A 126,102-nucleotide genomic window follows, 5' to 3' on the forward strand; every position below is an offset into this window, starting at 1 on the left:
TAGCTATAAATACAACTCAAAAACTCTCTTAGAATGCCACAGGGCACTCAATAACCTGGCATCCAAAAACAATGTCTCATTAATTTGGATACCAGGACATGAGGGATACGGCAACAAAAAGGCAGACTTTTAAGCCAAAAAAGGGGCAGATGTAAATTTCATCGGACCTAGTCCCATGTATGGATTTAACAAAAACAGCCTAAAGCAAAAAGTAAAATACTGGGCGAAACTCTAATAAATCAGCATTGGAACAACGTAGAGGGTCTTAAACACTCCAAAAAGTTCTTAAGTTTCAATGCTAAAAGAGCTAACTTGGCCCTCACGTTAAACAAAAAGAGCATTCGCACTCTCACAGGCGCCCTCACGGGTCACTTCACCTGCAACAAACACTTACATAAATTAGACATAACTAACACCAGCACCTGCAGATTTTGCTGTGAAGATGAGGAGTCTATAGTACATCTCATCATCGAATGTCCGGGGTTGACGCATAGAAGGGAAAAGTTTTTAAACAAGTTCATGCTTATAGATGAAGACCTACAATCACTCCCTCAGAAGGAGCTGGTACAATTCATAAGCATACTTAACAGTCAATATACAGCATAGGGTGCACAATAGATCAATATGGTCGCAGTGCTAAAGGCCCATACCTTAACCCTTTACTACCATTAACGATTAACCATTAACCGGTACTGAAGGGAGCTTGTTTCCATTATGCAACAGCACAGCTTTCACTTGATTTTTAAGAGTCAATGAACAATCGCCAGTGACTTGGGTCATATTCAAAATTCATTTAATAAATTCATCACAACAGGAACATTATTACAATAGGCAAAATCATCTGCTTTAGAAAAGTAAGGTTTTATTTCAGCGTCACGATGTCGAAAATATGCAATTTTCCTATCAGAAGAAAGTAAATTCCAGTCATTCAATCTAGACCCCAAAAGTTCAGCCTGTTTTTTTGAAAGATTCAAATCAATAAATGTGGCTCCTCTTTGAAGTTGACGGTTCATAACTTGAGTCACTCTTATGCTGACTGAGAACAAATTCCGCACTAGAAACAGAATCTTGACTATCTGGTTGATTTGGAGGCTTTGGAACAGGCAGTTCAGCACTGTGTGAGATGAGTCTGACGGTCGATGATAAGTTTGGATACTGGATAGTGTGTTTAGATTTGGTAGTAATACCTTTTGTTTGAGTTAAACAAAAATAACAATCACTTACATGATCTTTTGGTTCTGTCCAAATCATTGGTGGAACAAATGGTAAATGTCTATGTTCTTGTTTAGCGCAACCTAATAGTTTACTTAATATTACCTGTACTGAGCCATAAATCACAAGTGAACAATTTCTAAGAAGATGTCAAGAAGGACGGGAGTTGCAAAACGGCATATTTGGGGCACATCTCTCGAGATACTAATTATGAGTTACTCCACATCATATTCGATGATAGAAGGAACGCGTGGCATAGCACGGAGGCAGATTTCATGGCTCAGAAATATTCGCGAATGGATCGGACTAAGGACGATTGGAGACTTATTCCCACTGCCAAAGATAAAGAAACGATTGTCCTAGCGTAGTTTAATTTGTTGGTATATTTTTGTAATTTCTTTTTTTCTTTTTTAATTTATTGTACGTAGGCTCACTTAAATGTAAAGCAAGTGAGTGTATTTAGATTATTGAATACAACCGCCAACACCCAGTTATGGCTAGGCATTTCAAGAAAAGCAATATGAATTATCTGCTAAAAAGGCTCGCGCATCTCTTCGGGACCGACAAAGCAGATAACTTCCTTTTTTGGTGTTTCACACCAAAGATGAATTTGCAGATCTTCAAGTGGTCATCGCATTTAGTCCACTTATGGTGGCTTACCAGTTGCCGTTGTTGTTCTCATCAAATTCCACAAAGCCAAATCAGAAGTTAAATAAGCGCATTCAAAAGCTTATCGATCGAGATGATGAGTAGGTTGGAACGCTGAGCTCCGGGGAACCGTGAACGTTCCCTTTTGGGTGGCTTTAGGATGGCAGAGGCCCATTGCGCGATATGAAAGCAGTAGAGAGTTATGGCGCCTATTGGCGAGAGCACCTTGGCACCACATACCATATGGTCTACTCTCCCTGTGAGTTTTTCAACCTCAAAAAGTCTTAAGTTAGATCCAAACGTTGCATTGATTGCATTTAACCGAAGTTGAGTTCGGTTTGTGCCTTCTTTGGAAAACGCAGCAGAAATATATACCGGGTTCAGAGCTAGGTATGATACCAGCTCTGATGAGAAATATTTTGAACAGCCCAACTGCATAGAGATGATCCAGTGATGCAAGACGAGGGGCTTAATATGCACTAAACAAGGTAATCGAGGACAAAACGAAGTACCTACTGTCATCAAACAAACAGTCGGCGCACTCGCGTATCGGCACCCACGTCACTGTTGACAGTTGATTTCGAGATTGTACAAGATTTCGTTTATTCAAGAACCAGCATTAACACCGATAATAATGTCAGCCTGGAAATCCAACAAGTGCTACTTTGGACTAAGGACTAAGTAAAGTCCGCTCTCGACGAACCAAACTAACACTCTACAAGACTCTTATCATGCCCGTCCTAACGTATGGCGCAGAAGCGGGGACGATGGCAACATCCGATGAAGCGACGCTTGGAGCGTTCGAGAGAAAGACTCTGCGCAATATTTTTGGACCTTTGCACGTTGGCGACGGCAAATATCGCAGGCGATGGAACGATGAGCTGTATGAACTTTACGGCGGCATAGAGATAGCGCCGGGAATCAAGATCCAGCAGGGTCATGTCGTTCGAATGGATACAAACGCTCCGGCTCTGAAAGTATTCGATACGGTACCAGTTGGTGATAGTAGAGGGCGAGGAAGTCCTCCTCTGCGTTGGAAAGATCAGGTGGAGAAGGACTTGGCTTCACTTGGTTTGTCAAACTGGCGCCGGTTAGCACGAGAAAGAAACAACTGGCGCGCTTTGTTAAAGAAAAATAAGAAGAAACAAGGTTAGTTTAGTGGGGATGCAACCATTGGTAGGTAAAATCGAATCATTCGGGTGAAAAGAACCAACTGGCACGGAAATAAATGAATCGGCTGAAATGGCTCTTGCGGTCCGGAAGATTTATGAAGTTTACAATCGACTTCAGTCATGTCGTCCAAACTGACGAATGTAGCTTTACATGCCAATGGACGCCTCCTCTCCCTTTGAGACTTTAGGCAATGACGTATTCCTTTCCGTTTCTGTTATAGCAGCTTACTAAACCCTGTTTGTGCGATGTAGTCACCGGTCGTCTTCGTCCAACTCATCTAACAGTAGACCCAGAAAGCGTGCTGTTTCGACGGTTGGAATCCACAGGGAGAGGGGGTTAAGGTGAGTAGGTTTGACGGGATATGTAACACTCTTTTAGTGTTGTGTGGTGTGCCTTCACATGCTGGCCATATGGATAGGTAGGGGTTTAGCCTGTTACAATATCCTGAACGTAGTTGTTTCAAGGTTACGTGTGTCTCTCGGGGTAGCTGGAGCTCTCATCTGCTGTGGGTGGTGTTTGGACCTCGATAACGGCATTCGGTATTGATGCAATTTACCTCAGCGAATGCTAGAAAAGCAAACTTAAAACTAATTTTTGTTGCTGTTGTAGCAGCATAAAGCAGCATGCATGTAAAGGGAATGCTACGGTAGCGACAGTCCTTGGCCGCATATAAATTCGGGTCGTTCCGGTAACGTAGAACCGACTATCGTGGGAACATAAAACTAATGTATGGCCTTTTGATTAATATTAATTTGGGGTAAAAGAAATCCACTATTTTTGCAGAAAATGTTTGCGGAAATGGTTTAAAACTGTTTTATGGTCGATCTTTAGCTCCTGGGCGATGTCACGACTACTAACTTACCGGTTAACTGCGAATATTTCTCTGATTTTATCGACATTTTCAACAACAGGCGTGTCTGTGTATGCATCTTTAACATCAAAAATGCCTGAACGGAATCAATGAAACCAAAATTGCACGTAATTAGCTGTTACAGTATCGGCGATTTCAGCGAAAAGAAAAACTGTAAAATGTACCGAATTTTCTCTTTGTTGACTTCTATTGTTAACACCCTGTAACTCACAACTGAATAAAACAAACAAAACACAACAAACGAATTTTTTTAGTGTGAAATATCAGCTTGACAACAAGTATAAACTTTAAATTGGTTGATCGATACTTTACGAGATATCGATCACTACGATCACTACCCAAACTAATACTTTTCATATTCCAATTTCAAGTCAATTTTTTTTACTTACATACATACATCTTTTATTCCCTATGAATGTGTTCGTTCGATTAATTAAAGTACATATGTACGTACATGGTGAAAAAAAGATTGTTAATACAAAATTTAAATTAAACGCTGTATGGTAGTAATCTTTCCTATGTAAATAGATTAACTTTTGGTTTTTATGTGAGAATATAGAATGTCTGCATATGAAAATTTAAGCCAAGTAAATACACCAGCAACAGCAACTACTTGTCATCGAAAACGCTCAGATCGAATAAGTAAACATTCGATATCAAACAGTCGCCCTCCTACAAAAATAAAGAAATATACTAAAGTCAATCACTCGAAATAAAAATTGTATTATTCAGATTTACCGCAGGTGTTATGCCCACCAAAGCATCAGCATGTCCATAGAATTCCTCCTTCAACGAAATAACAATGGTCTGCAAATTATTTGTGTGATCGCGTATGTAGGAGGCCACCTTGCCAATATTGGTATTGTCCAGCGCTGCATCAATTTCGTCGAGCACAAAAAACGGCGCTGGTTGATAGCTGCGAAAAAATTGATTAGCATGCATTAAAATCCAATCCATTTAAAAGAATTCATATCCACACTAATTTGCACCTGTGTATGGAGAAGAGCAATGCTAAAGCAGCAATTGTTTTCTCACCGCCACTCAAATTGCTCATGGGCTGGAAACGTTTGCCCGGCGCCACGCAATTATAATTGATGCCATCCAAATATGGTTCTTCCGGATTATCGGGGCCCAAATATGCTTGTGCAGCTTCATTGCGCGCCAAGCTCTTGTAGATGCCATCAATTGCATCGGATATGTGATTGCAGCACTGTATGAATTTCTCGGAACGCTCATTTTTCACTTTCTCAAAAGCAGACTTCGCCTTTTTCGCTTTGCGACGTGCATTCTCGAACTCCTCATTGGTGGATTGTATTTTTTCAGTGACAAGCGTTAATTTCTGCATTGCCTTCATATTGGGTGTTTGTATGCGTTCGAGTACGTCTAGTTTCGCCTGCAAATCTTTTTGCAATTGATCGTTCATTTTCTTGAAAGACGAGTCATCTTTCAGTTTGCATATTTCGCGCGGCAAACTGCTGTAATTGACTTCAATTCTGTTAAACGACAAAAAAAAAAAATAAAAATAAAAATTTTTCAAAACTGAAAGTAGCCAGCATATTTACTGATTTTCACGCTCTAAAATGAGTGAAGTAGAGGTGGTATTCGTTTCAGAATCGCCTTGGCGCACAGCATCGTCGAGGGATCCTCTGAGCAGCGGTATAGGTATGCAATCCATCTGTGGATAGTACAATAAAGTGCATAAAATTTAGAGTTAAATTTAATTTAAAAAATTTACAGATTATGCGGGAAAAGTATAATCGAGAAACGAAACATACTTAGTCCTACCATAAGTTCTGTTACAAGTTAAGTCCGTTCTAGAAATTATAATTCTTTTTTGAATGAAGTTAGTTTTAATGAATCATGTAAATATTAAAACAAAAAATGCATTCAAAATGGTAACCAACTGCTTTTACACAAGCGTTCAAACGAGCCATTCAGCTATTGCAACACACACGGTTTCCATGGATATCGACGTCGCTGCTCGAACCAAAGACTAGATGAGACTCTTCCTTGTTTCTGTGAGGTTTGCGATAGGCCATTTTCTCCAATTCTGACCAGCAACTTTAGTCCAATGAATTCAGATCTGGACTTCCAGACGGCCAATCTTTTGCGGCTATAAACCCAAGAATATTGTTTTTTAACCACTGTTTGGTGGTTTTTATCTTATGAGCTGGAGCAGAATTTTGCCGAAAGATCCATCGCAGAGAGTACTGCTCAACTGCTTCTTCATGGCTTCTAAGACATCTTTCTGCTACACTTTTGCCCCGGTCTTAACCCCGTTTACGCATAAATGAAGAGCTGTAACCTTTTACAGGCACTCTCCACCATTATGGAGGCTGGATAGTGGCGACGCTGAACCCTTGGAACAACATTTTTTGCGTCTTCGACAGTTTTAGCATAGATTTTGTCCTTTTGCTTACTAAAAACTTCTTCAACAGTGAAAATTTTCTCATCTGTGAAAATAATATTTTATGGCCGTTGACCACCGAAGAAGCTGCTTACATCTGTCGAACCTAATATTCTTCAAGCGCGTTGTCAAAAAATAACCATTGGAGTCTTTCATATGCAGATCATCTTTAATTAGTCTTGACATGGATCTGGTCGATACATTTATTTTCATGGACATGATTTTCTGCTTTCTGAGGGAGTTTCTGAGAATTCTTTCTCGAACGGCTTTTATGGCTTCACTGGTTCGAACCACACGAGGACGACCACTTCTTTTTCTGTCTGTCACTTCAGCATTTGGGAAAAACGATTGATCGTGCGGTAAAGAAATATTCTGGTATTATTAAGTTTTTTCAACAATTCGTAAATCCCACTTCCACTTTTACTCCATTACTCCATTATTAACAAGCGAAATTCGCCACGAAACCGAGTATAATTTATGAGTAGACAATACATACGAACAAAAGCAAAAACGAACGGAGCCTTCTTCGGCGAATTTGTTCTCGCCGTATGCATTGTAAAATTTGTCACAGAATTTATGGTAAAACTCAGTACAAACTTTCTAAATGAGTTGGCTACTCGAAGTCAACGACCACAAGAACCTAACCTAACCTAAGTAGAAATTCTAATAGCTGCGGGAAAAGTATAATCGAGTTTGCGCCAACGAAACAGAGATACGTAGAAGCACTTTTTATCGCTGGATCTTACTATACCTTTGCCTGCATCAATATATTGTGACGTTCATTCTTTTTCGTTTCAATTTTCGCTTCTATGGTTGATATCTGACTGCCCAAATTGTGTATTTCCTTGGCCAAATTCGACACATCACGTCTAGCTTTGGAAATATCCTCTTCCATGTCGTCAGCAGCTTGTTTTTTCGCCTGCTTGCCCTGTTTGAGTTTCTCCATCTTCTCCTTGTCTTCATCGATTTCTTTAAGATATCGTTTTTCAGCTGCTTTCATACCCTCAAGTGCGTCCTCTTCATCTTGTACACTACGCTCCCACCGCTCCAAATTTTCTGTAATCATTGAAAAATAAGTAAGTGAATCCTAATGAATTAAGGCATAATTTTGTTATCACTTTTAGTATCCTTTTGCTTCTCAAAGTCTAATTGCGTATTGACTGCATCAATTTGCTGCTCAAATTCTGCACGTTTTCGCGCACGCTCCTGCTGCATAACAAGCTCACGCTCCTCGTACTGTCGTATATTCTTTACGCCCAATCGTTTGCAGAACGCGGCGAACACCTTATCTTCAACATTGTTCATATTCTCCTTAATTTCTTGAATATGCTCCTCACGTTTCGTCATACGTCGTTCAATTTCACTGATTTTAGGCTGAAATTAGGTTGAAAGAAATAAAAATATAACTACAAAAAGTTGTATTAAGCTCTTACGCCAAATTCATCTAATTGGCTCTGCACCATCTTCAATTGATTATCGAACTGATTGATTGATTTTTTCGAAGATTCCAGATCTACCATACTGTACTTGAGACGATTTTCCAACCCCTATAAACGACCGCTTATTAAATTTACGTTAGGAAATAAATTATTCATTTGCTAAAACCTTAATTTGTGATTCAACCGTTGCCAGTTCACTTTGTTTGCGCGATTTCTTTACCAACTCTTTCAGCTCCTCGTTTAATTTGTCTTTTTGCATTTTCAACTGTGCCATATGCTTTTCATCCCAACGCTTGGCTTTGCGCGCCAGATCATGGCTACCACCAGAGAGAATGCCAGACTTCTGGTAGAAGGTGCCATCCAACGCAAGTGCATCATAGCGTGTGCGGTCGATTTCGTAAGCCACTTTCATAGCATCCTCGGGTGTCTCACAAACCAATGCATTGTTAGTAGCGAATAGTACTGCGCGCTCTATTTCTGGGGGTTCAAATTTAAGTACGTCGAATACGAGTTTGACGTTGCGCGGTTCAGTGATATTACTGCAAGGGTAGGCGCAAATGGCATATTTATCAAAAAAAAAAAAGAAAATATATATATATATATATATATATTATATTATTTAATGCATACCGCAAACGCTCTTTAAGTGGCTTTACTTGCAAGTAGTCTAGCGGCAGAAATGTTTCCACTTCCAACCTGCCCTCTTTTAATATCTAAGCAAAGGAAAAAACTGCTTTAATTTACTTTATTTTGCTAAAATGACTCCACCCACCTGAATGCAGTGTCTTGCGGTCTTTTCCGTATCAACAATTATGGCCTCCATATATTTGCCCAACACCTTCGTCACTGCTACATTGTAACGTTTGTGCGTCGGCTGGCACATGTTTATCATACGATCATACTAAAAAATATAGATATGAAATATTGCACAAACAATATTATCAACTCCACTACAGTTATATATATATATAATTGGCGCGTACACCCTTTTTGGGTGTTTGGCCGAGCTCCTCCTCATATTTGTGACGTGCGTCTTGATGTTGTTCCACAAATGGAGGGACCTACAGTTTTAAGCCGACTCCGAACGGCAGATATTTTTATGAGGAGCTTTTTCATGGCAGAAATACACTCGGAGGTTTACCATTGCCTGTCGAGGGGCGACCGCTATTAGAAAAATGTTTTTCTTAATTTTGGTGTTTCACCGAGTTTCGAACCGACGTTCTCTCTGTGAATTGCGAATGGTAGTCACGCACCTACCCATTCGGCTACGGCTCCACTACAGTTACGGTTCGACAAATAGTTATGTTCACTCACCACACCCGGCACCTGCTGTTTAAATAACTCGACTACTTCTTGCTTCTTTTTGCGATGCGCATCTTCGTGCTTGTCACTCTTCGCATCACCCAATTGATCGCGCACATTTTCCAGTTCGCGTTGTTTTTCAGCAATCTTCTCCTTGGAACAGCCCACATCGCGTCGCAGTTCATCTTTAATGCGATTTTGCTCCTCCAAAGCGGCTTGCGACGATTTTATGTGATCCATTAGCTTATCACGACGTTTTACCGCTTCTTCGCGCTGTAGTGTCAATTTCTTTAGCGACTCTTCGACAGAAGCTTTGCGATTGCCTTCACCATCTAACATATCCTGATCTGATTTCTGTTCACGATTAACAGAATCTAATTGTGAACGATATTGCGTGGCGGTAGCCTCCGCTTGTTGCTTGAGACGATCATACTCTTGCACCAGACCCTCTTCCATTGTTACGCTTTTGCCGCGACGCTGCGACTCATTTTCGATGTCGTCCTCGAAACGTTTTTTTAATGTTTCCACATCTGCTAGCTGCTTTTCCAGCTTGCGTATATCCTGTTGATGTGCATTATCTGCCTCGCGTGCCGTCTCCAGTGTTTTCTGTAGCGATGCCAACTTCTTCTGGCAATGTGTCACCTTTTCCTTAGCTTTAATATACAGTGGACGCTTTTTGTTCATTTGCGTTTCAAATTCACGTATTTCTTGCTCAATTTTTGCCAAATCGCGTGAAAACTTTCCCGCATCTTTCTTTTTCTCGCGTAACACTTCATCCGCTTGCTCCTTGCGTGCTTCAACTGCCTTAACATCCTGCTGTTTGGTCTCCAAGTCTTGATTTAACTTTTTAATATCGTTCTCCACGTGAAAGAGCCGAAATAGCTGATACTCCACCTGTTTCTCATTCTGAAATTGAAATACGATTACGAGTTAAATTCGATCAATAATAATTATAGACTACAAAGTCTAGCTTTGTTCTAACTCACATATTCATTCTTTAAGCGTGCATAGCGCTCCGCTTCCATCTTCTCGTGCTTCGCTTCTTTACGTTCAGCAGCCATGCCTTTCTTTTTCTGATACGTAAATTGTGTTTCCTCCTCGGCCAAATTCATTTCTTGTTTCAAACGATTGTAATCCTCTTTAAGCAGCCCAGAACTGAAATCACAAAAACAAAAAATTAGGTCTGGTTTTCTGACGAGTAATTGCTAGAAAGCTTTTACCCGCTGATCTCCTCAAACAACGCCGTGCGTTCTTTTGGTGTTTTCATTGCGATATTCTCTACAGCGCCTTGAAAAACCAAAAAGTTTTTTGCTTTTACGTTTATACCCATCTTTTCAAGTTTACATAAGTAGGCACTGCTCGTTACGTTCTATTAAAAATGAGAGTAACCATGAAATATAAATTTTCTGATTTACGCGGGAAATCATTACTCACCTCCCCATTGATACGATATTCGGATGAACCGCCAATAACTGCTCGCTGGAAATCCATCTGCTGCACGTCGTTGATAAGAAACTTTGCAGTTACGTAGCAACTACGAGACACTGGCTTACCAATTGATGACCCATGTATTAGGTCATTAAGACGCTTCACACGTAAACTCGAAGTCTTCTCACCCATAACAAAACTAATTGCATCCATAAAATTTGATTTTCCTATGTATTAAATAATTGCTAATACTCAGCAGGCAACAATTAAACAACTTCACACATTAATAACGCACCTGAACCATTAGGTCCAATGACCGCAGTGAACTTCTTAAGAGGCCCGACAATTACATGTCCGCGATACGACTTAAAATTTTCCATCTCAATATACTGCAGGAAATATACATCATCCTTTGGCGTAGAGGTGGTCGCCTCCACCGGAAGTTCTTCATCTTCGGTCATCTTAAACTCTTTAATTGTGTTTTTAGAAACAATGTAAAGAAGGCCAAATTATAATAAATTGTATGTTTATTTTTTATTAGAGAATACTACGCGCTGCTTTTCACTATTCCTCCATTGCATTCGACTTTTGACATCTAATTTGACGGCATCAAATAAGTAGCGCTTACATCACGGCGAATTTATACAAGGTGTCGTTACTAGTGTAAAGCAAGGTACTCAATTCGCCTTGTCCAAAACAGGATCAGGTAAAACAATTTCTTTCTCCTTCTAGACAAGAATGATAGAATACTCAATTCGCATTGCCTTCTAGAGATGCGTAAAGTAGGCTCTTAAATCTGGATGGAAGGGCTTACGAATCCGACCATACGAACCCGCGTCTGTTGTTGTTGCGAAATGGGCGATGAAACACCAGAACACATCCTTTGCGAATGTGTAGCTATCGCAAGGCGAAGACTCAATCACTTACATATTGTAGCCCGAGGAAGTATTCAAAATTCATTAGAAGCCTTAGATTAACACAAAGGTCGCAATGCACTATGGCCTAATAAAAAAAGCTCGCTACAATAGCTGATTTGTGTTTTTTTTCATGTCATTAATGTGATTTGAATGTCAAAGTTACCTGTTTTGATTACATTCCAATTGTCAACGGGGAAATCATGAAAAGTAGTAAGCTGATTTTGACATCCAATGCAAATCACATCAACAAGATACAATCTGCTGATTCGACTTTATTTATTTTATTTTATTATAACAAAGGTAAAGGTAATTTTAATAATTTAGAGAACAGAGAACTCTCAATTGTTAAAATTACCTTTACCTTTGTTTTGCTTAGAGAATTACGACAACAAAAAAATATACCCCATTATTATTTAATCTCTGTTGCTGCTTGTAGATGTACCTGGTTTATGAAAAAAATCGGGCAGCAATCCGGTGACAAAGTTATGAAATTATGTACTTCTAAATCATCTTTACAAGCCTATCGCAAATTAATTTTTTTTTCTGCATAAATTCATTCGGAGGCTTATCATTGCCTGTCAACGGACGACAGCTTAATATTCGCAAAAAAAATTGTTTAAAACATTCTATCATTTGATGTTTAAGGTCAAAAAACCGTGTAAGACATCTTTGTTTAAATACATTTTTAAGAGACATGGAATAAATTTTAGGCGCGTATATTGAAATATGGTTCTTGTTGTTGTTGTAGCATTCTAAACCCTTAATCTAACGGCAGACCCAAAAAACTTGCTGTTTCGACAGGTTGGGTCCAGAGTGAGAGAGGTGTTAGACTAATGGGCATGTGAGAAGGTGTTTAATATCGTGCGGGGTGCCTTCACATGCTGGACATATGCTTATACTAAACGAGTGAATTTTATATAAATATAATCAATTTATACCAACGGGTCAATTCATTCTCATGGCAGCCAATCTGGAATGACTCGGAGTTTTTCCCGACCAGCGGCTGCCGCCCCAGTAAACTAGCCCTGTCCAGTGCACCGCACCTTACCCCTCATTGAAATATCTTCGAGGTATATACCGCATGTAGTGATCCACCTATAAGACGGTATTTTCATAACGCGATTTTATGTCGCTGTTGTTGTAATAGTACCAGCATAAATATGCTGCCGGATGCATATACGAGGAATGCTGCTGAAGTGACAGTCCTTGGCATGATATAAATCCGGTTCGTTCCGATTACGTAGAACCGACTGTCTTCAGAACGATTTTATGTCGCTCGTTTAAATTGGTATTTCCCATATTTCTGATTATTTGTAGACCTCATAATTAAATTTGCATTGTGTTCATATTTGGAAGTGTGAATAATTTCATTTTAATAATTATTTATTTTTAAGTAAAATATGTATTATTGAGCCGTAAGCCCTGGCAGCTAGTGCTCCTTTTTTTTTTTTTTTTTTTTTTTTTTTTTATTGTAAAATAATAATTTATTGTTATTTTCCATATATTAAATAAATAAATAAATTTATTTCTCAGCCATGACAAGTAAAAGAGAACAAAACTAAATTAATTACGAGAATACTCCAACAACGCGGAACCAATACACCGTGTTAGAGGGGAGATTACTGTATATATTTGTCAATATTGTTATATAATACAAGTTTTTTTTATTCTAGGTACAATTACAGCTAACGAATAATTCACAACTTCATGATCAAATTTAAATCAAATAAGCTTTGAATAAGGAAGAAAATAATTTTCACTGAGATAAAATATTGAATACTTCAAAATAACAGAAGCATTCCATATACTTTACCTACGGCGTTAACTATGTAATTGTTTCACGTGAGTTCACGGAGAGTTATTTACGGTTACTCTTCCCAAAACGTCTAATTTCAAATATTTTTTATGAATGACAATACCCCGGATTCACTTCGGTTGAGGACTAGACCGTTATTGTGAGCCCACTCATTGACAACACTTAGGTAGTTAATTGACGCAATAACGTCGCATGAATAAATAAAGCTCTGTCACGACTAGCTCTGGTTTTAGCGAGGTCAAAAAAAAAAAAAACAATTACAAATATTTGTTAAATTAATATATAAAAAAACAATAAAATATATTTATTTTTGGAAGAAATACTTCATTTTATTTACAAATTTTGAAGCCACTGTAAGTCTTTTGAAATTTCTTCACCCAAATCAGATTTACTGTGTTTTTTCCTTTTCTTGACACTCTCTTCGTTTGTGGATTGTATTTCGCTTTCTTGATGAATAAGGGAACCATCGGAAGGCTTTCGTTTCCTTTCACTTTTCTTTTCTTTGGACTCTCTATCGAATTCTGCCTCATCATCATCAGTACTATCAATACACACAACATTGCTTTTTTGGACAGCCGTTACTGTATTTGTTTTTTGCTTCTGCTTGGATAACCCAAGATTCCGACTTTTCGCATTTTTCCGATTCATAATTGCTTCATAGAGTACTTTCGCTGATATTTCGTCCGCCTTTTTAAGTCGTTCCGCTATTGCCCTGTCTACGCGTAAGCTTTTATCAAATTGATGGCCATGTAAAGGATGACGAACTTTGATCATATCGGGCAAAGGTACACGCCCTTGCGGTGGATATAAAGCTTCTGCATTTTCTAATGTCACTGCTTCAGTAGCCTTCAGACGTCCACGCAGTAAAATGTTTCCTTTTACTGGTAATAAACGCAGCGAATAACGACCTTTACGATTGCAATAGCCGAATGCACGTAATTCTGGCAAGTCATATTCAACTGCTACAGCTTCAGACGAATTGAAATTGGTCCGCCCGGGGATCTTTAATCTCTGATCCTCCAATTCCGATTTAATATCAAATCCTTTAGGGCACTGCAGCAACCAAACTTCATCCTCGACTTCATCAATCTCTTGAAATCCGCCGATTGTGGTCACTTCTTTACTGGGTTTGATTTCTTTGTAATCCCTGTTGTCTTCTAGGAAACTGTCTTTAATGCTTGTTTCCATTTCAAATAATTGTTTTATGACACTTTCATTTAAAATATAGTCTGCAAATGAAAACACTTCACGTGCACAATGTTGTTAGGTCTGTTCCCTTACCGGTAGAATTTGTAAACTTTTTAAATATTTAAGCTAAAGCGAGTTCATTTAAATGGTGACACTCAAGTCGAATTGAATACCGAAGGTGGCGCCTTCACAAAACCGTTAGTTTAGTTTTCACGATTTTGACGTGTGACGTCGTAATAATTATGCAAAAAAACAAAAGGAGGAGAAAGTACACATTTGTAAAAATTCAGTGATACTGCTGCTAACTTTTATAAGCCCTGAAGTAGAAGAAAAAATTACACAAATAATACTCGAAAAAATTACCCAAACGCGACGTCACACTCTCAGCGATTGGGTCAAATTCTCTCAGAGCGAAATAGCATAACATAATGTACATCGTGTAACATCAAGGCGAATTGAGTATCTAGTGTAGTGCCATTAAAAACAAGTCTGACGTCAGCTCCCTTCGCAATACAAAAAAAAACGAACAAAGCAAACAGAAGAAGGAAAAATTAGATGTTTGTGAAAACTGAATGAATTGCTTGGTAGTAGTTGTGAGATTTAAACTAATCAAACTAATAAAAACGAAGTGCCGTGTGATAAATTGTGAAAGCACAAATTAATATAAAGCGGAAGACGCCGTGGCAAGAAAGTATGTGTGTGTGTGTGTGTGTGTATAAACTCTTATGTTTGGTTGTTTCCATTGTTTACGCCTACTCTTCTTCTTTACACGCAAGTAATTACTCTTCCTTTTGCTTGTTTATTCAAGGGCTCTTACGACACGGCGAAACAACAAACAAATATTTGCCAGCATAACTACGGCCTTAAGCTCCATAACCGCATAAATCAACTGATCGAACCAACCTCTGGACAATGTTATCGGACAAATGATGAAAAATGTATGTAAATATCAGCTGTTTATGGCTGTGGCACCAATAACAGCGCTAGCAAGTGGCGAATAGCTTAAACAACGAATAAATGAAGATACATATATTGGCAACGCGGGAATAGAGCTTCCTTACATGTTTTTGTACGGCAGTGAGTTTTACCAGTATAATAAGGTATAACCATACTCGCTAGCGGCGAATCTTGCTCGATAACTTTGTTGTTGCTTTCACATGCAAATTTTCGTCAAGATAATCGAGCATAGATATAGCGAGCAGAGATGTGGCGAATAGAAGGCGCCTACTATTTCATGACATGAACTGCCAAACTCATTCAATTTACTATCTCGATAGTCAATTTTATTAAAATTAACCATTGAAAACAAACACAAATTTAATGCCAAGATGCCTAATAAAATATTGCCATCGCTTTCAATCAAATTAAACAGTTGTTATTCAATGAACACGAAATGAATGAGTGTCGAGATGTTAAGTAAAATCAGCTTCCATTTTGTGGTTTGATAACTCAATTTCCATTTTACCGCGCTACAACGAACCGATTTACTTGACGTCATTTTCAAAACGAAATGACGGAGCAAAGTCAAAACTGAAATTTTATAGATATTAGAACGCATTTAGTAAAAGGTGTAGATGTTGGGTTACAAAAGGAGTTGGTTCAATGATAGTTCTTATTGTCTAAAGTGGAATCAAAATCAAAGAGGAAAGAAAGGTATTGGAATACATTTTCAATGAAATTATATTTCTATGAACCCAAGGTGAATTGAGTACTATTCTCTATCATCCTTGCATTAAACTTTGTTTTAGGTTTTTTTCTTGTGAAACGGTGCGTATTCTTTACTTGTTCCTGAATTTATTGCCTACCAACGCAGAAGAGAAAACTTAACAAATAATACAGTTAACAATTATATTACAAATTTGGTCTCATGGCAGTCATGGCTCAAATAAACAAATGTCAAAAAAATTGTGTACGTGTTTATAAAGTACAAACGTCGGAAAAAGAAATTGAGAAAAAGTCAGGAGCAGCAGAACTGAGTACAAAGCGAAAAAATAAATTTTCAATTAGTTTTTGGTTTTTTGAAAGTTTTTGCATTATAATTTTTATTTTGTTAATCGCGTATACAAAACAAAAGGAGAAGACGTTTGTGTGCGAGTGCACATTCCAAATAACCAATTTTTTGTAAGTATAATATTGCATGTGAACTGTTTTGGTTTAGGAGAGGGTGAAGGTGTTTGGATGCAGCTGCGTTTGCAGTTAATGCATTTTCAATATTGCAATGCCTCGTAATCTGTTTTGTAATACCATATATATTTTAAGCGTTGGGAATTAGTTTTCATCGTTTAAAAATCAAAATGGTCAATGCTAGTGTCAATAGCACACACACTTATGTATTTTGATAAAAACGGTAAAAATATAATCAATGCATTTTTTCGCACATTGCAGAACTGTGCAAAACCAAAAATACAAAAAATTTTATCCAAAATTTATTGGTGTCTTCGCAAAATTATTCACATTTTACTTTATATTTCCTTACAGTTACAAGAGCTATAAATTAGCTGAGAGATTGCTGCGGCAGCTAAATAATAAAATAAAAACTTAAGGAATATATACAGGTATCCGCCGAAAATCGAATTTGTTTACGTAACCAACTCTTCCAAAACATGAACCTATCATCGGCTTCTAATCGTGACATGTCTCGGACAGACTCCCAATCACCACCCACCACAGCTAGAAGCAAAGGCAACATCTCGTCATTTGGACAACTCAACGACACAAGCTTGAACAGCACTAGTATATACGGCAGTGCTTTAGAAAATCTCACCGCATATACTTCCTTTGACGGTAACTAAATGACTTTAAATGAAATATTTTAAGGTATTTAGCGCAATTCTCAATCCTTTAAAAATGAATTTGTTCTAACATTGGCCTGGGCAGAATGTTCAATAAAAAATTAAAAATACCAGCCGTCACGGAATTTCCAGCGGCCAGTATAACTGTGCTTCTAATGCTTTGCTAATGTTTCAGAAGCTTTAGCTCGCTTTTTGGACGACTGTACACCAGTACTCGTTTGCTTTAAAAGTAAATCAATGTTATTCCGTCTTTTTCAAATAGTTCTGTATTGAAATTAAAATGATGGAACCATGTCGATATTATTTTTCTACTTACCGTATCTTTAAACGACCTCTGTGTCATGTGTGTGACCGCAGTCCAATACATTATACTGTAAAATTACTTTCTTAATTTGCAGAAAGTGCCAATAATAATTCACACCTTAACATATCCACCGACACAACATTGAACGGCAGTGATTCACATCGAAGTAACACAACCACCGGTTCGTGCAGCTCCACCGCCACACGTGATTTGAATACGAACATCAGCGCCAGTATGCTTCTGATACAGTCCGAGAGCACTGACACAAATACTTCACAAGACGAAGTCGATCCAAAATCACAACTAGCAAATAAGACAATATTTAAGACGGATAATCCAAATTTGTCAATTATAGAAATTAGTGATAATTCAATTAAAGAGCAAGATCTTGAAAATTCCGTACTGTTAATAGAATCATCATCGGATGATGAAAGCGTTCAACAACAAAAAGCGGACAAATCTGTTGGTATTGGAGGGGTTAAGCAAAAAACGTCTCCGCTAAAAGCTGGAGATGCTGCTCTTGCTGCATCGGCAGAGAAGCGACGCAAAAAGGCCGAATGTTTGATACACTCCAGTAAACAAAAGCTGAACGTAGAGATAGCTGAAGCGGTCGCAGCCGAATCAAAAGCTGGTAGTGGGGACAAAAGCGAACCGCACGGAAGTGTCGAACTGGAAATACAAGAAGGACAACCAAGTGGTACCAGGCGTGAAATCCAAATTTACGATACAATAGAAGAGTTCGAAAAACACTTGCCGTCAACGGTAACCGTGCTAGATACGCCATTCGGTAGCAGAGTATATTTAGTGGGCACAGCTCACTTCAGTGAGGAATCGCAAGATGATGTTTCTTATGTGAGTACCGCCCCATAAAGCGAAGAAATTCTATACACTCGAAAAATTCATTTAAATGCTATTATTTTTTAGGTTATACGCAACGTCCGTCCAGAAGTGGTGATGGTTGAACTATGCCCATCTCGCGTACATATATTGAAACTCGACGAAAAGACACTGTTGGAAGAGGCAAAAAATTTTAATTTTGCTAAGGTAAGACGTCTTCTAAACAATGTACAAAACGCAAAATTATAACTAAATTTATTAAAACTTGCTCAGCGATGTGCATATGTAAAAAAATTTATTTTATAATGCAAAACTTAATTTACGTGCTATTTAACAGATACGCAGTATAATACAGACGCACGGCTATATCAATGGCATCTTCTTCATTTTGCTGCTGCAGATGAGCGCACAAATCGCCAAAGACTTGGGCATGGCGCCAGGTGGAGAGTTCCGACGTGCGTTCGAAGAAATTCACAAACTTCCTGGCTGCATGCTACATCTGGGCGATCGGCCCATCCGCATCACACTACATCGCGCATTGCGCGCGCTCTCGCTATGGCAGACTATAAAGCTGGTGTGGCGTCTAACCTCTACTGATACCATAAGCATCGAGGAGGTAGAAGAATGCAAGCAGCGTGATTTGCTCGAAAAATTAATGCAGGAAATGGCCGGTGAATTTCCAGCTTTTTCGGATGTTTTTGTGAAGGAACGTGATCTGTTTCTATGCCATTCCCTGCAGTTGGCTGCATTGCCTCAAACCCCAGTCGATGGTTCCAGCGTACCGCGACCTGTACGCGTTGTTGGTGTTGTAGGTAAGTATTGTGTACTAGCATTTGATTATATTTAGTACTCCAAATTTAATTTTACAACATTATTATTATTATTATTATTTTTTTTTTTTTCAAAGGTATTGGCCACGCTAATGGCATTGCGAAAATGTGGGGTCTTGTGGATCCACAGAAGATACCAGCCATCATGGAAATTCCACCGGCCAGCATAAGTACGCGTATTTGCAAGTTTACCTTGAAATATGGCCTAATTAGTTTGACACTGTATGGAGCGTTTAAGCTTCTACGACCACGTCTGACGCATTTCCTTTGATTGCTTTCATTGTATATATAAAAAGGTATAATATATTAAGAGGGCTGAGAACTACTTTATACAAATCGTAATCGATTTACTTACTATATATATATATATATGTTTATTGTAGTATGTATTGTAGATGTTTGAAAAGCATCAAATCAAATTTTAAAGTAAACCCTTACGTTTCGTCAAACATTTTTGTGAGTGTGAGTGTCGATGAAATAAGATTGCATTAGAAATACTTTTATATGAATCATAGAATTTATGTGTTTGTATATGTGCATATACACACAAATTTCCGCACAAATAATGATTCCGTTTTGCTTGAAGTTAATTCCATTCGTAATTGATGGTTTTCATAGGCAGCCAAAACCCTTGTTGGACTGGGCTTAAAATATTGGAAAGTTCGTTTTGAAGTAGATAATTTGTATATAAAGTTGAATCAAAATGAACATACGAGCATGTAGTTATAAGAGACATTTTAAATGAAAAACAATATTGATTGCTACTTTTAGTGTTAAGTGGATATACTATAATATCGCCATCCATTCCCCTGAGTCTGTGCATACATATATCTCTGTCCTGTGGTATCTATACAAGAAATTTTTCAACCCAAAAAACAAAAACAAAAAACGGATTTTAACATACTCAATATAATTTGTGTAATTTGTTTGAAGTGGAGTTTAGAAAGTCCTTAAAATCTTGCAACCCAAATATTTACGCTTGAAAGGCCAATCGAAAACAGCGAATCATCAATAGAATATGTGAATTAGTTTTCGGCATTTGTCATTCCAACATTCCAACTGTAAGACACTCAAAAAATCGGAAATAAATAAGTAATTAAACTTTCCAAATCGATGTGAACTTAGATGTAAATTAAAAAAAAAAAAAAAAATAAACGATGGAAAAAATAATAATTTAATATTTTATGTAGTTTCTAACTGAAATGTACCTATGCCTATCTATCTATTGTAAAAAATGTATAAATACAAAATGATGTAGAATAAAACATTCTCCAAGTGATTTATTTACACACATTTGGTATGCAATAATCGACAAGAGGTGAGTTCGATTTGCATTTAAATTCTGTTAAGGGGTTATCGGTAGTCAGAGGCCCGAAAAATTTATGATTTTCAATAATTTTTTTTTACTACTCAATTGCTTTATTTTAGAAAAATAAAAACATAGACTTGACTTAAGCAAAATGCCAAAAAAAAAAAAATTAATAATTTCCCCATACTTACATACGGGGAATGCTGCTGGAGTGACAGTCCTTGGCCGGATATAAATCCGGGTCGTTTCGGTAACGTAGAACCGACTGTCGTGGCAACTGAATATTAATAATTGTAAAAGCTATCGCTGTTTGTGTGGAGCCCGTTTCACCAGAAGTCACCTGCGGTAATCATCACAAGTCCTTGGAGATTCATTTAAATCAATAGGACAAGAGAAATTAGTTTTATTAATAAATAATATTTTGCCTTTTCAAAATTAATAATATGGCTGCCTGAAGAAATAATTTTCAGATTTTCGAGAAAAAAAAAATCCCTCGATTACGCACGACTTTTTTATGTCTTTCGAAAACAGTATACATTTTATTGAAATCTACCAAGCGGTTTTTAAGTTACAGTGATCACCAGTTCAAAAAACATAGTTTTGAGATAAAATGTGCGTGTAGCGTAGTACACATAACAGAAGTGAAACTTTCAAGGCAGCCAAAGAAAGAGGGAAAACCCGAGAGAGAATGAGAGAGAGAAAGAATATATATCTAAATAAATTCACAACATTTGCAGAGAATGCAAATAGACAAAATTTATAAAAAACGGAGAAGGGTCGAGCGGTGTAGGTAAACGCCAGACACAAACCGTGGCAACAACGCGCACTACTCCGAGCGTTTATCAACCGCACAAACGCAGCGATTCCAGGACCGCAGTAACGGCACAAATTACCGCAAAGCAATACCAATAAATCCGACGCCAGGGCCAAAAAGTAGGCACCAAAACAAAACTCCAAAAAAATTGGGACCAAAAAACGCCCCAAACAAAGGCACCAAGGAAATATAACGCCAAAAAGTAGACACCAAAAATATATTTCCTACAAGTTTGCACCAAGAAGCGCCAAAAAGTAGGCACTAGAAATTAGCAACCACAAGGAAAAACTCGGGAAAAATAGCCTAAAGTGTATCTAAGATATATATAGGGTTTTTCAGTAAGAGCGCTTCAACTTTTGAACTTTTTTGAATAAAACACAAACGGTTTGACTTTTTTAACTAATTTTTTTTATTATCGAGTTTGAACATATACATTTAAGTATGAAATTCGATTTCTTTTGCATGACCACCGCGTGCATGTTTTACGAAGTCCAATCGTTGAACCCAATTTTCGACCACTCTTTTGCATAAATCGGCCGAAATTCCAGCAATTTCGCGTTCAATATTGGCTCTGAGCTCACAAATCGTCGCCGGCTTGTTACTGTAGACCAATGACTTCACATAACCCCAAAACGGGACGGCGGGTTAAATAGACCGTAAAATGGCCGTAATGCCCTTAAAGTAGCAGCAACAGAACGATTATTTTCATAAAAAATTTGCACGATTTGCAATCGTTGCTCAAGTGTGTAGCGTTCCATGATGAAATGTATACTAATGAAGTTTACAAATGACAAGCGAAAAATAAAAAATATTGCGTCGTTCGCCCTCCCTATCGGAAAAAAGTTGAAGCGCACCTATTGAATAACCCATTATAAGGTATAGCTCTCTCTCTCCTTTTACGTAGGGGGTTATATCTTTTTACTCTCTCGCGAAACGGAAATGCCCAAAACGTTGCTATGATGATGATGATTTAAATAATAGTACAAAATTAAAAAATTAATTTTGTTCCAATTCGTGCTTCCTATACTCTACTCTACATTTGCTCTCCCGTTGCGATGGGCTAAGCATGCGAATTGTTAAACTCATGTCATGCGAACCAATAGTCGCGGATATATTTTTTACGTAGGCCCGTTATCGAATAATTTAAAGCAAAAGAAAAAAACATCCGACTGAAGACACGTTCAACATATGTAGCAGTAGAGCAATAACCATGAGTCCAATGTATTTTGGTCCTTAAAATTCTAAAACAAGATTACAAGGTTTGGCCATACCACAATAAATTGTAAGAAGAACTGTGGTTGTTACGTCACAGGAGATTTGGCAGAGAGAGGTTAATGAAATGAAAACAAAATGCGAAGAGTGAGGTTAGTTGAATATCAGGAATGATAGAATACAAGAGAAATTACTTGCTTTCTAAACGCCACATCTATATTCTGTACACCCTGCATTTTTTAACTTTATCGAGTGATGCTACCCCGGCAGATATATTAATTGACTATTTTTAAAACAACGAAAGGAGGTTTAAAAAACTAATAGCGCTCCCCAAAGATAAATTGAGAATGCTCACGGGCATTCAGACAAGCCACTGCAGACTGCGTAGTCATCTGCACATGATCGGAATTTGGTCTACTCACTCTTGTCGTTTCTGCGACCAATCCCAGCAGACCCCAAATTTTTCTCCTGGAATGCAGCGCTATAGCGCGGAGACGATTGAAACATCTCGGCGAACTGCAGCCAGAAGAAAGGCACATACGCTCAATGGAACCCATCTCTATCCTGAGTTTAATAAGGGAACTGGCTCTGGAAGAGGTACTGTAATGAGTAGGGGGCACAATAGTGATAACGATAATTGGGCATGCGCACCAACGCATTAACGATAGAGTTACGATTAAAGCTTTTCATTCGAATTTGTGAAATTGCCCGAAAATGTTGCTTTTAAAATATGTGTAACGTTTGTGACGAAGAGGAAATGTTGTTATTACTTGCTTTGGCGGAAGATTAAGAAAAGAATGTAAATACGATATTATGGAAAACCCTCCTTCTTATTTAAATAAATCTAAAATTGGATGATTTTTATGCAACAAATAAATTCTCCCACGATATGGACCATTTCGTTACAATCAACTTTTTAAAGTTCCCTTCAACCGTAGACCAAATTACGCTGTGTCAATCGCCGCGGTAGATCGCGTTAGGTGTGCACGCCACAATTTGAAAACAGTTAATGTTGTTAATCTATAGGTTAAACAAATGTGTTGTCTACTTTTTTGTCCACATATAGAAATGTCCTACGCAATTTTTTTTTTTTAACTTTATTTAATTTTTTTTTTTGTAATGCAAATTTACATTACATATTTTCTTTATTAAAATAAAAATAACTAAATGAAATTATTCCAAGCAGAAATAGTCTTGGGTACGTATTTGCACAATTTGATTTATGATTTTGATTTCCTTCGCAAACAACCTAAGATTCAAACACCAGTGAACCGGATGCATAGCTAACACTCGAATCATCCATGTCCTTGCACTGGCTGCTTTGCGCGTACTTGAGAAATTTAAAGCTCATATTACTATAACCTTGATTTTGCAACACCTTTACAGCATTGAGCATCACACCGATCGGATGACGCCCACAAATGGTATTATTGTACTTTCGTAGATATTCTGTAAAATCATTGGGATTTAGTGTCTCAATGATCGCCATGGCCTGTGAGAATTAAATTGGTTAAAAACAAATACTTCATGACAAACAATATCATTGAATACTTACATCCTTGTCAAGCTTTTCAATAGAAGAGTGAATTTGACCGCAAGAACGATCGTAATACGTATAATTGAAACGATGTCCCCAATGGCAAAAGTCCGATGATATCACAAATAGGTTTTGCGGGTCCGTAAAATAGTTCGCTAAAAGGTCGCCATACAAGGCTTCCTGTTCGGGATTTAGAGAACCGACTAAAATTGGCACGATCGTGAACTGATCTTTGAAACTAAAAATTTTGAGAAAAATTTTAAGATAAATTTGTGAAAGAAATTATTTATATATAGTACATATGTATGTATATATGAATATGTATACAACACTTTTTATAATTGATATTGAAATTTCATGGATATCATGGATTGCACAGAGACCATACGCACATTAGATGTTCTAATATTTGTAGGAACATACAAATCTATCTACCAGAGTGATAAAACGCCTGATTAAAATGTGCCTATTTGAGTTTTTATTGATAGTATCTGAGCTGAAGATTATCTTCTGAAATAATGAAAAAGTTGCTTGTTGACCGGCGCGCTACATATAAATTAAATAAATTGACCGACCACTAAATTTAGCTTAGAATTCAGTTTTCGAGGGGCATCAACAAGGAGACGAAAGAGTAAAATAAAAAACGTATTTTGTGACATGTGACTCTTGTTTTCAAATTCTTGTTTAGAGGAGGCAATGTTGGCTTGCTTTTATGATTCCAAGGCCATTGAGCCAAGTCTTTTATCCGCAATGCCATTTCGGCGCTTTTTTATTGTGGAATAAAATCGGATTATGTATGACTACCATTCGGTAAGGGGCAGAGCCGAATACCAGGTTTATAAAGGTTTTTTATAATAGCCCTTGACTAGACAATGGCAAACCTCCGAGTGTATTTCTGCAGTGAAAAGGCTCCTAATAAAAGACCAACTGTCGTTCGGAAGCAGCGTAAATCTGTAGGTCCCTACATTTGTGGAACAATATCAAGACGCACAACAAAAACTTTAGGAAGAGCTCGGTCAAACACTCAAAAAATACAGTGATTCTAAGCTTATTTTATGCAGGTAATACTTTTTTAGAAAAAAAGAAAATGACTCGATGTTTATTAAATTTAATAAAAAAAAATTTATACGACTTGTAATAACATATGTATGTGTTGTTTACCACTGCAGAAAGAACAATAACAACAACAAAGCTTGCTAAAAAATATATAGAAACAAACAGTTTTCTCATCAAAATATGTATGCTCACAGCTTAAACGATGCAGTGTATTTTATATTTTCTCTGAGAATGAAATAACGGTGAAATGTATTTTTTTCTGTCTAGTTTAGCGTCTTAAGTCATTCTCAAAAAATTAAATTTTTTTTAAATGGGAAAACGGACCTCATTTGAAAAAAGGGAAGACGCTATTCGTCGTTATAAACTGTTATCAACTGTCCAGCACATTATAGAAAGGTCAGATCTGCGCGAAATAAAATATTTAATGATGCAGATAAGAGGTGAATTGTTCGCAAAGTTAAAGAAAACCCCGATTTAAGCGCTCCGAAATTAACGAACGAAGCCGAAAAATACTTAGGCAAGATCTGTAACCCGGAACACAGTTCGTAGAGTTCTACGCGAAGAAAATTTTTATGGAAGGACTGCCCGAAATAAACCGTTGATTAATGCTCGTAACAGAAAACATAGAATAGAGTTTTGCAGACAACATTTGAACAAAGACATTTCGTTCTGAAAGTCCATTGTTTTTGCGAATGAAAGCAATTTTAACCTTTTCATGTCTGATGGGAAGTCCTGCGTTTGGAGAAAACCAAACACCGCGCTTCAACCATGTAGATATTTCCGTTCTACAGTTAAACACGGCGGGGGCAGTGTGATGGTATGGGGTTGCATGCCCTATTAAGGCATCGGAAATTTAACATTTATCGAAGGAAATATGAATAAAGAAATAAGTCTGGATCTGCTAAAAGATAATTTGGGCATTAGGGATTCGTTTAGGTTCTACCAAGACAACGATCCCAAGCATACGTCTGGTATTGCAAAAAACTTGGCTCTATCCCACATTTAGTACAGATACCTGCACATAGTCCAGATCTCAACGGTATTGAGAATTTGTAGTCAGTGCTGGAAAATACAATAAGAAACCACAATATTTCTAATGCTTCTGATCTGAAACGGGCACTAAAGGAAGAATGGGACAAAATTAGTTCCGATTATACAGCAAAACTTGTAGAATCTATTAATACCCCATTAAAGGTTGTTCTGAATCAAAAGGCAGTAATCATGAAATCGAAATATTAATGTGTTTGTGTTTTTTGAATAATTTTAATTTAGTGCATTATTTAAGCTGTGACTTCAAAACTGTAACTGAATTATTTTAATTTGCCATACCTTTCTTATGAAGAAACATTTTTTGTTATTAAATAAAACATGTTATTTAATGGAAATACCATAAAATATATTTGATATTTTAATATTTTTTTTTTTTTGCTGCATCAAATAAGCTGTGAGTCACTGTAATATATACGTATATAAGTGATGTCGCCATATCTCATCAATCACTCTCAAAGTGCTCTAGCTTCCACTACATTAAAAATTTATACAAGAATATAAATTGTATATATGAGTTTAAACCGTTTTTATTATTGAGAAATCTGTCTGTTCAAGCGACATTTGCTTAAATTCATTCCCGCCTGTGAGTATGCAGCAAGTTGCGTTCTTGTGTACCATTTCATTTTCCGATCAGATTGCTGCATCTCTCAAAAGGCTGAACCCACAGCCGCCGCATCACGCCCTACATCTACGTGCAGGATTCCTCCAAAAGTTGATTAGAGGCACCGCACTAGAGTGGGCTAATAAACCTTACCAGCTAATAGGTTCAAGGAATACATATTTTCTTGATTTTCTACTATCAAGGGCTAATCCCTCACCTGAAATAAAGCACGCTAGACGACTCTGTCCCGTATCGGTTGTTCCCACACTCTCCCTAAGCTAACACCAGTTCTTGGAAAATCATTTGAGGGAAAAGATTGGCGTTCTGCCGCTGAGGCCCGCTGAATCCTATGCCTGATTGTAAATCTTATGTACCAATACCATACTTACTCTTCCATTACTTTTGCTATATATGGCAAATGCATTTCGATACTATGCTCATCTTCGTCTATTTTCATATCCATCCAAGAGAAGTTTCCGGTATTTTGTAATTCAGTGTTGACTATAAAAGCAATTCGTTAATGATTATGTTGATTGATATTAGTGATATCTTTACTAAAGAGGTTTTACTTACTTTGAGTATCAATCTTGAGATCATATAGAGGGGTTTTGTATTTCTTCGCAGTGGACAAAGCACAGCCACGCAGCCGTACATGATGTGATGGGCCCAATATGAAAATTCGTTTGCTAAATCAGACGAAAAGGAAATGCGTCATGTATTTCAGTACGCATTAAATTAGTGTAATATATTTTCATACTTACACAACGGCGGGACTAACTTGTCGATAGGCGAAAGCACCACAAGCTCCACTGTAGGTATAGCCGGCATGTCTGGAAATTATAATTAATAATTACTTCAAATGATGAGTATTTCAAGAACTTACGGCGCAATAATTGCACGTGCAGGTCCATGCGAAAGCTCCGCAGCGCCCAGCCATCTATCCAATTGGCGTGACAACTCTGGACCTATAAACATTTACAGACAGGCCATTTATACTTGGTTGATTACACCAATGTTTTAATTGCTTCGGCCAGCGAAGCCCTAGCAACCAGCGAAATTGTGTACTGTGCCTAACAATACATTTTTTAACTTCATTACATTATTTGGCTTTTGACAAATTTTATTGTCAAATTTATTAAAATAAAAGTTAAAAAATAATTTATTAACAAATAAAAGTAAAAAAAATAACTGCTGATTTCTACAGAGATATGGCTGACGGCGATTATTCAGCAAATGCTCTTTACGATCTCATAAGAAAAGAGCTGAACTCGATTATCAAAGAAAATGGGTGAGGAATCAATAAATAAGACAGGGAATTAAATAATGACATATGCTTATACAAATATAATTCAATTACAGCGCTGAGTCAAAAATATCAGAGACAGCAAGCTGTAGTAATTTGGTCAATGAGGAACAAGCGAATAAACAGCCTCCGCAGTCAACAAAGAATCCCAGTGAATTAAATGGTTCTTCAGAGAGTGGTGAACTCAACGAGATGCCTAACTCTAAAGAAAATGTTTCGACACTACTCTCAACCAAAATACTGCATCTACGTGGAGATGAATCTCAGAGTGCAGCTATTGACACTGATCTTCAGAAAATGCGCTGCGATCTTCAACAAAGTTACGAACTGTTTCAGAAAATGGGCGAAAGATTCCAAAGCATAAATTTCAGTTCACTCAAAAGTCGCATCAAAGATATGAACCTTGGTAAAAAGGACCAAACTTCCAAATTAGAATCGGAAATTAAAAATATCTTGCAAAAACACGTCAAGGACAACACTATGGACAGGTTGACTGCCGAAATGGGTGTCAAATTTCAACAGCATCCTGGCGAGTTCGGTAACATACCAGAGCTGAGTGAATTCTTTCAAACTTGCACCCAACTACAGCATGGTCTCGAGCAGTTAAAAAGACAACGTAATTCTGTTGAGGAGATGACAAAACGTCTCTCCAGCGCTGCTGAAGCCTCATTTGGACGCATCGATGAAATTCATAACATACTGCATTCAAAACAAGCCATCCATGACCAAAAGCTGAAAGAACATAATCAAAATTCCTAATTTATAATCCTTGTTTTTATATGAAATATATTTTATTTCAAATGTTTTTGACCATAAATGTTCTGTTTTTATGCATAAATAATTTTACCCTTGCATAATGTTATTGTTTTGTAAGTAATTGGAATATATACTTCTTAGGTCTTCATACTTCTTCAAGTTTTCAATGCCGTTATGACATTGCAATTGAACGGAAATATGCATATTATAAATACTTGGTAAATAAAAGATTATTTTCGATTCCAAATCATCATCCGAGGGAGGAACTTAATAGCAAAACTGCCACTGCTCTAAAAACGAAAAGTTTCTAATTTTCTCTAAAAACAAATATGACAATGCTGAGGCATCTACCATGCATTGTGGATACATTTATCTTTAAAACTTCTGCTTCTGGTGAGAATATAATGTTAACTCCATTAAAATTGCTGAACACAATGTTTACCTAAGTTGGTGTACCAACTTCCGGAATGAGTTGCTTTTCTGACAGCAGACATTTTCACCAGTTAATTTTTCTTTTTTCCTTTGAATATTTACAATTTTTTCACTGTGGTTCTTTTCTAACTTTTTATTTGCTGAGGATTTATAGTCACTTGGTATATCAATTACAAAGAAATTGAAGCTAGAATGAATACACAAAGAAAATTAAACAACACCTGCTTCGCGTTTGTGATAAAATGGACAGGCAATTGCAATGAATGCAATCGATAGATCACAATAGAAAAACGGCTGATTTACAAAGCTGGTGCTGCCACTCAAAATTTTGCCTGATGAGCAATTGTGCTTAGATGGTTTTGTTAGGAAGCAATATAAGGCAAGAGAGAAATCCAATTATTTTAAATAATGAGATAAGTATTGTAAATAATTTTCATCGTTCCACTAAAAAAAAGGTTCTTATGCTGATTGCAACAGTATTAAAACTTTATTGAGAAATAAATAATAGAAGAGTTATGGAGTGTTAAAAGTTTATTGCAAGCATTTTAGAATCGTGTGTATCTCCGAAACTACTTGAACTATTACAAATATATATATAAATATTTTACTACAAATATATATAAAAGGTGGTCTAAGCTAATATGTACTTCGAATAATATGGCCATAGTTGGTTCAATTAGTTTGTTACGATTCGTTGAACGTAAGAAACGTTCACATAAAAAAGGTACAGTGGAATCGCAATAAACTGCAACCTTGACAAGTTGAAAATCATGATAATTCGATTAGGTTGACCTCTTCTTCATTCTCCGTGAATTTTTTGAGTTGGCCTAATTTTAAGTTTATATTTAAATTTTTTTGCTTGCACAAACTTTTTTCTTTTTTCAATTTTTTTAAAACCTTTGCTATTTCCCTTCATGGGGGTTTCATACTCTTCTATTTCTATCCAAATTGAATTTAACAAAGTGTGATTGAACGTTAGAAACATAGTATAAAATCTAATTGAAAAAAATGTTCACCCATTTTAATTCGTTTGTTTATGGTTGTTGTCATTATAGTTACCTTATTATTATTTGTAGCACAGATAACCCTAACTTAATTAGCACACCGGCTACTAGGACCTTCATGGCATACTTTAAACATTTTCTCAAAGGTAACGTAATTTAGGAATATAGTACCTTAAAAGAAAGTCGCACTGAGTTTTCAACCACAACTTATTTAATACATCTTGGTTCTATCTCACTCCATATTTAGATTTACGTCACTTCCATCTGGGCTATTTTCTCTCCGATCATTTTTGAATAAGTGTTTTAGTATCAAAGTTTCATTGCGAATATTGTTTGAACGTACCCCTGATGCGACTCTGAAGGTTGAAAATGCCGCATGGCAACGTGTACTAAAATAATTCTCAGTTTGTTACGATTCGTTGATTATTAATGCTTGCAGATCGTGATATCCGCTGCGCTTTTGAATATTTTTTTGCAGGAAAATAAATTGAATATCTTGTGATTTGCTGGAAAAAACCAAAGGTTCGTGTACATTTTCAAGCGTTCTTGCGACTACTTTGGAATAAGTATATTTTTCATGAAAACTAAATTCGACAATACCCAACGAGCTGGTGAAAACTGAAAATCGGCAAATATAACGAGTTAACTGTCAGTGCGGCGATACAGTTTTCACTCGTTCGTTGGAAAGGCTTTTGCAAAATGCAATATCGCGTCATTTATGTACTAAAATATTAGGGAAGAAGAAGAAGAGACAGCAAAAGAATCGCCGTGTTCTCCACCATTTTCCGCCATTTTGAAAGCTACGAGTGTAAAATATAGTGATTCGTCAGGGAACGCGTTGCTCTTAAAGATTTGCGAAAATTTTTAAATAAAAGCATCAATAATAACGAAAATAAGTGGAATTTGTTGGTGGGCCACCCACGCAAGTGTTTGTGTATGAAAAATAGTCGTTGAAAAGTTGTGTTTGCTCGATTTATTCGAGAAAAAATTTCAGTTCTGTACCAGCGAAAAGGGCTAACCAAACGCAGAAAAACGCAAGCCTTCCGCAAGTGAGCGAGTAGCAACACAAAATCCACGGTCTGCCGCCGCGGCCGTAAAAACTAAAAAAGGCTGAACCTTAAAACTGCAACTGAAAAAAGTTTGCTAATTTATTATAATCTAAAAGTTTGTTGACGTGTCTGTTGATAAAAATTGAGACTGCAAGTTGTCGCGCATTCTTTTTTGGTTTCGTTTTTAGACTTGGCCACAGTTGCAGAACATATTTAAGTCGGTCAATAAGTACATACATAGTGGCCATTCAACAAATCGTTTCGTGAATGTTGCCCCATTAAAATAGTGAAACCTAAATGTGGTAAGCGTTGTTCTTAAACCGAAACGGCTCTCTTAACTAGTTGTCGGGAAATATATAGAAAATGTATTGATATTAAGTGATTTTTTGTTTCGAGTTGGTGGATGGTTTTTCATGTAAAATCATACGATCTAACGATCTATTAAGTTGCAGTAAATTAAGTTAGCACTTTACCACGTTAAGAGCATTAATAGTTTATCGCAACTCATATCTAGCTGGCAAGCCGTTGGCAAAAGGCTTTGCAGTAAAACTCTTCACACTTGCACGCCGCGCAGGGAAAGAAAGTAACGAGTAATAAAGTGAAGTAAAAAAAATGCAAAAAAAAATATATAGTTGAATATTTTGACGAGTTCTGATGGCGCGAGTGAATAACTAGTGGAAGTATGGCGGCGAACATTGTTGACACATTTTGACGCGGAATTGCAATTTTTGCTATTGCTGCTACAAAATAGCATTCATATGACTAAACGTGACCAACAAAACTGACCTGAACTTGTCTGGTATATAAAATACACGACTGAACGAAAACGAAATGTATTTGATAGTCCAGTGGCTTTATCTGATTGATTTTCCATTTCGTTGTTGCTATTGTGTGTTTGTTCGAATTGTTGGCTTGTCATCTCGCATTTTGCGATTCGCTCCGTTTTTGTAATGTACGCGTATGCTTTTAATAATTGTACCAACAGACACAATTATTTTCTTCTTTTCTCATAATTTTCTTCAACATATGCCCATAACCTTAGCTGTATGTAGTTGAACTTATGAAAAGGCTATCATGAGCATGGGATTTATGTAAATTTAAAAATAAAGGTTGTTCATGGAATGTCTGTTTAACAGAGTATGGGTTAAAATGAGTGGGGAAAAGAGTTTAAAAGCACTTTCTGATTATAAAGTTAAAAAAGTTACTGCGCATACATACATAATACATATCTTTAAATGAACATGCGTTTTGCATGTACTTGCATATTTCGTGAAGTAAGCATAAACGAAAAATCTGCTTTGTCTGCAATTTAATTAGAATTGAACATGAATTCAGAATATCAAATACTCACATGTTTATTATTCAGTAATGTTATTCCCACAAATATTTAGTTTATTGAGCTGAAATTTGTTTTTCATATTAAATACTTTGGTGGTGTCAAATGTAATAAATAATTCTAAATATGAGATAAGTTGAGCAAACCCAAATAAAATATGCATATTTTCAATTGATATTTATTTAAAAACTTAGAAATGAATTAAAGTCACATTGGTTAACGTGTTTAAGGTGCAAATAAAAAGCTCTAAATTAATAGATAGGATAGAACGAATATAGTACAATAGGATGTAGTGACCTACTTTATGCATTATTACGGATGGATTTCCTCGCGAATTGGTCTGAAAAGAAATAGTAACTTCTTATGCACATAGATACGAACGGCTTTGAATATTGATTACCTACATACTGTTGATGCCACCAAAATACCAATATTTTAAATAATTCAATAGGAATAGAATATAGCTTACTCATACCATATAATATAGAAACAATTTGTCTACCAATATTTTCTAAGTGTACCTTTCGTTACAAAAATTCAAAGAAATTCATAATAGGTATTTAAACACGTTCACTGTTTTGTTTGCTATATATTGATTGTAGTTTAGCTTTTTTTATTCATACCATTTAGCATATTCTAAAACAGGTGGTAAGAGTAGTAGTGTCGCATTCTACTTTATGTAATATTCTATAAGTTATTCATACCCTTTGACAATCTTTGGGTCAGTTTTAGATCTCACATTAATATTCAGGGAACACCTCTTCGCCACAACCTTGTTTGGTAACTTAGAACAACCTGTAGTTTGTATGTATTTGGTTTTAGTATTAAATAAGTATTTAGAATTAAATAAGTGCTTAGCAAATCATTCATTTTTGTTCTCGTTTAGGGGAAAAGCTGTACTTTGTCGTTGTTATATTATATTTCTAATCTTATAGCAATTCCATATAATTAGCTCTAAAAAGGGAAATCAACTAATAATTTGAATGCTTCCATTGCTTAAAAATATTCAATCACGATACTTTCGCTTGTGATTTCATACTAGAAGAGTTTTTCAATTTGTTTTTCCATGATTTCACAATTAAAATAACCAAAAAAGAGGGTATTTTTATAAAATACATATTAAAAAATTTTATCCCTAAGATATCGTCGTCGCTACAATTTCATTTGGTTTTAATAATTACTACATATCCCTGAATGGGGAAAAAGCGGGTTTGAACTAAGTTAGAAACAGGTACTACATTCGTTTACGCAAATCTATGAATGCGTTCTCTGCCGACTGGTCAAATGTAGTAGGTACACAAATTCTGAAATACGTACGCATGAACCATGTGGATATACTCAGTATACATATGTATATACACAATTCATAACATTGCTGGATTACGAGTGCCACCAACGCAATGCCATTGTTGCTTGCTATTGGGCTTATACTCGTACAAATGCAATAAAAACGGCAACAACGTGCATGCGCGCAAAGAACAAAAGTCAAAATTCGACAGCTAAACAACGAAGAAGAAATTCTCCGTTATCAACCATACATATTTAGTTTATGTACATATGTATATAAGAACATATAAATATATTGACGAATTTTTATATGCAACTTCCGATATATATTCAAATGTAAATATGTGTTTATTTTAACACACAAGCGAATCATCGGCTTACGCGAGTGTACAGCGAAATTGCAATTAAGCTGCTAAATTTTCCGGCTGGTCTATCTGGCGGTCGGTCAGTCAATTACAAGCACGTTTAACGCTCTTGCCATTGAGATGCGTAGAGGAGTGCATGACGCTACAGCACGTTTTGTGAAGTCAATAAAGCCACATGTTTTTGTGACTTAAGACGCCGATAGCGACGTTTGGTTCTTCGTATTTAGCAAACGTAGCAACAGCAGCTGTGAAAATAAGCCAGTTTTTCGTCTGTGTGTTCCTTTGATGGCTGTGCATGCCAATTGTTGCATTTTGGTGTGAGTTCTTAGTTTCAGTTTTGCATATGTGGTATGTGTTGTTGCTATTTTTTTTTGGATTTCAGTAATGGTATCGCGTGCGGCGTCTTGTTTGAAATAAACGTACCGAAATTTTCTGCAGAGCATGCGCATGCCTTAAGTTGTGGACTCAACTCGTTTGTTTATAGCGTCCATGCTATATTTTGCCTACCTGTCGCACAACGGGTTTTCTTTTTCAACCGCTAAACGGTGTGCTGTGGAAAATTTTTTAAGTGCCGAAAATGGATCTGCATTTATAAAATTTCGCTATATAGGGGGCTGCAGTGCAACATTTTTCCACCGCGTTTACCAGACTATGAGAGTAAGGTTGGCACAACGTAGGCAGCCATTCCCATGGCAGCCGGTTCTACGTTACCGGAATGACTCGGGTTTTCTTTCCCGACCAAGGGCTGCCGCCCCAGTATACTAGCCCTGTCTAGTGTACCGTACTTTACCTTAGTAAGGTTGGCTGTAAGCAGGTAGTAACTGGTGTGCATTTTGCACTTTGTAGAGTAATCTTTAGGCATCTGTAGTGGACGCAGATTAAAAGACACGCTCAGACAAACACTTGACTATCCGAACACATTGTATAGGATAACAGGAAACGCCGAAATACATGCTCCATATATACGAAATATAAATTTTATGAATAGTATAGAATTATGAAAAAGATAATTCTATCATTGCTTTGCAATTTATTTCAAAAGATGATGAAATCCAGTTAACTGCTGGAATTTATTTGATTTGTGGAAGGTTTATATGTCAAAACGTTTGTTATAAAGGTTATTAAATTAATTTTGGTACAATTTATATCTTGCTTAGTTTTTTTTACTATGTGCTTAGTTTGTCAATATAACAGAATTGCAAAAACAAAAAACAATGACAACCGTTTATCGGGACAACCCGGATTTATATCCGGCTCAGGCGTGCCACTTCAGCACCATTTCCAAAACATTCAGGGGAAACATTTTTGCTATTACAACAGCACCAACAAAACAAAAAAAAGAAACATTGGTTTTCTGTTAACTTGATAATGCTTAGGGAAAAGAAAAACGCATGTTATCTTGTCATTTACGCGCGCATAAACTGTATAAGAGGGAAAGGCGTAACTTAATAAACACCACTATATACATATGTTTTAGCTGCTTTATTTTTGACTTTTCGTTTTCTGGAATTGAAGAGAAACCGGTTTTTTGCATTTACAGAATGTCAATTGTATTTCTACGTAGCTTAACTTGCCGATAATCATTCCATTTGGTGGTTGTGGACTGCTGCTGCTTGCCGGTCTGGTTTATTGCCATGTTTTCTATACATACATACATATGTATATACAGATACCGCGTTAAGTCTGCCTGTTTGTAGTTTACTGTACAAATATACATTTGGAAATAGTTGTGATGGTTATAGTGTTCATGCGACCGAGTTTGGTGCTCAGTGCTATAACTTGTTGGTATTAATTTCACTGTTCTTTTTACAATTTGAACTCCATTCAATTTCAATTATAATTTCCAAGCGTTTTGCTACAACAAATGGTGAATATGGTGAGTGTGATATTTATGTAATATATATAAATATGTTTGTAGCTCTTGGAGTTTAAAATTTGCGCTCAATGATTTTGGCGCTGGAATCATTGCAGAATATGAGATTTGAGTAGATGCAAAAAGTATTTTATAATTTTATTCAAGTACTCTACAAATAACAGAGTTTTTCGGTTTTAAATATTTATGAAAAACTAAGTAAAATTTCCTGACTGATTTTTATTGAATAGTTTTGCGAACAAAACTCATCGACAGGTAAAGTTAGCCAGGTTGGTTGTCTAAGACAATTCACTCGGTGGCCCTAAGGCCCAATGTGATACCTGCATTTGATTTCCATCCCCTAACTAAGGGGGCGTCCATAAATTACGTGAGGTGTTTTTTTCAATTTTCTGACCCTCCCTCCCCCCCTGGTGAGATGTCGTGAGATTTTATTCAACCCCCTCCCCCATCCCCCAATCTCACGTGAGATTTTTCAAAATGTGGGTTTCTTATGTAAACGCGTTGGATTGTTATTGTAAAAAGGAAAAAAAATTGCTTCGTGCTTTTATTTACGACTAGTTAAGACTAGTAATCAATATTGCTGAGAGTTATAAGTGTAATAAAAATTTAACAGTAGAAGACTTAAATCGTAACTACTGCGATTAAAAAAAGAATATCTACTCTTATTCAGTCCATGGAGAATCATGCGCGGTTTCTAGAGAGACTATTGGGACCAACATGTCCATATGATTTTCAGTAAAATCATCTGCTCCTTCAACTCCGTTCTAATCTAGCCACTCTAAGCCGTTGACGCTTGCGCACAGTAACTCATTAGCTCGTCTTGTGGAACATACGCGCTTGCTTAGCTGGTGCAATGTGAGCTGCTCGCCTGTGCTCTGCAGCTCTTGTGATAGATGCGAAGTAAATACCGCATGTACTCTAGCATATTTTCTCTAAATCATCACGTATACTTGGGCAATAGAGATCAATAGGCGTGCTGATGAAGGCATTCAGCGGTTCAATCGGTACGCGTATTAGAAATGGAGCAAATGATTTTCCGTCATGTTCTTTAAAGTCCGGAATTGTCAAACGTCAACCTGAGTGATAGGGCGTTCGGCTCATAGTGGCGCGAAAACAACCGACGGGCTACACTGTACCGCAAATTCAGATTAAATTGAGCTATTTGGTATAAAACAAATCTGGTGGTTTGACAGTAGTAATGTATAACGTCGAAGTATGAATGAAATTATTTTCTTTCGAACGAATTAGTGAATGATCTTAATCATACTACGAATACGCTTGAGATTAAATCTTAAGCATTTACAATTTTTTTGTTGCAATCAGAAAAAAAATTGCGTGATATTTGCCGAGACCCCCCCTCTCTCCAACGTAAGATTAGATGAGATTTGACTCGACCCCCTCCCCCCCTTAAACATCTCACGTAATTTATGGACGCCCCCTAAGTTGCTTAACGCTTTTGCAGCACCGCTGAGCAATCTACTCAAATTACCTTGTATAAGAAAGACTGCTAGACTGTTTACTGTTAGTTCTAATGGATTGCTATATTGGATGTTACAGGATTACCAAATTTATTTGTGTTCCTCAATATTTAACAAACAAACAATTCATAGTTAATTATTCCGTTCTTAATGATAAGAGAGAGTTTTTGTTCGTGGACTATTCCATGGAATACTGCAAAAGGATTAAAACACTTAGATCTCTTTAAGAAGTCAACTAGTCGTTCCATCATCCAAATCATCGATAACTGTTATCATAGAAGAACTAAAGTATTTAAAAATAATTTTTAAATTCGGATCTTTAAAATACCTAACTAAACTAACGTAGACTCTATATAATTAGTTGTAGTTGGGAGTACCTCAATTGCATTTTCTTCTATATATATTCATATTTTTTATACCAGCGTTCACTTTTGCACAAGTTATTCACATAACTTTTGTATATCTGTCGGTTCCTATGTGTATACAATAACTCGAGAAAAAATTAATATATTACAATTAAACTTAGTTACATTTACTCTTTGTTCAAAGTAGTTTGGAATTGAAAATGGAAAAAATTGGCCAATAACTAGGCCCAACTTCCACAAAATAGTATATCTTTGTTATAAATGAGCCAAAATTACGCCATTTTGGTTCAAATAACGAACCCAAAAAAGCGAAATACGACGCGCGTTCGGTCCCACGACAGTTGGTTCTACGTTACCGGAACGACCCGGATTTATACAAACAAATACGACGCAAGTATGATTTTGAAAATGGACTCTGCACCCAATTTTTCTTCTTTTTTTTGATTGACGCGATAACCGCTTACGCGATTTCGACTCAGTTTAACAAAGCGCACCAGCCGTTTCTTTCTCGTGCTAACTAGCGCCAGTTGGACACAAATTTAGATCCAGCATAATTAATATGCAGTTGGAAGAAAATCCCTTGTGTATGGCAAAGTGCAGACCCAATTCCAAAGTAATTGAAAATTCTATTTTACCTGAGACTTGTTGCTAGTTTTAGGCGCAGTTTGTAGATTTTCTCTTTTTTTTTACTGACCGTCGTCGAGACAAGAGTAAGTGGAAAAATTACAAGTGGGACTTGTGCCCTGTTTGTGGCTACCTTTAAACTTAAAAGTCGTCCAAACATAGGACTCGTCCACCTCATTTCATATCCACTTGTTATGTATTACGATTAAATTTCGGTCCGGCCGTGTGAGTTTACAAGCTATCACCCTCATGATATATGATTAAATTTTACTAAAATATGCGCGGGTATATAACGTTCGGTTCGAAATTAATGTAGTTTCCTTACTTGTATTCTTTTTGATTTGATAAACATTCGTTAATCCGAATTTTACCTGTTTATATCTTATTTCGTTTAAGTACTTGTGCTAAAGTTACAAATAACTATAAAATTCTAAATTAAGGCCAGGAAAATTTATGTACGTGAATGTTTGAATTACGCGATTTAATCGCTCTGTCATATCACAATAGTGTTTTACAATAGCTTTTTTTGATTACAATCTACAATACTACACGCATTCATAAGTGCATACAGCAGACACACACGCATACATACATATGTATGAATACTTGTTTTTTTTTATTCATTGTTATTTATTCGTTCAGTTAGGTCAGTAGGAAAATTTTCGTTTTCGCATATTCCCAAACTGTTGCAAACAATAACAACAACATATAATATCATCTTATCACTCACTCGAAACGTAGTCGACTAGAGTCGCATCTATAGCTTGCTTTATACATATACATTAATATATGTATGTATATGTGTGTACGTCGATATAAATATGTACATGTGAATAAATGCATGAATTATTACTGAAAAGTTTGCTGCTGCCCCAACGGGTGGACGGAGGAGCAGCAAGTGTTACTGATTTCACAATTGCGAGCTATTTCAGCTGGTGAAATAGAATTATATTTTCGGTCTTATCTTTGAAATAGCGGCGTTTTATATTATTTTTTTTTATGCTATTTATTTTTCGTGCTATTGTATCGTATTGGTACAGTAGAGCCGCTATAGCCTTTTGAAAGAGATAGATAAACGACTAAAGGCTAACGAATATTCCATGTGGATTTGCATACACGTTTATGCACATACATACATAACTATAAACTTGAAGGATTGAGCTTAGTGTATTAAATAGGAGACAATAACAGAAATATAAGATTGACCGCTCAAAAGATCAGTTGCGTATACAAACATTTTATTGATATGTGCATATTTTTATGTATATGCGCCTACAAAATTGCATATCGCATTCACCATTCGCCCGATTCCCCGATAAGGGAAATGTGTTTAATTCTAATCTCACGAACATACATACGTACATGTGTAAATATACTTACCTATAGGTACATTTTTAACGTTGCGTACATTTAATGTAAACTTGTACACACATACTCAGGTACTCGTAATCGCGAATATATTTGTGTGTCGGAAATGGAATTCGTCGGATTCTTTTAACCCTCCGATGTTCGGTGGGTCTGCCCAGACCCATACAAATAATGTAAGAAATACGGTTTTAAAAATAATTTTATTTATTTATTTGAACGGATTAGTATTAATTACGAAGAGCAATTGGGTTTACAACTATATAGTTGCATGGAATGTTCATTAAGACATATGGGACGAATACATTTGCTGCAGTTTTAACGAGTTTTACGTCGCTTTTTCGAAGAAGAAGCAGCACAATGGTAGCACGATGACTGTGTTGAAGCAACTTGAGCATATGATTGTTGCTGTGTTGCATCTGATGTCGATGGACAAGATTCCGGTATCTAAAAGTAGCGAAATAATTTATTTTAAATTAGTAAATATGAATACATGCATACGCATATCTTTATACGCGGAGATATATGTATGTGTGTATATAATTCATACTCACCTTGATATTGAAAAGATTCATTGCTTGTCTTATATGAGCAAACCTCCATACTAATGGATTAGTCGCCCGTTTCGTCATATGTGGGATAACTAGCTGCCGTGCCAATTCAATGATAAATGAATTGCTGCTTTGCCGGTTTCAGCTCGTCATAGATGATGAATGAGGCCAAAGCATATTATCAAGCATATTATAAAACATTGCCAGTGGCCAACGGTTTGTCGAGCGTTTGCACGAATAGCCAGTCAACATTTGATCCATTGTATCTACCCCGCTTTAAATTTATTGTGGTCCAAAATTTGATCTGGCTTGAATCCTTTCAATGGATCGGTGCTTTGACGTTAATGGGCAGTGGATAACATAATTACTGGCTTTTTCGGCTTTGCCATATACGAGCACAGAGCGATATTATTATTGTGATAACAAAATAAATTGCTTTTAACATCACGCTTCGGGTTAAGCAATTCATGCGGAATGAAGGTCTTATTTTATCTTAAAAGCCACTCTACGATCCATCAACATTTCTGCCAAGTTGTATGTTGAAAAAAATTATCAGCATAAACAGTCCTACCGCTGTCCATATAATTTTCCATCAATTTCATGACGACCCGTTCACCTTTGAATCGTTTCTCTCTGGCCACCTGGTGGTTTTCCGGTATAAGTTCTACCTTTCAAAGGGTAGTTTGAAACAGAGTCACAAATCCACCACACTTTCATGCCATATTTTGCCGGCTTACTCGGAATATATTGGGTGAATCGAGTGCTCCCACGATATGGAAATAACTGTTCATCGACGGTTACATGACAATCCGGAGTATATGCTTTCTCTAAATTGGCCATCAGCATGAGCCATACATCGTCCAGGGCAGCAGATTTGCTTTGCTTCAACCTCTCAGCACGAGTACCACTGTTATTGAAACGGATGAAAGTAGTTAAGCTCTTGAACCGATTCAATGATATGGTGGCCTTATAAATTGGCATTTTGTAACTGGCCCACAATTCTTTCGCTGGCTGAGAATTCGAGTGGAATACACCAGCAATAAGTAGCATCCCAAAAAAAGCATACATTTCGTCTTCGTTAGTCATTACCCAAGAACGCTGTTTATTACTCGGATGCTTTTCATTCCATAGACGAAACGCTTCAACGGCTTTTCTGTTGGTTTCCCGCACAATGATACTTACGATTTCAGGAGACAGCAGTAGCTTGAAAAGAGCTTTATGACTCGGTGACGATCCTCGTAGTGGCCCTTTACGAGTAAAAGTTGTAACATTGTGACAACGAGGCCTTCAAGGTGGTGGAGGATTTGAATTCCACATCTTACCATCTTTCGACCTGTATATAAGGCCCTGGGTAATAGATGTACTGCATGATTCCATTGTGGTTGAAGCCTGAAGGGCGATAGCTTCTCTATACAAATCCTCAATATCATGGTTTTCATCCAGAACAGCCTCTAATTCGATTTCCTGTTCTATATCTGATGCTTCACCGAAGTCATCTTCATCTGGAAAATATTCATCATCTTCTACGTCGCCACTTGTTTCAAATGGATCGGACTCCTGCCCCATAATTTCTTCAATTTGTGCCTGAAGTCGCTGACGTTCTTTCGGACTCACATTTGCTGCACTTAGCTTACGAAGCAAACGCGTCATCACATCAACTTTATCCATATTTACTTGTTCCATTTTATTTAAAAAAACACTTCCCGGTAATTGAAAAACACGTGTTCACTTTAATTTTCAAATGTCAACTAAAAAATTATCTCTGCCGCTGCCTCCGCTAACAGTTTAGTTGTTTACACCTAACGGTTAACCAATTTACATGAGAAGCTTATATGGGTCTGCACAGACCCATGTGAGCTTAATTAACGAAATTAGTTTAAAATTATTATTTTTACAGCAAATATAGCAAAAATCTTAATTTTGCTCCTTCATTGTGTTTAGCACACTACATTTTAGGAAGTCATGGACTAAGAAGCCTCAGATATTAAAAATAAAAGATCTACATACATTTAAAGATCGAATGGGTCTGGCCAGACCCATATGAACATCGGAGGGTTAATCGGCTCACTGTTTATTTTTATTTTTTGCGCTTCTTTGTTTGTTGTGCATGAGATTTATCCTGGTATTGTTGCTTAGTCCGCATTTTAGACAATGACCTTGCTAATTTTGCTGTCATAGACTAATTATCGTATACTATTTAGAGGAGTGAAATTCCGTAACTCTAGCAGGATTGTTTAAATAATTGGTTTTCTAAAGCCACTAGAATTTATTGGCTAACATGACTTCCGTTAAAGTCCAAATGCGTGCGTATACCTCTAGTTATTGCGGTTCTTAGAACGGACTGTGGTAAGAAATAAGGGTATTACAGCAACAGCAGCACAACATTTTAAGCTGATGAATACATACATATGTATATTAATTGTCTGATTGATTGAGATGTGTGATGAGCCTGGAATACTAAGAAGCAGATGACGGAATGCAGATCGAAAGGAAAAGGGAAATATATACATACATATATTCAGATATATAAATAAAACCATATTAAAATTGTTAGGATTAACCGACTTAGTACATATTTATATGAAATCCAGAATTTATTGACGAGACGAGGTGATAAATATTGGTTACTGCAATCAGTCATATAAGGGATAATCGAAGGGTGCCGAGATGCGATCCAAAAAAGATATTTTTGGACAACATTAAAGAATGGACCGACCTTAAAACAATAGAAGAACTCATGGCGGCAACTAGACACAGTCCAAGATATAATAAATAATAGCAGATAGATTAAACATTATGCATGTACAGTTGTGTTCATAATAATATCAGCACCAGATGCGGTATGCACTAAAGTAACGCTTTTTAATTATGTTTTCCTCTTAAGGTAAGGGTGTAGTAAATGAATGCGCTCGAATCATTGAATTTGCTTTTTCATAATAATAGCGGTGTTGCCAATAATTAACCAGTAAGTGGAATTATTTCCGTGAAAAACTATTTCTGTCTTAAAGCGAATCGTTTTAGTAAGTTAACAGTTTTCGATTGACAAGGATATATAAGTATATATTGTGATTATATTTTTTTTTTCTTCTTCATTCAGAAGTTCTTCACCAAGAAGTTGCAGGTTGAAAATAAAACCTGCAAAGAAATACAAAAAAAAATTAAATGTTATTTTATTATTTACTTATTAAGACCTAAAAAGAAATTTAATAAATTATAATTTCCAATCTCTATATACTATTTTATAGTACTGGCACAAAAAATTGTTTTTAAATTATTTAAGCTGTTGCATTTTCGTATATTAACCATCAGTTCCGTCCATCTGAGACTTTTTTCAATGAAATCAATTCAATGTTTTGCATATAAGGCTTTATTTTAGTTTTCAATCTTTATCAAATTTTTTATCTGAGAAAAACATAATGCTATTTATTTCATGTACCAAAGTTAATATAATTCGAGAATCCTTTAAGAAAAATACTTAAGAACGGAGAAAAATAATAGTCAAATAATAAAAAAATGCAGGCGAAAGAGGGAAAAATACATTAATATTTTGTTTAAAAAACTTTTTGTTTTGTCTTGTCTTCGAAAAACTTTTTTGTAACACGAGAAGTGTACTTCGGTTCATTGCTTGTTGAAATTTCCAAATCAACGGTAAGTTCTCTTGCGTAAAAGGTAGCATAACATTTTGAAGTATCTGAACGTACTTGGCCTCATCGATTAAACCTTCAATACGATAAATTGGCTCCCACCATTATTGAGTCTCCCCTGTTTTTATAATTGGTGAGACGAGCTTGTTTATTTTCGTTTTATCGCTGAATAAAATATAACACCACTGATTTTGAGTCTAGGATATGCCCTCTCGAACAAGCTCAATTGGCCGTTGTCGTTGCTTCGTCCATGCAAGTAGACCGTGAAGCCATGCTTCTGTCAATCGAAACCCAACTGTTCTTTTCGTTATTGGCTTCTCCAGATGAACAAAAATATTGCGATGGATGTTAGCAGCACTCTTCTTGGGATCCTGTTTTGACAATTTAACGTTCATCCTTTTTTCTGGGAACGTTTTCTTCTGCTTTTGCTGCTTGAATGCATAATATATCAAAGAAAATATAAATAGTTCCGTTATATTCCGTGAATAATATTTTATATGCAAAAATCGTACAAAAGTGAAATTATGGGTAAAATTCGCACGAACTTATGGACTGACCTGATACTTATTTTCATGTTCTAATCGTAAATCCCAGGTTTTTGTAATCTTGTTTGTCAATTAAAATACCTATATCCGTACTTCTAGTTACTTTAACAATATTTTAATTCTTAACATACAAATCATATCGTCCTAAACTCCATAGCAGCATAACATTAACTTGCTTTCACATAACCACACAAACAATGTTCGGTTAATCCCCCTTGCATTCTGGCAATTGCTGTGTCTAAATCTTCTTCACGAATTCTTAAAAAGGAGTCATGGGCAAACAATATTCTTTTGTGATTTCTGATTGCTGATCTAATATCGTTGATGTAGATGGTGAAAAGTATCGTCGCTAGTACTGAGCCCTGTGAAAGCCCAATATTCACCAGTCTTTCCTCTGACACAGCTTCATTAATTACTTTGTGTACCTTGCCTGTCTTTTAATTACAATAGTATATTTTTATATTCAATATACTAAAGCTGGTTTTTTACCACTGTTTCCAACACTTTCTTCAGGTTTGATAGAGTATTTCTTGATCGAAGTTCTTTAGCTTTATTTGTGTTTGTAATTTTTTTGACTCGAACTACAGTGGAATCTCTCCATTCTTGAGGTACGGCAATAGTTATACTTTTATTGATCATTACTGAATATAACCCAAGTATGATAAAGAGCATTTCAAGTATTTCAGAGCGCGTTCAGACATTGATTTTTTATCACCAATTTTATAAAATATTTAAGGCCGGCGGGCCAATTAGATGTCCTAAATTCAGTAGTTTTCGCGAAGCGTTGTAGGATGAGAAAAAAAAAAACAATTAGCCAAATGAAGTTTTGGGGATAGTTTAATATATATTTGAACTAAAAAAAAAAATTTGTACAATCTCCAACAATATATTGTAAGCCGAGTTATCAATAGATTCCCAGAGCGCCTTGCCACTGAAGTATCCAACTTCTGTACAAGATACAACTTGCAATTTTCATCGGAAAAAAAAAAAAAAAAAGATTATTAATTTTGATGTAATTATCTTCGATGTGAACTAAGAAAATTGGGAGAAACACGTAAAATTCGAATTTTTGGGGAAGGTAGAAAAAAAAAAGTGGTTTTTCAAGGAAAAAAAAACTCTTCAACTGGGTAAAAAAGTCGCTTAAAAAAAGTTTTTGGATGTTTTTTTTAGTTCACATAGAAGAGAAAACAATACTGAAGATAACGCATTTTGAATGAAATGGATAGCTCGTTTAGTGTTTTTGCAATCGTGTACATAAATTAGGTAAAATCGTGAAAATGAAAAGCCGAGAAAACGCGCTTCAAACTACAACAATAAGCGCACGGTTGCTCGACGCCGCACTACGCTCGGCTCTGTAGCTCTGCAAATACTTGGAATTTAACTCTGAAAATTTGTGTCTCATGTTCTTGAATATCTAAGCTATTGATTTCAGGAAAAAAAAATCAATTTTTTTGACCTTTTAATTGGCCCGCCGGCCTTAACTTGTTTTTACAATTTGCACTTCAGTAGTTATTTCATAAAATTGAAATGTGTTATCAATGTTGTAATAGTTGATATGTTAAGGTGTTTAACAACCAGCTCAGCTATATTATTTGATCTTATCGTCGACCACTCTGGATTTGAAGCTAAATTTGTATAATAAATGGCCAGGGGATATAAGAAAACGTAATATTTTAAATAATTTTAAGTCTTTTGTATCAGTACTATCAAAAAAGTATATAGAGATTGGAAATTACAATTTATTAAATGTGTCTTGGTCTTAAAAGCCTGTTAATAAATAAATAAGTTGGTACATAGAAATGGAGGTAAAAAACTCGGCGCAAATGGTGTCCAATGCTTTACAATTTAAGAAATATCCTGAAACTTGCGGTTCAAAATGAAGAAAAAACCGACCGAAAAATAGTTAACTAATTACTACCAATATTATTTCAAAGAAGGATAAGGAAAAACGAAACCTTAACGTTTGTGCAGTGACGGTATAAATGCGTTTTTTTGGCACTTGAATAGGCTTAGCTTTGCAGATTTGCAGATACTCACGCCAATGTAGCCATTCTCGAAAGGATCGCAAAGCGTATTTAAGAAAAACCTTTTGAATTCACTTAATAATTAATTAACGGTATTGAATTTATTGAATGAACGCCAAGGCAGCATACATACAGCCATGGTCATATAAATAGCACATTTAGACTTTGAAAGCAAAGAGTTGAATATGTTTTTAAATAATTATTTTTTATTGGGGAAAAAGCAACAAAAAATTAAAATTTTTTATTTACTTCCACTTTAAAACAAAAAAGTGGTCTAAAAGAATTTCATTTCTGATTTAACTTACGAGACCGGTGATAACTCATGAAACCGTGTGGACACATAAATAGCACATCCTAAAAAATTCCAAATAAAAGCAAAAATAGTAAAGAAATCAGATAGTTAAGAAATAATATTGTTTTACCAGATTAGTATAGGGTGGGCCATCGACTAGCTCTCAATCTATTCAGACGTGTGCTAACAAGTGTTCGTAGTTCGCGAATTAGTTATACATAACAGTTAACTCTAAATTATCCTACTCTCGCTTTTGTACACTTTTGTGATTCCGTATACAACATAAAACAACAAAGCAAACAGTTATAACAACACAACAGCAGCAAAATGCCATTACAACCAGAACCGCCAGACAAAACAACAAACAGATTTTCTTTACTAAGCCAATTTGACGACTATACTTCCGACTACTCTTTTCCGCCGCTCACATACAAACAAACATCACTCAATCAACCCAAATACATAACTATTAAATCACCTAATAATGAACTACAAAAACTCAGTCCTTTCGTAATTAAAAAATCGTTAGACGCAATATCTACCCAAATCGAAAACATTAAACAACTTAAAGACGGCTCACTACTGATACTAACACGTAACTCAAAAGTAGCTGAGAAATTTCTAAAGTTAAAAACGATTGCTAACCTCTGTCCAGTGACAACAAAATATCAAGACAATCTAAACACAATAAAGGGAATAATATACGCGCCTTGCCTAAACGAAGTAAACGAGGAGGAGATTTTGCGGGAACTTAAAATCCAAGGCGTGACTGGTATATATAAGTTTACCCGCATGACTGAGGGCAAAGTTGTTCCTACTGGCAAAATTGTCTTATCTTTTGACCTCTACCACCTACCCAAAGTCATCGACATAGCTTGGTATAAAGTTAAGGTCGCCCCTTACTATCCAACACCTATGCGCTGCAAAAACTGCCAACTACTAGGACACACAAAAATACGCTGCACCAATACTGCTACATGCGAAGGCTGCAATCTTCCACCCCACTCTCCATCCGACTGTACACGTAAACAATGTGCAAACTGTGGCAGCGATCATGCATCGTCAGACAAAGACTGCCCAAGATTTAAACAGACTCAAGAAATTCTAAAAATCAAAACCATCACAAAATGCTCCATGGGCGAAGCACTGCGCAAATACAACGAAAATAATACACAAACTGTAAAATCCAAAAGCACTTATGCAAACGTCACCATTACAAGTCAATCAACATCCACTAACAAGACACCATCATCACCAACGACAACAAGTACAACAATAGCAAAACGCCCTGCTTCATCCCCACCAACAAAAACTAATATATCAAAACTACAAAAAACAAAGAACTCACTCGAAACCAATAGTTTAAATAATCCTACTAACAAAACAACATCAAACTCACTCACTCAAACCGCTAACGCCAAACAAACGCAAAACTCACCACACCACATATCCCAACAAACCAATAATATTCTGGAAAGCCTTTCTACTATCTCACCATGCAGCAAAATTACTCAAGAATTACTAAAAAAAAACGATTATTTCATGCCCATATCCGACTCCGACGAAGAACCTAAACTATAAAAACTACCAAAATAAATCTCTCACACTTACACTCATTTCTATTACCAATTAACTTATTCAAAACAACTATAAATTTTAATTTAACCATACTTAGATTTACATTTACGTATACAGCAACAATATATCTAAAGTTTATCTCCAAGCTAAAATATGAAGCTTAAAATACTACAATGGAATATTAGAGGCTATCTTAACAATTATAATGAGCTGTTGTTGCTAATAAAGAAACATAATACAAAAGTGATAGCACTACAGGAAACGCATATTCAACCAAACTCACCAATTCCTATTCCAATTAACTTTAACATTTATACCCTTAACTCCTCCAATGCTTTTGGAGGGGTTGCCATTCTTATTCACAATTCCATCCAGCACGAGCAAATAACCTTAAATAACGATTTCGAAGCTATCGGAGTCAAAATATACTCACAAAAACAGTTCAACGTGATATCTGCTTACATATCACCCAACATAAACTTCAACACAACAAATTTGCAAAATGTTCTCGGTACTTTCACATCCTCTAGCCTGATTATGGGCGACTTCAACAGCAGGCATCCCAATTGGGGATCCGTCTATACCAATCGCAGAGGCAGAACCCTAGCCAACTTCATTTCTCAATCTAATTTCATTATCCTTAACGACAACTCCCCAACTCATTTTAGCACACACAATACTCTTACTCACATCGACATCTCAATTTGTTCCCCCACAATTGCTGTCAGCTGCAATTGGTCTATACAGGACGACTTATGTGGAAGCGACCACTTCCCTATACTCGTCTCACTTTTTGAGTCTCAGCAGCCTAGCTCTCAAGTCCAAAAACCCCGATTTATTACTAAAACAGCCAATTGGGTATCATTCAGTCAACACTCAGAAAAACACAACTGCAACCGCCCGGTAGCCGATAATATAAATAAAGAGGCCGCTAATATCAATAAAATTATTCTTCAAGCCGCACATGCTTCCATCCCCCAATCTAACCCAAATAAGTACACCCACAATGTCCCATGGTGGAACTCAAAGCTACAGGAGCTTCGTATTCAAAAAAATAAGTGCTGGAATTCCCTCAAACGAAACATTAACCAAGGCACTGTGATGAGGTACAAACGAGCTAATGCGATTTTTAAAAGGGAACTTAAACAATCCAAAAGAAAATCATTGGAAGAATTTACCTCCCAAATCAACCCCAGCACTCCAACGGAAAAAATTTGGGCTAATATAAAACGACTTAGTGGTTATAAAACAAAACACGGAATTCACTGCCTGAAGAGTCTCAACGCACCCTTTTTCAACATTACAGATCGTAAACAAATATCAGATGAATTTGGCTTGCATTGGTCTAATTCATCTAGTGATAATAAATTCCCTCTATTATTTCAAGATAAAAAGAATATATCTCTCAACATTACGTTCCCACAAACCTCCGACGCCAAAGCATTAGAAATTGAAAGAGAAATAAATTTACTCGAACTTAAATCCGCTCTGCAAAACCTCAAAGGTAAAACACCTGGTTATGATCGAATAACGTACTCTATGATCTCTAAACTTCCTCTGTCAGTAACAAACAGATTGCTTAATTTCTACAATAGCATTCTCCAATCCCATATACCCCAATCATACAAACTTGCTATAATAACCCCTATATTAAAACCTAAATCAAACAAAATTGAAATCGATTCATACCGGCCAATTTCCTTAAATCCATGCTTATCTAAACTATTGGATAAAATTATATCAAACAGGTTATGGTGGTTTGTTCGAAGCAACAAACTTATCCATAACAATCAGGTTGGATTCAAGCGGGGAAAGTCAGTAACAGATGCTCTATTATATGTAGACCATCATGTTGCAGAATCTTTATCCGCAAGAAAACATCTGTCAATAATATCACTCGACTTCGCAAAAGCATTTGATAAAATTGGAATCCACGCTATAATAGATCAACTGCTCGAGTGGAAACTCGGGCCGCGAATTTGCAACTATATAAGAAACTTTATGACCCATAGGAAAATTAAAGTCAGATTAGACAATGTCCTTTCCGAAACTTACCCACTTCAAAACGGAATACCGCAAGGCTCACCCCTTTCAGTAATTATATTCCTAATAGCATACAACAAGCTTTGTGCCACAATTTCTTTTTATAAAGAAGTCTCGTTCTGCGCTTACGCAGATGATTTCAATCTTTTAGTTAAACAAAAAAAAGATAAAAATGTTAGTATTAATCTAAACAATTTATTTGGAGACATTAACTCCTGGTGTAACTACTCTGGTGCTTCACTCTCGGTACAAAAATGCAAACACTTACATATATGCCGTAAAAAACAGTGCTCGCCCTCTGTCCACTGCAACAACATCCAAATAAATAAGGTAGATACTCTAAGAATACTAGGAGTCACTTTTAACAACCACTATAATTGGAATTCACACATAGCACTTCTTCAACAAAACCTTTCACAGCGCCTTAATATCATCAAGTGCCTCTCTAGCTTCAAATTCAATTGCAACTCAGTAACACTTATACAAGTAACGAAAGCGCTCTTGATATCAAGAATTGATTTCGGCCTCTTCCTATATGGTTTCGCACCTAAATCTGCTCTAAATAAATTAAGAACTATTCTTAATGCGGCTATAAGAACCGCGCTAGGAGCATTTAGAACGTCCCCGATTAATAATATGCTTTTTGAAGCTAACATTCCCTCAATAGAAGCGAAAAGGGACTATATCACAAATAAATTAAATAAAGTGCTTATGAACAGCTATGATGCCCCTCTCTTCAAAATTGCTCAAACCTACAAAAAAAATAGGCCATCTAAAAGAGTCCCATCAGCAGTTAGTAGAGCAGTCCTCAACAGCAAAAAACTTAACCTTCCATATCTACCACTAAAACCTATTCTAACCCACATCCCCCCCTGGCGTTTACAGAAAGCCATAGTTAACACTGAGCTCCGAAAGTATAAAAAATTCGAAACACCAGCTATAATATATCAACAAGCTTTTGCACACATACAAAATGAACTCAAGGATTACACCTTCATATACACAGACGGCTCCCAAAGCAATAATATGATCGGATTTGGCGTAACTACCGAAAATGCAAACTTAGTAGTATCCAACCTAGCTGCATACAGTACAGTCTACTCTGCTGAATTAATTGCTATCATGTCGGCTGTTAATATAATTAGAAATAAAAAAGGTAAATTTGCAATTTGCTCCGATTCACTTTCATCTCTCGATGCCATATCCAATATCGAAAACAATGATTACTATCCCAGTTCTATCCGTAGTATTTTACAAACAAAATACCCAAATATTTTACTGATATGGTCCCCGGGCCATGCCCTTATAAAGGGTAACGAATTTGCTGATAGCACAGCTAAATACGCCACCATAGCTCCAGTATTAACAACTACTAATCTAAATGTTAATGATATAGCTGAATTTCTTAAGAAAAAATTCATAAAACAATATAAGTCTGAGACTTGGCAAAAATGCTCAACTTGGTACAAAGCGCAAAATGTAAAAAAGCTTGATTTAAGCAACCTCCCAAAACACACTAACCTTTCACTTTCTAGAATGGACCTTGTTAAGCTCACGCGAGTACGTTTGGGCCATTCAAAATTAACCCATAATCACCTTATCGACAGCAATACCCCCAGAACATGTCAGTTTTGTAACTCCACCCCGATCTCCATTAATCACGTTATGTCCGAATGTTATGCCTTCAACTCACTAAGAAAAAATATATTCCATAACTCCGATCCCATTCAATGTATTTTCAACCCCACAATCGATAATATTAAAAAAATTATAGCTTTCTTAAAAATATCAAAATTATATTACGAAATCTAAACAAGCATGTCGAAAAATTATATTGTATCTCCTAACTTATAATGAAATTCTAAACGACGCATAAGCACTTAGTATTAAACATTAATTAAGCACTAATTTTACATCATAAGAAGAAGCTGAAGGCCTTAGCAGCCATAGCTTTCCTAACTAGGCTTACAATTTTAATTATAAGTTTCAGTTTGTAATAATAATAATAATAAAATAATAACATTTTAACAGGGCTTTTTGTGTTAAGCATATTTTTTTTAAATAAGTAAATGATTTATTATCCTGAAAATCTCATAACGGGAGTTACAAGAAACATCTGTATTTCCTGTTGTTGACTATTCAAGAGGTTTACTAACAATGGACTTATTATTTGATCTATTTTAGTCTAAAAAAAGAAATTCCAATTATTTTCAATATATTTTTCTTTGCAGTTAAAATGGATAATTTGACATGAAGAAATTGAAGGGGTTATCTATGAAGGTCGCACATTATTTGTAATCGCTGTGTTAATTGAAACGTCAAAAAGCAGAGAAAAACCATCCGTTAATCGGAACAGAGCAGAAGTTACAAAAGAAAGTGCAAGCATACACATAAGTCCTTGCCTGGTTGGGAGAACCGAGAAATTGCAATTCATCACATTTTTTTTAAGGCCAAAATTTTATATTATTTATAAAGGTATTTATTGCTGATTTGTCAGTCGTAAATTGTTAATCACTTGATTATGATATAATAATAGTTTATTTATGTACATATATAGGAACATATATATATACAAACATATATACGCAGAATTGAGAAGCGAAAACGTAGACATAAAAAAATTCGGTATAAAGCACAATGGACAAAAATATGATGTTGCCGAAGCGTTCACGCTTAGACGTGAAGGGGACATTCGCAAATGGACCATTGCAGGCACGTCCATTGGTAGCTTTGCTAGACGGCCGTGATTGTTCGATTGAGATGCCTATACTGAAAGACGTGGCCACAGTGGCCTTCTGCGACGCACAAAGTACATCAGAGATTCATGAAAAGGTAATGCAAATTAAATACCTATACTGTATTTGGAAATTTTTGTGATAGCAAATTGGTTCCCATTTTAGGTTCTAAATGAAGCTGTTGGCGCACTGATGTGGCATACCATAATTCTTACAAAAGAGGATTTAGAAAAATTCAAAGCTTTACGTATCATAGTGCGGATTGGCAGCGGTACGGACAATATCGATGTGAAAGCAGCGGGCGAACTCGGTATTGCCGTTTGTAATGTACCCGGTTATGGGGTCGAAGAAGTGGCAGATACAACAATGTGCTTGATACTAAATTTGTATCGAAGAACCTACTGGCTGGCGAACATGGTTCGCGAAGGCAAAAAGTTTACCGGGCCTGAACAAGTGCGAGAAGCAGCGCATGTAAGTTACCCACAAAGCTAAAGAAATAACTAAACGAAAATTATTTAAATAACCCGTTATTACATCTTTACAGGGTTGCGCTAGAATTCGGGGAGACACCTTAGGTCTTGTAGGACTTGGTCGCATTGGCAGTGCTGTTGCATTGCGAGCAAAAGCATTTGGCTTTAATGTTATATTTTACGATCCTTATCTTCCGGATGGTATTGACAAATCGCTTGGTTTAACTCGTGTCTACACCCTACAAGATTTGCTATTTCAATCGGATTGTGTGTCGTTGCACTGCACACTCAACGAGCATAACCACCACTTAATCAATGAATTCACAATTAAACAGGTACGTTTGAAGAAAATTTACTATTTTTCAAATCTTCCAAAATCACATTCAATAAAACTTTTTATTTCTATTCGCGCAGATGCGACCTGGTGCATTTTTGGTAAATACAGCACGAGGCGGGCTGGTCGATGACGAGACCTTGGCTCTGGCTCTGAAACAAGGCAGAATAAGAGCTGCAGCTTTAGATGTTCACGAAAACGAGCCCTACAATGTATTCCAAGTAAGCGTTTATACGCTTATTCTATTCATTTCTATTAGCTTAATATTGGGTTGACTGAAAAATTGAGTAAAATTTTAAGCGAATTTTTTTTAACGAAGGTCACTGGTACATCATATTCTGCTATTTTGGGGATATAGCCACTTATTGGCTGTTCACTAAATTGTTAAAATGCAATATTAAGACCTCGAAGGCCATGGAAGCAGTTGTATAGACACCTAGGAAGGTTTTAGTCTGCGAGTGCAAAGCCAACATTATCATAAAATAAAAAATAAATATTTGGCGCGTACGCTTCTGTTTTGCTCCACCTCTTATTTGATATGTGCCTCTTGATGTAGTTCCTCAAATGGACGTACAGTTTGTTATGAGGAGTTTTTTCATTTCAGAAACACACTCAGAGGTTTGCCATTGGCTTAAGCAAATTGACATGGCCGAAACTCAACAGTGGTTGTTGTTGTTGTTGTAGCAGCATAAACATTCCCCGTATATATATAGGGAATGATGCCGAAGTGACAGTCCTTGGCCGAATATAAATCCGGTTAGTTCCGGTAACGTAGAACCGACTGTCGTGGTTGTTCAAAATGTCAGCTAAAACACAATAGGGAGAATGCAAGAACATTGATTGGTGTATTAACCGGTCATTGTCTAATAGGTAACCATGCAAGAAGGCTGGGAGTTCCATACTATGATTATTGTAGAAACTGCTACAATACAGAAGAAGAGGAAACAATTAAACATCTCCTTTGTGAGTGTGAAGGATTAGCTAGAAGAATACTTCACACGCTTGGTAATGCATTTTTAACAGATGCAGCGGATTTAGCGCATCTTAAACTAATAACGCTAAGGTCTTTTATAAAAGCCACAGGATGGTTTGAAAGGGATCCACCATAGTGTAAGGAAAAAGTTCCAATGGTATCACAGTGGAGCTACGACAGATCTAAGTGAGCCATTTTGGCAGCCACCAAACCTAACTACCTACCTTGCCATTGGCTGCCGAGGGGTGACCGCTATTGACAAATATTTTTTCAATTTGTCATGACATGCTTGGCGTCAATCCCGACAGTGATTATTTGAGAAATTTCAACTCACCTCGCAACCTTTTTCGTAATCAGCATAATCATTTCCTTTAAATATGCCTGGGTTCAATTCTGTTTCATCAGAGTCTTGCCGACAGTAACTTGGTTAATTTCAGTGCTAATTCATACAGCCCTTTTAAGTGGTTCTAAACTGTTTCAGGACTAAAATGGCAGCAACTTTTTATGATTGGCCGTTGATAGTTAATCTTTTTTAAAAAAATTTTTTAGGCAACCCAATCTTAGCACATATATTACTTCATGAAGTATATCAACTCATTTTTTTTATTCATTTTCAGGGAGCCCTTAAAGACGCTCCAAATCTTATATGTACACCACATGCAGCCTTCTTCAGCGATGCATCCGCAACAGAGTTGCGTGAAATGGCAGCAACGGAGATACGACGGGCAATAGTCGGCAATATTCCAGACGTCTTAAGGAATTGTGTTAATAAGGAATACTTCTTGCGAACACCGGCTGTAGCTGCTGCTGCTGCAGCTGCGGCAGTGTACTCAGAAGGTAAACTACAAATATTATCAAATCCAGAAAAGTGAAAGTAATATTTTAACGTAAACGTAATATTAATGAAAAATCATCAAAACAAAAAAGGAAATAGAAGAGAAACATTGCAAATTGCAAATTATAATAAGCGCGAAAATTTAAATAAAGCAAACAGGTTAAAATACAATTAAAAATTAAAAAAAAAAACACCACAAAAATAGAGTTAAAATAAATAATATTGAGTGTAATGATAGCTGCAACCTAAAACAGATTAATACATACAGTATATTAAAACACTTAAAAAGCAACAAAGAAGAAAAGAAGAAAAGATAAACAAAAATCCAACAGTAGTAGGAAACGTAATAAGGACTATTTAAGAATCTAACTTAAATGCGAATTTGCAAAAAGAAAATGAAAAATATACAATTAGCTTGGTGCATAGAACCCCAATACCAACAACAAAGAAAAACAAGCAAAACAATAAAAGAGATAACAAAACGACACACTGCATATAACGAAGCGAGAAGAAAAGAAATGAATTTCTTTCAAATCAAATTAATTAGGTTTATAGCAGCGCAGCAGTAGCGGAAATATACGCAAGGCATATATGTTTCCAATTCCTTAATAATTAAAGTCATGCAGTTGTAAAATACATGAGCTTAGTAATGTGTGTGTACATATGTACAATACATAGGTGTATTTATGTCCATACTTATTTAACCCCTTCATGCGCTTATGAGCTCTATATACATCCTTACATATGATTTAATGCATATATACATAATATAATATAGTTATATATGTATATCGGAAAAATCGGTGCGATAGTGGAGGAGTTTGTGGAAAGTAGTCAGGAGGTCAGTCAAAGGCACAAAAACATAGGCGGCGGTTTGGTTCAACGAAATGATAATTGCTTTTATTTGTAGAAGTCGATAATTTTCCAGTGTTTGTTACATACTGCCCATTAAAGTTTGGGTAAATTTTGAAGTTTATAACTGTGCTAGATGAGCAATATAACGCCCTTGCTTTTATACGTGTCAGTGTATGTGGATTAACTAAAAAAAATTCCGAGTTAAACCCGAACCCGTGCACTCATTTATTTGTTGTTCTAATTTGCTTTTTATTTTTTAACATCTTTACGAAAAATAATTTTTTGAAACTTTGAGAATGTGTTTAATGTTTCTTGTGTTTTTTTTTTTTGTTTTTCTGTCGAAATTTCATTAGTTAGTATCTTATTCATGTGCGCAGAGTTCACATTTATTCCGTTTTCGCTCCAACTTTTCGCATAAAATTCTTATATAAAAGTGTTGCCTTTCCTTTGTTTTAAGTGTTTTTCCATAAAATACATTTGCATTAAATTGCATTAGTTAAGTTAAGCTATTTTCTATCACTCGTAAGTAAAAAATTTTATTAAACGTTTTCGTAATTTTAACCAATTTAGCAGAAACTATTCCTATATTCGGCATTTTTTTTCGTCTTAAATGAGTAATTCGAGTTAACTCCCCAGTTACAAAATAATTTTTCTGATTAAAAAATGCGTTGTCATGATAAAGAGTCTTTAATGCTGTTAAAATTGACGAAGGTACATAAATTTTCAATTAAAACAAATCGCCGATAAATTACACTTATAATTAAAGGTTATGAAGAACAGTTTAAAACTAACGCAGAACTGGTTCATTAGCGAATGGTAATGGTTCTCCTCTATTCCGTTTAACTGTACTTTTTACTTCATTTTAATAAATTCTGTAGGGAAAAGAAAATTTGTAACTAAGCTCGCGTTTGCTCCGCTGCGCCAATAGTGGCTGGGTTAGCTCATTCTTGAGCCAGTTAAAGGTTTTGTGCTCGTTTATTTGGAACGGAAAATATTTTAAATTTTTAACTCATTAATTTTTTTTTTGTTTTTCTGCAATTAAATACATCAATCATTCATATAACTAACTTATCTAATTTGAATAGTTTTTAAAATGCGTAAGCAATGTAACGCATTTTTATTGAATTCGAAAAACAACTTCCCGTTTTCACCTATGTTCAAACCAAAAAGCCCAAGTGGTTACTGGCTTATTTAGTCCTTCCAACCGAAAGTTCAGCAGATTTCTGCATATCTAGGCATTCTCTGGTAGAAAAACGGTCAACATTTTTTATTGCTGCTATTAAACAGGCCAAGCGAATTTAACGCATACGTGCATATGCATACATGGGCAGAAAAGATTATAAGCTCGAAGTGCAAACCTTCATTCTATTCATTTTATTTATATATATAGAATCATCAGTTTATCCTCCAATTTTTTTGCGTATTATGTGTTTTATGGAAAACATTTAAATCCCGTTGTTGAGAAAATTAATTTTTCATTTAAACCTCCTGCCATACATATATGGTAGGAAGTGCTTTTATTTTTAAAGCGATTGTTTTTTAATGCCATAGTTGAAAAATTTTGTGAGTGCAGAGAAAACATAGCTAAGTGAGTTTGATTTTCTTGTCTTAATTTTCCCTTATGAAACAAATACTCTCATATAAATCACTCTTGCAGCAGATAATTTTTCCTTTTTTTGTCGTTACGCTATTGAATAATTCTTTATTACCAGCCAATTTGTAAAGAACAAAGTTTTGAAGGCATTTGAAGTATCTAAACGAAAAAAATTGCATGGTATGCGACCGGCTGTTGAGTGCATATCGATATAAGAGAAAGGATGAAGTTCGTTGAACGCAAGCAGGATATTAAACAATATGATCTTGTGTGTTAATGAATGTTTATTGTAAGCGTGTGTCTTATTCATTATTGTAAATTGCAAAGATCGTATATAAACCATAAAATATGATAAACGTATGCATATCTATAATTTTGTAAGCAGCTGTATAACTGTGCACTTAATGATCACTTAAATTCTATATTCCTTTAATGTATATGTTATAATCAATGAAAACAAAAATTTACTGACTTTCAGAAGGCAAATAAAAATTTTATAGTTGTTAGAACAATTTATATTCAATTTCAATTCAACTTAAACATTTACTTTATATCGACCTGTAAGCGCGGGAAAATACACATACAAAAAATTTATTTATATTTGTTTAAATATACTTAGCGTAGATGCTCGTAAGTTCTGTTTAGAAAAAGGTTTTAAACGTTGCAACAATTAAAATCTGCTCTATTGAATGATCTCATCATCCTTGTTTATTTTCGACTTCCAATTGAACCTTAACAAAAAATATATTTTCGTGTTTGGTGCATATAACACATTAAATGTGTGTGTGTATGTAATTCAGCAAACGCGGTTCAAAATGAAATTGCCTGAATTTGAACCTGGCACCGGAGTTGAAAAGTTTTAAGCAAATTATTAAGCAACAAATGCATAAACAAAAAGCAAGCAAGTTGGAATTTTTAGGAAAGAACTACGACCAAACCGTTATGTATAATGTGTTACACAACTGACATTCTGAATTGAGGAGCAATAACAAAGGAAAAATAGAAGCGAAAAAAAACAGCTGAAGTTTGCAACGAGAAGAAAGATGAGCAAAGATATATAAAATAAATTTTAACATCTAACATAAAAAGAAATTAAATATATTAAAACGGAATAGGTTATGTACATTTAAAATACTTTAAATTTAATAATATTAATTTAGAGATACGACTATATAAAAATTAAAACTAAAGTATATAAACAAGAAAATTAAAAACAAAATAAAAAACAAAAAATCAATTTATAAGTTCAGAAAAAAAGTTTAAATGTAGTAGTTTAACGCATAAAAATAACAATATGGAGAGCAAGAACAACATACAAGCACGTATGTCCGCTCGAATGATATATTAAGCGTATGTTTCGGCTAATTTTCTCTAACGCAGCTGCTTTCGATCACTGTAAAATGCTGTTGGGAAGTGCACTCAATTTTAAATCAAATATAAAACATAATTACATACATACGTAAAATGCGCAAATATCTGTAAGTCAATAGTTTTGTTCATTTTCCATGCATTTTGACAGTCACAAAAAGCAGCGGTAAGCCAAACAGGGTAGTACAGGTACTCAAATCTTACTAGTTTGCAGTTCGTGCTTTTCTTTTCGTGTAACGTTCTTGGGTTTGTAACGTATGCGTTGGTAGACTTAAATGTTCTTCTTTTGAGATATACAATAAATAACCACCACTAAATTCTTAAATAAATAGAGCTATTTAATGGTGAGCATTTTTACCGCCTTAAATTCAACTGCTATTTAAGCATCATTTACGATAAATTTATTATATGTCACAGAGGAAAATACGTACGTTTTAGCTTACAAATTAGTAGTATTTTACACAACAGGGTACATAATAATGCTGCAATCAGAAGTAGCAAATGTATAAGCAGGCAGGTGGTGTTCGATCTTTTAACAACTCGTCTTTTTTTATATTGTAACTACAAATTTCCACTCTTCAATGACACTAAGCATAAATGATGCATTTTTAAAACTTTAAGAAACGAATAAAAAATGGAATGCTCAGTGTCGTTAGCGACTGTCGCGGTTTGTGTAAGAGTCGTATACCACCAGCTACTTGCAAACCAACACCACTACAACCACTACTGCAATCACCACATCTACAATTAATAGCAACGGAATATGTTTACTGAGCACCCTCTCCCACATTGAGAAAATTAAAGTAAAACAAAAAAGTATAAAAGGAAAAGAAATTATATATTATAAGTATATGAGACACATAAAAGTATAAGTTAAAATAAGGATGAGTAAATATTGAAGAAAGAAACAAAAAACAACAGATAATCGATCATATTGATGACGATGATAATGATGCAAATGAAAGTGAAATGAAATGAAAACTGTTATTTTGTATTGTATAAATATTTTTAATAACTGTGAAAGCTAAATAAAATTAAACTTTTCCAGAGAAAAAAACAAAACAAAAATAAACTAAATTCTAAAAAAACAAACGCGATAATCTTTTTTCTTTAGTCAGTTATCGTTGGACTTAAGTAGTCGGGCTATTTTTTAATTAGCACTAATTATATAATTATTGAACCTTGCTTTGTCTGAACTGTTTTTACATTTTGTTTTCATAACCTAACATAACACAAAAAAAAAAATGAATCTTTGTTGTAGAGTTTGCTTAGGTTTTCGTATGGTCTTTGAAATTTACTGGGATGATGGAATCATTAAGTGAGAGCAAAGTTATGTACAAATATACTGTTATACTAAATATTTTTTATCAAGTTATTACAAAATCTTACATATACTGTTTTACAAAAAACGGTTCCAAAATTATTTGTAAAAGAAAATTGAAAATATGCTGCTAATGAAAGTCAGTAAATTTATTAAAAGTAAATAGTAAAAAATTTTATAAGTATAGGTTAAATATATGTATATAGTATATTTAAAAAAAAAGTTAAAAAATATTTGCATTGGTGTACGACACATTAGCGGCTGGAAGTGTAATTCCCGTGATAGTGGAATTCCAGACTGCAGCACAATACGACAAATTTATTTCTCACTCACCTATAGTTTGTTTTGTGCAGCATTCGTTCCATCATTCCCAAAATTTCAAAAAAAAAATTAGATACAAGTTTAGGATTCATATTTCTGTGTGTGAATTCTGTCAAAAAAGTACGGGGAATTAATCATTTAAAAAGTCCGTTCAAAGTGATTGGCGAAATTAATAAAAAAATATAAGACGATGCATATAAAATATTTTGAATAATGCCCATATGATGTCAGACAGAGAATTTTCCTCGAAAAGGCCAGATTTGTTGAAAAAAATCTTGGTTTTTTTTGCGTCACTGTAATACCCCATACTAAAATTGCATTTATTGTTCGGAACCATTTGTCGAAGAACTCGACTCTTACAGTTCCGCAACCACTGTAATCACCTGATTTGGCTCCGGTCGACTTTTCCCTTTCAAAACTCAAATAATCATTTCAAAGCACCCGTCCCTAGGAAATCGAAACAAAATGTCCAGGAAAACTTGTTGATAATTGGATTTTGGTAATTGGTTAATTGGCATACATAATAAAAAATATTGTGTTATTGTTTTTCAGAGGATCTATGTTTGTTAAACGAAAAAGTTTGTGCCTGTAACCATTTTTCATAAAAACTGCTTTTGTCTGTTTGTATGAGTTCAGGATCATGCTTAGTATGTATGTATGGTTGGACACGTGTTTGTTGTTGTGGTTGTAAATTTTTGGAAAATGCTGTTAAAGTGGCAGTCCTCTGGCCGGATATAAATCGGGGTCATTCCGGTAGCGTCAGATCGACCACCTTGGGAATGGAAATTATCAAGATTTGCAGCATGCGCACAACTGGCAACGCTGCTGATTATAAATGTTGACATTTGGCTTATAGTGTGGTTGCCTTTTAGTGCAGTAAGTAAAATGGAAGCGCTATTGAATTTAATAATTTTCAACATATCGTCCTCCTTATGTCAGAGGCATGAATGTGTTAATTTTCCATTTTTGAGTTAATGGGTGATTAATCGACTTAACCATTGGTTGGCCGTTTCTTTCTCGTGCTAACTGGCGCCAAGTGGACAAACCAAGTGAAGCCAAGTCTTTCTCCACCTGATCTTTCCAACGCAGAGGACGACTTCCTCTTCCCCTTCTATCACCAACTAGTACCGCATCAAATACTTTCAGAGCCGGAGCTTTTGTATCCATTCGGACGACATGACCCAGCCAGCGTAGCCACTGGATCTTTATTCGTTGCGCTATGTCTATATCGTCGTAAGGCTCATACAGCTCATCGTTCCGTCGCCTGCGATATTCGCCGTTGCCAACGCGCAAAGGTCCAAAAATCTTTCGCATAATTTTCTCTCAAACACTCCGAGCGTCGCTTCATCGGATGTTGTCATCGTCCACGCTTCTGCGCCATACGTTAGATCGGGCATGTTGAGAGCCTTGTAGAGTGTTAGTTTTGTTCGTCGAGGGAGGACTTTACTACTTAGTTGCCTACTTAGTCCAAAGTCGCACTTGTTGGCAAGAGAGATTCTACGTTGGACTTCCAAGCTGACATTGTTATCGGTGTTAATGCTGGTTCCTATATAAACGAAGTCTCTTGCACCCTCGAAATCATATTTTTCAACAGTGACGTATGTTAAGTAGATGCCGATACGCGCGTGCGCCGACTATTGATGACAGGAAGTACTTTGTTTTGTCCTCGTACAACACCAGACCCGTTCGCTTTGCCTCTTTATCCAGTTTGGATGATGTCAATATCACCGGCATACGCCAACAATTGTACGCTCTTATAGAAAACTGTGCCTGAGCGATTAAGTTCTGCGGCTCGTACGATCCTCTCCAATATCAGGTTAAAGAAGTCACACGACAGCGAGTCACCCTGTCTAAAACCTGGTTCGGCATCAAACGGCTCGGAGAGGTCCTTCCCAATTCTGATTGCGCTGCTTGTGTTGAGCAACGTCATGTTGCCTAGCCGTATTAGTTTTGAGGGGATATCAAATTCGGGCATTGCGTCATACAGGCAAGTCCTTTTTTGTACTTTTGTAGCTTTGAAATCGACGAAAAGATGCTGTGTGTCGATTTTCCTTTCATGGGTCTTTTTCAAGATTTGGCGTCTTGTAAATATTTAGTCGTTGGTAACCTTCCAGGTCTAAAGCCACACTGATAAGGTCCATTCAGTTGGTTCATGGTGGGCTTCAGCCTTTCTCACAATACGCTCGCTAGAACCTTATAGGCGATATTTAGAAGACTAATCCCGCGGTAACTGGCACAAATTGCAGGATCGCCCTTATGGATTGGGCAGAGCAAACTTAAATTCCAATCGGCAGGCATGCTTTCATCCGACCATATTCTGCATAGGAGCTGATGCATGCATGCACCTTACCAGTTTCTCGCCGCCATATTTGAATAGCTCAGCCGGCAGTCCGTCGGCGCTCGCGGCTTTTTTGTTCTTTAGCCGCGTCGTTCGCTATTCTCATTTCGTCATGGTCGGGTAGCAAAACGACAATTCCGTTGTCAGCGATTACTGTATAGATATCTTCACATTCTCTATGACATGCGCAGCTGTCACTATTTAACAGATTCGAGAAGTGTTCCCTCCATAATTTAAGTATACTCTGGATGTCAGACAGCAGACCAGAACTTTCTGGTAGAATATTCGGGTGGTGTTCCTATTGGAACACCGTCATCGTACCAACTATTTTTTGGAGGTCGCCGGAATCCGATTTCTTCTAGAATTGTTGCTCCATTGCTCGTGCATGCCTTTTATTAAGCTAGTCGCGTTATTTATTGTATTATTTCGTTTGTATATAATCAGTTATTCTCAACGGTCTTAAGAAATACTTTCTAGACAAAATGTGTGTTTGAAGGCTACGAGTATACCACCTTGATCAAAAAGTTGCTGGAATATTTTCAGAAATTTCAAAATTCAAATTTATTCTTCAAATGTGATATTTTCGATTTCAAAGTACTCCTACAACTGCAACGCGTTTATGCCAGCATTTGATCCAGCTCTCGAAATATTTCTAGAACTCTATTTTCCGTACATCATTTACTTTCTGCTGTTAAAACGAGTTCCATGTAATAGTTGACTCGGTCAAACAAAAAAAAAATTTCAGGAAGCCATATCAGGTGATATCGATGGCTGTTGGATGGTATTCGTTTCATTCCTGATCAAGATTTCACGGACAATGATGGGACTGTTCGACGGTGCGTTTTCTTGATGCAAAATCCACGAGTTGTTTTTCAACAAATCCTTTCTTTTGGCGAATTGCTTCACATAAATATCTCATAACGCCCAAATAATATTCATTATTAACTCTCTGACCTCCTGGCAAATTCTCGTGGTGTACAATGCCGTTGTAGTCCACAGAAATCGTGAGCTTCGGTTTCTTTTTTGACTGAAAGCGACATGGTCTTCGGTCTTGGTTCATTCGTCGCCCTCCACTCACTCGCCTGATGTCTGTATTGCGTTTCGTATTCATAAACCCACGTCTCGTCTTCATTAATTGGGTCCGGATTCAGTCTTGGAAATCATTATTTGATACCAGTTTTGCAGCAACAGGGCCAAAATCCAAATTATTAACTACAATGTCCTCTCTGATGATTCATTTGCGGTTATTGATCCACCACTGAAAAAAAAAAAACAAATAAAAACAATTCAAATCAATTGACTTAAAGCGTCATCGGCGGCTGTTCCGGGAACTTTCTGATCAGGGTGGTATGTAAGCAGGCTGAAGGTGATTCAATGTGATAGCAGTAGTACATAAACTTAATTTACATGTACATACTATTTTGTTTTTGCTTTTGGCTTTCAGATTGTCAAAGTAAGCTGTTTATATGTAAGACTTGAATTCGCGTTGATAGAATTAACCAATAATTAGATCTATTCATGGGGAGCATGGATGAATCTATGCGCTCATCTCTATTAACCACAATCGATGGAGTGGAATAAAAAGACGGCCCAGTTTCGCTTTAGATTTTCAAGGTGTCACAATGGGTTACTTTTTTTGGTACTCAAAAGGATAAAGCATAAAGATTCCCCATACATGTACAGGGAATGCTGCTGGAGTGACAATTCTTGACTTGATATAAATCCGGGTTGTTGCAGTAATGTAGAAACGACTGTCGTGAGAACGAAAAAAAGGCATCAGTGTAAGGGTCGATTATTAACAAAGTGTCTGAGTTATTGGAGAATACTGTGCTTCATTTTAAGAAAAAATGAAAGATGCCTTTTAGTAAAAATGGAGTAAAATTCTCTAAAGTTATACTCGATAATGTGCCCGTTTACAAGAGTTAACACATACTATACTATACTATACATAATACTTAGCACATGGGCTGAAAAGTCCCGGGCCTAAACACCAAAAAACACGTTTTGTTTTTGTTAAAAATTAGCTTTATTCATCAACGTAATTTCTATCAAGAACAACGCAAACATTCCAGCGCTGCTCTAACATTTCAATATCACTTTTGTATAACGATTTATCTTTTGCCTCAAAATAGGCCTCAGTTTTAGCGATATTTTTTACCGGCGAGCATTTTTGTTAGGTCTGCGAAAAGCCAGTAGTCGCAAGGAGCCAAATCTGACGAAAGCGGTGGATGTGGGAGCGATTCGAAGTTCAATTCATATAGTTTTGCTATTGTTTTGATTGACTTGTGACTTGAATATCAGCAAACGGGGCAGCTACTTGGAACAGAGCTTTCTCATAGCCAAATGGCTTATGCAATATAAAGCCAACATGTTTTTTTTGATATCTTTACGATGTCAAATAACTCACGCACCTTCACTTTTCGATCATTCAAAACGATTTAGTAGATTGTAGACGTCCATTGAGTTGTGCATCATCGGTGTCTCTACGACCACGTTTGAAGTAAGCAAACCAACGTTTTATTGTTGTTTCTGATGGAGCGGAGTCCCCAAGACAGCACAATAGTTTACGAAATAATGAATATAATTTTAACAGCTGTTTTTTTAAGGTTAGTACTAACTGAAACAGAGCTGAATGCAATAAAACTAGTGCCATCTATGTGTTAGGCTTAGGTACTTTTCAGCCCATGTGTTTTACGTTTACAGATTTAGCTCCTTCAGATTATTATTTATTTTGAAAAATTAAAAACTGGCCCTCGAAGCGAAGAATTTATTAATGATAAAGTGATGTCGGATATTTTTTCGTATTTAGGTATACAACTTTTTTTATTGTATATATAAACTTGAAAAAGGATCTTCGGAGTGTCTTCGCATTAAAGGAGAATATATCGAAGAGAAAATATAATTTCATATTAAATTCCGCTTTCCTTATTCACTACGCAAACATGTTGATGCCCCCTCGTATATACTTAAACATGTACATCAATGTATTCACATACATATTTATATATTTTTCAGTTTTAAAGGCTTGTTATTGTATTTATTAGCTGATTATAATTTCGTCTGTATGCAAGTGTGCTCGTGTGTATGAACAAAAAAACTTTTTCATGAGGACATTTTTGAGCAAGTGGCAGTTATTTTGTTTTTAATTAGAAGGTATTTAAAAGGCATACAATGCAAAATCGCTTAAATTTTAAAATTGAAATAAAAAATGTTAGAACAATTGAATTGGAACAGCGTTAGTTAGAAAACATAAAATTGTAGTTGTTAAAACTGAAGCAAGAATTCATACCAAGTATATTAATGATGTTACTTTGATGCTATATATGTGCTAAATATATACAAACAAACAGGATTGAATGGCGGATATTATTCAGCGGGCGGACTACAACAGGCCCACAGTACTACACACGATGTACCGCACAGTGCAGCTGGTAGTGCACTTGTCGCCCCACCACCGCCGTCGGTAGTGAATCCGTCGCCAGTTCCTACGGTGCCGTCGGTGCATATACCGCCGCAAGTTGGACTACAGCATGGACTTGTGAGTAGTAAATCGGTAGGTATAGCTATTTGTTGCTGTTGTTGTTATTGGTGTTAATTGTTAATGTTGTTTGTTACAATTTTAGTTGCTGCTAGCGTTGTTTTGAGTTACATACATACATGCATACATATATAAATGTATGTTGTTGGTTTCATCTTCGTCTAATCGATCGCAAATAAATCATTAAAATTACTCTTGTATTTGTATCATTTGTGTAATTTTCCATGTTGCAGCTTCCTGTTATGTTGATCATTGCTAGGGATTTCAAAACATGCAGTTTGTTGTAGTATCTCTGTATCTCTGTAAAATTAAGAATATGCTAGATTCATGACTGTACAAGTAATTTAACGAACATTTGCTAGCTAGCTTGTAAAGTTGTTGTTGGTTTTTGTGTGGTTGGCCTATGGTTGATTGATTTGTTAATTCAATGTTTTCTTTTTCCGAAGTTGTTGTTTTGTTTGTATTTATGTATTGCAGTGCTATTTGCATTAAATACATACGTACAAAAAATGGAGTTGTATTGTGTAACTATGTATGTAGAAATGTATTGTATGTATGCACTTCCAAAGGTTGCTGCTAGTATCACTAGTTTATAAAAAAGTATCTGCCGTCGAATTGTATTTCTCAAAGTAAAACTTTATATCGAACGCAGTGTCTTTGCCTGCTTATACACATTTTACTAGTTATCCACTATACTTCGTAATAAATAAGTAAAACTGTAATTAGTAGTGCCGTACCGTAGTCATAACCGTAACCATAGCAATCAGCTGCTCAACGTATTTGCATCGCTGTAAACGATTATAGGTGCCGCAATATAACGCCGTAACCATAAGCGTAGCCGTATGTATCTATTGAATTTTGAGTTTTCTGTTGAAATTTGAGATAAAATTTTGAATATTAGAAATAAACAACGAAAAATTAATTCACTTAGTGTAAAATTATCTGTGTCGACAAATGCTGCAATGTTGCGACTATGGTTATGGTTACGGCGTTATGGTGCTGCACCTATAATCGCTTACAGCGATTATGGCTACGGCACAACTAATTGCAGCTTAAGTTTCAATAGTACAATGATTTATATTACGTGAAGAGAAATAATGAAAATGTCGATTTAGATGTTTTAAAAACTTCGATTACCATATGAAATTAAAAAAAAAATATATATATTTTGAAATCCTATATACAAATTTTAAAATTTGAGGCATGCTTCTCTACCATTTCTGCGATTGCATCTTAACGTTATCCTACAAGTCTATGACCCTACAATTTTATGCTACCTCCGGATCAGCGTCACATATTAACAAGTTTTTCAATTCAATTTTAGTAGTGCAAGTTTCATCCACATGAAAAAAATATAGCGAAATCAGACTGCATACCCAGAGTTTTTCAAAAAATTCTGACTAAACGGTTTGTGGTGCGAACATTTTCTTCTGACACTGACAGTGTGCCTACATATATGTATATATATCCTTTGTTAGGTGTTTTTGTTCCTCTTCCAATATGTAGTGTGCGTCTTGAAGTTGTTCTCAAATGGAGGGACTGCTTCCGCATTTCAGGTGCTTTTTTATAAGAAACTTTTTTCATGGAAGAAATAAACTCAGAGACTAGCCATTGCCTGGTGAGTGGCGACTGCTATTAGAAAAAAAACCATTTGCATCATTTAGTGTTTAATGCCCACAGTGGGTTTCAAACCCGGTCCCCTCCTGAAATGTAGTCACGCACAAATCATTTGAATTAGTAATGATTTTTATGTTCCACAAATGGAGGGATCTACAGTATATATTTTTTATGAGGAACTTTTTCATGGCTCAAATACACTTGGAGGTTTGCGATTGCCTGCCGCGATGCGACCGCAATTACAGAAAACTGGCACAATTACGTTCTGCATACTGTAGCAGGTTAAACTCCTACATATCCAGAATCGACCCCGACATACCAAACACATGTCCGGCATGTGAAGGTACCCTGCACGACACTAAACCTCTTCACATGCCCCCTCAAACCGACTCATCTAACACCTCTCTCCCTCTGGACTCAACCTGTCGAAACAGCTAGTTTCCTGGGCCTACCCCTAGATGAGCTAGACGAAGACGACCGATGATATGCCTACACAGACAGGGCTACCTATGCTGTTAAAACAACAACAACAACAACAGAAAACGGTTTCTATCATTTGGTGTTTCATGCACGGAGTTTCGAACCGGCGCATCTCCGAAATGGGTTGCCATTCGGCAATGGCGGAACATATTTAGATGTAAACTTAGATTTATTGAAGGTTTGCACTTCGATCTCATGGCCTTTTGTGCCCTCTACTCATCACAGCACCTGATACAGACTCAGTTCCTTTAAATAAATAATTAAAAATTAATAAACTTAAGATAGAGCTGGGTTGGACTGAGCGTATGTGCCTTTCTTCTGGCTGCATTCAAGGAGAAGGAGAACATTATTTACAAATAAAAAATATAAAGACGCCATATAATTAACAATTACATATATACAAACTTTGGTTTAGAATTTTTTTATATTTCATTTGTTTTATTTGAGATTTTTTCATATAATCTGATGGTAATAATATATGTATTTTATGATATGGCCAATTTCTCTCATATGTAGCACATGTGCACATACATATATGACCCGTGTCAGTTTGAATTTTTAAAAACGTTTCAGAAAATGAGGAGGTAAATATTTTGTTGCCTTGTAACAGCATAAAATATTCTCCACATATTTTTAGAAATTATGGCTAAAGTGTGTATTCTTGGAAATGTAACCTTGGCTGTCGTAGGAACGGAAAAAATAGTATGCCTGAGTAGCTGTTAACATCTAGGATTAATTTTGAAGCTTTGCACACTCTGCTGACCAGCAACTTTTCTGAAAATTTACCTCGTGTGCCCGGCTATTGTTTCGCAAGTGAATGTGGAAGTAAAACCATATAAATAAACTTTATTTATTATTAAACTCTTAATATTTATTTTTTGTATGGCGGCCGCCGTAGCCGAATGGGTTGATGCGTGACTACCAAAAATGAAGAAAAGTTTTTTCCCGAGTGTATTTCTGCCATGAAGAAGCTCCTCATAAAATTATTTGCCGTTCGGAGTCGGCTTGAAACTGTAGGTACCCCGATTTGTAGAACAACATCAGAACGCACGCCGCAAATAGAAGGAGGAGCTCGGCCAAACACAAAGGGTGTACTCGCCAATTATATATACATATACGAGTATATATGATAAAAAGTATAACAATCACCTACCTGTGTGTACACCACAAGTTTTGCAAATATATCGGATTTCGCACAGTTTTTCTTTTGAAGAACAGACTCACTCTGCACGCTCTAGTCGGATTTGTTTTTCTGGCAGTAATTATTTTTTCCGAGGTATGCAGACGAAATAATTACAGTACACGGTATCCAACAGTGTGCCGTGAAAACAATAAAGATGCAGAAAAAGCTAATTACGAGGTAACTCGTGACCGGTCAACGTCAAGCGAGCCCATTTTTGAAGTACGGCGACCTTAAAAAGATTAATTAGTGTTTAGCTCAAATTGTAGTGAAACACGTCTACAAATTGTTTTGCAGAAAGAAGTTCGCAGCTTTTATTTGCTTTTATTCACAAAACACATACATACATACATATGTACAATTCATTAAAGCTTGTCATAGTCAACTGATCTTGCATCTCAGTGCAATATGAACTATTTTATTCATCACATTTATAATTTCTTCTCTTCTGTTAATGTCATAACATTTTTTATAATACATTGTACTGGTATATTTGCATTGCACTGTCCTATTCTTAACAACATAATAATTATATTGTATTATATTTAAATAATCCATATGAATACGATGAATAATTATTTTTTCTTTCTCTCTCTCATTTGCAGCCCCTGAATGCACCAGACCCTAATAACCACCTTTCGTCTGCTTCTAACAAACCAGAGCCATCAGAGGTCCAATAGTTCAAAAGCGTCAACAATTGTGGGAGGACTCAATAAGCAACCATTAAAAGAGAAAAAAGTAAAGTTTAAATTGAAAACGTAAATTGACCTGAAGATAAATTAATCAATCGCGAGTTCATCCAAAACTCTATCCCAAATTAAATTCCGTAAGCGATTTTTCAACTCTTATATTTCAATGACGCCGGCCACAAGCAAAGTAAGAAAAGTGGAAGATACGTCACTCAAGAGTTGAAGAATAAAGCAATTTTAAAAGTAAAGAATGCATAGATACGTATAGACGAAACGTTCAAAGTAAAAAAGGACCTACCGGCCGACGTGTCGCCGTTGTCACTCATCGTCAGCACCATGAGCATATTGACCCAAATTTAGCACTTAGTACAGATACAGGCAGCATATTAAAGTAGTTACTTAGTTTAAATGAAAAGAAGAAAAAAAAAAAAAAAATGAAAAACAGAAAAACAGCGAGAAAATATGACAAATTCAACGGGATCCGTCAAAGTGTTTGGTTAAAATTTTAAAGCTTAACAAGTATTTGCTAAAGTAAGGAAAAAATATTTCTCAATAGAAGTAACACACGCTTATTCGCTCTTTAATATTTACAAATATTCAAGCAAAAACTAATAATTGGTTTCAGAGTCAAGAACAACAAATGGCAAAAGTTAGGCTCATATAAATTTTTAGTTCATGAAAATATTTTCTTCAATTACACTCCCTTGTGTACACTATTAATTTAAGTTTCTCATAAAATTCTGTTAACTATTTTCGTTTATAATAGTTTTTGAAAAAAAAAAAAATGAAAAAAAGTGTAAGATTATTTTATAACTGGCAAGAGCAGAGCACTATTGAAATGCAGTTTTTCGATTGGGGATATTCGAAAATGTTTTTATTTTATTTTTTAATTTTTTAGCAGCATTAACTTATTCAATACGCAACAGCGGGTTTCTGAAATGCGTTATCGTTAAATCGCCTTCGCCATAAATACACACACACACATGTAAATGAATTAATATTTAATTAGAGACATTTAGAATTCTTTTCAGAACGCTCACAGTAACACAACGAATTTTTTATGCTCACATTTCTTAAATCTCCTCAAGAGTTTTGGCGTTGCAGTTTTAGTGTGGCCGAATTAGTATATTTTTGCGCTCTGCATTCTCTGCCAGTGAACAAAGTTTTTACAACACAAATATTACTCGAGAATTGCGCGTTCTATCTATCACTGGGCTATTACTTAGCGGGAGTTAGAGCTTTTGTTCGCTTACTTTACGAAAGATACGCCAATTACAGCGGCAGTTCGTCCTTAACTGTTTTTTCTTTTAATAAATGCACACATATGTAGTTCTCGTTCCTCTGGCATCTCAGCAGCGCAGCACAGCAAACTGCAGCACCACCGCCACCGTGGCTAGTTGAAACTCAATGAACTCAATTATTTTATTTTTCACAATAATTTAAGTCCCTCTAAATAATAAATTTATTCACGCAATTTGAAAATATGAGAAATGGAAAACAAATTCAATAAACCAAAATAGTTTTTCGCTAATTTTTATGAGTTATCTAAAGCTATTGGCCTCTTTTCCTTAGGTTTCACGTACATATTCACATATGTATATGACTAGAAATGGCAAGTTTCCATTATTCCATTATTTTTTTTATTTTTTTCAATTATTTTTCCTATTCGACTTCTTTAAATTTGGAATTATGTTTTTGCAATATGAGATCGGCAAGGCAGTGAGGATTGTTCTACTCTGGTATTGTATCTATAAATATATGTAATTTTAAGTACGCATACATACAAAGAAACACCATCATACACAGGAACATACCCGTATAAATATAGACATCATTGTTTAATTTGATTTACGAAAATATGTATGAATTATTGTACGAGCGTAAGTCACCTTAATATTAAACTATAAAATTATAAACATAATTGCTTTTTTTTTTGGTAAATTTCTATGTTTAAAATACAATTTAAATTTTTAACTCAAAAAACATTTTAAAAATTCTGGTAGCGTTAAGGTATTGATAAAAATAACTATGAATAAAATACAAAAAAAAACTTGAAAAATTATTCTTACACTGCAGAGGGTGCACGTGCGTTAGATAATACGTATTCATCATCACCACCATCGTTTGGCGCTACATCTTCTTGTGAGCCTTGGTTAGCAAGACGACTTTTTGCCATTCTTTCTGACTCCTATTCTTAAAAGGTCCTCTGCTAATTTTCATCTTTCCGCCGTGGTCTGGGCATTGCCTGGCTTCGTACCTTTGCTACCTTAGTATCCTACTTCTTCTTCTTCTTGAATGGCGCGATAACTGCTTACGCGATTTTGGTTGCGGTTAACGAAGCGCGTCAGTCGTTCCTTTCTCTTTATTGTTGTTGTAGCAGCATAAACATTCCCCGTGCATATACGAGGAATGCTGCTAAAGTGACAGTCTTTGGCCGGATATAAGCCCGAGTCGTTTCGGTTACGTAGAACCGACTGTCGTGGAAACGAACGAACCGTGCTAACCGACGTCAGTTGGACAAACCAAGTGAAGCTAATTCCTTCTCCACCTGATCTTCCCAACGCAGAGGAGGACTCTTCTTCTGGAGCTTTTTATCCATTCGGACGACTTCACACAGCCACCAAAGCCACTGGATTTTTATTTGCTGCACTATGTTTACGTCGTCGTAAAGCTCATTGTTTTATCGCCTACGATACACGCCGTCGCTAACGTGCAAACGTCCGAAAATCATCCGCATCATTTTTCTCTCAAACACTCCAAGTGACACCACCTCATTGGACATTGCCACCGGATGTGTGTATTTCTGTCATGAAAAAAGAGCCTCATAAAAACCATCTGCCGTTCGAAGTCGGCTTAAAACTGTAGGTTCCTCCATTTGTGGAACAACACCAAGACGTACAACTCAAACAGGTATAAAATTGACTTGCAATACAGAACAATTCTTTACAAGTCACACTCAATGGAGGAGCAGATAATATTTCAAAACACTCTTCAAAGCACTTTTTCCACTCAACAGTGGATACCTCCAAAACGAGTTGCTTAAAGGCTTCTACAGCTTTTTCAGGCGTTGAATAAGGTTGACCATGCATTTGATTTTTGATTTTCGGAAACAAAAAGAAATCATTAGGAGCCAAATTAGGGCTGTAAAGGTGAATGGCCCAATAAATGCACAAAAACTTTCTTGTGTGAGCCGATACACGAGTGCTCGCATTGGCTTGGTGAAAGATATTTTGTCTTTGGCGGTTGGTTTTCCTTAATTCTTTGAAAACTTCTGGCAAACAAATAGTTGTGTATCTCTCAGAACTGACTTTTAAATGTCTATAGCTGTACAGTTGCAACATGCAAAGATTTTCTGAAAAAAAAAAACAGGCGACCATTTACTTTAAGTTGCTTCTTCCGCGAACAACTATTGTTGGACTAAGCTCTATACTGCCGATTGCTGTTTTGCTTCCGCTTCATATGCATAGATCCAAGATTTGTCACATGTGTGAATGCCATAGATTTCCTTTGAACCCCCGCTGCTGCATTTTTTTAATATTTCTTAAGGGCTTAGGGGTAGCCAGAGGCCCGAAAACATGATGATATGCAATAAATTTTTTTTTGCTAGTCAATTTCTTTATTTTACAAAAATAAAAACATAGCATTAATACAATATGTTTCGACTTGACTTTAGCAAATTTAAAAAAAAAATGTGAAAGTTATCCCTGTTTGTGTGGAGCCCGTTTCTCCAAAAGTCACTTGCGGTGATCATCACAAGTCCTTGGAGATACATCGAAAATCCATCGGACAAGAGAAATTAGTTTTATTAATAGATAATCTTGAGCCTGATCGAATCTTTTTTTTCAAAATTGACAATATGGCGGCCTCAGGAAATATTTTTCAGATTTTCGAGAAAAAAACCGGCAATTAATTGTTTAAAAGTTTTTTATGTTTTTCAAAAGCAGTATAAATTTTATTGAAATCTACCAAGCGGTTTTTAAGTTACAGTGATCAGCAGTTCAAAAAACATAGTTTTGAGAAGAACGCATTTAATCACATCGATTTATGTAGAGCCCGAGCGCCGTTTGTTAATTGTTGAATAATTCGAAAAGTTTTTGTCAGATTCACTTCAAATTTTCACACAAGATATCATACTTTAGGAAAATGCAAAAAAATCAATTTTTTTTTAATTCTGACAACCGCCTAACCCCTTAGGACAAATCGACATAAGTACGAGTCCTTTTTTTGGGCAATTTTCAAATTATGCGTTATCCAACGAGAACAAATCTTCTTGACGACCAAATGTTCATGCAATATTTAAATTTTTCTCGTAAGTGAAAACTCTATATGTCAGTTTATGCTAAAAAATAAAACATTTCGATAAAAATTTTCATTTAGAGCTCATCAAACGTAATGTTGGGAAGGCGTCTAATATAAAAGGCAACACTCGTATCTAGCCAGCTGTAAGCTATCCACCATTTTCGTCACGAGAGCATGGCCTTTTGGCAAGGGTTTCGCACATTACTAAGCCGCATCAGCATGGAGCAGAGTGTCGAACCACATCCATTAAATTTCGATGTTGTTATTTCGATCAACTACACTTGTCCATTGTAGTTAGAATCCAACTGTTTCAGCCACTTGGAAAATCAGAATTTTGTCTGCAATACATTATGGGATAACCGCACGTTTCGTTCCAGTCGGTAGAAAACTCGTTCAGAACTCTCGCAACTGAAATCGCACGACCCAAAGAAATGCGTGGTCAGGGTCAGGGAAGGGTTCGCATTGACTTTTTGTCTTTTAATAGGAGCACTGATATTTTTGTGAGAAATATAAGAACAATTCCTTCTTCGTCCAAAATTTTATGAATTGTTTTCTGTTTTTTATTGTAATTGGTAAGTAAAAAATAAAGTATCTACACCACTTTACCCTACACTACTCAAAAACGACTGTTTAAAAGCTTTGATATATTTTTATGAGTATAAAACATTAGAAGAAAACATTCCCAGAAAAAAGAAAGCGCGAAAGACTACTAGCCAGATTGATAGGATGTTCGTTAGATTGTCAAAAAATCATGTTAATTCCAGGTTTAAGCTGCGATTAGTGGTGCTGTACCTTAGCCATAACCTTAACCATAGCAATCAGCTGTTCTGATCAAACATGTGGGGATCATTGCAAATGATTATAGGTGCCGCACCATAACGCCGTAACCATAACCGTAGCCGTATGTATTTATGGAATTCTGGGTTTCCCCTAACCGTAAACAGCTGTGAAATACTTTACATTTGTTTTGAAATTTTCAATCAAATTTGAATATTAGAAATGAACAACAAAAATTAATTGACTTAGAGCAAAATTATTGTGTCTTTATGACAAAATCCAAATGTTGTCATCAATTCTTCTCAATATCAGCGGTTTATGGTTATATATATATATATATATATAAATATAATTGGTGCGTACATCCTTTTTGGGTGTTTGGCCGAGCTCCTCCTCCTATTTGTGGTGTGCATCTTCATGTTGTTCCACAAATGGAGGGACCTACAGTTTCAAGCCAACTCCGAACGGCAAATGTTTTTATGAGGAGCTTTTTCATGACAGAAATACACTCGGAGGTTTGCCATTGCCTGCCGAGGGGCGACCGCTATTAGAAAAATGTTTTTCTTAATTTTTGGTGTTTCACCGAGATTCGAACCAACGTTCTCTCTGTGAATTCCGAATGGTAGTCACGCACCAACCCATTTGGCTACGGCGGCCGCTGTTTATGGTTACGGCATGACTAATCAACAAATGCTGTAATGTTGCGGTTATGGTTATAATTACGGTTACGGCAGCATTAATTGCGGCTTTAGTTAGTGTGCTTAAGCAGCAGTTCTTTGTCGGCTTAAACTTCAGCCAATCCGGTAAGTACCTGTTGCGGTCCACTGACTCTTGTCGTTTCTGTAACCAATGGCAGGAGGCTCCAATGCACCTTCTCCTTGAATGTAGCGCTATAACCAGTATACCAGGCACAATGCTCAGTTCAACTCAGCGCTATCTTAAATTTAATAAGGGAACTGGGTCTGGATGTGGTATTGTGATGAGTAGAGGGCACAAAAAACCATGTTGTCGAAGTACAAACCTCCAATAAATTTGAATATAATCTACCTGGAGCAAAGAGTAGGACTAGGCGCAAAAGTTGGCTGAAAGAATTTTAATTAAAATTTCCAATTGCAATGAAACACCGGCAAGTGCATACTTAATACATCACATTTATTATTTACATCGTTCATCGTGTTTTCATTTTGCGTTTGAACGTTTAAAAATTACTTTTCCATTTCATTACTATAATTATCGTTATTTTGTATTTCAGTTTTTTTTTTGTTTTTTTTTTTGTTATTGCAATTTCAATTGTATTCTAAAGCTGAAAGAAAATAGAAAAATAAAATAGTTGCACAAAAGCGCAAAAAGTTAATTTTTGTTATATGTATAATATGTATGTAAATTGATAATACGAATTATCAGACGGAAGTGTCCGTCATTGAACCCAAAGCAGATTTGCTTCCTCGGGCTCATTTGCATTGACGCACCTGTGTAGTTGCACACAGTTGCTGTTTAGGTTTTTAATTTCTCTGTCATGTCGTTATCGTTTGTTTGTTCTTGATTCCTAGGTGCTAGTGGTGATCGAACCGTTAAAATTTTGATATCTCCTTAAATGCGTATGTGGTTAAGCCACAGACACAAAGGAAAGAAAAGTGTTTAAGCTATGCATATTTAGATTCTTTTTTTATGGTGTATTTTAATGTATGTATGTATTTTACTCGCATTCTAGTTTTATCATTAATGTTATATTTGTTATTTCAGCTTTTCATTGTTTTCGCATTTCTTACAAATGCATTTTCAAATGTGACAAAATTTCTCTTATTTCTTTCGAACTTGGAATACTTTATTAATTTTATTTTTTATTTGATTCCGAGCTGAGAAAACACAGTGGCATGCCATTCTATAAATGACCAACAAGCTGTCACTACACAACAGGTGCAAACTGACGCAGGTAAATTTTTTTTCGACATCTTGACGTTTTACTTAAATTGACAATTTAAGACTCTAATGGTAGGATTAACATGAACAACATGTTGTAATATGTGTATATATTTTATTTGTATGTATATGTTAGGGCATGTATTGCAATATGTGTGTGTATGTGTGTGCAGTTTTGTTAGAATCGGTATTGCATCGGCACAGTCGGCGACATCGGCGAAGCAGTCTATGCCTGTTCGCTTTACCACCAGCCATTCGCCGTCGTTGTTGTGGCAGTGTTGCTGGGAACACCGCCCGCACCAGCACTACTTCTGCCATTGCCACCACTACCGCCGCTACTTCCATTCAAATGTCTACCGCCACATTGATCATCTGCGGATGAGGATATTTGCAAGGTGTTGATATTCTGCACAAAACTGTCCATGGCCGCTTCGTCTAGGTATGGTGAAGCGCGTTGCTCATGTGGGCTGTGTGAGTTCTTTTTGATTAGCAGCTCGTTCAAGTCGAGTATTGCCTTTTGTTGCTGTTGCTGCTGCTTCTGGTGCTGGCTCTCATATTCATAATTGTAGCGCTGATAGGATTCAGCTTCAGACTCATTGCCACCAGCACTGCCTGCGTCCAGTTCATTTAAGTTAACGAGACTGTTCGGCGCAAAAATACTGCTGGCATCTGCAAAGAACATTTTTTTTTTTTAATATTTTCGACTGTAAATGAGTAAATGAATTGTTTCTCTAAGGCCAATTTTTTCAATCCAACAACGAAAAATAATATTATTATATTTTGATAGTTGCTTTAATATAATGCGAGACCCCTTTACAAATTTTTACATCGAAAAAAAAAAGAGAGAGATTGAATGGTTTTACTAACTGGAACGACGAACGATAGTCGGTTCTACGTAACCCGGAACGACCCGGATTTATATCCGGCCAAGGACTGTCACTTCAGCAGCATTCCTCGTAGATGCACGGGGAAGCCAAGCAATAAAATCATACTGTCTGCCATCTAAAAATGTCCATGAATGCAAGGAATCAGCTAACAAGTTTGCTCGTAACCGCAGCCTTTGTGTATATTGGGTTCCAGGGTGTAAATGCATAGAGGGAAATAAGATAGCGGATGGAATAGCTTAAGGCGCCAGACTTGCAGGGGATCAAATAACGATGCTTGCAGGAAATGTAATGAGCCGGATACAAAAGAAACCCTGGAGCATCTTCCATGCTACTGTCAGGCTCTCTCGAAAACTAGACTATGTTATCTGCGTGCTCTCAGTTTTAAAAGACTAGAATCTATCCCTAAACTGAAGCTTGAGCGATGCATATTTTCGCTAAAAAAAAGAAAGAACAAAAAATAGTGTAATCTGTTGTCGCGGGGTTTGAACCCTGCAATCATTCGGCTACGGCGGACAATTCTCCTATAAGCCTCTTTTATTTATAGTACCATTTGACATAACTACCAGTCGGTTGGTCAAGTTTGAGAGAAAAAGCTTTTCTAATATTAGCCGTTGAACTCCATTTGCTAAACAGTCTTCATTTCCCTCAACGATTTTATTGAAAGCCAGAAGACACACAAAGCTGAATCAGGCAAATGCGGTGGTTACGGAACTGTATGGGTCAAAGTATATGTCAAATGGTCAATGAATGCGGTGTGAGACGGCATAGAACGTAAATTTAAGTTTCTTATACAGGGCGGCCGCCGTAGCCGAATGGGTAGGTGCGTGATTACCATTCGGAATTCACAGAGAGGTCGTTGGTTCGAATCTCGGTGAAAGCAAAATGAATAAAAAACATGTTTCTAATAGCGGTCGCCCCTCGGCAGGCAATGGCAAACCTCCGAGTGTATTTCTGCCATGAAAAAGCTCCTCATAAAAATATCTGCCGTTCGGAGTCGGCTTGAAACTGTAGGTCCCTTCATTTGTGGAACAACATCAACACGCACACCACAAATAGGAGGAGGAGCTCGGCCAAACACCTAACAAGAAGTGTACGCGCCAATTATTTATTTTTTTTTTTATACAGGGTGGGCCATATAGCGTTTGCCTTTTGTACCACCTATTTTTTTGAGAATGGTAACACAAATGACATGTCAAATGTGTTCATAATTTACTTAAAGGGAAAATGGGACGCTATACGCTTGAACAAAGTGGCGAGTCTCCTTCTTCCGCGGTTACAGTAAATGGCGAGCGTTACCGTGACATGCTCAACGAGTTTTTGTTTCCAAAAATTGAAGAGGATGACATGGACTACATTTAGTTTCAACAGGAAGGTGCAACTTGTCACACTGCCAAAGTTACACTCGAACTTTTGGCTATCGTTTTTGAATTCCGATATCAATTGGCGCCTCGGAGCTGTGATTTAAGCCCGTTGGACTATTTTTTGTGGGGAGCCGTTAAGGACAAATGCTATGCGAACCATCCAGAGACGATTGATGCTTTAAAACACGAAATCGAAGTTGCCACTCATGAAATTGGAGCCCAAACAATCGAAAATGTGCTTAAAAATTGGGTTGATCGAATGACCAGCCAGTTGTGGCAGTGATCTGAACGATATTATTTTTCATTCATAAATGACAATGTTCAATCTTCAAAATAAAAAAAAAAAGTTTGCAAAAATATTGATTAACTTCTTTTTTTATAGCCGATTCAAAAAGCAAATTTTACATGGCCCACCCTATATTATAGATCGCCAATCGTGACGACTCTATTCTTTGCGTTCGAGCGCTGGGAGAGGTATAGTTACGTTGTATTCGAACTTTAGACGCGTTTTTCTCAAAGCCATATTTATTGAATTGGCGTACACGTTAACTCGAAAAGTTATTGACCGATCTCATTGAAATTTTGCACACATCTTTTTTATGATATTACTTTCTATGTGAATTTAAGTTTTCGAAAATTTTTCGAAAAAATAATTTTTTCGAAGCAAAAATAGTAGGAAAATTCGCCGCAAAATTCATTTTTTTTTTTTTTTGAACCATTTTATTCTGAAAATTATTTTATTTTAATGTATAAATAAACTGTATGCCAATTTAAAAAAATATATTGACTTCTTCATTTTAAATTATTTTTATGAACATCAGGGAAAATATGGCCGTTTACAGGTATCTGTCCCCTTAATATTTATTATTATTATTACAAACTGAAACTTATAATTAAAATTGTAAGCCTAGTTAGGAAAGCTATGGCTGCTAAGGCCTTCAGCTTCTTCTTATGATGTAAAATTAGAATATATATTTTACAAATCTAGTGTGTCAGAAAAAAATAATATTCCATTTGATTACGATTTTTATTGTAAATAGTTCGATATCCAATAACTACTTACCATTTCCGAAGTCGGGCAAAGCGTCATTATAATTGGGAACGACACTGTGATGATATTTCGCTTGCTGCTCGCTCAGTGCACTCTGTGTAAGTGATGCTGATGTTGCACAATGTTCGTAAATATTCGTAGTCGTTGACGTCGGTCTACTGCGGTAGACCGGCGTAATTTCCACCCGATGTGCCACCGGTGATGTTGTACTTCGTGTAAACTTCGAGTCGTTTATATTGTGAATGGACACCTGTTGTAGCAAAAGGAAGAATGAGAAAATTAAAAAAAGAAAGAAAATAGTATTATAATAATAAGAAATAAATGAATAAAATGACATTTATGCTAGGAAAAAGCGGTGATTTCTTAATGCACTCTCGGACATATTTAATATAGTTTAAAACTCACCTCATTGCTGAGGTTTTGCCCTGGTATTAAATTCTTCAAGAAGGAAGCATCATCATAACGTATGACACCCGTATTAGTAATGCCTTCCAAATATGAATTATATCCAGTTATGGTAGGTGGTGGTGAATCCTCACCACAATTATGATGGCGTAAATGGCAATCAGTGCCACCATCGAAAAGCGAACCAGTATTGCTGGAATGAACACCTGATGTTGACATTTGACTGCTATTACTTTGGGCTGTAGGTGGAAAAACATCAACAAAACCATTATAGTAACTGGACTGTTGGTATTTTTCTTGCAGCGAGGCAGTAGTTAGACAGCCACCGGCACCTCCGCCGCCACCTCCACCCATGGAAGCACCAACAACCACACCAGCACCGCTATTACCGGCATTAGTGACACAACCATTTCCAGCATTGCCTAGGTAAGCTGCTGCTGCCGCCGCTGCAACCACTAAATAAGAATGGAAACAAAGATATTTATTTGACATCGAAATGTTGAAAAACATACAATTAAAGAAAATATGGACGGCACATCGATAAAATCACGAAATTGTTATGTAATCATCTAGCGCTTGGAATTTAAAATAACATCCGTGATGTATCAGAAATTGAACTCGTTGCTGCCATTTACAAAATGGGTCGCCTTTCACTTAAACCAAGTTGAGAAATATTAAAATCGGATAATTAGCCGAAACGGTTACGTCAATTGGTGGCAATTTGACACCATTCGAAAACTTTTTAGGCACAAAGTTAATGATAAACATTACGTCCACCATTCAGAAACGATTAAAGAGTTGAAACATAAAATCAAAGTTTCCCTTGGTGAGATAAGTGCCGAAACTCGTCAGTCGGGCAACTAGCGGAAATGCACTGAAAGATGGCGTTGACAGAACTGTAAAGCTAGCCGTGGAAGTTTTTTTGAATGAAATTGTGTTCCATATTTAATGGCTAATAAAAAATTAAATTAACTTCCAAACGCTAAATGGATAGCCATGTATTAATTAACCCTCCATTGGGCACCCGGGTCTGGCCAGACTGGCTATTTCGACTTTGAACGTGAACTTAACAAATTTCTATTATAGCTAACGACTTGAGCTCCTAGGTAGCTTCCTAAAATTTAATTTTCTATCGATTTATGGATATAACATTTTAAAAAGAATCCTCGAACAGTACGTAAAAAGGTCAGACCCGGGAGTCCAATTGAATGTTTTAAAAAAGGTGTCCAACGGAGGGTTAGGCGGTAACGTAATGTGATATATACACATACACACATATATTATAAAAAACTCAAAGCAAGAATGTTGGATAAGAGAGAATAAAATTTTAAATGTACAAATTTAAGCCAAACTTAATCGTCTAGCCACGAATTTCAGGGGCAGTTATCTACGCGAATTTTTTGTATTTATCTATACCTAAAGACCGCCTTAGCCGAATTGGTTGGTGCGTGCTTACCATTCTGAAGTGTACAGTTTCAAAACCTCTGGCTTGAAAGGATAATTGGTAGATCAAGTTTTTTTCTAATGGCGATCGCTCCTCGACAGACAATGGGGAGGAGCTTGGCCAAACACATGACAGAAGTGTACGCGCCAATTATTTATTAATTTTTATATCTAAAGGTAAGGAGTTTAAATAAACTCTAATTTCATTGTATACCCGGAATTAGCTTTAAAAACGAAGTAATAATCTCCATTTTGCAAATATTACTGAGCTACACTGTCAGAGGTCACATAACAAAGTTTCTAAATCTGTACTTTTTGTAGGTGGCATTGTTTATTTTAAATATTTAAATGCCTTTTACCTCCAAAATTAATAAGAAAAGAGAGTTTTCCTACAGTAGCCAATGCTTCATGTTTACTATTAGCATCAAAAAAAAAAATTCTTTCAAAAGAATGTTATTATTTACTAGCAAACCCGGCCCGCTTCGCTGGGCACACTCAAATAGAATAGATATGGTTAGAACAGAAAAGATATGGTTTTCATATTATTTATTTCTTTATTCAATACCACGTTTTGGTCTCTATCTCGAGACCCTAGTCACGGAGCGGCATGAAAAATACTCTGAACTAAAGCATTCACCAACAGCTTCCATTTGATACCCATATTGAACATACACATCCGAAGGTTACCTGAGTCCACGTTTTGACCTATATCTCGAGACCCCTGTCACGGAGCGGCATGAAAAATACTCTGAACTAAAGCATTCACCAACAGCTTCAATTTGATATCCATATTGTACAAACACATTCTAGGCTCCATGTTTTGGTCTCTATCTCGAGACCCTAGTCACGGAGCGGCATGAAAAATACTCTGAACTAAAGCATTCACTAACAGCTTCCATTTGATACCCATATTGTACATACACATCCGAAGGTTACCCGGGTCCACGTTTTGACCTATATCTCGAGACCCTAGTCACGGAGCGGCATGAAAACTACTCTGTACTAAAGCTTTCACCAACAGCTTCCATTTGATACCCATATTGTACATACACATCCGAAGGTTACCCGGGTCCACGTGTTGGTCTCTATCTCGAGGCCCTAGACACGGAGCGGCATGAAAACTACTCTGTACTAAAGCTTTCACCAACAGCTTCCATTTGATACCCATATTGTACAAACACATTCTAGGGTCCACGTGTTGGTCTCTATCTCGAGACCCCAGTCACGGAGCGGCATGAGAAATACTCTGAACTAAAGCATTCACCAACAGCTTCCAATTGATATCCATATTGTACAAACACATTCTGGGGTCCAAGTGTTGGTCTCTATCTTGAGGCCCTAGTCACGGAGCGGCATGAAAAATACTCTGAACTAAGGCATTCACCAACAGCTTCCAATTGATATCCATATTGTACAAACACATTCTAGGGTCCACGTGTTGGTCTCTATCTCGAGGCCCTAGTCACGGAGCGGCATGGAAAATACTCTGAACTAAAGCATTCACCAACAGCTTCCATTTGATACCCATATTGTATATACACATCCGAAGGTTACCCGGGCCCACGTTTTGACCTATATCTCGAGACCCCAGTCACGGAGCGGCATGAAAAATACTCTGAACTAAAGCATTCACCAACAGCTTCCAATTGATATCCATATTGTACAAACACATTCTAGGGTCCACGTGTTGGTCTCTATCTCGAGGCCCTAGTCACGGAGCGGCATGGAAAATACTCTGAACTAAAGCATTCACCAACAGCTTCAATTTGATATCCATATTGTACAAACACATTCTAGGCTCCACGTTTTGGTCTCTATCTCGAGGCCCTAGTCACGGAGCGGCATGAAAAATACTGTGAACTAAAGCATTCACTAACAGCTTCCATTTGATATCCATATTGTACAAACACATTCTAGGCTCCACGTTTTGGTCTCTATCTCGAGGCCCTAGTCACGGAACGGTATGAAAAATACAGTGCACTCGCGATAACTCGAACTAATTAAAACAGGCGCTGTTCGATTTATCGAATTTGTTCGACTTATCAATTGAGTGTGCTATGTTAAAAAAACAGTCATCGATATCGATTTTTTTCAATTAAATTTATTTATTTATTTACATATGGATATGAACATGAATATGTTTAAAATAATTAATTCGTTTCAATATTTTTCATCAAATATTTGGCAGTCTTTGTGTCAGTAACACAAAAAAGTCAGTTTTTACAGAAAAGTTAGGCCGAAAAGAAAGTTGTAATGTGTGTTTGTCTTTTCTTGCCTGCAGCAATGTTGAATATGACTTTTTCACGCAGCAATTGAAGAGTGTTAACCTTTGCGGGGCTTACTTGTTCAGTTGTGGCCCACTGAATTACCTTATTGATAGAGCTAACTGCCTCCTCAGATGATATCCGCTCACATGTCTCAGTTGTGTTGTTAAACTCAGACTCAGAATCACTAGTTTCAATTATTACTTCTGTGTCGGTAAATTCGGCACCATAATTCCATTTGCTAACATCATAAAGCGAAAATTCGACCTGTAAATTATGTTTTTCATGTTATGTTCTTTCAAGATGAGTCCACTTATTGGGTAATTCTTTTTTCTTTGGGACAGAAACCATTTGTATAAAGCGGCTTTCATTTTAGGAAACTCAGAAGCTTTTAAAGTTCTCCTCTTCCCAAGCCCCAAAAACGTGTTGTTTACTGCTTTTAAAATTGCCTTGTCTTTCTTTTTTATAAGACTTATGGTGGACTTGGCTACCCCATATTCCTTCGCTAGAGAAGTAACACTACATCCACGTTTAATTTTGTTAAGGACTTCAACCCTCTCTTTTAATGTTAAACACTTCAACCTTTTACGATCCATTACTCACATGCACTGATACACTACAAATGACAAATTTAAAGCAATTTGGTCAATGCAAGATGTTGTTCCCAGAAAACTAACGGGATATTAACGTCGAAATATTCATATGGACAATACACTAGTATACATATAATTTATATACATATACTATTACATATGTATGTATGTACAAAATGTACATGTTTGAAAAGAATGTGTGTACAAATAAATTTGTTTTTTTGTTCGAGTTATAGAGCTTTAATATTGTTCGAGTTACAAACTAGTCAATAGGGGAAAAAATGTGTTCGAGTTAGCACGTCGTTCGACTTAGCGGCTATTCGAGTTACCGCGAGTGCACTGTACTCTATACTATAGAAATCATCAACAGCTTCCATTTGCTACCCATATTGTACATATACGTCCGAAGGTTACCCGGGTCCACGTTTTGACCTATATCTCGAGACCCTATCTACCAATAGGTATGAAAATTACCCCACATTAAAGCACTTATCGACAGCTTTCATTTGATGCCCATATTGCACATCCACAACCAAAGGTTACCCGGGCCCACGTTTTGACCTATATCTCGAGACCCCAGTCACGGAGCGGCATGAGAAATACTCTGTACTAAAGCATTCACCAACAGCTTTCAATTGATATCCATATTGTACAAACACATTCTAGGGTCCACGTGTTGGTCTCTATCTCGGGACCCTAGTGACGGAGCGGCATGAAAAATACTCTGAACTAAAGCATTCACCAACAGCTTCCATTTGATACCCATATTGTATATACACATCCGAAGGTTACCCGGGTCCACGTTTTGACCTATATCTCGAGACCCCAGTCACGGAGCGGCATGAGAAATACTCTGTACTAAAGCATTCACCAACAGCTTCCAATTGATATCCATATTGTACAAACACATTCTAGGGTCCACGTGTTGGTCTCTATCTCGGGACCCTAGTCACGGAGCCGCATGAAAAATACTCTGAACTAAAGCATTCACCAACAGCTTCCATTTGATACCCATATTGTATATACACATCCGAAGGTTACCCGGGCCCACGTTTTGACCTATATCTCGAGACCCCAGTCTCGGAGCGGCATGAAAAATACTCTGTACTAAAGCATTCACCAACAGCTTCAATTTGATATTCATATTGTACAAACACATTCTAGGGTCCACGTTTTGGTCTCTATCTCGAGACCCTAGTCACGGAGCGGCATGAAAAATACTCTGAACTAAAGCATTCACCAACAGCTTTCATTTGATACCCATATTGTATATACACATCCGAAGGTTACCCGGGTCCACGTTTTGACCATTTTCCCGGCAATTATTCGAATTTTTCTCACCTTTTAAACCTTCCCTAGACCTCCACGAATAATTCAAGACCAAGATAAGATAAATCCGTTCAGCCATTCTCGAGTTATAAGCGAACATAGGGACAGATTTTCACATTTATATATATAGATTGTCGGTCAATAGATTTGTGGATTGGAATCATCAAAAGTAAGTACAATACATATAAAATTTTCCACTGAGCAACACAATATTTGTCTACAGTAGTTCAGCGGTGAGTCAAAAATATGGAATATTGTGACCCAGAAATGTCAAAAATAGCTGACAACAATTGGCGCGTACACCCTTTGTTATGTGCTTAGTTGAGGTGCTCCTCTAATTGATGGGGTGCATTTTGATGTTGTTCGACAAAGGTAGGGATCTCCAGTTGTATGGTGCCTCCGAATAAAGTTTTTTTATGAGGAACTTTTTCACAGCAGAAATAAAGGGTGTTTTTTTTAGAGGTTAGGTTTTCAAGATGAAATAAAACGTATATAATTTAATGTTATGGCCAAGAATTTAGCTTTATTATAAAGATAAGGGTTTGCCATTATGTTTTAAAAATGATTTCGGGCAAGTGGCCGCCGCGGCTGGCTCGAATAAATTCCAGCCGAGAGGCCCAATTTTCGACCACTTTTTGCAGCAATTGGGGCCGTATGTCAGCAATAACGCGCCGAATATTCTCTTCCAAGACGTCAATCGTCTCGGGCTTATCTGCGTAGACAAGCGACTTCACATAGCCCCACAAGAAATAGTCCAGCGGTGTTATATCGCACGATCTTGGAGGCCACGCCACAGGTCCACGGCGCGAGATAATGCGCTCACCAAAAGTTTCCTTCAATAAATCGATTGTTGCGTTGGCTGTATGGCATGTAGCGCCGTCTTGTTGGAACCAAAGGTCGTCCACATCAACATCGTCCAATTCAGGCACGAAAAAGTCATTAATCATGGCTCTATAGCGCTCTCCATTGACTGTAACATTATGGCCGGCTTCATTTTTAAAGAAATATGGACCAATGATTCTCTCTGCCCATAGAGCACACCAAACAGTGACTTTTTGAGGATGTAACGGCGTCTCAGCAATGGCTTGTGGATTATGTTCACTCCAAATGCGACAATTTTGCTTATTGACATACCCATTCAACCAAAAGTGAGCTTCATCGCTGAACAAAATTTTTCGACTTTAAACTTTCTTAACAGAACACGAATTTTTATGATAAAATTCAATGAATTGCAAGCGTTGTTCAGGTGTAAGTCTATTCATTATGAAATGGCAAACCAAACTGAGCATAAATCAAGTGACAGCTGTCAAAAAGAACATCTACGAAAAAAGTAGTGCCAACTTGAAAACCTAACCTCTAAAAAAACACCCTTTACAGTCGGAGGTTTGCTAGGGCCTTCCGTGCGGCCATTGTCATAAAAAAAAATTTTTTATTTGGTGTTTCATACCCACTGTAGATTTTGAACCTGAGCCCCCCGGAATGGTGGTAGTCACGCACAAATCTATTTGTCTATGGCGGCCAGATATCGTATAAAATAAAGGGGTCTTAAAGTGATGCCCAGACGTCAGCGCTGAATAATTCATAGACGGTAACTTTTTTATGCCATCTTTAACATTTGTCAAATAGACAGATGTACAATTATAACCAGGATACTTAGACGATAGAACAAGACGTTAAAATTATTGAAACTTATTATGAAAATGGTCGATCTTTCGAGAACAACATATCGCAAAATTCATGATATCTCGACGTTGTCAACAATTAGTCATTTATGATTACATTCACATCCTTACAAAATTCAATTAATACAAGAATTGAAGCCAACACACAAATTTCGTGAGTTGGTTCTTTGTTGAACTCAATGCGGCAATATGTGAACTGGTCCTTTGAAAGTCCTAGTCTTGCCGAGGCCCTATGCTCCCGAAAGGAGTGGACAAGGGGGAAATAATTAATAACTATTTAGAGTCGTATTTTGAATAAAAATAGTGAAACCTGAAATAATCTAAATTTTACTCGTTTTTATTTTAAAACAATCTAGGCGCTTCTTTTGAAAGATTACAAGTATTTTTTTTTAACTCAACACTCAATAATTCTTGTAATTTAAAAGGTTTCAAATTAAAATCAATGTCGAATTTTTTATAGCATAGGGATGTTTTCCCTCGGGAAAGTGAGTCATATTAATTCTCTTATTTTATTAATTTTTAACTCAAAACTATATCGTCCTTAATCCCTCGTGGGAGCTAGGGCAGCTTTGGGTATCAAAACTATATCACCCCTTATTAACTTTTTTTCGTGTAAATGTCGTCGACTTTAAACTCGACGGTTAAAAGCATTTTGAAGTTAGGAACAGCTTATCGGCTCGACAGGCAAAGCCCACTTTAGTGTTTAGGTGGACAAGAATAATAGGTATCAAAAAACACAGCAGCAGAATGGTTTGCTTGCTTTCGCCCAGAAAATTTAGAAGTTTGAAGATGGAACTCGTTCAATGACTACAAAAATTTAGTCACGAGTTTGCTAGAAAACTAAAAATCTATCACCAAATAGTTCTGAACCACTTGAAAAAAGCTGAAAGCCAATTCGGCACAAATCACTTGAATATTTATAATATTCCACACATTTAATAGATTTGCCGCCTTGGAAAATATTGAAACTCTTAAAGAGAAGAACAAGAAAGACGGGATCCAGTGGTACTTTGCACTAACACATTCGAAATTACATTAATTGCTTTGCTAATACGGAACAGTTTGAGAAATTGCAATTTAAATAAGTAATTATTTCTTAGTTTCAACGCAGCCAATATCCGTATTTGTTGCCTGCAGTCTATCTTTTACTGACAAAATTGTCCAATAAGCAAAACAGTTGTTCAATAATGCGCGCAACCACCGTCTGTCACACTGCAATTTTAATCAGAATTAACTGTGCGGTAATCCCGATTAACGCTGCCGTCTGTATACGCTATTATCTCTGTATTACATTAAATTACGATTCGGTAATCTTACTTTTCTACGGACAGTCCAACCTACGGAGACCAACCGAAACTGAACTGCATGATTTATGGTACATAAGAAATGGCACGCCGTGCATTAAAATACGCAGCGCTTTTATATTAAGCTGGTCTGTTAAGAAATACGCATAATTTTCAACAACTAAAACAACTAAATACCTTCAACTCAACTTAAACACATTAAACATTATACTCAACTTACAATTATCTGTTCCCGGCACACCAGGGTTTTGCAGCTCTGGCCCTACATATGAAGGCCACTGTGTAGCACTTTCCTTGGATTTCTGTTTTTGTTGTTGTGCATTCTTTATTTCACTGCCTATGGCTGAGATGCATTTTGGTTGTGGTGATGGCCGTGCAATTACGGCCGCATCGCCCGTCAAGCCGCCACCATTACCAGTTAAAGATGTGCTCCCGCCGTGCTCATCTATGCTGGTACAACTAATACTGATGGTGTTGTGTGTGTTACCGATCGTGACAGCACCCACACTGCCAGCCGACGAAGTCGAAGTGACTGGTACATTTGCGCTGCTCGCATTAGAGCTGCTATTCGAGAAATATGAAAAGGCTGATGACGAAGAGGCGCTACTGCCGTCACCGCCGTTGGTCGAAATCACCTGGCTAGGTTGCTGTTGAATTTGAGTGGCTCTAACTGCTTCGGCGGCAGCCTCTTGTGGCGTATAATAGCTTACGTTACCGAATTGCCGATAACCACCCAAAGCTAGGCCATTCGTAACAGCTTGATGAAGCGCCGGGTTGCGTATAGTAAACATGCCGTTCTCGTTTTTAATTATGGCAGCTGGCTGATCCATGGACAATGATGCAGCTATTGGCAAACCGCCTACTGGTCGTCCTGCAATTTTTCAAAATTTTACATAAACACATTTATTTTTTTAACAAAGTTTTAATGGGCCAAAATATGTCTAGTATACTTTCCCACTGAACTGGAGTCATTAATCTTTCTGCATTTTTAGCTGAAATTTTCACAGATTTGCTTTTAAACATATAAGCATTCACTCACCTGGCATAAGTCCTGGTTGTTGCTGTAGTATGGTTGCCGCTGCGCTGGATGCTCCACCGTGGAACAACGGATTGCGTAATGTGATCATCTTCTGCTGGCCTTTTGCATTCTGATCTGCGCCGCTAGCATTAGCATTACTGCCGATTGGAGTGTTGGCATTTTTCGCAGCAGCAGCGGCAGCAGCTGCACGTGCATTGCTCTCTTGCTTCGATTTATTCCGCCGCTTCTTACTCTTAGAAGGTTTGCCACCAGACGAAGCCGATCCAGCTGGTGTACCCATCTTTGATTGCTCCTTTTTGTAGCTGCCTGTAGGTGGATTTGCTTCTACCATTATGATGCCACTCTGTTCCAATGCTGCTGCTGCAGCAGCAACACCTGCATATGGCGCGGCACCAAAGTAATTGCCAATCGGAGCTACAGGTGGTGCAATTATCGTCGCACCGGCCTTGTGATGGAATGATTGCGGCGGTTGCGCCTGTTGTTGTAATGGTTTCGAAAGTTTCCGTATGGACTCGGATTTTTGACGTAGCTGTTCGCTCTTTACGGGATCCACTTTGGTGAGTGTGATGCCAGGTGGTAACGAAAGATTTTCCACTTGTACACCACGATTCAGCTGGTCCATAATGCTGAGAGTGGGCACCATGCCTTGGTAACCGCTATTATTACCACCGTTGCTTACACTGGCATAGCTGGGTTGCCCGTTTGGTTTGACACTTACATTGCCGCCAATGTTCAGCGCTTGCAGCTGTTCGGGTAAACTATTGTATTGTTGTTGCTGTTTTTCTTGCAGTTGTTGCAAAGCGGGCTGTGGAGTAGGTGGAATCACAACTTCGTCCGGGTTAAAGTAGCCCATATTGTTCGGTATACCGGCACCACAATCCTCATAGTTGTGATGCTGTGGCTTTTGAAACTTTTTATTGCGTTGAGCTTGTCGTTGTGCGCGCTTGGATAGCGGTTTGCCCTCCGTACCGGAGCTAGTAACTTGATGGGTGGTATCGGTAGAATGACGATTGGAGTTTTGAGTACCGCATCCACCACCGCCTAGTAATAATAAATGCAAAGCAAAATATTAGACACAGAAGGCTTGTCAGGGTGGCAATCACAACCGCAGACTTGCACGAGATTTCTTCAATTATCGATGAGAAATTCCGACAATTTTGGCAAAAATAGAGTCGAGTCAAATCTCATCTAATCTTACGTTGGAGAGAGGGGGGGTCTCGGCAAATATCACGCAATTTTTTTCTGATTGAAACAAAAAAATTGTACATGCTTAAGATTTAATCTCAAGCGTAATCGTAGTGTGATTAAAATCATTCACTAATTCGTTCAAAAGAAAATAATTTCATTCATACTTCGACGTTATACATTACTACTGTCAAACCACCATATTTGTTTTATACCAAATAGCTCAATTTAATCTGAATTTGCGGTACAGTGTAGCCCGTCGGTTGTTTTCGCGCCACTATAGCCGAACGCCCTATCACTCAGGTTGACGTTTGACAATTCCGGACTTTAAAGAACATGACGGAAAATCATTTGCTCCATTTCTAATACGCGTACCGATTGAACCGCTGAATGCCTTCATCAGCACGCCTATTGATCTCTATTGCCCAAGTATACGTGATGATTTAGAGAAAATATGCTAGAGTACATGCGGTATTTACTTCGCATCTATCACAAGAGCTGCAGAGCACAGGCGAGCAGCTCACATTGCACCAGCTAAGCAAGCGCGTATGTTCCACAAGACGAGCTAATGAGTTACTGTGCGCAAGCGTCAACGGCTTAGAGCGGCTAGATTAGAACGAAGTTGAAGGAGCACATGATTCTACTGAAAATCATATGGACATGTTGGTCCCAATAGTCTCTCTTGAAACCGCGCATGATTCTCCATGGACTGAATTAGAGTAGATATTCTTTTTTTAATCGCAGTAGTTACGATTTAAGTCTTCTATTGTTAAATTTTTATTACACTTATAACTCTCAGCAATATTGATTACTAGTCTTAACTAGTCGTAAATAAAAGCACGAAGCAACTTTTTTTTCTTTTTACAATAACAATCCAGCGCGTTTATATAAGAAACCCACATTTTGAAAAATCTCACGTGAGATTGGGGGATGGGGGAGGGGGTTGAATAAAATCTCACGACATCTCACCAGGGGGGGAGGGAGTGTCAGAAAATTGAAAAAAACACCTCACGTAATTTATGGTAATCGAGTTGTTTGTGTATTTCAGCGAAACTCTGAGCAGTGCTATAAGCAAATTTCTTTGCAATGTCTGCTAATTATGGAGCCAGAATTTGCTTACTTTGTCATTTCCAATAGTAAATTACCGCCAATATTGAAATTATCAAGGAAAATATTTATAGAAAATTCTATTCTTTTTGCTTACGTATTTACTTTCACCTATCAACGCAAAATAAGTGTCGAAAGAATTTGCGAAAGGATTGCAAACATTTGTTGCAATACTATCGCTTTTAAGATGGGTCTCAAGCAAGTTTTTAATTATTGTGAATTTTAACAGAAATATAAAAAGAACGTATTTTCATATACATTGACATTATTTTCCAAACTCACCTGAGCCCCGACTGCCTCGCTCATAGCGGCCACCTCCTCGTTTCGGCCGTGAATCGTTGCCTACACCCGCACCACCGGCATCGCTAGCACAACCACTGTTCCCGCCACCTCCTCTACTGCCTCGGCCTCCTCTGGTGCGTGGCAGATCTTGAACCTGCTTTTGGGCTCCATTATCAGTTAGCTTTTGCTGACGCGAGTTTTGGCGACTCGATTTTGAGGGCGGTTCTCTTGGTGAAGCGCCACCAACAGCTGATGGGGTACCAGAACTTCTGCATGCACCTCCAGCTAAGCTGGTAGGCTTACAGCTTTGACTTGCTTGCGAATTTTCCTTGTCCTTGCTCTTTGCCTTAGCGCTTAGTGGCTCCTTATCATTCTCCCGCTCTCTATCTTTATCGCCTCTACGTTGTGATTGCGTCGAGGCGCGCTGTTTTGGTTGTGACATTTGCGGTTGTGATGTTTGTGGCGGTTGTTGTTGTTGTTTCTGCTGTTGTTTTCTGTTAGCAACATCATCTCTGCGTGGCTCCTGTTGGTCCCTTTTGTTTTGTGACTTTGCATTTTGCTGATTTGCACTCTCTTTAGCCTTTTGCTCGCTCATCTTTGTTTTTGTCTTCGAAACTACGGATGCGTGGATTGCCGTCGGCGTCGTAGCTGTTATCGGCGCAGGTTTTGACTCTTGAGTTGTTATTTTTGGCGTCACCTTAGATTTAGGGGAAGGCGGGTGTGTATATGTATTTTGCTGTTGCTGGCCATCTTCTGAATCTGTTTCGCCATCTTCTTCATCATAGCTGGACGACGCTGAGTCCCAATCAGAGTCGGAATCTTGCGTATGCAATGTCGCAAAGGGATTGTTGTCAAACTGCCCGTTATCAATGAGTCGCGTACGTGGGGTCCGCTCTTTTTTGCGTTTTTTTCGTCCTTTTTGTTCAACTTTATCTTCAACAGCTGCTATTGGCTCGGGTGAAGGTGTTGGCGCCTTCTCAAAATTTTCCGTCTCATTCACCTTTTTATTGCCCTTATTCTGTTGCTGCTTAACTACTTCCGTTTGTTTCTTTTGTGACGTTGCCGTTTTTTGAACTTGACTTTGAGTTTTATGCTGGAGTTGCTGCTGCGTCGTCGATTTGATTTTTTTACCTACATCCGTTCCTACTGCGGCAGGTTTTTGACTGCTTACCGAACTTTCTCGAGTATTCATTTGACTGTTGACTGGAGTGGCAGACAACGATGTGCCTGCAGAGCATGAAGTCGTTGTGGAAGCTGAACGCCCTTGTATGGCAGTCCTTGCTACTTTCCCACCCTTCTTAGTCGCTCCTTCGATAGCCTCCGCAGTGGACACAGATGTGGTTGATGCCGAGTGTGTGACTGCATTCTTACCATTCTTCTTCGATTTCGAATTGACAGCTGCAGCAACAATCCGTTGCTCTAAAGCTTCGTCCGCTTTCAATTTAGACTTTTTGCCCGCTTTTTGCTGGCTGTGGGTCTCGTCGACGCGCATTCGCTCTTGTGTCTGCAGTAGTTGTTCTTCTGCAGCAGCAGCTGCTAACTTAGCTGCCCGACGCCGCTCCTTTTTGAGTTGCGTTTTAGACAGAGGTGGTGGCGGTATTGTTAGTGATAAATGCTCCGTTGGCGTCTCGCTAGCGACAACAGGTGGTTGTGGTGGCGGAGCCTGCATTGGCAGTGGCAACGGTATTTGTTGTAGAGGCAATTGCGTCATTGGTGGAGCGGAAGTGGGCACCAGTTGCCCGTTGACGAATGAATACAACAACTTATCTTTGTCCAAAGCATTCGCTTTTGTGCTTACGGCAATACGAGGCTCTGTAACATTTGATAACTGCTGCAAGGGAAGTTGCGTCATAGGAGGTGCCGTAGTTGGAACCAGTTGCCCATTGACAAATGTGTAGAGCAACTTATCCTTATCTGGCGAGCTACCCTTGGCGGTGACCGTGACTCGTGGCTCCGGCACGTTTGGCAAGTTAACGCGGCGTATTGTGACGATACGCTTGGAGGGGTCTGTATTCGAGTTGCAAGCTGCATTTGCCGCCATTGCAGCAACCACATCGGGTGAAAGTGTTTGATGCGGTGGCGGTGCATAGCACATTGGTGTCGGTATCGGCGTGCGAATCATTCCGTAGCCTGTTCCGGGAGCACTGGCATTTATTGCGTCATTTTGGGACGACTGGAAGTCGATTTGATAGGGAGAAAATGGAGCGCCGGTCACGTTGGCATGAGCATATACAGATGGCAAGGCGTAGCTATTGTTACCCTGTACGTCTCCAGAATTGGGACTTAGGTTGTTAATGCCATTGCTGGCGGATGTGGATGGCACATTTGCAGTTGCACTACCGCGATTTCTACATGCGCTAGCGCCACCTACAATAGCTGTTTTAATTGCGTTCTCTTCAATAGCTTTTAATTTCTCAATTTGTTGCTCCTTTGTGGGCAAATAGGAAAATTTGAATTCAGCGTTTGTTTGTTTTACAGTGGCAATCAACTCCAATATCACAGTTTCCACTTTTGCTTTGGCGCGTTGCAGCTTTTTGATATTCGTCTCGAGCTCAGCAATTTGCTTTTTATCGCGCTTTTTAGAGGTCTTTAGGAGTTTCAATTTGTGTTTGTCAGTGAATTCCTTGAAATATATATCATGAAATTGGCCGCGCAAATCCTGCAACTCCATAATACGTTTTTCTTCTTCTTTACGTTGCTTTTGCTTTGCCTTTTTAGCCGCCTTCTTCGGATTTGTGGTTTGGGGTTGGGGCTTTTTTCCATTGCTGTTGCTTCCGCCCGAGCCGCCTTCGATGTAGCTAAGTGTTTCGTTTATCCACTTGCGCACCTTCGATTGATCGCGTGAATAATTATCTAGGAACTCTCTCGAATAGCTGTTCAAATACACACTGAGTACACTTAAGTCACGTGAAGTACTGCCACCGCCCTTCTCACTGCCGCCAGAAACATTTTTGATATTACCGCCTTTGAGACCTGGGGCCTCACGATTAGCCGCCTCCCAAGAAGTAGCATTTGCACCCAAATTTGAAGGCTTCTTAGCTGGTGGAGTGCCCGATGAACCAATTGTCGCCGATGACAAAGCCTTTTTGCCAACACCATTTAGTGCGGTTGTTGAAGTAGTTGTAGACTGTGGCGTTTGTCCACCTGTACCGGTGGCAGTTGCATTCATATGCAAATGGCTAATACGCTTGCATAATGTGCTGAGGCACACTAAGCTGTCATCGTCATCCTCCAATTTATTGCCAGTGGAACTGGGCGATTTCGAATTGACGGCGGTAGCTGCTGCCGCTGCTTTAGCTACCGCCTTCAACGAAGGTGGCTGTTTGGTGCTCATGTTTGGTGTAGCTTCTGCTTGTGCTGTCTGCTGTGGTTGTTGATCATTTGTAATAGCAGCGGCAGCGGCAGCGGCAGCTTTCATATTTTTACGCGCATTTACCAATTGTGACAACTTCTTACGCAGCCTGTCACGCGTTTCGTTCATGCGCGCATGATTGCACTCCTAGTAGAAGAATTGCATATACAAAATTTATTAGAAATATATACATGCACACACTACGCATACTCCGAAAAATCTACACATTACCTTTTTAATGCGCTTTTTGCTGGAATGATTCTCTTTGCAGTGGTCACCCAAATCCGAATGATCGAAACAGCCTAAAAACCATAATGTAATTAATATAATATTAAAAATCATAATTGATATATTAGCTTGAATTGGTATACGTACACTTCTTTAACTTCTCTTTGCAATTCTTCCTGGGATGATCTTCGACAACCGTGGTTGGTTCGATATTGGTAACAGGCGGTGGGATTTGTTCGTTCAACGGGAGACTACTACAAAAATTGCATTGCATTAACGCTCGTATTTTGTTGGCGGCAACTCATATACGTACCGTTGGTTATCCTCGAAATTTAGAAGCTCATCCAATTTCTTTTGAATCTCTTCAGTATGCACATCAACAGTAAAAGCAAAACTGCAAGGATATAAATTATAAAACTTGGCTTAAAAATGTGTAATCTAATGTATTTTACTCACTCAGATTCGACTTGGCTTTTAAAAGGCGACAAACTGCATGTGAATAAAAAAAAAAACGAAAACCAATTATTCACGATTAGTTTTTGATTAACGAAAGTTGTGGTGAGACAACATTAATGCATTAGTTTGGGGGGAAAAGTAATCCATTGTTTTCGCGCTAGATGGCTGTAGTGATCGATATCGGGGCACAAAAGTCAATGCGGTCGAAGTGCAAACCTCATAAAGAAACTAAGTGATCGATATCTCGTAAAGTATCGATCGAACAATTTAAAGTTTATGCTCGTTTACAAGGTGACATTTCACACTAAAACAAATCCTTTTGCTGTTTTTGGTTTCTTTCCATTCAGTTGTGAGTTACAGGGTGTTAACAATAGAAGTCAACAAAGAGAAAATTCGGTAAATTTTACAGTTTTTCATAGATAAAGGCGAAAATGCAAGCCAGGCCGCTGAAATTGGGAATGGTGTTTGTGAAGCCGATACTGTAACAGGTAATCAGGAGCAAATTTGGTTTCGAAAATTCCGCTCAGGTATTTCGATGTAAAAGAAAATGTCGATAAAAAAAAAAAAAAAAAAAATTTGACCGGCAGGTTAGTAGTCGTAACATCGTCCAGGAGCTAAAGATCGACCATAATAGTTAAAACAAATGTTTGTGTAAAAAATGTACACGAAAATAATGGATTTCTATTTCCACAATCTAACAAATATATATCTGGGTTCAAATGGCATAGTACCTTAAGTCAAAAATGACAGTTTAGAAATAAAGCCAATTTTGTCTAATTTTTATTCCAGCTTTATTAAAAAAAAAGCTTTAATCATTGCTATTAATGACAACAAAGGGTAAAAAAAAAAAATTATAAAATCTGCTGCATGTGAAGCCTTTTCTACTCAAGCACTTTTTAACCCTCTGTTGGGCACCCGGGAGTGGCCAGACTTTTTCGACTTTGGACGTGAATTTACATATAAGACTTGAGCTTCTAGGTAGCTTACCAAAATTTAATTTTCCATCAATTTAGGGATATAACCTTTTAAAAAGGATCCTCAAAAAGAACCAAAGTACAGACCCGATACTTAACCGGAGGTTTTAAAAGAGGTGTCCAACGGAGGGTTAAAAATGAAAATTGGCATTGTACTGATCCTTGCCGAATAGTGCTGAATGTACTCAAAGGATTTCTCTTTATTTCAATCAATCCCTACTCCTACTACTGCTTTCATCTCTCTTTCCTTTTTCAATACCGTTGTTGTTTTGGTTTTAGCAGTATACCGGCTCCAACTTTAACTTTTTTTCCGATAGCTATAATTTTAATTTTGATTTTATTGTTAATGCTTTTATCTACGATTTAATTATGTAAGCTATTCTTAAGGTCAATCATTGTAAAAGTAAGCCATGGTTGTATGGTTGATTTTAATAAAAAAATAAGTAACTTAAGCTATTATATCGGCATAAATGCTGTGAACTAGGCATTATTTAGTAAGCATAAGTATTATTATTATAAATGGAATGCCAATTTAAGTTATTTAGTTAAGCGATGATTCTAAGAAACATGTCAGTAAAGATAAGATCACATAAGACATTATGTCGAATGCCCTTTTTAAGGCAGTAGTCTGCTTTACAGGCTTCAAAAAATCGATTTTTTTGTTTTGTTTTAAATCTCTTTCAAAACTATCCAAGAATATGTCTTTAAAATTCCAGAGGCCAATTCGACATATTTTCGAAGCTAGAGCAGTTTTGGTGGCCGAGCGTTGAGCAGGTGCGAATGCTCAGGCAGACTTTAAAGCGCGTTTTCTCGAGTTTTCATTTTCACAAGTGTTAGAAAACGGTGCCGGCGATGGCAAAAAGAATATATGTCCGATCGAAAAAAACCAAAGTGATCTAGCTTCAGTATTGAATTATCTTCTATTTGAACTAAAAAAGTTGGACAAAAGTATTATTTAAACTACTTGTTTTGCAACTTAAAGTCAATTTTTTTTCTTAAAAAAGTGAATTTTTTTTTCAAACTTCGAAAAAGTTTGGAATTTTATAACTTCTTCGGTATTTTTTTAGTTCATAAAGAAAAGAAACTTATAAAAATTAAAAAAAAATTTGGTTCGACTGTTTCAGATGCATCGCACGACCTCCATCACCGGCACCGATTTACAAGTGCAGACTCCAGGCGCTCCAGAAAAATACTTACAACTTTAAAAAATTTCAATATTTTTTAAAAATAAATATTGTTTTTTAAACCTTAAATACTAAACACTATCGTCTTAAAATTCCGTTTACCGCAATCATTTCCTTCCCTTTCAAAAAAAATTGCTAAAAAAACGCTTTTTTTCGGCTTCTAAAGCAGACTACTGCCTTAAAAGCTAGCTTGAATAATTTTATTGCAAATTTAATGTAATAATTTTTCAAAAGGGACTTATACATTTAAGCAGCTCAGTGTGTGGCATGCTACCTATGCAATAACTCACTTCTCCTTTAACTCGGTTTAAGCTACTATGCCATATGACCACAGATATGTATAGGAGAGTTGTATATAAAGCCTCTTCAATTCGCCACTTCTTTGCTCGATGAACTTGACGAAAAATTTACATGCGAAAGCAACAACAAAGTTAAAGAGCCAGATTCGCCGCTAGCGAGTATGGTTATACCGCATTAAACTGGTATAACTCACTGTCTTACAAACACATGTAATTTAAGACAGCTCTATTCCATGGTTGCCAATATATATTAATTTATACCAGTTGCTACATCTATTCACCACTTGCTAACGCTTGGCGAAAAGGAGAGGCCTATAATAACAACGTAGTGAAAATGGCTCAACTACGCTGGTTTAGAAGCGCTACTGCTTTTCTACAGCTTCGCAAGTTTTCCTCACCTTTTAACTTTATCTAGAAATTTTATAAATTTTGTATCATCTTTGCTGCCTTCTAATTTATCTGTGCAGAGCTTGATATCATTATTTGCTAATTCGAAATAGGTTAAATTCAAGGGACACTTCAGATCGAACTCCATAAAGTAGCGCGCATAAAGTGAAATTATAAACGTCCAGTAGATCTTCACAACAAGATCGTGCACATCGGTTAAATCGAAACCAATGTTGAAAGCAATCATTTTTCGATTATAGAACATGATATTTGGCAGTATTGCACGAAGTTCTTCGATACTCATCGACAGCTGCTGATAGTATTGCACTAGGTGCAGGGACAGATCATGCGCCACTTCGTTGTTGAGTATTTTGCGAGCCAACAAACAGGCCGGGCTTGTACAATCTTTGCAAAAGTATTTTTCATCAATAATGGCATGTCTATAACGTTTTCGATCTGTAAAAAAAAAATGAAGCAATAATACTAACTTTCCAATCATAAAGTAAAATTTTCACAGCTTATTCACATACTATTGAAATGTTGGAAAACACCCCATGCTACATGATATTGGCCCAATTCTAGTTCGTCCTCAGTTTTCGCTTCAATAGCTGGCAATGGGCCGCAAACTTCTTCACTCAGCTCTTCAAGTGCGGAACTCTTTCGTTTGCCATTACTTCTTACAAATGACAAAAAGTCATCACTTGTGCAAACATTCAGAATTTTTGACTCATATAAATTAACTTCTTTTTCGATTAGAAATTGAGCCATGCACTTGTAGCAGGTGTGATCCGGGTTGCGTCGTGGCGGTAAGGGCCCTCCAGCGATAGAACACGTTATACACTTGCAATTCCTAAAAACCAATTTAAAAAATTAATCATTAATTTTACTTCTCAAGACTGAGTTAGAGAATAGATTTGTATTAGAATTTAACAAATCAGGTTGTAAATAGTAAAACTCATCGAACAATATGTTTTTTTTTTCTTTTAACAAACACCGCACGGTCACTCACTCTGGATGATACTCCAACAGCGAATTGCATTTCTTGCATTTATCATCGCACACCAGTGTATTGGGCGGCTTAAAAAATCCCTCAGGCCATTTCATCTTCGTGTACGCCATAATATTTTGCCAAGCAAGACGTCGATTTTCCAGACATTGAAAATCATAGAAATCATTGTCATCATCGAATTCCTGTAACGAGAAAGCTATTGCGTCCTGCACCACAGTGTCAAAAATGCGATGCACATTTAGTAGGCATTTCCGACGTTTGCGCTCCGTTTCAGACAAATTGAATTTATTGAGTTCGTTCCAAACATCTGACCAACGCTTCTCAACGTACGTCATTTTGTCATCGAATTGAATATACTTTTTTATAAGAGCAGCATGACGCGATGTTAATTCATCCTCTTTCAGCTTAAGCGATTGAAATAAATAATATTTTACCCAGTAAATTTAAATGAAATAATATATTTTACTTACAGTTATGATACAAGCTAGCATAGTATCGGTGAGATTAGAGTAAACATGCAGTTGATATAGACGTTGGCAGAGTAAAGTCCAGGTTAGGTTGAATTTGCGTAAAAAATCGTTCTCAAATGCAAACAAATAACAAGAAATCTGCTCCGATATACGGCATAAATCATCATAGCCATCCAAAATGTCTGCAAATTCATTATAAAAATAAAATTTAAACCATTATTGATGTAGTGCATAAATTTAGCATAGATATACAATACTTGCACTTACATGTCAACATTTCTTCTGCGGGTATTTTATTGTTGTCCGGCTCAACAATTTCTATAAAACCTTCCGCGTATGCTTTAACGATGCACTCTACATGAAAGGCTAATATTTGTAACAGTAACAGAGGATTGTTTACCATAAGACTGAAACAAAAACAATAATAATCCATAGTAAGATGTCCTTTCTTGCGAGTTTAAAGCAGATTGATTTATTTAACTCACATGGAACTAAAAAGCACGAAAATCATATTGTCTGATAGGGAGTCGTCGTATATGAAATCCATATGTTCAGCCTTTTTATTATAGACAAAGCCACAAGCAATCCAATAGATCTCCTTGTTGGCATCCAACAGTTTCTCAAACTTATTATAAGCAGTCCGATTTCTGAGCAAATTATATGTAAATGTTCATGTTTAAGTCAACAGTTAACTTGAACAAATTGTTATTAAATGCATCAGAAATTTCCGCAATGTTTTCACTTACTTTAGCATTGGCCCATACACTTTTATAAGCACGTCCAGCAGCATGACAACCATGTGCGCTGTTTTGAATTGTTCCACCATAATATGTATAACAATTTCACGATATTTTATGCAATTTTTGCATGAACAAAATGTGAAGAACTCATCGTTACCATGTTTTACATGTATGTTGGATACGTCCTATAGTGAGAATTAATGGCTGCTTTATATACAACATTTGAAAAGATTATATTTACTCATACCATAAACGGACTGAGTGTGCGATGATTTTTGCTGATTGCAAACTCCGCAATAAGGCTCTTCTTAATGTCCAACTCAATAACGTTGTCTTCTCGATGACTCAATTGCGTGAGCGAAACAACGTTTTTGATAATCAGCTGCACTTGTAAATGTGGTGCGTGCGGATCAAATGGCGGTAAGGAGAGTATCTTTGATAAAGCTGTCGTTGGGTTCTTATCGTCCACCACGGAAACTCCCGGATCCGAAAACGGTAATTTCGATAGTAACATTGAACGATCAGCGTCCATGGTAGCTGCATTTGGTTCTGTCGAAAGCAGCAGGGTCTTAGGCACATCTACGTCCTCTTCACTGGAACTTGTTATGCTGTTATCACTAACCTCCCGCGGCCTTAACAGTTCGCCTCCCAATTGTGTTTCGGCTGCAACACAATCTTGAAGATCCGCGTTGGAATCGAGCGGTTCGGCTGCACCATCTTCTGACGCCTCTTCACTGCAACTTTTTAGTTTGAATGTCGGCTTAGCTTCAGCCATAAACGCCGACTTCATACTTTGCCAATCGAGTAAGTGCGCACTTCCACCACTGCTGGTGGCATGCGCAGCGGCAGCCTCTAACGCAGCTGCTAATTTAAAATGTACGGTAGCAAAGTCGTCGCCATCGGAAGTCGAGGGTGAGGAGCTGTTAGATTGCGCCACTGTGCTTTTGCTGGAGCATGGAGTTTCCGTTTCCATTCCGTCAATAGCTTCCGATTTGCTTGACGCAGAGGTAGCATCAGCAACCGAGGCAGTGGTTGGACCGCAGGTGGAAGAGTTCACTTTCATGCGTCGTACTCGCACTCGTAGCTCTTTTGCCTTTCGTCCTTCCATTGGTTATCCTCTAGGAATTGTGCTTGTTATTGCAGTTGTAATACAACTGCACCAGCACAGTTTATTTTCAAGTAAATTGATGACGCTGCAGTACCCGCGACATCTACAATGAAGTCGTCGATCTTTCGCGCTCGCACTTGCAGTTACCACCGTGGAATGAATGCAACGGACGACGGCGCATTTAATTTATTTATTTTATTTCTTATAAGCTATATGCTTCCTACCAAATCACTATTCAAATTCACTATTAATGTTTCTACTCAGAATATTTCTGTTGTACCACAAAAATTCCGTATATTTATGATTTTAATGCACGCGCCAGTTGCTCGCTAAATTGTTCGTTTGATATTCGCTACTTTATTTCAGTATTCCCCACCATCCGTATTTTCGACAACAGCACTTGGATCTATTTTGTATACCTTTTCTGTTATTTTCTATGCACTTCATTCGCTGCAAATTTGTGCCCAGTAGCAGAGCCCGTTAAAGCGCATAAAAACAGCGGAACGCGGTGCGACAGGCGAAGCCCAGAATTTCCGCGACACTTTCACTCGGTTGCCGCAGCCTCAAACCTCAGCTGAACAGAGCGAGTTCACTTCCTACCAAATTTTTCGAACGCTGTCTGAACTTCAGCACAGTATGTTGTACCAGTTTTGTGTTTTTAAATTGATGCAAATCTTATTGGGTCCTATTATTTTAATTACTTTATGCACTTGCAAATGTCCTGTTGTTTAATATTCCCTTTTTCCTCGGAAGTGTGAAATTTCCTCGTTCTGCGCTTCGTTCTCTATTCGTCGTTTATCGTCGTTCGTTAGTGTTGCTGCCAACCTAGTTTTTTGCAGAGTTGCAATGCTACTATAAGGTAAAGTTATAATTAATTAGTTTGGGGTATCCCCAAACACCCACTAGAAATCAAATGCATGATATCCACGGTGGAAAGAATAGTATATCTTCCTGCCTAATATCCAATATTTATATATATATATATATATATATATACAATATATAAAAATTTCACTCTTACGACCTCAATATGCACTCCTCAAATTGGGGGACTAGCTCGGCCAAACACCCGAAAATGGTGAAAGCGCCAATTATATATATAGGCGCATTCATTAAAGGTAATGACACTAGACCAACAACAACATTTGCTTCATCTATTCGCTACATGCTAGCACTTGGCGAAAGGAAGAGGCCTAAACTGTTTATGTTTCTTCTTCTTGGTACTGCCAAAACAGAAGTTTCACTTCAGTGTTGCCAACACCCATAAAAGTGATCAGGATCGTTTCAGTGAAAATTGAATGTGATACTGAGATGGATAACCTAAGGAAATTCCCTAATTGTTCCTTTCGTCACGATATTTACAGGAAAATTAGACGAAAAAACACGAAGAACACATAAGGTATCTTCTTTTCGCCAAGTGTTAGCAAGTAGCGCATAGATGAAGCAACTGGTATAAACAAAGTACAATCGTGATAGTCCGACATTTCTTAATCCGACACGTTCGGTAATCCGACAACCTCATAACGTCTATGGATGCAATTGGCATTATTTTATTTTGATCAGTCGTAGCAGAGCAGCAGAGGGGGATTGTGTTTTGTTTCCCGGTCACAACGTATTTGTCATTAAATTTGAACGACGCCAATTCTTTCGCGATTTCTGACGGTGTTGATGTGATTTTTTTCTGTCTTTTCGTGTCGTTATTTTCTGATTTGGTTTTACTTAGTGATGTGTAATTATTTTCTTTAAGTTTAGCAGTTACGTTTTTGTTCCCCCACTAAAAGAGATATTAATAAAAAGATTATTTTTTCATTATGCATTTTGATCATAATTTTCGAATTAACATTGATTAAATGGAGCCTTCGGTAGTCCGGAATATTTGATAATCCGACAACGAGTCGGTCCCGTATGTGTCGGACTATCACGATTGGACTGTAAACATATTTCTTCCTTGCCACGCCGTCTTCCACATAGAAACGCAAATAAACTGCATTTGGAGGCTTTATATTAATTTGTGCTTTCCCAATTTAAGACATGGCATTTCGTTTTCATAAGTTTGATTAGTTTAAATCTCACAAAGCGCAATATTACCAAGCCATTCACTGAAACTTCACAAACATGTAATTTCTCCTCCGGTTGTTTGTTTTGTATTGGAAAGGAACTGTAACTGTTGTGGGAAGGTGCCACCTATAGTACGCAATTCGCCGTGTTTACATCTCATTAAACTGGTATAACTCAGTATCTTACAAAAGGCTTCTTCCAAGGTGGATTTAATAAGGTGACAGCATTCACCCAGCTGAATTTTTCGCCGTAGGTATGGCTTACGTCAAAATGATATGCTTTGTTTGTATGTATTGGTATGTTTCCATTCGTATGTTTACATTTGCTTGCTGATTTTGACATGATGCTTGCACCAAACGCAACAACAAATACATGTAGGGTTTTACTTATATGTGTTTGCTGTCACCTGTAATAAATTCGCCTTGGGTTCTTCGTTTTGCGAAGCTTTAGCACGTGGCGAATAAATGAAACAACTGATATAAATGAACATATATTGGCAACGCGGGAATAGGCGGCTCTATTAAATTACATGTGTTTGTAAGACAGTGAGTTATACCAGTTAATTGAGGTATAACCATAATCGCTAGCAGCGAATCTTGCTCGTTAACTTTGTTGTTGCTTTCGCATTTAATTTTTCGTCAAGTCAATCGAGCAAAGAGATAGCGAGCGGGGAAATGGTGAATACAAGGTGGATTTAATAAGGTGACAGCATTCACCCAGCTGAATTTTTCGCCGTAGGTATGGCTTACGTCAAAATGATATGCTTTGTTTGTATGTATTGGTATGTTTCCATTCGTATGTTTACATTTGCTTGCTGATTTTGACATGATGCTTGCACCAAACGCAACAACAAATACATGTAGGGTTTTACTTATATGTGTTTGCTGTCACCTGTAATAAATTCGCCTTGGGTGAATAGAAGAGGCCTAAACACATGTAATTTAAGGCAGCTCAATTCCCTCGTTGCCAATGTTCATTTATACCAGTTGCTTCATCTATTTGCCACTTGCTTGGCGAAAGGAAGAGGCCTATAATCTATTTTTCTCTAAGTCGAATTCGTTGCCGCAGCGGAAACATTGGACCCATTGTAACAGTCCTATTACACAATAACAGTTTGTATTTAACAAAAGTAAAAAATAAACATACCACAATACTTCAAAAAACAAACAAACAAAAAGAATTATTTCATTACGATTCTATCAAGGCGCAGTCATTAAAGGTGGTGGCACTAGACCAACAACAATGTTTTGTACGTTTGATTGTCAATGTAAATTATTGGAAAGTAGAAAACAAAGAATGAAGTAGCCTTGTTTCATTCTGGACTGGCATTCATATATGCACGGCGAAAAAAAAAAAACAAATCAGTTGATTTACCGATACCACATTTAATAGATTCCCCTTGGATTTTATAAACCAATTTGCTTCTATAAATTTAAAGTGTAGAAGCTACATATATCACAAATTAATTTCAAGGTCTATTGGCATTGGCGCAGTAAAATCTAAGGACGCAGAGCAAAACGTAGAAATACCTTCCGAACCTTTTATGATTTCGACATTTTGAAGTAAAACTTATTATGAAGAAATGCCTAACCCTAACTCCACCTTATTTATTCCACAATGATACCCCGATGCATTCAATGAGATGTGATTGATTACTCAGTGCGGCTCTTTTAATACTTAAATACGTATTGCATTTTATATATACATACATATATATTTAACGTGACGCTCCGTCGCTATGTGCTGACCTTTCGGATTAAAAAAAAAAATCACGGATCGGTAAAAATTGTATTTTAATGTTGTTTAAGAGGACAGATACCTGTAAACGGCCATATTTTCCTTTATTTTTATTAAAATTATTTAAAATTAAGAAGTCAATATATATTTTTTTAAATTGGTATACAGTTTACATATTTATACATTAAAATAATGTAAAATTTTTTTTTTTATTTTAGTAATTTAAAATGGCGGATGTACACTTAACTCTTCCAGGAAGATCGCAGGGGTTGTTTATTAAAATGGCGGAATAAAATGCTACAAAAAAAAATTTATTTTGGGGCGAACTTTCCTACTATTTTTGCTTCGAAAAAATTTTTTTTTGTAAAAATTTTCGAAAACTTTAAATTCACATAGAAAGTAATATCATAAAAAAGATGTGCGTAAAATTTCAGACAGATCGGCCAATAACTTTTCGAGTTATCGTGTACGCCAATTGAAAAAATATGGTTTTGAGAAAAACGCGTCTAAAGTTTGAATACAACGTAACTATACCTCTCCCAGCGCTCGAACGCAAAGAATAGAGACGTCACGGTTGACGATCTATAATATAAGAAATACTTAAATTTACATTCTAAAATTTTTTTGACATATTCTTAAGGATTATATTAACATTTTATGAAAAAAAAAATTTTATATACCGTAATCGTATTAAAAATTATAACACATTTTGTGGTACACAGTGCGCGCCCTTTCCTTATCTCTGTGCTTTCGCACTGTTAAATGAAAGGAAGTTTAGAAAACAATTAATATATTTATTTAAATTATTTAATTTCAATAGAAATTTTTTAATTATGGACGAATTTATTTGTGCGGGTAGGGCCGAGATGACAAATGGCGAAGTGTTGGCTGGATGCTTCATTGATCAAAATTGTAAATAATGAAAATAGTTTAATTGATTTGAACGAAGTAAATGATAATGATAATGTTTGTAATCATTCCGAACGGCAAAAGATTTTATAGAAATTCCGATTATTTCCAATTTAATGAGTAGCATTCAAAATTTAGAGGGATAGTCAGGGCCGTAGAGAGCATATCCGGCCCCGGGGGAAAATCCGGGCCCCGGGGGAAAATTGCAAATGCGGGCCCTTTCCAATGATGTTTAATTCATATAAATACGTATAATCTCGAGTCCGGGCCCCTCTGAAAACTCCGGGCCCGGGGGAAAAATACCGTTGAAGCGAAGCAACCAACGGCTTGAAAAGTGTTATGGCGACTCCGCTTCATCAGAAACAACATTAAAACGATGGTTTGCTGACTTTAAACGTGGTCGTAGAGACACCGATGATGCACAACGCAGTGGCCAAATGAGGCGGCAACACCAAAAAACATCAAAAAAATCCACAAAATCGTTTTCAATGATTGAAAAGTGAAGTTGTGTGAGTTAGCTGGCATCATAAAGATATCAAAAGAACGAGTTGGCTTTATATTGCTTGAGCATTTGACTATGGGAAAGCTCTGTTCAAAGTGGGGGCCGCGTATTGACCAAAAAACAGGAATGTTTTGATGATTCTGAGCAATGGCAAAACTACATGAATTGAACTTCGAATTGCTCCCACATCCACCGTATTCGCTAGACTAAAAAAATGCTCGCCGGTAAGAAGTTTCGCTCGAATGAAGAGGTTATCGCTGTATTTTTCGGCAAAAGATAAATCGTTCAACAAAAGTGGTATTGAAATGTTAGATCGACATGAAATGATTGCGTTGTTGAATAAAGCTAATTTTGTTAGGCCCGAGACTTTTCAGCCCATGTGTTATGTTATGACAACCCAGTAAGAACTTAACGTTGAATCGACCATGCTTTTGTTCTAATAAGTTTTTCATTTAGCTGTACTTTGGCTTCAACCGCAGTTTTTGTTTCATATTTTAAACAACTCAGCCGCATATTTGTTGTAAGCAACAGTATAAAGGAATCGGGATAAATAATAAATAAACCAAAATACTCAGGGCGATGATTTAGCCACGTCAACCCGTCCATCTGTGCGCACGATAACTAAAGCATATTTCAATGCAACTTGATACACCTATCATTATTTGTCCTATGTAGTTCGGTACTGAAAATGGTCGCAATCGGAAAATAATCACACCAATCGCCCATTTGCAATGTAATTTGTAGAAATGAATAAAAAAATTGATATCTCTGAATGAAGCAAAATTACTCAATGAAATCAATTCTAATCAAATACATATCATGAATATGGAATACATTTAATTAACTCAAGGAAATAAACCCGACGGAAGAAAATTTTTGAAAAAATTTGATTTGCACGCCCAAATTTTTGAATAAATGTGTATATCTTGATAACGGCTTAAAAAAACAAAGGACTCGTATTGCTTCCCTCATCGTTTAGATCCGACATTATTAATATTAACATCGGATTAAAATCAAGCCCATTTTTTATATGTTAAAACCAAATTCCATCTGTTCGTCTGAAGATGCAAGTTATAACTCTCATTGTCTATGATTTTTTCTCATTCTAAAATATAACAGCCAGCCCAAATAATTTTTTTTTTAATTAGCGCGTAAATAAAGTTCGGTGCGGGTGGAATTTAAACTTCCTTACTTGTTATCCGAACCTAGAGCCTTGTTGGCCGTTTGGCTGTTGGAATAAATGTTTACCTTTCTAACAGTAGTTACACAAGTAAGCGACCGATTAAGTACTTCTTTGATTGCGTTCGGGGCCCTGAATTTAAGCTTAATGAAGAGCTTCTACCAAAATATCACCCCATCAACCTTTCCGCCCAACTGCGAATCATTCGCGAAAAAGTTTACCATGATCCCCATCCATTCTTCCCTTGATAGAATATGCATGGCAAATGTCCCTCTCGAACCCAGCTAGAGTGTGCATTGATCAGTTACTGGGATGGGGATGAATTCAAAGTATCTAAGAATACAAAAGCGTCCGTAGCTTAAATTTAACTTGTAGGCTGAGCGCCTCAGTCTGATTGCGACACGTTCAGGGGTAGTTTTGCCCTGCACACTTTAGGCATAGATCAATCAGATCTCTAGGGATCTTCGGCACGAACAATGTAAGACTGATCGTCCTGAGGTCCACAGTGGTTATATGTGAGCTTGTTTCTGTCTTGGGTATGCACGCAACTCACAGACCCCACGTAATGTAATTCTTGCCTATGCAGTGCCCATAAATAGGGATCAGCCAACGACAAGATAACTCTGTATATTTCTGTAGTTGAGCAAGTATGATGTCATCGGGATAAGGCAACTTTAAGAAAGAGTCAGTCGCCTAAAGTAGGCTTATCCAGCAAGCAGCTACGCGTGAGAGAAAGGAACCATTCTAGTGCGCCCAGCCGCAATTGCTCGCTAGGATTCGTCAGAAAATGCACGTCGAGAAGTAACTTGAGTTACCGCTACTACTCAGCCACGGCTCGTAGATAAGGGATATATGGAGCTCACCTTGCTCCAAGGGGAGGCAGTAAATTGGCGCAACCTTAAAGTGCTGAAGATTTATCCGTATCTTCTTCGATAATCCTCTCTAGCACCCTGCGGAACATTGAGTCCTAATCCTGATTCCCCGAAATAATTTTAGACGCTTACAGCGATACACTTCTACCCTTTGCATTTCTGACCCACGAAGATTCCTCCCCTGCCGGTGAAAAGAGGCGATTCTACCTAAAGAGTGTTTTGTAGTTCAGTTCCGAATTACCGTCGGAATTTTTTTAGGGGTTGTTTTGTATTTAAGAGTTTCGATGCGGAAAGTGTAATTGTCTCTTAATGGTCCCATAAGTATGTATACCGTAGCAGAGTTGCCGTGAAAGAGTTGATATAGGCCCCTATGTGGTAAACTTTGCCTCACTTGCATTTATGCCTTGCATATTGTAAATATTAAATTTTAAACTTTGATAATTCACATAACGGGAAAAAATTTGGAATTCATATTTTCGCTTTTGAATATTACCTGACATCATCGCTCCGCTCAACGAAGTTCGCTCAGCGATTGGATTTTGTTTATATCATAAATTCGATATAGCGAAATTCGCAGAATATACCAATAATGACTTGTTTAAAAAGCTATTACGTCCACGCTATATGACAGATTGCGTGATATGTAAACAACCGACAGGTACACCAACATAGAAAAAGAAAATAATTTTGAAAATATCTCAAGCGCGGTTCGTTCAATGTCTGAATGGCTCAGATACTCATCTCGAGTACTTTTTGAACAGTACCTATATTTACCTATATGTATATGGTATGCGTGCATGTTTTATTGCAATTGGAGGAGAAAGCTACCAAAAAAACCGGTTGTAGGCAACATCCGGCGTCTCTCGCTGCTTTTAATGTGTTTATCAAAATATTTATTTATTCAATGTATTGTCGATTGAGTGAGTACTCTACTCGCATTCGTGTTAGTGATCAGTGTTTCCGCCGTGAGTAGTCTCCAATCGCGAATCGGCGATTATTAACTACTACAAACAATATAAAGAACTAGAGGTTCTCAGCGCTTAGCTTTAGGTGCAGATGCAGGCACGCACATCCAAATGAGTTTTTCTTTGAGACAGCGGCAATAATTCTTGCTTATTTCTATTTTCTAAAGAGTAGCGATGCTTTAGTATAAATACTGGTGTCGGTTAGTATAGATCGTTAATCGATAGAATTATTCCTTAAAACGGACGCTATTAGTTTCAAAATTGTGTAGTAAAATGATTATCAAATATGCGTTATTGGTTTTTACAATAAATATTCTTCAATTTGCTATTGGTGATGGCATGGTAGAGGTTTTTGGCTGGAAGCAAATTGACTATTATAATCGTGGCGAGATACGTCCGAACTTGCACGGTGGCAGTTATGGTGGGAGGGATAAACAGCGGCCGCTTCGTAAGAAAATCAATTTTAATTTGATTATAACTTATACGCTAATCACAGTTTATGGAAAATCCAATGAAAGAATTTCCAATACGTGTATATATGAACATGCATAACGATTGGGCTTAATCAAGGTTTTGTGAGGTCAAGGTGCAAAATATAGTGATATTCTGTGCATTGTTTATGTGTCGTAAGCATACGTGTGTATGTAAGTGTATGAATATTGTAAATTTTTTATTTGCTGATTACGCGTGCTAGTTCAGGCTTACTGTGAGGATGACTTTAGCATTGATTTTATAAACAATACCCACACATACTGATATTTATAAAAATTACTCGACCGTAAATACATTCACATATGTACATTGTACATATATCGCACTTGTTACGTTAAAGCGTAACAACTCAAAATTTCCAAATTTTAGTTTTTTGCATGAAAACAATGTACAGTGGTCATCTCTACCCACTGAAAAAATCGTTCAGTGGTTTGTCTAGTCTTTCGTTAAAAAAACCGTTATGACTCTCTCTTTGTATTCAGAATGACTTCTTTTGTCTCAACTAAAGAGTTACATTTTTAGTTGTCTCCAAGTGTTTGAACAAATTTGTGTCACATAAAGTGTAACATTTTGAATTGTGCCTGTTTACAACCAAACGGTTTGTTTAAGTTTGTTTAAGTTACGTGTTATTTTTTCAGTTAAACAGAGACAACTCAAAATAACACCACTTAGTGTATAAAAAAATTTCAGGAAAAGAGTAACAACTCTAAAATTGGTTATTTTAGCGCAACTACTAAACAAATAAGAATGAAACAACCGTTATATCGTTTTTAATGATATTTTCGTGCAATTATATATTTTTTTCCTTGTAATATATTATTAATATTTACGGAAACAGTTTTTCGTCTCTACTGAAAATGTTCAGATTTTGAGTTGTTACGCTTTAACGTAACAAGTGCGATATATTTGTATGGATGTAATATCATATGAGGATCTAGTTTCAAATAATGGTAGTTTCTATCAGCCTAAGGTCATCGAGAAATACATATGTATGTGTATGTAGATATAGAATTTATGTTCTAAAACATTTGCATGATTAGAGGAATCGATTAGTTTTATCTGTACGTTTGTGTGACGGATAACTCGATTCACAGTGGATGGTCGCACGACACTCGATTCTACGTTACCGGGCGACCCGGATTTTTATCCGGCGAAGGACTGTCACTTCAGCAGCATTCCCCTTACATTTATGGGGAATGTTTATGCTGCTTACACAGCAACAACAACAACAACAACAACAACAACATTACCAGTGTAGATATTTGAACAAAGTTTGGCACACAAATTATGCCATATAGGAGATTATTTTAAATGTGCGAAATGATAAGTAATTAAGTTTTAAAGATTTTGCGTGCGTAGGTTCGAGTCTCCGTGCATGAAACACCAAAATGAAAAAAAAGTGTTTTTCTAATAGCGGACGTCCCTTGGCAGACAATGACGAGTGTATTTCTGCCATGAAAAAGCTCCTCAAAAAAAAATATCTGTCGTTTGGAGTCGGCTTAGAAATGTAGGACCCGCCATTTGTAGAACAACATCAAGATGCACACCACAAATAGGACTTCGCCGATGACATATGCCTCACTCTCTGACATGCAAGTGAAGGCGGACAAACTAGTCGCGCTGGCACGCACTGTCGGACTGGAAGTCAACATCGCCAAGACCAAGGGCATGAGAGTTAACCACAATAACGCAAGGCAGATATGGGTTGACGGATGTCCGGTGGAATTCGTCGAAAGCTTCTGGTACCTCGGCTGCATCATCACGGCAGATGGTGGAGCAGATGGAGATGTTAAACAAAGCAAGGGCGGCATTCGGGTGAATGCATACAGTATGGGGGAGTTCGCAAATCTCCAGGCGCACTAAACTACGAATATTCGGCTCATACGTGAAAACCGTATTGTTGTATGGAAGCTGAAAATGGCTGGTCTCTAACACCATTGTACAGAGGCTACAATACTTCATCAACAAATGCCTCGGCAACCTCTGCAGAAGATTCTGGCCAAACACCATCTATAACGACGCACTATGAAGATTAACGAATGAGGAACCCATCCTTAGGCAAATCAAATGCAGAAAGTGGCGATGGATAGGGCATACATTGAGAAAACCACCAAATAGCATCACGACAATGACACTGGACTGGAACCCGCAAGGGAGTAGAGGACGCGGTCGACCAAAAAACACTTGGAGAAGGTCGATGCTGCGCGAACTAGCATATGTCGACATCTCATGGGACGGTGCAAAAACAACAACACAGAACCGTAAAGAGTCTTGTCGAGGCCCTATGCTCCCGAGAGGAGTGAACAAGGGGGAAAACACCACAAATAGGAGGAGGAGCTCCGCCAAATACCTAACAGAAGTATACGCGCCAATTATTTTTTTTTTTAGTTTTAAAAATACAAAAAATTTAATTTGTTTGTACCTACTGAAGAAAATCTACGCGCTTTTGGCATAGAAGGAGATTGCAAGCAAGTAAATGAGGGCGATTAAAAAAAGGCAAATCAGATTAGCGCCTACTACTTTAATCAAATGTGTGGAGCCGTACAACTTCCAGGTTAGACTTTGCCAACATTACTAGACTCGTAGCTTTTGAAAATTAATGAAACTGGTCAACAACCACACGCAAGCCCCATGGATATGGTTAAGGATATGGCGTCATGGTATGGCACCTCTACTTTGAGCTTTAAATATACATACAGCAACATATATCCTTATTTCTCAGAAGGTAACAATAATTGAAAAGATTGTTGTATTGAAAAGTATTGTTGCAACTGGTATGAAAAAAGTATACATACATCCATCTGACTTGGTTCACTCAAGCAAAGCAAGCATTCTAAAAGTAGCTATAAAGTACCGTTATTCGAAAATTCCAGTTGATAAATCGTCGTTGCTATTACATACATACATGTGATTGTTTATTTCGTGGCTTGTCGCTGTCTGGTTAAGTGGCTAAAATAATGAGTCCGAGAAAAGAAAAATCTTCTGATATAAGAAAATTTGTGGTTAAGCACAGAAAATAAAATAAATCTTACGGTGAAATTGCAAAATTAGCAAATTTAAGACGAACAACGGTACAAACGATTGTTAAAAACTACGAAGGGACCAATTCGTATGAAGGTAAAAAAGCGAGCGAGCCACCCAAAGAAACTCTCAATAACAAATGTAAACTCCATTTTAAGAAAAGCCACCAAAAATCTGGGAATTAATGCTCCGAAATCGGTCCAACATATTGCCGAGACATCCGAAAAAAGTGTTTATCCAAGAACTATTAAAAGATATGTTAATAATAGCGAATATTTCTGCAGGACACCGTAAAAAGTCTCTGATTTCAGAAAAACCCCGTCGCCTTAGGCTCGAATTTGCACGGACACATATTGGGCTTCTGGTCCAAAGTTTTATTTACTGACGAATCGAAGTTCAATATATTCGGAAGTGATGGCCGGGCTAAAATATGGAGAGAAGAAATGTGGATGTGGAAATGAAAAATTTGATATCTAGGGTCAAGCAAGTGATGGCCGGGCTAAAATATGGCGAAAGTAAAATTAATAAAAACATTTTTCTAATAGCGGTCGCCCCTCGGCAGGCAATGGCAAATCTCCGTGTGTATTTCTGCCATGAAAAAGCTCCTCATAAAAATATCTGCCGTTCGGAGTCGGCTTGAAACTGTAGGTCCCTCCATTTGTGGAACAACATCAAGACGCACACCACAAATAGGAGGAGCAGCTTGGCCAAACACCCAAAAAGGGTGTACGCGCCAATTATATATATATATATAGCATGGAATATTGATGGATCGTGATTCATATCGCAAAATTTCTAGACATTTTGAAATCCATCAGTATGGATTGCACTACTGCCCATAAATATTGAGCTCGCGATCCATCAATATGCGATACATCAGTACTTGGTGAAATAAAAACGAAAAATCACAAATTGTATGCAAATACCAATATAATGGAAAATAATACTGAAATCGATTATATAGTGCCGGTGGATGGCTTCGCTTATTGCTTGCCGTGACATTATGGCTGTAAATCTTTCATTTTTAAAGTAACTGAAATGATAAATGAAACGAAAAATACTAATAGCGAAATATGTACAATAAGATAAAAATACTAACGTTCCTGTTGCTAAATAATGCAGCGTCAATGCTAAATTTTCTCTTGCCGAAATCGCTTTTCCCATCACCGTATCTTGCTTAGATGAAAATGGGGTATGTTAGGTTAGGTTTTATAATACGTTCACATATAAGTAGATGACCTACTTTTTCGTGCTTAACTCTCAACCCATAATTAAAAAGCGAGATTTCCCATACAAAATGACTCTCCCAAAAACTGAGATTATGAAATAATCCTAGATAATAACAATACGTTTTGACATACAAGCCTGTGTTTTCTGTGTGATAGATCATTATTTTTACCCATGTAAAAATAAACATCAAAGCAAAAACTAAATAAAATGAATGCCGGCAAAGAAAACAGGTTTGTAGACATAATTCTAATAAAATGTTTGTTAGCTATAATTAACTATGCATTCGAATGCGTGTTGTTGCCATAATTTTTTTTTAATTTTAAAACCTCAGGAAACATCGTTTACGGATTTCCTCCAACTGTTTGTTATTAGCTGCCAATTGCGCAATTAAATTAGCTATTCCTTTTCCTTTCTTTATATCGTTAATAATAATTAAACAAACCAAAAACACCGAAATGTTCCGCCAAATTAATTTCTATGAAGAAAAACCTTTCAAAACAGTCTTGACAGCTCATAGTCAATTTCGCTGGTAATCTGCATTTGTGAACGGGTAGATTAATTTTCTGGATTTATTGGTAATTAACGATATTACAGTCTACACAGATGGTTCAAAAATGGAGTATGGCATTGGAGTTGGTATATATTTTCATAGACTTAGAATTGAAACATCTGTACGTCTTCCTAATGTCGGCAGTGTCTTCCAGACGGGGAGTTTGTAGGCTACTAATCGCAGACTTATTTTTTAAGGGCAATATTGCAATTCTTTCGGATAGTCAAGCTGCAAACCAGGCACTGGATTCAGTTACAATAATCTCTGAACTGATGGAGCACAGCAGAAATAGCCTTACTACCTTGAGTGTATACCATAAAGTTATCTTAATCTGGATCCCGGGACATCGAAATATTGAAGGAAATGAAAAAGCGGGCGAACTGGCAAGAGGGGGATTTGTCATGAATAACATTCTTGCAGAATTGGTATTCAAATCACTGGGTGAAATCAAGAATGCAATATCCTTAAAATATCTACAAATCGCGGAATGCAGATGGAGAGACCAGACGACATGCAAAATTAGCAGAACGTTATGGCCCACCTACAACCACAAACAAACAAGGGATGCCTGCAGACTCACGGCGGTGATAACTGGCTTCTGGTCTATCAGAGAAAAAGGAAACGATTTTCCATTTCCCCTGTGAATACCCTGCCTTATGGAAGGAGAGAATGCCAACCCTTGGCAAACCACAGTTCGAGAGTCTCGAACAACTGTCTGGCTCAGACGTTAACAACCTAATAAAGTTCTTAAACCACACGGACTGGATATAGTAGTTATGCTGTAAAGAACCATTAAACAAGTTGGTAGCGCGGACGTGCCTACAAAATGATGCGGAAGCGCCATTTGGATTCTTGATGAATTACCACTTTAACCAACCAACCAACCATGGCGGTATCTCATTAGAAAAAAATGTGTCTTTATTTTTACTTAGAGCCAGTTTTTTCAGTGCAAGTTTAACTATACTTTTTAGTTAAACTAAGTTTAAACGCCCAACTTTACAGGCTTAAACTCTGATTAAAAAACTCAACACAGCTAAACTAGCATTGAAAAACGTGAGGTTAGAGCGTAATGGTAAATGAAAATTTGAAGCCGGTTTTCCCCATGCTGAAGAGATTTTTAATGGCGTGGCCAATATCAGACCGTTAGCCGGCTCTCAGCGAATTTGAGAGCATTAGCTGATTGGCTGACGTTTCAGGGGTTATGAATCGGTTTATTTACGAAAAACCTAAGAATGTGTTAGTGACATGCGAAAAAAATCAACATAATGTCACTTCGTTGCCGCCTGAACAAGAACTGATTGGACGAGTGTGCGAAAGGATGCTGCAGAATTCGGCTGGCGAATCCCCCTTGGCGTGGCAGCCGAAGTTTCCCTCATAATGTTCTTTTCCACCATCATCCTTGGGGTGTCTCGATATTTTAAATTATGAAACTAAGTCGCAAAATGGTTCCTCGATCGGGGAAAAAAATAAAACAAACCAATATACAACCGACGAACAAAAGTAACACTCTACAAGGCTCTCATCATGCCCGTCTTAACGTATGACGCAGAAGCTTGGACGAAGACAATATCCGATGAAGGGACGCTTGGAGTGTTCGAGAGAAAGATTCTGCGTAAGATGGCTACGTTGGCTGGGTCCTGTCGTCCGAATGGATACAAACGCTGCGGCTTTGAAAGTATTCGCTGGTGGTAGCAGAGGAAGAGGAAGGCCTCCTCTGCGTTGGAAAGATCAGGTGGAGAAAGACTTGGCTTCACTTGGTGTGTCCAATTGGCGCTGGTTAGCACGAGAAAGAAACGACTGGCGCGCTTTGTTAAACTCGGCCAAAATCACGTAAGCGGTTATCGCGCCAATTAAGAAGAAGAATATAAATAGAAGTAAAACCAATATATGTAAGAAACTGAAATCAGTTAAAAAAAATCGCCAACATAAGAAAAATTTCATTTTTAAATGATTCTAAAATCCAAGCCAAATTTACAAGATAGAAATACACGAAAAATCAAAAGAAATTCCATTTAATAAATGAAAACGAAATGCACTGCAAGGAATATCAAACCATCGATTTATAATTAAAATAATTTAACTTAATCCAAAAAATGTTTATCTTTGTTTTTTTCGTTAATCCCATTGAATGAAGGTGATTGAGAATCGTTTATGATCGCAGTTCATTTTTTCCGTCAATTCACGACTGGTTTGAGTGATTTGAGACGTTCTTCATCGAATTCAGAAGGCCTTCCGCTGCGGGACGTGTCATGGACGTCAAAGTCGCCATTCTTGAACTTTGCAAACCATTTCCGTGCTGTAGACTCGCCTATGCTGTAGTCCTTTTCCTCACAAGTCGCAAATGTCCCGGGCTGCTTCGGCAGGTTTTTGACCTCGTTGAAAAGTAAAGAAGAGCAGGTATCGAAAATCTCGATTTTTCTGGGTATTCCATTTCTAAGCCTCAAAACTAACAAAAAATGAAATAACTCAAAAATACAATTAACATAGTTCTGTAGGGCAGAAGTATTTCTATCGAATGAATAGTTACCCTTTATCAAACAACAAATAAATCGTTATAAAATAAAATAAAATATAAAAACGCTATGAACTATTTCCCAACCCAATAAATTATAAAAAAAAACAAGAAGCTGCCGTAACAACGGTACAATTTTACGTAACAAGACTGGTTGATCTCACAGACGGTGGAATACCCTGGCGTTTTGTGTATTTTCATCTCGCCATTTTAATTAAGGTTGAAAAAAAATTTACGAAACTTTTCACAAACTTGTGATAAGTATGTGCATACATACATGCGTACAAGGTGAAGTCCAAAATAAACAAAGCTGATCTAAAATAGAAACGACAGGAGCTTTGTTCTGATAACTTCGAGTTTATTTATTCAAAATAGCCTCTGGCCATCTGGCCTCGATACACTGTTTTACGCGATCTAAAAGCTTTTCGAAAGAGTGTTTCAAGTCATTGACCGGAATGTCCTACAGGATGTCGGTACAAGCATTTTGGATGGCCTTTACTTACGCAAAACGTTTTGCTTTCATGGCTAAATGCAATTTAGCCATATCAAGTGAATGCGGCGAGTGATTGATAGTTAAAATGCGATTCATAGCAAAAAAATCAGTCACAAAAGTGGATCAATGAGATGGTGCATTATCATGCAATAAGCGCCAGCTTCCTTCTTTGCGGTTACCCTTTATATTCAGGGCGAATTCGACTAACAAACGCTTCAAAACACCAAGATAGAAAATTTCATTGACGGTTTGGCCCGTTGGCGCGAACTCCTTGTGGACAATTCCCTTGGTATCGTAAAAACAAATGAGCATCGACTTGATTCTTTACTTCTCCAATCGCGATTTCCTGCGTGGTGGCTCGTCTGGGGCCTTCCATTCGGCACTTTGACGTTAAGTTTCAGGTTCATGTTGGAAACACCACGTTTCATCACCAGTTACAAAGTTGTAAAGGAAGTTCTCGTCTTTTCTCGCCTCTGAATTGAGGTCTTTCGAATGTTCAGTTCTGAGCAATTTTTGCTCCTCAGTTAACTTGTATGGGATGAAACTGGCACAGACCTTTCGCAAGCACAAACTAACAGTTAAAATGCTACAAATCGATGTTTTGGAGATATTCAACTCCGATTCCATGAATTTCAATGATGATTTCTTTTCATTTTTGATAAATTTACGAACAATTTCGATGGAGTTTTCGGTGATTACTGATTGTGGGCGCCCGTATGTTCATTGTCATTTATGTCCTCACAACCACCTCTGAAACGTGTAAACCACTCATGAACTCTGGCACGAGATAGACAATCATCGCCATAAACTTATTTCATCAATTCAAATGTTTCGGTAAACGTTTTACCGATTTTAAAACAAAATCTGATATGCCCTCTTTATTCGAAACTCATTTTTGTACCGATGACACAAACATACTGACTCTTACTTTCACTGGAAGTCAGCTAGGGATGCAACTTCCAACGCAATAATTCATTAAAATGACGGCGCCATCAAAACCATATTTATGACGCCAGTCTTGCTTATTTTGGACTTCACCTTGTACATATCTATATCAAAAATTTTTCTAAATCTTTTTGTAGTAACTATCTTTTAATCGAAAATTGAATTTTCCAGCTGGCACAATTGTGTTTCCCGATCAGATACGCGATCTTGCAAACTCGAGGAGGAGCAAACGTGAAGTCGCTGAAGGTATAACTTCACGGGATGAGCCGCAAGCAGTTGTTGAGCGCCGAATTAACGATGTTGATCAGAATGCTTCTTACATTCCGTACAACAATGTGCCCATGGGTGTGACCCATTATAAGGGACGCTTGTTTGTGACTATGCCGCGACGACGAACCGGAATACCGTCCACTCTCAATTACATTGACTTGCAAAAGGATGGCAAACAACATAGCCCCAAATTACATGCGTATCCCGATTTCGAAACAAATTATCTAAATGTAAGTTAAATATTTTCGATTTTATTTGAATATATTATTGGATTTCAATTGCATTTACCTTAGCCAAATTTCGAACCAAACTCAAATCGCATCATTTCGGTATATCGCACAACGGTGGATGCTTGCAAGCGTCTATGGTTCATCGACACCGGCATGCTTGAGTATCCCAGTGAGTGGTTATAATTTTATTATAAATTTTAGTTATAAAGTCTTTTTTATCCAACAGACAATCGTATGCAGGTGCAACGACCTGCAATTTGGGTGATTGATTTGGTGAACGATCGTGTTTTACATCGCTACGAAATCCCTGCGAGTATCGTGGAAACGGGACGCGGTCTCGCAAGCATAGCGGTGGACGCATATGAGCGCCAGTGTAATGAAGCCTTTGCTTATATACCCGATTTGGTGAATCGACTGTTGCTTGTTTTTAGGTAATAAAATATTTACATTACAACATATGGGCTGAAAAGTCCTCCCGGGCCTAACTGAGAAAACGCGTTTTTTTGTTGTTCCAAATTAGCTTTATTCGTCAAATTAATTTCTATTAAGAACAACACCACTCAAACATTTTACTTTTGTAGAACGATTTATCTTTTACCTCAAAATAGGCCTCAGGTTCAGCGATAACCTCTTCATTCGAACGAAATTTCTTACCGGCGAGCATTTTTGTTAGGTCTGCGAACAGCCAGTAGTCGCTAAGAGCCAAATCTGGCGAATGCGATGGATGTTGGAGCAATTCGAAGTTCAATTCATGTAGTTTTGCCATTGTTATGATTGACTTGTGACACGGTGCATGGTCTTGATGAAACAACGATTTTTTCTTTGTCATATGCGCACGTTTCTTTACAATTTCGGCCTTCAAACGCTTCAATAACGCTATATAATATTCACTGTCTCAAGGCAGTTGATGAGTATTACACCACTCACATCCCAAAATGCCGAAGCCAGAACCTCTTCAGCCGATTGTTACTCTTTCGGGCGCTTTGGACGAGGTTAGCCGGAGTGAAGTGATGGATCCATGGTTCATCCATTGTCCCATATCGTCACAAAAATTCCAGTTTATTACGTTTAAACATGGCCAAACACTGCTCAGAATCATCAACAACTTCTTGTTTTTGAACAACAGTGAGCAAGGCGGCACTCGCTTTGAACAGAGCTTTCCCATAGTAAAATGCTCAATAAATATAAAGCCAACTCGTTCTTTTGATATCTTTACGATGTCAGTTAACTCACGCAACTTCAGTGCTCGATCATTCAAAACGATTTTGTGGATTTTTTTTATGTTTTCTGGTGAGGAGGTAACCCTCATTTGGACGTCCACTGTGTTGTGCATCATTGGGTCTCGGTGTGTTTGAAGTCAGCAAACCATAGTTTTAGTGTTGTTTCTGATGGAGCGATAAAGCGGAGTCCTCATAACACTTTTCAAGCTATTGCTTAGCTTGAACGATATTTTTTCCATCAACAAGCAGTGTAAAATTGAAACACGGAATTCTTTTTGATCCATTGTTTTGAAAATAACAAAAGTAGCGTCACTCTTAGCACAACAACTCACGAATAGAACATCATGAGACTCTAATAACTTTCTTTCTAAGGTTGGTACTAACTGAAAAAGAGCTGAATGCAATGAAACTAGTGCCATCTATGTGTTACGCCCGGGACTTTTCAGCCCATGTGTTACATACTTACACTGCATATATAATACATATATGATTTATTTCTTACAGCATGAAAGAAAATCGTATGTGGAGTTTTAGCCACAATTATTTTAATTTCGATCCCCTCGCTGGCGATTTGCACATCGGTGGCCAATCTTTTCGTTGGGATGATGGCATCTTCTCCATCACCCTGGGTCCATTTGGCCCCGACGGCTATCGGACGGCATACTTTCATCCTATGGCCAGTAATATGGAATTTGTGGTCGATACCAGCGTGCTACAGAATGAAGCAAATGCAGCGCGTAGCGATCATGGTGACGATTTTCGACCGTTGGGCAGCCGAGGTGTCAAACGCCAATCCACAATGCATCAATACGACACACGCACGGATACCATTTTCTTTGCGGAAATACAACATAACGGTGTCGGTTGCTGGAATACAAAGAAACCATTTTCACCACAAAACCTCGGCATAGTTGCACAGGATGCGCAACGCATGATATACCCCAGTGATTTAACGGTGAGTTGACTGTGATTAGATCTATGTTGAATGTTGATTAGTTTTTAAATCTATGATTTGCACTGCAGGTTGATGAAGATGGCAATATCTGGGTGATGACCAATTCCATGCCGATCTTTATTTATTCTACGCTGGATGTAAGTGTGACGAATTATCGAGTGTGGAAGCAGAACGTGTATGAGGCTGCAAGGAATACTGTTTGTGCACCATAGTGAAGTGAATATTCTTAGATGTAATATTTAGTTTGGGGAAAATTAAATCCATTATTTTTGTTATATTTAAGATGTTTTGGCTTGACCGATTTGGGTCAAATATGCACCGTTTTGTTGTATAATTTTTGGGCCTCTCTAATAGAAGTCGTGTTCCTTATTGGCGAAAAACTATAGTAATCGATTTTTACAATCTTCTCTTGATACCAATTTCTTAAAACTCAGGAAGTTTTCCAATGAGAGAGAAAGGTGGTAATCTCCTATGTTGGTAGACATAGTACCCTGATGTTAACATGGGTCCCGGGACACGTGGGTATCGCGGATAACGAGATCTCTGACTCTTTAGCTAAAATGGGCTCTGAGGCCAACTTCCTTGATTAACCATAGCTGCCTTTCCTTCTGCAGCCATCATGCCATGGTTATCAAACGGGTTACTTTAACCCACAAGCGAACTTGGCAAGCTGAGAGAGGCTGCAGATGGACAAAGCTGATGCTACCTGTCATGTCCGAAAGACTGTCGCAGTTCCTCCTGTCACTAAGCAGAGGTGACTGTAGGCAGCTGGTTGGTCTGACGACGGGCCACTTTCTAGGGGCAAAGCACAAAGAAAAGGTGGGCATTTCACACAGTGCACTCTGTCCAGCATGTGGAGAGGCGGATGAGACGGCGGACCACTTTCGGTGCGTATGCCCAGCCTTCGTTCGAATCAGGCTTGAGGTCTTTGCCAGTGATGTGTTAAGAAGCGACCACCTTATCTCCTTGGCACCACAAGATCTACTCAGATTTCTTCGGAGGTCGAGTAGATTTAAAGAAATAATTATGTTTGAGTGCTGTACTTGCTAGTCTGTGCCGACACAAAAAAAAATTGGTAATCGCTTGGTGCCAGGTTCGGACTACATGGAGGATGCATTAAAACTTCCGAATCAAACTCCCGGTGTCAGTCTTGGCGCGTCACTACAGACGTGTGGGGCCTTGCGTTGCCCTAATGAAACACAACACCTCTTCTCTTTGCCATTTCTGGTCAATCGCTAACTTCAAACGCTCCAGTTGTTGACAGTAGAAATCTGAATTTAGTGTTTGGCCATACAGAAACAACTCATAATAAAAGATTCCTTTCAAGTCCCACCAAATACACAGTAACACTTTCCTGGCCGTTAGACCTGGTTTGGTCACAGCTCAAAGTTCAATTCATGTAGCTCAAACTTCAGCACGCTTTGACCACCATCGTTTTCGCACAATATTGTCGTTACCGATTTCTCATCCCCAGCCACCAACCGTTTAAGAAATGGGCCGAATTCATTGCGTTGGCCAAGG

At 37.2% G+C, this 126,102-nt stretch overlaps 8 protein-coding genes across 16 annotated transcripts; 4 read left to right on the forward strand and 4 right to left on the reverse strand.

The window, feature by feature from the left end:
* Positions 1-4,147: 4,147 nt before the first annotated feature.
* LOC128855430 (structural maintenance of chromosomes protein 1A) lies at positions 4,148-11,080 on the reverse strand. The gene is made up of 15 exons (XM_054090323.1): positions 10,776-11,080; positions 10,487-10,707; positions 10,273-10,421; positions 10,039-10,207; positions 9,065-9,958; positions 8,523-8,651; positions 8,381-8,463; positions 7,917-8,289; positions 7,745-7,858; positions 7,430-7,685; positions 7,063-7,367; positions 5,467-5,579; positions 4,894-5,397; positions 4,643-4,820; positions 4,148-4,576 (listed from the first exon to the last, which is right to left on the reverse strand). The coding sequence occupies exons 1-15, from the start codon at positions 10,939-10,941 to the stop codon at positions 4,514-4,516; spliced, it is 3,717 nt and encodes a 1,238-aa protein (XP_053946298.1). The 5' UTR covers positions 10,942-11,080; the 3' UTR covers positions 4,148-4,513.
* A 2,397-nt stretch (positions 11,081-13,477) lies between these two features.
* On the reverse strand, positions 13,478-14,501 carry LOC128859673 (uncharacterized). The gene has a single exon (XM_054096677.1). The coding sequence runs from the start codon at positions 14,399-14,401 to the stop codon at positions 13,547-13,549; it is 855 nt and encodes a 284-aa protein (XP_053952652.1). The 5' UTR covers positions 14,402-14,501; the 3' UTR covers positions 13,478-13,546.
* A 1,820-nt stretch (positions 14,502-16,321) lies between these two features.
* LOC128855431 (uncharacterized) lies at positions 16,322-20,434 on the forward strand. Its single transcript, XM_054090324.1, has 6 exons — positions 16,322-16,522; positions 16,880-17,185; positions 17,592-18,349; positions 18,422-18,541; positions 18,672-19,146; positions 19,242-20,434. Exons 2-6 carry the CDS (start codon positions 17,005-17,007, stop codon positions 19,433-19,435), a joined length of 1,728 nt encoding a protein of 575 aa, XP_053946299.1. The 5' UTR covers positions 16,322-16,522; positions 16,880-17,004; the 3' UTR covers positions 19,436-20,434.
* A 3,208-nt stretch (positions 20,435-23,642) lies between these two features.
* LOC128855433 (protein MEMO1) lies at positions 23,643-29,501 on the reverse strand. The gene is made up of 7 exons (XM_054090325.1): positions 29,245-29,501; positions 27,627-27,708; positions 27,505-27,573; positions 27,317-27,429; positions 27,133-27,244; positions 24,055-24,274; positions 23,643-23,991 (listed from the first exon to the last, which is right to left on the reverse strand). Exons 1-7 carry the CDS (start codon positions 29,294-29,296, stop codon positions 23,749-23,751), a joined length of 891 nt encoding a protein of 296 aa, XP_053946300.1. The 5' UTR covers positions 29,297-29,501; the 3' UTR covers positions 23,643-23,748.
* Positions 29,502-30,628: 1,127 nt separating this feature from the next.
* On the forward strand, positions 30,629-71,798 carry LOC128855435 (C-terminal-binding protein). Of its 7 annotated transcripts, XM_054090331.1 has the most exons (10): positions 30,629-30,760; positions 30,974-31,589; positions 52,889-53,132; positions 53,215-53,489; positions 53,558-53,863; positions 53,937-54,197; positions 54,277-54,417; positions 55,787-56,006; positions 67,152-67,354; positions 71,222-71,798. In XM_054090331.1, the coding sequence occupies exons 4-10, from the start codon at positions 53,295-53,297 to the stop codon at positions 71,294-71,296; spliced, it is 1,401 nt and encodes a 466-aa protein (XP_053946306.1). In that variant the 5' UTR covers positions 30,629-30,760; positions 30,974-31,589; positions 52,889-53,132; positions 53,215-53,294; the 3' UTR covers positions 71,297-71,798. The 7 variants fall into 7 exon arrangements, with proteins under 7 accessions (XP_053946306.1, XP_053946305.1, XP_053946307.1 ...); XM_054090330.1 differs by lacking the exon at positions 30,974-31,589; XM_054090332.1 differs by lacking the exon at positions 30,974-31,589 and having other exon boundaries at positions 54,277-54,408.
* LOC128855121 (uncharacterized) lies at positions 47,364-48,617 on the forward strand. The gene has a single exon (XM_054089771.1). It carries the CDS (start codon positions 47,364-47,366, stop codon positions 48,615-48,617), a length of 1,254 nt encoding a protein of 417 aa, XP_053945746.1.
* A 5,731-nt stretch (positions 71,799-77,529) lies between the features above and the next one.
* Positions 77,530-105,250, reverse strand: LOC128855434 (uncharacterized). 3 transcript variants are annotated; one of them, XM_054090327.1, is made up of 18 exons: positions 103,580-105,249; positions 103,339-103,517; positions 103,078-103,239; positions 102,860-102,999; positions 102,593-102,774; positions 102,123-102,526; positions 101,644-101,963; positions 101,125-101,569; positions 98,270-98,302; positions 98,127-98,207; positions 97,961-98,064; positions 97,817-97,887; positions 94,234-97,732; positions 91,660-92,700; positions 90,841-91,491; positions 82,006-82,460; positions 81,613-81,850; positions 77,530-78,970 (listed from the first exon to the last, which is right to left on the reverse strand). In XM_054090327.1, exons 1-18 carry the CDS (start codon positions 104,438-104,440, stop codon positions 78,543-78,545), a joined length of 9,294 nt encoding a protein of 3,097 aa, XP_053946302.1. In that variant the 5' UTR covers positions 104,441-105,249; the 3' UTR covers positions 77,530-78,542. The 3 variants fall into 3 exon arrangements, with proteins under 3 accessions (XP_053946302.1, XP_053946301.1, XP_053946303.1); XM_054090326.1 differs by having other exon boundaries at positions 97,961-98,067; XM_054090328.1 differs by lacking the exons at positions 77,530-78,970; positions 82,006-82,460 and having other exon boundaries at positions 81,664-81,850; positions 97,961-98,067; positions 103,580-105,250.
* Positions 105,251-112,846: 7,596 nt separating this feature from the next.
* Positions 112,847-124,858, forward strand: LOC128855437 (L-dopachrome tautomerase yellow-f2-like). Its single transcript, XM_054090338.1, has 6 exons — positions 112,847-113,111; positions 122,078-122,406; positions 122,470-122,575; positions 122,633-122,837; positions 124,131-124,581; positions 124,650-124,858. The coding sequence occupies exons 1-6, from the start codon at positions 112,937-112,939 to the stop codon at positions 124,791-124,793; spliced, it is 1,410 nt and encodes a 469-aa protein (XP_053946313.1). The 5' UTR covers positions 112,847-112,936; the 3' UTR covers positions 124,794-124,858.
* The last annotated feature ends 1,244 nt before the right edge of the window (positions 124,859-126,102 follow it).

The sequence above is a fragment of the Anastrepha ludens genome, chromosome 2 (genome assembly GCF_028408465.1).
Source record: "Anastrepha ludens isolate Willacy chromosome 2, idAnaLude1.1, whole genome shotgun sequence".
In the NCBI taxonomy this organism is placed as follows: domain Eukaryota; kingdom Metazoa; phylum Arthropoda; class Insecta; order Diptera; family Tephritidae; genus Anastrepha; species Anastrepha ludens.

What these genes read in the sequence shown, in the direction of transcription:
- LOC128855430 (XM_054090323.1), bottom strand. Translation starts at nt 10,941, where the DNA reads ATGACCGAAGATGAAGAACTTCCGGTGGAGGCGACCACCTCTACGCCA. An exon ending in AATATCGTATCAATGGGGAG is followed by an intron (nt 10,422 to 10,486) that starts GTGAGTAATGAT and finishes CATTTTTAATAG; the next exon opens with AACGTAACGAGCAGTGCCTA. An exon ending in ATATATTGATGCAGGCAAAG is followed by an intron (nt 5,580 to 7,062) that starts GTATAGTAAGAT and finishes TACTATCCACAG; the next exon opens with ATGGATTGCATACCTATACC.
- LOC128859673 (XM_054096677.1), bottom strand. Translation starts at nt 14,401, where the DNA reads ATGGAAACAAGCATTAAAGACAGTTTCCTAGAAGACAACAGGGATTAC.
- LOC128855431 (XM_054090324.1), top strand. Translation starts at nt 17,005, where the DNA reads ATGAACCTATCATCGGCTTCTAATCGTGACATGTCTCGGACAGACTCC. An exon ending in AAAATTTTAATTTTGCTAAG is followed by an intron (nt 18,542 to 18,671) that starts GTAAGACGTCTT and finishes GCTATTTAACAG; the next exon opens with ATACGCAGTATAATACAGAC. An exon ending in ACGCGTTGTTGGTGTTGTAG is followed by an intron (nt 19,147 to 19,241) that starts GTAAGTATTGTG and finishes TTTTTTTCAAAG; the next exon opens with GTATTGGCCACGCTAATGGC.
- LOC128855433 (XM_054090325.1), bottom strand. Translation starts at nt 29,296, where the DNA reads ATGTCTGCTGTCAGAAAAGCAACTCATTCCGGAAGTTGGTACACCAAC. An exon ending in GCACGTGCAATTATTGCGCC is followed by an intron (nt 27,574 to 27,626) that starts GTAAGTTCTTGA and finishes TATAATTTCCAG; the next exon opens with ACATGCCGGCTATACCTACA. An exon ending in TTGAAAAGCTTGACAAGGAT is followed by an intron (nt 23,992 to 24,054) that starts GTAAGTATTCAA and finishes TAATTCTCACAG; the next exon opens with GCCATGGCGATCATTGAGAC.
- LOC128855121 (XM_054089771.1), top strand. Translation starts at nt 47,364, where the DNA reads ATGCCATTACAACCAGAACCGCCAGACAAAACAACAAACAGATTTTCT.
- LOC128855435 (XM_054090331.1), top strand. Translation starts at nt 53,295, where the DNA reads ATGGACAAAAATATGATGTTGCCGAAGCGTTCACGCTTAGACGTGAAG. An exon ending in AGCCCTACAATGTATTCCAA is followed by an intron (nt 54,418 to 55,786) that starts GTAAGCGTTTAT and finishes ATTCATTTTCAG; the next exon opens with GGAGCCCTTAAAGACGCTCC. An exon ending in TGCGGCAGTGTACTCAGAAG is followed by an intron (nt 56,007 to 67,151) that starts GTAAACTACAAA and finishes ACAAACAAACAG; the next exon opens with GATTGAATGGCGGATATTAT.
- LOC128855434 (XM_054090326.1), bottom strand. Translation starts at nt 104,440, where the DNA reads ATGGAAGGACGAAAGGCAAAAGAGCTACGAGTGCGAGTACGACGCATG. An exon ending in CAAAGAGAAGTTAAAGAAGT is followed by an intron (nt 97,888 to 97,960) that starts GTACGTATACCA and finishes TATGGTTTTTAG; the next exon opens with GCTGTTTCGATCATTCGGAT. An exon ending in ACAACCAGGACTTATGCCAG is followed by an intron (nt 91,492 to 91,659) that starts GTGAGTGAATGC and finishes GAAAAATTGCAG; the next exon opens with GACGACCAGTAGGCGGTTTG.
- LOC128855437 (XM_054090338.1), top strand. Translation starts at nt 112,937, where the DNA reads ATGATTATCAAATATGCGTTATTGGTTTTTACAATAAATATTCTTCAA. An exon ending in TCGAAACAAATTATCTAAAT is followed by an intron (nt 122,407 to 122,469) that starts GTAAGTTAAATA and finishes CATTTACCTTAG; the next exon opens with CCAAATTTCGAACCAAACTC. An exon ending in CGGCATGCTTGAGTATCCCA is followed by an intron (nt 122,576 to 122,632) that starts GTGAGTGGTTAT and finishes TTTATCCAACAG; the next exon opens with ACAATCGTATGCAGGTGCAA.